This window comes from Hemiscyllium ocellatum, chromosome 19, assembly GCF_020745735.1.
Source record: "Hemiscyllium ocellatum isolate sHemOce1 chromosome 19, sHemOce1.pat.X.cur, whole genome shotgun sequence".
Taxonomy (NCBI): domain Eukaryota; kingdom Metazoa; phylum Chordata; class Chondrichthyes; order Orectolobiformes; family Hemiscylliidae; genus Hemiscyllium; species Hemiscyllium ocellatum.
Genome location: NC_083419.1, coordinates 38512946 through 38636780, shown reverse-complemented (window position 1 = coordinate 38636780; position 123835 = coordinate 38512946). Strand labels below are relative to the sequence as shown.

General features: G+C 40.1%; 1 protein-coding gene across 1 annotated transcript; it reads right to left on the bottom strand.

Moving 5' to 3' along the window:
• Window positions 1–46719: 46719 nt before the first annotated feature.
• LOC132824704 (cyclin-dependent kinase inhibitor 1B-like) lies at window positions 46720–100262 on the bottom strand. The gene is made up of 3 exons (XM_060839371.1): window positions 100199–100262; window positions 75788–76194; window positions 46720–46868 (listed from the first exon to the last, which is right to left on the bottom strand). Exons 2-3 carry the CDS (start codon window positions 76185–76187, stop codon window positions 46810–46812), a joined length of 459 nt encoding a protein of 152 aa, XP_060695354.1. The 5' UTR covers window positions 76188–76194; window positions 100199–100262; the 3' UTR covers window positions 46720–46809.
• Window positions 100263–123835: the final 23573 nt, after the last annotated feature.

Genomic DNA, 123835 nt, shown 5'->3' with positions numbered 1-123835 from the left:
GTTTTTGACGAATGCAAGACAGCAAAATCTCACAATTAGTTTTCTGTGAATACGTTTTTTTTCCTGTAAAATACATAGTTTAACTCATCTGAGTTGCTGTTTCTTGTGGAAGTTCCCTCGAATATAGATTCTATACTATAGGCTAGTCTGAACAGACTGTAAGATCCTGCAGACAAGCACAGGTTTTGAGTATGAAAATTAATTTCGGCATCAGAGCAATTGAATTTCTTTGCTAACAGAAGCCAATTTTACACCAACCTTGAAAGGCTTATTCAGGCCAAAATAAATTGCAATTATTCTACTACCAATGGTCATAATTGGAACTTTCCAATAAACACCCTGGCTCTTTGTCCTGGCAAACATCATGCCCCTAAACATCCACCTGCCAATTGATGAAAAATCACAAGCTAGTCAAAACCATGCTGCTGTCCTTTACTTAGCACCATTACTCCCTCCATCTTGGTTTATATGAAGGGACCCTCGAGTAAAAGTGACCAACAGACATGCCTTGGATCAAAGAACCAGGAACCAGCGCAAGTCAGTAAAAATTTCATCATAATAATTCTCATCTGTTGAATAGTAGCCTTTGTATTACCATGGCAAGACTGGCCCATGCTCAACAGGTTTAGGATAGATCTAGTCTCCTATGGAGCCAGTCCCCGCTATTACAGATTTAATATGAACGTCCATGCACTTGTGGAGAGACACATACAATATTGCATATTACTGAGGGGTGAACTTTCTATGGTCTCAGTAATGAACTAATCACCTTACACTCAACAAATGAGGAAGCTATTGCTTGCCTTGGTGATTTACATTTATTAAATTAATAAATAAATTACCCACAAATACTTCTACTCAGGTAGCCTTTTAAGTGTAAGAAAGTAAAAGCAGCCTCAATTCTTCCCTTATAACATTAAACAAAATGCCATGAGAAATTTTCTAGGTGTCTATATAGTTTCCTGGACAACCTAAGCACTTTTAGAATATGGTTGACAACAGGTTGGACTTAACTGCACCTGCAAATTTGAAGTGACATCAGATTACTTTCTGGACATGGTGTCATTAATGATTTGGGTATCAAGGTGAGACAGTGTACCTGCAATCTTAAAGAATTTAATCATTGCATGACTGAAATGTTTTCTTTTTCAGTCATATTAATTTGGTATATTCTGTTATTATCATAAAATACATCATGTTCTTTAAGATATTCTCTTCCCCTAATTTCAGTACTCAGTAAGCTTAAATATTTTCTGAGTTTATATCTGTAATTACGAAGCATTTGTTTTAAATTAAATTGAAGGATACACCAGCAATTTGTAACATGGCAAAAAAAAACATTAATAGTCATAGATGTGGAATGTTCCACCTTCAAAATTTGTCTTCATTCAACTTCATGCTTTCTTGTCCAGTAAATCAAAATGCAACAATTGAGATTTATCATACCCTGCAAATATATTACCATTTAGCTTATGTTTCACTACTGGACTAAATGATTCTTTAATCCATTTTCAAAGTACTCCACCTGTGCTATCCTTGCTATGGACTTCTGCTGAATTCTTCTGAATTCCCATTGATTTGTACGAGGTTTGGTGTCTTTTCAAATAATTCTGGAAAATGTGTCAAAAATGATGCCCTTCCCACAAAGTTACATTTGCTCCCTCTTTTGGTTTCAGATTTTATCAGGTGATTCAGCATTTATTCTAGTAGTGTCTGACTACTTTTAGAACTAAATCTACAGCAAATTGTCTTTTCTCCAAATCCAAGACGTGTGGGTTCGGTTTGTATGAATCTTTATGTATGCCAATCCTGAATCCAGTTCCCTTTCTGCAATTAGTTCGTTGTCCACTAATATTGACACATGAAGACACAAGTGTAAATTTGCTTAAATTGAAATTCACTGCTCAAAGTTATCACTTCAACACTATGTTAATGGACAAGAACAGATACAGAGAAACGTGGCGTATTAAAATTTGCATAGACTGAGGATCCTGACAGCCCATTATAAAGTTCAAGGGCTCTGGTTGCAGCACGAATATCAGAGGATTAGAATATTACAGAGGGTAGTACAAGTCACAGATAGAACATCAGGGGATAACACACAGTATTACCAGTTCTTTGGAGATTTTAAATGAGTTACTTTATTGTTGTTGGTTATAACGGGGAATCTAAATTGTAGCACCGGTAATATAAGTCATCAGTACAATGTCAGTTACAATTAGTTATTGGTAGAATTAAAGTTCTTCCTACTTCTGATTTTGTCTCTACAATTCCCTACCCAATCTAGGGTTTCTCCTCTTTATTATTGCGTTTCCCTTCTTCACTTGTTGATAGTTGGACCCTTTCTCAAATCTTATCATTCAATAACTTAAAGGTAGAGGATCCAACTATTTTAAAGTACATTTGCATATATAATATATATCATTTGCTTAATTAGGTGTTATGTGGTCATATGCCATCTGGTTGAATTATTTTTTATTGAGGGGATAACGGCATCTTTGGCCAGGTCAATATTTAATGCCCAGTTAAGAGTCAACCACAATGCTATGAGTCTGGAATCACATATAGGCCAGTCAAAGTATGAATGGCAGTTTCCTTCCCTTAGGCTGTTAGTGAACCAGATGGATTTTCCCAACAATTGGTAAAGGGTTTATGGTCATCATTAGATTTTCAATTCCATATTTTTAACTGAATTCAAATTCTACCATCTGACCATGGCAGGATTTGTTCCTAGGGTCCCCAGGACATTAGCTGAGTCTCTGGATTAACAGTCCAGTGATAATACCACTTGGCCATCATGTTCCCCCCTACATGAAGCAAGCTTCCAAGACTAGCTCCAATCAAAGTTGACAAGTCTAGGAGTGAAACATGACAGTAGAGGGAAGAATTGAAGGACTCTAAAATATGTCATTACGGACTGAAGGAATGATGATCAGTCTGGAGCCTTGCAAAATATGGCAATGGAATAGAGGTGGCAAGGTGCTGAGTAAAGGACCTGTTAAATATTTTGGGAGCTGAAAGCTTATAAAGAATTGGTGGAGGTAGGGGACTGAATAGAAATGAGTATTTTCAGTGAATGCTGGCTTGGCTGGATAATTTTCCTCAGTTGATAGCTATTTGGTAGGAAAATTTGTATATGGTTTGTCCAGTTGATGAGGTATAAATTAAAAGATGTGTACTTAAATAGCAATTTTCTGGTCATCAAGCCATCATAATGTGCTTTACAGAAATCAAATACCTTTGACGTGTAGTCACTGTTGGAATGTTGGAACTATTTGAGCATGGCAAAGTCTCCCAGAAAGTCATAATGGCACAGAATGTTTTCCTAATGATGATGGTTGAAATCTAAACATTAACAAACAGGATAATTAAGATGACTTCCCCTGTGATTCTTGTAAATAATGCCAGGGATCCCTTACCCAACTAAGATGACTGAGAGTACCTTGGCTTAATGTCTCATCTCAGAGGTGATGCTATTGAGCATTATTCCCTTAATACTGCGCTGTAGTGCTGGTGTCAATTTTTGTGCTCAAATCCTGGAGTGGGCCTTCAACACACAACCAAATAGTAGGAATCTTCTATTACTGGGGGGACTAAGGTGAAAATGGAAGCTGAAGTAAAATAATAATTGAGATAGCTGAACAATAAAGGGGTGAATAGAATGGTGAAGGAGGCAAGAGGAGTGATGAATCTAGTATAATGGTAATGGTAGGAGGTATAAAGCAATAATTGGGAAGCACAGTGAAAATGGAAATAAAATGATCATAATGGCAATGTAGGATGGTAATTGGGATGTGGAATGATAATGAGAGCATGGAATGGTAATGCAGGTATTGGACAATGACAGAGAGATAACCTAGCAAAGATATAACTACCAAGCTGGATATTACCGGTGGTGGGAGAATCAACACAAAGGGAGAAACCTAATTGACCTTGATCTACCTGCTGCAAATGAATCTGTCCATTACAGTAATGTTAGCATTAAACAATACACAATTATGTTAAAGCTGAAGTCCTGTCATTAAACTGAGGACATCTTCCAATGATGGCCATCAGCAGTGGTAGAACTATATTCAGTCACATTCTGTGACCTCATGGCCTAGCATTTCCCTCTCTTTACCATTATAATCAAGCCGAGGACCAACACTGGTTTCAAAAGAAAGTAGAAGTAAACATACCAGTTATCCTATCAGGCATACCTAAATACAAAGTGGCAAATTATTTGAAGCTCCAGCATTGACCAACTGCATGCTAAAAAGTGCAAACAATTGCTCAAGCAGACACAAGATCTGCAGTCCTGCCACATCAAATGGTAATGGACAATTAGGTTACACACAGGAAGCTGAGTAGCCACCAACATCTTAACTTCAATAATGACAATGTGAGTGCAAAAGACTGAAAAGTTTGGAACCATATTCAGTCAAACATGCTCAGTAGTTTATGTATCTCAACCACATTGAAACAGAGATAATGCACAGCACAGAAGGAGGCCATTTGGCCTATTATGCACTGGCCAAAGAAATGCTTTTGAGCATAATCTCACTTTTCAGCCATTGGTCCATAGCCTTGTAAAGTTAGGGCACTCCATTGCCAAGTACATTGAAAGTGTGCTGAGAGTTTCTGCCTCAACCACGCTCTCAAGCAGAGAGCTTTAGGTGCCCAACACTCAGGGTAAAAATAAATTGCTTTCAACTCCCGTCTAATTGCTTTGAACCTATTAGTCGCTCTGTTAAGGAAATCAGGTTCCTCCTGTCCACATTATCTAAATCCAATATCTGTGACTAACACTGAAACTTTGCTCCATGTGATATTAAGAAAAAGCAAATAGAATTGGATACAGCAAAGACTATGGGCTCTGACAATAATCTAGCTGCAATGTAATAGAGAATAGGCAGACAGGAGGCAGAGAGTTGGAATAAATGGGTCCTTTCAGACTGGCAGGCGATTACTAGTGGGGTACTGTAGGGTTCAGTGCTGGGACCTCAGCTGTTCACAACATGCATCAACAATTTGGACAAAGGAATTGAATGCCATATTTTCAAATCTGCAGATGACCCTAAACTGGGTAGCAGTGTGTGCTGTGAGGAGGATGCTAAGAGGCTGCAGAGTGACTTGGACAGACTGGCTGAGTGGGCAAATACATAGCAAATATGATATAATGTGGATAAATGTGAAGTTATCCACATTGGTTGCAAAAACAGGAAGGCAGATTATTATCTGAATGGTGTCAGTTTAACAAAATGTGAGATGTAACAAGACCTGGTGTCATGGTGGAATCGTCACTGAAGGTTGGCATGCAGGGGGTCCTCAGATGCCACCTGACCAGCCTCCACCACTTCCTCTGGCAGCTTGTTCCAAACTTGCACCAGCCTCTGCATGAAAAGCTTGCCCTTTAGATCCCTTTTAAATCTTTCCCCTCTCACCTTAGACTTATGCCCTCCCTTTTTGAATTCCCCATCCTGGGGAAAAGACCTTGTCTATTTACCTTATCTGTAGCCCTCATGATTTTATAAACCGCAATAAGATCACTCCTCAACCTCCAATGCCCCAGAGAAAATAGCCCCAGCCTGTTCATTGTCTCCCTGCATCTCAAACCTACAAGCATAGTATTTGAAAAATGGCCAAACCAATGTCTTGTACAGCTGTAACATGACTTCCTATGTCCTATACTCAATATACTGACCAATTAAAGCAAGCATACCAAACGTTTCCTTTGCTATCACATCTACCTGAGATTCCACTTTCAAGGAACTATGAACTTGCACTCCAAGGTTTCTTTATTCAGCAACACTCCACAGGACCTTACCATTAAGTGTATAAGTCCTGCTTTGATTTGCCTTTGCAAATTGCAGCACTTCATTTTTATCTAAATTAAACTACATCTGCCATTCCTCGACCCATCAGCCCATCTGATCAAGATCCCGCTGAACTCTGACCTAGTTGTTACCATTTTGTGAATTATGTACAAAACCACGGATCCCTCTGTACTATAACGTTCCATAATCTTTCTTCATTTAAATAATGTTTTACTTTTTCTAATTCTTACAAAGCTGATAACCCAACATTTCCCACAATCTTCTCCCCACTTCGTTAAATTATATATTCTTCTTAGCAGACCTTGGAGTTCAAATATATTAAACATCAGAGATGGCATTAAACATCCAATGGGAAAATGCAAAGCTGTGCAGTTTGGAAGGGAGAACAAAAGAACAAAATACTACTTAAATGGAGAAAACTGCAGAAAGCTGGGACACAAAATGAATTGAGGGTACTTTTACAGGAAGCACAGAAAGCTAGCACACAGGTGCAGCGGGTAATCAGGAAGGGAAATGGAAAGTTGACCCTTATTTCAAGGGGGCAGGAATGTAAGAGGATGAAAGTCTTATTGCAAGGTAATGGTGAGTCCACATCTGGAGTACTGTGTGTAGTTTTGGTCCCTTTATATAAGGAAAGATATTATTTCACAGTTCAGAGAAGGTTCACTCGAATGATCCCTGGTTCAAAGGGGTTGCCTCATGAGCAAAGACAAAACTGGTAGGGATTCAACTCACTAGAGTTTAGCAGAGTAAGAGCTAATCTTTTGAAATATTTGGGACTCTTAAGGGTAAATGCTGAGGGGATCTTCCCCCTCATGCAAGAACCTAGGACCAGAGGGCATAATCTCAGAATAAAGGGGTGCCAAGGTAAGAATGAGATACAGTGGAATTACTTCTCTGAGAGGGTTGTGAGTCGTTGGAACTCCTTGCCACAAAGAGCTGTGGGGCAAGAGCCTTTGTGTATACTTAAAGCTGAGATAGATTCTTGATCAGTGGGGAATCAAGGTGAGAGGAATGTCAGATCAGTTATGGTCTTATTAAATGGTGGAGCTGGCTCAAGGGGCTAAGTGGCCAACCACTGTTTCTGATTCTTATGGTCTGATGGTTAAATTGAGAAAAAAAAACATATGGATCACTTAGATTTATAAATAGAGGCGTAGAATTATAGAAGTAAAGAGAACATTCTAGAACATAAATCACTGATTAGGCCCCAGCTAGAATATTTTAACACACTTTTCAGATGCAAAAGTAAAATAGGTATAGAGGAGGTTAACCAGAAAGTTATCGGTAATGAGGGGCTCAGTTATGAGGAGAGTTTGGAAAAGTTAGGCTTGGCTTCTTTGGAGCAGAGAAAGTGGATTAATGTTGGTTTTCAAGATAATGAGAGGTTTTGCTTGAATATACAGAGAAATAAATACAGTCTCTTTGGACCAGGGCATTAACCAGATCTATATATTCTAAGTCATTGACAAAAGATATAGAGGTGAGGTGAAGCACTTTTATTTCACTCAGAGCCAGGTCAGAATATACAACATTAGTACTGAAAAAAGATAGTGGGAACTGATCCTGTAAATAATATTAAAAAGGAAGTTGCTGTGTGAGTTTATAGAAGAAACAAATAGCGGTGTGAGAGTAGACATGACAGAGAGCTGTTTCAAACAGCCAGCACAATAACAATAGGCCAAATTGCATCAAGCATGAGACAGTTGGGATACACAATTTGACCATAATAGTATTACAGTTTTGCCTCCTGCTCACCAGATAGTCACAAATATGCAATTGCCAGCTGACAGTGACTAGCTGAAAGAGCTCTACCTTATTTTCTCCTCCTAGGCCTCCAGATGCTGAGACTAATTGTAACATTCTAACTTCTTCTGTTAGTATGATCTATTAGCTCATACAGGCCAGAGTCTAAGCAGAGATCTTAGTGTTCAATTCAATGTGATAAGCATGTTGTAAATTAGAAATGAGAGTAAACATGTTGAAATCACAACGCAGGTTACAGGGCTCCAAGAACTGGTCTAGTTACGGGTGAAACAGCTATAATCCCAGATATGTATCTGCTTAACAAAACAAACTGTTCATAGTGGTACAGATAAAGAGATGATGATGTGTTTAAAATGGTCTCAAATTAATTTTAATTATTTAGGCAAATTTCATGACCTAATTGATACTTTTTTAAAATTGTGGATGAGAGTCAATTATCCACTGATTGAAGTTAGTTCACCATGACTTATTTTCCTCCATGCCCAATTGGAGGTGCTCGGAGGTGGAACCTGCCTGGTACCAGTGGCAAAGGTAGGCAGCAGCTATATTCGGAGCTGCGTTTGCTTGGCTGAAGAGAATATGGCAGGTAGCACTCTGGAGGGCTGGCAGCATCGATGACAATGCAAGGGACCAGTGAGGGTAGATAACAGAGCTATACTGGACCCAGTGCTAGGAGATTGTGATAACCTCAACAAGGCCCATGGGGAATCACTAACTAAACTCTTTGTGGAGCTTGTTGACTATGAGTTCCCTTGGTAACAGGTAATGGCCTGCCCATCTGGAACTCATCACCTGAGCCCTTTATAAAATAGACACAGCCCTCTTGTGGTGTAGTGGTAGTGTCCCTACCCATGGACTAAGGGGTCTGAGTTCAAGTCCCACCTGCTCCAGACGTTGCAGTAACATCTCTGGGAGAAAGTGAGGACTGCAGATGTTGGAGATCAGAGTCCAGAATGCTCAGAGTTGAATGCTGGAAAGACACAGCAGGTCAGGCAGCATCAGAGGAGCAGGAGAATTGATGTTTCAGGTACAAGCTCTTCATCAGGAATGAGGTTTGTGGGTCAGTGGGCTGAGAGGTAAATGGGAGGGGGGTGTGGGGTTTGGGGAAGGGTAGCTGAGAATGCAATAGGTAGGTGAAGGTGGGGAAGAAGGTGATAGGATGGAGCGGATAGATGGGAAAGCTGATCGACATGTCAGGAGGGAGGCTTGGGACTGGATAATGTGGGGGGAGGGGAAATGAGGAAAGTGGTGAAACCCACATTAATCCCCCTTGGTTGCAGGATAACAAGGCGGAAGATGAGGTGTTCTTCCTCCTGGCATCGGGTGATAAGGATTTGGCCTAGTACTTGCATGTCCTTGGTGGAGTGGGAGTTGAAGTGTTCAGCCACGGGCTGGTGGGGTTGGTTGGTCCAGGTCCCAGAGATGTTCTCTGAAACAATCTGAAACGTCCTGTCTCCCCAATGTGTCTACATCAGGTGCAACGGGTACAGAGGTGACATTGGTGGAAGTACAGACAAATTTCTGTCGTATATAGAAGGATCCTTCGGGGCCTTGGACGGAGGTGTGGGCGCAGGTTTTGCACTTCCTGTGGTGGCAAAGGAAAGTGCTGGGAGTGGCGTGTGAGCTGGTGGGGTGTGTGGATCTGATGAGGGAGTCACGGAGGGAATGGCTTCTCCAGAACACAGATAGGAGTGTGGAGGAAAATATATCTGTGGTTGTGGGGGTCTGTTTGTAGGTAGCAGAAGTAGTGGAGCATGATGTGATGTATCTGGAGGTTGGTGGGGTGGAAGGTGAGGACCAGGGAGGTTCTGTCCTTGTTGTGTTGGGAGGGATGGGATTCAAGTGTGGAGGTGCGGGAAGGAGGAGATGTGCTGGAGGGTATTGTTGACCACGTGAGAGGGGAAATTGCAATCTTTCGCCGAGTTTTATTGGACTAGTATTATAGAAGGGAAGGTAAAAGATAGATTAGAGAGGTCAGTGCACTAAACTACCACTGCGCCACCTACCCCACCCCCCTTGTTTGCAGGTTTAATCCCCTGCATAAAAGGGGCATGTGGTAGTTTGGCACACTGATCTCTACACCACTGAAGCCAGGTGCCAGACACCTCCTCCTACTGTCCCCTCAACCACAACATCACCACCCCCATCTTTTCCTCTGCTACATTGATAACTATATCAGTGCTACCTCATGCTCCCACGAGAAATTTGAACAGTTCATCAACTTCACCAACGCCTTTCACCCCAACCTCAAATTTACCTGGACCATCATGGACACCTCCTTCCCATTCCTGGATCTCTTCATCTCCATCCCCGGTGACTAACTAACAATGGACATCTAGTACAAACCGCTAACTTCCACAGCTACCTGGAACTACACCTCTTCCCATCCTTCCTCCTGTAAAAACGCTATCTCTTCTTCCCAACTCCTCCACCTCTGCCATATCTGTTCCCAGGATGACCAATTCCACCTTAGAAAATCCAAGATGGCCTCCTTCTTCAAAGATCACAATTTCCCCTCTCACATGGTCAACAATGCCCTCCAGTGCATCTCCTCCATTTCCCGCACCTCCACCCTTGAATTCCACCTTTCCCAATGCAACAAGGACAGAACCCTCCTGGTCCTCACCTTCCACCCCACCAACCTCTAGATACATCGCATCATCCTCTGACACTTCCTCCACCTACAAACAGACCCCGTCACCAGTGACATATTTCCTTCCACATCGCTATCAGCATTCTGGAGAAACGATTCCCTCCATGCCTCCCACGTCAGATCCACACTCCCCCCACCAGCCCACACCCCATTCCCGGCAACTTCCCCTGCCACCAATAGAAATACAAAACCTGTGCCCACACCTCCTCCCTCACCTCTGTCCAAGGCCCCAAAGGATCCTTCCACATTTGACAGAAATGTGTCTGTACCTCCACAATATCATCTACTGCATCCATTGCACCCGACGTGGTCTCCCCAACATCGGAGAGACAGGACGCCAACTTGTGGATCATTTCAGAGAACATCTCTGGGACACCCGTACCAACCAACCCACTGCCCCATGGCTGAACATTCAACTCCCCCTCCCAGTCCTTCAAGGACATGCAGGTCCTGGGGCTCCTCCATCACCAAACCCTAACCATCCGAAGCCTGGAGAAAGAATGCCTCATCTTCCACCTTGGGATCCTGCAACCACACGTGATTACTGCAAATTTCACCAGTTTCCTCATTTCCCCTCCCTCCACTTTATCTCAGTCCGAAGCCTCCAACTCGGCACTGCCCTCTTGACTCGTCCATCGTCTTTCCCATCAATCCGCTCCACCCCTCTCGACCTATCACTTTCTGCCCCACCTTCATTTACCTATCATATTCCCAGCTACCTTCTGGCCAACCACACCCCCCTCCCATTATCTCTCAGCCCGTCAACCCACGAGCCTCATTCTTGTAGAAAGGCTTATATCTGAAGCGTTGATTCTCCTGCTCCTCGGATGCTGTATTACCTGCTGTGTCTTTCCAGTGACATCTTTGAACAGGTTGATTCGAAAAATAGGTTAAAATAAAATTAGACCCAGAACGGTCCTCTTATGGTGTAGTGATAATGAACCGAGAGACTGGAGTTCAAGTCCCACTTGCTCCAGAGATATCTAATAACATCTCTGAATAGGTTGACTAGAAAATAGGTCAATAATAATGTAAATAACATAGACTCAGGCATGAGTCTGCAGAACTGTCTACTGAGCTGGGATTAGCATTTGCACACCATGGGTATTTTGATAGAGTTATTACAGAGACCACTGCTTATACCATTGAGTATAAGAGTTGGAACGTTGTTTTGAGGTTGTACAAGATGTTGATAAGGCCACTTTTGCAGTTCTGGTCACCCTGCTACATGAAGGATATTATTAAATTGAAAAAGATTCAGAAAAGGTTTATCAGAATGCTGCTGAGACTAGAATGTTTGACTTGCAAGGAGAGGCTGGACAGGCTGGGAGGTTTTTCGCTGGATCACAGGAGGTTGAGGGGTGGCTTTATGGGGATTTATAAAATCATGAGGGGTATAGATAAGGTGAATAGTAAAGGTCTTTTTCCTAGGTTGGGGAGTTCAAAACTAGGGAGCATACGTTTAAGGTGGGAAGGGAAAAATTTAAAAGGGGCCTAACAGGTGAGTTTTTCATACAGACGATGGTGCATTTATGGAATGAAGTGCCAGAGGAAGTGGTAAATGCAGGTGGTACAGTTACAACATTTAAAAGATATTTGGACAGGTACAAGGGTCAGACAGGTTTAGAGGGTTGTGGGCCCAATGCAGGCAAATGGAACTAGTTTGGAAAACCTGATTGGCTCGGACAAATTGGACTGAAAGGTCTGGTTCTGTGCTCTATGACACTATTACGCTACCCAGGAAAAGTAAACAGTAAATAATTGGGGAGACAGTTTTTCATAGACTCACAACTATTCAAACAGACATGTATTTACTTGGTTTCCAGCATCTGCAGTCATTGTTTTTACCTATGTATTTACTTGCAACGTTCACCAAATTGAACATTCAAAACTCTGTTTTGAACCATACAGGCCTTGTGACAAGCTTCTTAAGTAGCCTAGTGGTCTGGTAATTGGTGGTGACTACAGTTCCCACTCCTTTCTCCTACCCAGCCATTGAAAATAAGTAACTGACCCTCAGGCATCAGAATTCCAAGGTTACCTCCAGGGTTATGATTTTTAAATTCTGTCTGTAGAAAGAATATTGCCTCATAGCCCCTTTGAAAATCCAGCCTGATATATTCCTATTGTGAAAGTCTTGTGGTGCAGTGGGTAGTATCCCTGCCTCTGAGCCAGAAGCTCTTGATTCAAGTTCTACTCCAGGACTTGATGACCAAACTAGGTGTGTTCATAACATTGCCAGCCAGACTGAATAGAAATCCTTCCAACATATGCCAGTGGTGAGTGGGAAAGATTCCTCTACAACCATGTGACAGTAACAATATTAGAGCCTTTGCTGTTGTATTGTAATGTTTGCTTAATATAAACCTACCAATCTTACACTGTGATTGCTAAACTAAACATAAATTCTGTTTACTCGAAGATATATTACAGATTCACTACAAAGATCCAACAACAACTGTTACAAGAAAACACACGGCAACCTCCCTCACACAACATGCTCCAAACTCGACTATCCAGCTGCTGCTAGTTATGATCTACATCCTGGTTACATGCTAATTGACTTGTTCTCTTTATTATGACTGAGATGGGAGGAATGCACTGTCGTTTTCTAGTTCCATGACTCAATTGATCACAACATGCATTTAAATTGAAATGGAAGAAAATGTTTCACCTGGTTTTCAATATGACTAATTTTATGTTTGCATTTGGAATCTTGTGAGCAGTTTTGAGCTCTGTGCCTAAGGAAGCATGTGCTGGCATTGGAGAGGGCCCAGATGAGATTTACAAGAAAGATCCTGGGGCTGAAAGGCTTGTCATATGAGGAGCAGTTGAGGGCTGAGGGTATGTACTCAGTGGAGTCGTGGAGATGTACAGCACAGAAACAGACCCTTTGGTCCAACTCATCCATGCTGACCAAATATCTTAACCTAATCTAGTCCCATTTGCCAGCACTTGGCATAAATCCCTCTAAAACCTTTTCTATTCATATACCCATCCAGATGCTTTTTCAATGTTGCAATTGTACCAGCCTCCACAGCCTCCTCTGACAGCTCATTCCATACATGCACCACCCTCTGTGTGAAAACGTTGCCCCTTAAATCCATTTCATATCTTTCCCCTCTCACCCTAAACCTATGTCCTCTAGTTCTGGACTCCCCCACCCCAGGGAAAAGCCCTTGTCTATTTATCCTATCCATGCTCGTCATGATTTTATAAACCTCTGTATATCACCCCTCAGCCTCCAACGCTCCAGGGAAAACAGCCCTAGCCTATTCAACCTTTCCCTATAGTTCAAACCTCCAACCCTGGCAATATCCTTGTAATTTTTTTGTGAACCCTTTCAAGTTTCACAACATCTTTCCGATAGGAAGGAGACTAAAATTGCTTGCAATGTTTCAAAAGTGGCCTAGGTAATGTACTGTACAGTCACAACATGACCTCCCAACTCCTGTATTCAATACCTTGACCAATAAAGGAAAGCATACCAAACATCTTCTTTACGATCCTGTCTACCTGTGACTCTACTTTCAAGGAACTATGAATCTGCACACCAAGGTCTCTTTGTTCAGCAACACTCCCCAGGATCTTATCATTAAGTGTATAAGGCATGCCCTGATTTGCTTTTCTAAAATGCAGCACCTCGCATTCATCTAAATAAAACTCTATCTGTCACTCCTCAGCCCATTGGCTCATGTGATCAAGATCCCGATGTAATCTGGGGTAACCTTCTTCACTGTCCACTACACCTCCAATTTTGGTGTCATCTACAAAGTTACTAACTATACCTCTTAGGCTCACATTAAAATCATTTATATAAATGATGAAAAGTAATCGATCCAGTGCTGATCCTTGTGACACACCACTGGTCAAATGCCTCCCATCTGAAAAGCAATCCTCCACGACCATCCTCTTTCTTCTATTTTCGAGGCAGTTCTGCATCCAAATGGTTAGTTTTCCCTGTATTCCATGAGATCTAATCTTGCGACCCAGTCTCCCACAAGGAACCTTGTTGAACACCTTACTGAAGTCCATATAGATCAGGTCCACCGCTCTGATCTCAAAGAGACATGGAGTCATGGAGATGTACAGCATCGGTCTAACTCGTCCCTGCCAACTAGATATCCCAACCCAATATAGACCCACCTGCCAGCACCCGGCCTATATCCTTCCAAACCCTTCCCATTCATATACCTATCCAGATGCAATTGTACTAGCCTCCACCAGCTCCTCTGGCAGCTCACTCCATACATGTACCATCCTCTGAGTGAAAAAAGTTGCCTCTTAGGTCACTTTTATATCTTTCCCCTCTCACCATAAACCAATACCCTCTATTTCTGGACTCCCCCACCCCAGGGAAAAGACTTTATCTATTTATCCTATCCATGCCCCTCAGGATTTTATAAACCTCTATAAGGTCACCCCTCAGCCTCTGACACTCCAGGGAAAACAGCCCTAGCCTTTTCAATCTCTCCCTATAGCTCAATTCCTCCAACCCTGGCCTGGCAACATCCTTGTAAATCTTTTCTGAATCCTTTCAAGTTTCACAACATCTTTCCGATAGGAAGGAGACCCAGAATTGCATGCAATATTCCAACAGTGGCCTAACCAATGTCCTGTACAGCCACAACATGACCTCCCAACTCCTGTACTCAATATTCTGACCAATAAAGGAAAGCATACCAAACGCCTTCTTCACTATCCTATCTACCTGCGACACCACTTTCAAGGAGCTATGAACCTGCACTCCAAGCTCTCTGTTCAGTAACACTCCCAACTTTGTTACTTCTTTAAAAAAACTCAATCAAGTTTGTGAGATATGATTTTCCATGCACAAAGCCATGCTGATTTTCCCTAACCAACCTTTGCCTTTCCAAATACATGTAAAGCATGTCCCTCAAGATTCCCTCCAACAACCTGCCCACCACTGATGTCAGGTATATCGGTCTATAGTTCTCCAGCTTTCTCTTACTGCCTTTCTTAAATAGTCGCACTATGTTAGCCAACCTCCAATCTTCCGGCACCTCACCTGTGACTATTGATGATACAAACATCTCAGTAAGGTGCCCAGCAATCACTTCCCCAGCTTCCCACAGAATACACCTGATCAGGTCCTGGGGATTTATCCACTTTTATGCATTTCAAGACATCCAGCATCGCCTCTTCTGTAACATGGACATTTTTCAAGATGTCACAATTTATTTCCCCACATTCCATATTTTCCATGTCCTTCTCCACAGTAAACACTGATGCAAAATACTCTTTTAGCATCTTCCCCCCATCTCCTGCAGTTCCATAAATAGGCTGCCATGCTGATCTTTGAGGAGCCCTATTCTCTCCCTAGTTACCCTTTTGTTTTTAATGCGTTTGTAAAAAACCCTTTGGATTCTCCTTAACTCTATTTGTCAAAGCTATCTCATGTCCCCTTTTTGCCCGCCTGACTTCCCACCTAAGTATACTCCTACTGCCTTCATACTCTTCCAAGAAGTCACTTGATCTCTCCTATCTGTCCCTGACATATGCTTCCTTCTTCTTCTTAATCAAAACCTCATTTTCTCTAGTCATCCAGCATTTCCTTTCACCCTAACAGGAATATTTCTGGATTCTCGTTAAATACTTTTTGAAAACATCCCATTTTCCAGCTGTCCCTTAACCTGCGAACATCTGCCCCCAATCAGCTTTTGAAAGTTCTTGCCTAATACTGTCAAAAGTAGCCTTACTCCAATTTAAAACTTCAACTTTTAGATAAGGTCTATCCTTTTCCATCACTATTTTAAAACTAATAGAATTATGCTCACTAGCTCCAATGTGCTCCCTCACTGACACCTCAGTCACCTGTCCTGCCTTATTTCCCAATGGAGTTTAGAAGAATGGCGGGTTGGGAGGGGCGGGGTTCTGATTCAATGCTAACAGACCATGTATCCTAAGTCATCGACAAAAGATATAGAGGTGAGTTGAGGCATTTTTGTTTCACTCAGAGATCAGAATATTTAACATTAAAACTAAAAAAAAAAGCATGGTGGGAACTGATTCTATAAATAACATAAAAAGTGAAGCTGCTGTATGAGTTTATAGAAGAAACAAATAGCAATGTGGGTGTAGACATGATAAAGAGCTCTTTCAAACAGCCAGCACAATGACAACAGGCCAAATTGCATCAAGCATGAGACAGTTGGAACAAACAATTTGACCATAAGGGTATTACAGTTTTGCTTCCTGCTCACCAGATAGTCACAAATATGCAATTTGGAGCTGACAGTGACTAGCTGGAAGGGCTCTACCTTATTTTCTCCTCCTAGGTCTCCAAATGCTGAGGTCAATTGTAACATTCCAACTGTTAGTTCAACATAGGTTAGGATAAAGTGGGTGTGGAGAAGATTTTTCCACCAGTAGGACTGGATAAAAGGGAACTGGTGAATGCCATGTATTTAGATTTGTAGAAACTATTCGAAAAGGAGCAACATTGAAGTTTATTGCACAAGATGGTATTTGGGTAATGCATTAGCGTGGACTGAGGATTGGTGAACATAAAACACACATAAAGTTAAGATTAATTGCTGTTTTGAGGTTGGAAAGATATGACTAAGAACCAACTGCAATTATTTATTATCTCTAATAATGACTTCAATGAGGTGGGGGGGGGGGGGGGGTGTAATAGATTCAAACTACTGGTGATGCAAAAATAAGTGAAGGGCCATGTTGTGATGAGGACAAAAGAATCTGCAAGAGGACAGAGATAGGTTGGGTGAGTGGGGACAAGCTTAGCAGTTGGAGTTTAATGTGGGAAAGTCTGCAATCAAGCCAGGTACTAGGAAGAACCAGAAGGCAGACAATTATTTTAATGGCGAGAGACTCCAAAATTTGCATGAAACAGAAAAAGTTATCAGTGAGTAATTAAGAAGGCAAGTGGAATTTTATTGCTGGGTGTTTGAGTTTAAGAATAGGAATTTCTTTCACAATTGTACCTGATGTTGGTGAGGCCAGATCTGCAGTATTATGTACAAATTTGATTCTCGCATTTAAGAAAGGATGATCTGGTATTGGAGGCAGCTCAAAAACAATTCACTGGGCTAAATCTTGGAAGAAGGGTTGACTTATCAAGAGCGGCTACACAGAGTAAGCTTATATTAATTACATTTAGAAGAATGAGGGGTGCCCTTATTGAAATATATAAGACACTGAGGGAACTTGATAGGGCACATGTTGAGAAGATTTTTACCAGTGGTGGAATCTTGAAGTAGATTAGATTAGATTACTTACAGTGTGGAAACAGCCCTTCAGCCCAACAAGTCCTCCGAAGAGCAATCCACCAGAACCATTCCCCTACACTTACCCCTTCACCCAACACTATGGGCAATTTAGCATGGCCAATTCACCTAACCTGCACATCTTTGGATTATGGGAGGAAACCGGAGCACCCGGAGGAAACCCACGCAGACGCAGGGAGAATGTACAAACTCCACACAGTCACTCGCCTGAGGCAGGAATTGAATCCGGGTCTCTGGCGCTATGAGGCAGTAGTGCTAACCACTGTGCCACCGTGCTGCCCCCTAAGTAGGGGGTCATTGTTACATAATCAAGGGACACTTATTTAGAACAAAGATACAAAGTATTTTCTTCTCTCAGAGAGTAGTGAATGCCTGAAGTTCTTTACCCTGTCCCTCCCCAAGAGAGTTGTGGGGGCTAAATTACTGGAAGCATTTAAAATGGATTTAGATAGGTTTTTGCATGTTGGAAAATTGAGGGCAACAAAGAGCTGGCATAAAATAGGAGTTGAGTTCTAGGGCAGATCAGCCATGAAACTGTTGAATGGTGGAGTAGTCTTGTGGGACCAAATATTCTACTTCTGCTTCTGTTTGTTGAATTTTTATATTCGTAAGACCAGGGAGATTATGCTGAACTTTGCAAGAAGTTGGTTAGACCTCAGCTGAAGAATTGTGCATAATTGCGAGCACCACCCTTCAAGAAAGGCATGAATGCATTGAAGAGAGTACAGAAAAGTTTGATGAAAATACGTTCAGGGATGGGAAATTCCAGCTTTGAGGATAAGGTACAAAAGTTGGGACTGTTCTACTTGGGGAGGAGAAGGCTGAGGGGAAGATTTGTTAGAAGTTTCTATAACATGAGGAGTCTGGAGAGAGTAGATAGGAAGAACCCATTCTGATTTGTAACAGGATCAAGAGCAGGAGGGCACAGTTTTAAAGTGTTTTACAAACGAAGCAATTGAGACATGAGAAAAAGGCTTCGTTAAACAGCGAGTGGGCTGGGTTTGAAATGCATTGATTGGAAGTGTGGTGGAAGCAGATTCAGTTGAAATATTCAAGTGAGATTTAGATGATTATTTAGACAGAAGCAATGTACAGGGTTATGGTTTAGCACTTGGTCAATATGCTCGAAGAGCCATTGTGAACATGATGGGATAAATGATCTTCTTCTATGCAGTAATAATTCTGTAATTCTATGAGCCTCATGCAGGCAAGTGATCCAAAAACATAACAAATTAAACTCTGTAGTTAGATATAGGCTAGAGATTAAATAAAAACAAGGGACCACTAGCTTTTTTTAAGGACTGGTAAGTTGCGATTTGTTTGCATTTTATATTAGTGAAAAATTGAAATGATACACTGTAAGCCTAATTATATATATAAAACATGTTTTACAGTTGAAGTTGTGAGCAATGTTGAGGTGTTGAGGTTACAGTGTTATGTCCACAATCTCAAATGTGGTGGTGAATTCAATAATACTATGACTGAAAAAAATTGGGAGGCACATATTTGATTAATATAATTTCTTTCTGTAAGGATGTTATATGAGATAATTAGCCATAAGCCACAATATGTCTTTGACATCTTTTAGAGAGAAACCAGTGTTATATAGTTTTAGGAGAAATCATTCCATGACAAGCATAAGGCAAGGCTTCCAGACACTAACACAACCATTACGTGGATTAGACCCATTCAATTAGCTTGATTCCGCACCATAAACCAGTCATCTTAGCTAACTGACCCTACTAGGAACTTACATGAAATGTGAAATGGGCAGTCTCAATCCTGATCTTTCATGATGAGGGATAATTTACGATACATTGGAATTATACTGATTACTTTAACCAGAGAAATTATATGGATGGCTAACCATGGAAATAGTAAAAACAAAATGTTGGCACACTGAGATTAGTTCATGGTATATAGTTAGGGTAGAAGGCAAAGAGCCTCAGTCTATATCAGGTTGTGTTACTGTTGACGTATGAATATTTGGTACTGATACTGGTTGTCCAAACAAGGGGAAAACCCATTTCATAAAACTGACTCTTTTCACCTTGGTGGGTACATAATAATATCACTATACACAATGTATCCCAGAGCCATTTGAAATACTTCACCAAGATTTCAAAACATACATGATCAGAGGAGTCACTGAATTTATGTGTTGATACTATAGAAGATGTGTTTTTCTTATAAACATCAGAAAAGAATGTTTCAATTTAAATGAATTTTGCCGTCATTAAAATAACATGAGAAATTGGAATAGGAATAGACCATTGAATTCTTTAAGCTGGCTCTGCCATTCAATAATATAATGGCTGATCATCTCCTATCACCTTCTTCACTATCACCTATCCTTAGCATCCAAAAACTAAATTTCTATCTTCACTTTAAATATACTGTTTGACTCAGCATTGATAGCTCTCTGGAGAGTTCCCAAGATTTACACTTCTTTGAGAAAACAAATTTCTCCCCACCTCAGTTCTAATTGGTCAATTTACGTAACTCCTAGTTTCAAAATTCCCATCCATGATAAACATCTTAACAACGTCTGCCTTGTTGCAACAGTAAAGAGTTTATATGTTTCAGTAAGATTGCATTTTTATTTTTTGAATACTCAAAAACATATATTCAATCTACTTAATGCCTCTCTACAGAAAATCATTTGTCCCAGGATTCAGTAAAAAATGAGGTCTGCAGATGCTGGAGATCACAGCTGAAAATGTGTTGCTGGTTAAAGCACAGCAGGTTAGGCAGCATCTCAGGAATAGGGAATTCGACGTTTCGAGCATAAGCCCTTCATCAGGAATCCTTTATGCTCAAAATGTCGAATTCCCTATTCCTGAGATGCTGCCTAACCTGCTGTGCTTTAACCAGCAACACATTTTCAGCTGTCCCAGGATTCAGTCTATTGAACCCTTTCTCCTCTCTCTCAAAGATAAGTGTATCTTCCATAACTCTTTCCCTCTGTGTCACCACTTTTGAGTAAACATATTTTTTCATGTTATATACAACAACTTTCATTATTAGTACTCACAGTCGCATTATCAAACAATATACTTACAAAGATATACTTGTAGAGATCAATTTCTCTACAAGTATTATCTTTTTAAAATAAATCTTGCTGGAATACACATTTATTTAATTAGTACAGCAGAATTAAAACTGATTGGATTCTGTATTTGTAGCATTCTGTACAAATATTTCATTTAGAATATGCATTAATGTAAAAATTGCTGAAATAGTTATGTTGAAGGAAACTAGCGTTCAACCCCTCATAACTCTTAAAAGAAGTTCTTTGGAGCCAACTCAGTTTAAAGAACTAGAATGTGACATTAAAATTTTGTATGACAACTGTGAAGTTGGGACAAAGTGACAGGATTGTGGCACGGTGGCTGGGCAGCACAGTGACTCAGTGGTCAGCACTGTTGCTTCACAACACCAGGACCTGGAGTGGAGTTGAATTCCAGCCTTGGGCAACTGTCTATGTGGAGTTTGCATGTTCTCTCTGTGTCTGTGTGGGTTTCTTCTGGCTGCTCTGGTTTCCTCCCACAATGCAAAGATGTGTAGGTTAGATGAATTGGCCATGCTAACATGTCCATAGTATTCAGGGATGTGTAGGTTATGTGCATTAGTTGGGGTAACTGTAGAATAATAGGATTGAGGAATGGTCTGGGTGGGTTACTCTTCGGAGGGTTAGTGTGGATTTGTTGGGCCAAATGGCCAGTTTCCGCACTGTAGAGATTCTGTGATTCAATGAGAAATCTGAAAGAAAAACAAAACTGTTGAAAATATTCATCAATTCAAATGTACCACAGCGTAGCCTCATTGAAGCTCACTATAACTGCAGTATGACTACTTTACTCTTGTACTCCAATAACATTTTAATAAAGGCTAACAACCATTTGCTTTGCTATTTTATTATTATGAAGGATTTAATAAAACGTGTTTGAATTTTGTTTATAATCAGAATTTTAATAAAGATTAGGGTGGGTAATTGTAGATTGCGAGGTGAGAAGTTACAATTTGGTATTTGTAAAATGCTAGGGGGGGGGGAAGTATTGTGTGGTCCCTTTAAATGATGGTGTTTTTCTGTGCTTAGAGATTTAAAATGCAAGTACATAGAGAGCCGGCACTGAAACATTTGTATCAAAAGGCCATAATCTTATCAAGCCTAGTAGCAGTTTTTAACCAAGAAAAGGGGTTTTTGAATTTAGCCAATAAATTTGAACCAGGTACTTAGATACCAAAAGGCTATATTTAAATCTGATGGTTTTGACAACATAGGACCAATCCCACTGTTAGAAATATTGAAATGTTATCAAGAGTGTAAAAGAAGAGGGCTGTTGGAGAAAGACCCCAGAGCCAACTGCCATCTGCCAGCTAACAGCCCTCAGCCCCCGAGAAAGAAACTGGCTTTCACAGTCATGTATAAATTAGAGAAAGCACCATCTAAACAATAACAGTACCAATGACAAAGAATCAGAGGAAAAAGGCATTGTTGACAGAAGAATCGGAGGAGGTGTTTCTTACAGAAGAATCGACGAGAGAAGACACAGAACATTCTGGAAGACATGTAACCTGGCTGTAATTTTGAAAGACTAAATTTCATTTTTTTTGTGTATGAGTGGGACTTGTATTTATTGGAACCACATACTTTACAATATTGTTTTATTTGGGAATAGTTAGAAGGGATTTATTTGGTTTGCTAATAGTTTAGTTAATTTGTTCACTGTTAGAGTTAGATACATAATTTGTTACTTGTTGATTTTAAAGTATCAGGGATTTATTTTATTTAACCACTAGAAGTTGCTGAAAAACAGGTTACACCACTTTTACAATCTTTTTACAGATTATAGGGTAAAGCGCTCCTCTTTGGGTGTTTGAGTTTTAGTTCATAGTGGGCAGCCTCCACTTTATAACAGTATCAAAATAATAAAATGCAATATACGTGGCTTTTTCATTATATCTTTCAAAATAGACTTACTGTATTCTTCTCAGTTGGAGTAATTATCTCAACAAAGTGAATGCAAAATGGCTTGCGTGGTGAGTTAAAATGATTTTAGGGGAGGATAGCTGGGGGCTAGGATTTCAAAGAAACTTAAGGAAGTAGGATCCAGTTGCTATTCTTGATTATATTTAATTGAAAATTATGTTGTGTCATCACAAAATATGTTGGGACAAAAGATATCCTGACAGGTCATAAATAAAATTTATTCAATAAATAACACAAAGGAAAAACTTCAAAGTCTTGTTAGTGTTTAAAATTTTGGAAGGAGTTTGCACTATGATGTGTCCAATTAATCCTTTTCAATGCATCTGCAGAGTCTGTGGAAGAAAGATTGTGGTTGATGCTATGGCAACAAATAAGGTAATTTTCTGAATCACCTGAATCACATGATAAACATCACATACCATCTAAACACTCAGAGTTAAATCCTTTCCTACAAAGGAAAATAACTTGATTTGGTGATGCTGTATAAATCAGCATATCAGTGCTAAGAGGTTTGACGGACTTATAAGTCAAAGTTCTTGATTTACAGGTTGAAAATGAGCAACACTTTATTATCATTCAGGGAGCATTGTGAATATTCCATATTTATTCCTATCCACTAATGTATGTGGAAGTCTATTGAGAATGATACACTTCCACATTCCAAATATATATTGTAGAAATAAGAAGTTACATCAACATATTTAATTTAAAATTTAATTAAAAATTTACCAACATTCTCAGGTTATTCTTAGAGCCATTTTATTGAAGGCAATTAGCGTGACAAAACTCCAACCCGGGCTTCTGTTCTACAGTTTTCTTTGTAGAACAAATAGGCATCAGTGATACAGCAACATAATAATCACTCATTATCTTCTCTGGATTGTACACTTGTCCCTGGGTTTCCTTTTGATCACAGCCTTGAAGTGGAAATTACATATCTTCTCATTGTCTGTTTTCTTTTGCAAGTCATCAAATTATCTTTGATGCCAAACTATTGCAAGATGCAGGAGCTAAACACTGACCTTTCCAATGTTACAATGACTGAGGCAAATAGAATTATGACCTTTCAATTTTTAATGTGAGAATTGAAGTTTATCATTTTCAGTCTATTATGAAAATTTATCATCTAAACTATAGCCATTTCCTTTTGCACCACTCTCCTAAAATAAATATAACTTCATATTTTTAACGAAATCATCCTCCAATATACTTGTCAATTTCAAGTTAAGCAGTATCTCTGAAGAAAGAAAACAAAATAATGTTTCAGACCAATGATCATAACTGAAAGAAGCTACTAATGGAACAAGTTATAAGCAACTACTGTGATAGGAAAAGTGGGATGGTAGTTCACTAGGCTGATCCCTGGAATGGAGGCATTGTCTTATGAGCAAAGGCTAAACAGGTTGGGACTCTACTCACTGGAGTTTAGCAAAATGAGGTGATCTCATCAAACATATAGGATTCTTAAGGGATTTGACAAGGTAAATGCTGAGAGGATGTTTCCCCTCTAGGACCATAGGGCACAACCTCAGAATAAAGAGGTGCCAATTTAAGACTGACTTGAAGTGGAATTTTCTCTCTCAAGGGTTGTGAGTCTTTGGAAATCCTTGTCACAGAGAGCTATGGGGGCGCAGTCCTTGTGTATATTTAAGGCTGAGATGGATAGATTATTGATCAGTAGGTGAATCAAGGGTTATGGGGTAAGGGGAGGATTTTCAGATCAGCAATGATCCTATTGAATAGTGGTGCAGCCTCCAGGGCCTGAACAGCCTACCCTTGTTCCTATTTCTTATGGTCTTGTGGGAGAACAGAACTATGGGATGATGATTCAAGGAAAAAGGGCTTGGTACAAGAAAAAATAAACAGAAGATGGGTTTTGCGAAGGTGAAAATGGCAATAGTGGATTCTGTCTGAAATAAAATGTGAATGGATGCTCTGATCTGAAATTGGTGAAATCAATGTTGAAGCTGGAAGGCTGTGATGTGTCTTATCAAAGAGAGAAGTACTGCTCCTACAGCTTCCATTTGACCTTTATTATAAGAGGCCAGAAGGGACAGAAGGGTCAGCCTGAGGGGAGAATTAAAATGCCAATCGTTCAGAAGCTTGAGGCTACACTTGCAAACAGAACGAAAATGTTTTGCAAAGCAATCGTTCAATCTATATTTGGTCTTTCTAGTGTACAGGAGGCCATACTTTGCATAGCAAATACAGCACACCTAATTGAAAGAAATACAAGTAAATCACTGTTACATCTGGAAGCCTGGATGGTGAGAAGGGAGGAGAATAAAAGACAGGTGTTGCATAATCTATGCTTATACAGGAAGGTGGCTTGGGAAGAAAATTACGGCTGATTCAAATGTTCATGAGGGTGTCATGGAGATAAAAATACCCTTGGAATACTAACCTGTAGTTAGATGACGATATCACATCGGAGGTAGCAGATGTGGTGAATAAATCCATTGAATTTGAAGTGCGGTGGCACAGAAGATAAGAACAATGGAAATGTTATAATGGACTGCAAGGGAGAGGAGGGGCTGATGGCAGAAATGCAGGAAATTAACGGACATAGTCAAGGGCTTTGTCAACCATAGGGCAGGGCAAGGAATCTTCAGCAGAGAAACAAAGAAGACATATCAGAAACTCTGGTAGTGAAAGGTGGGAACTTCAGAACAAATATTAAGAACAGAGAGACTGAAATAGAATTCATGCAAGAGGAAGGAAATGTGGTCAAATTAGTCATCAATTAGTCAAGTTGGAACACTATAAGTTATGCTAGATATTGGTTGACAGTCTATCCCCAGAAATTAAGTTCGAGAAGTTTAGCGAAGAAGAGAAGAATTGGAAATGTTCATGTGAAGGGAAAATGGTAAACTGGAACTTGGAAATTAGAAATTAAGGCTGGAGACCGAAGTAGGATTGGAACCAGAAATACTGCATTAAAGTTAAGCAGGAACCTATAATGTATTCTCATAGCAATACCTTCTATTTCACAGAAATGAATTGAGTCATTGAAGTAATTCAATGTAAGCACAAATTCTGCCAAGGGGTGAAGGGCAGTTGAGGAAGGGAAATGATTGGACTGTCTTTTGCTATTCACCTTATCTGTGCCTTTCATGATTTTATAAATCTCTAGTCTGAGCCTATACAGTGGCTCCTTACAGCTCAAACCCTCCAGTCTCAGTAACATCCTTGAACATCCTTTTCTGTACCCTTTCCAAATTAATAATATCCTTCCTCTGGCAGGCAACTACAACTGTACACAATACTCCAAACGTGACCTCACCAATCTCCTGCACAGCCGCAATTTGACGTCCCAACTCCTACACTCAGTGCTCTGACCAATGGAGGCAAGCGTGCCAAAGACCTTCTTCACCACCTTATGACACCATTGTCAAGGAACTATGTCTCTCTGCTCAACAACACTCCCCAGTGCCCTACCATTAACTGTGTAAGTCCTGCTCTGGTTTGTCTTTGCAAAATGCAATGCCTTGCATTTATCTAAATTGAACTCCATCTGCCACTCCTCAGCCCATTTGCCCATCTGATCAAGAAAGAGAGCATAGGTTTAAGGTGAGAGGGGAAACTTTTTCACACAAAGGGTGGTGCACATATGGACTGAATTGTCAGAGGAAGGGTAGATACGTACAGTTACAACATTTAAAAGACATTTGGACAAGTACATGAATATAAAAGGTTTAGAGGGATATGTGCCAAATGCAGATAAATAGGAGTAGTTTAATTCGGGAAACCTTGTCGGCATGCACAAGTTGGATTGAAGGGTCTCTTTCTGTGCTGTATGACTCTATAACAAAGAAGTTGACAGTTCTCAGACTGTCCTGGTGAAGGCAGCAGCTTAGAGGGATTGAATGTTTATAGTGAAAAAGAGATGGCTAAGACATAAAAAAACCCTGCCCAATTGTAGTTGGAAACATATTATGTTTCAAGATTGGAAGAAATCATTTCAATAGTGCAAGAACAGACTGAAACAATCTTGCCAATAAATTTTCATATCTAGCTAAGGTGAGCTGATGATAGCTTATGATATATATTGGGCATTCCATTTTGCGAATCGTGGTAGGGCATTAAAAGCAGTTTGTGTAGAGTTGGGGTCTCCAGTTTTAGAATCCATTGAATGAGGTTTTCCAGAAGAGATGAACGCAATGAAAGTTTGCCAATTGATGGTTTGATGTTGGATGGTGTGAAACATGCTAAAGATGGTGCCAAAGAGTTGTGATTCAGCTCTGCAAGTTAGAGATCTATCTGTTAAACAACAGAGGTGCTACCCTGATTAGTAATTTTAATGGCAATTTTAGAATTGAACCTGAGAAGATGGAAATCTAAAAGATCAGAGGTAAGTAGTTTCTTAATTGCTACTAATATGATGCAGTTCAAGCATAGGAAATATCTATGGATGTGATAGATTAAGTCTCTCCCAATAATACAATCTGTTTCAATAAAACAAAACTTGACTATTGCCGAAAAAAGTTATTGAAGCTTTAATCTTGCACTCATCAGGACAATTTGCCAGAAAACTACTTAGGTTGATTGAATATGGTCAGAATACAGCTTATGCTTGCAAAACTCAAAACACAGTGTTAAACATTAGTTGCAATTCCAAATGAGACATTTGCTAAACAATCCTAAATGTGCAAAGGAGTGCACTGCTAATCAGTTTAGGATTACCGGTCAATCTCACAACGTGGCATATATGCACGCACTGGAAGCTACATATATTAATACACAAGGCCCTATTCTTTGTGGACAGAAAGAACAAATGCTCATGCTCTGTCTGTTTTAACTCAACAAATTGAGCAACACCAATTACCTGGTTCATTTCTCAAGAAAATGCCTTGATCAGAGTCAATTGCCTGGTATAAAATGTAAACAAAGTTTGGCAGCTACCTGTCTGTCATCATCTAAATGATGTATTCTCCATGGCAAAACCTTGCCAACCAATCAACACTCGTTTCTCACATAGTAAAAATGTCATTTTTGAATAAAGATTCGTGCATCTTGTGTCTCTCACTGAGTCTCACATCTGCACACATACACCATGAGTGCTGGGGAAAAGTAAGCACTACAGCAGTTAGGCAGTAGTGTGGGGGTTAATTAAAAAAAAATTTAAAAATTTTTAAAAATGTCATTTTCTGTTTACATTCGTATTTTTTCCAAAGTGAATGCAAGATGAAAAGCTGTGACAAAATCATCTTTTTTCTGCAATCTCCATTGCCTGTGGATTATATTCCCAATAAGAATAAAAGGAGCCTCTTCTTTAAAAATAATTTAGTGATAATATATTTAATAATTTTTGGTTAAGATGCCAATACACATTTGCTTTGCAAGTTTTATTCAAGTATATTTTTGAGAGATAGAATTTCATTTGCAGTGTTCAATAGTTTACAGAACAGCATTATGAAAGACCATACTTTGGAACAAAAAAATAGCCACAACAATTAAAAGTATTCACTTTAGACTGAATACTGTGCAGAAGACATTTAAAATAAAACATATTTTTGTGTAGGCAAAATTACTTTCCATCTGGAATGTGAGCAATTAATATTGTTCTAATTTTAGAGAATGAGAGATATAGGAAGCTTTCTTTGATTAATTGGAGTAATACCAAAATAATTCACATGCTTCCTGCAAAGTATTCATCCAAATTTTCTAAACTAACTAATTTAATATGTGAAACAGCTTCAGTCTTGGTTAATTGTCATAGATGAGCAAAGAGCATGGAGGGATTCTTGGAGTAGTTTGTAAAGGCAACATAGTTATACATGGCCACCCAATGTGAAAGCAAAGGATAGATCTATCTTGCTTATCTTATATATAAGATTTAAAAAATCAAGTAACGATTTTTTCTGACTTTGAGTTGAAAATAAACATAACTACATCTAAACAAATTAATGTAGAAGCAATCTAGTTTTTTTAAAAAAATATGTGAATGCATTGATAATGACAAAGTCATTTTTTACAAATCCATAATGTCGTGTGGGTCTTGCTGGCTAATCCAGCATGTATTGTCCATCCATAATTGTCTTTGAGAAGGTAGTGCCTTCTTGAACTGCTGCAAATCTTGGGGTGTGGGTCACCTCCAGTATTAATAGGAAGGGAGTTTCAGATTTTGACTCAACCGCAGTGAAGGATGGTGAGACCAAAACCAGACTGGGATGCACTTTGCCGAAATCATCTGCTCTAGCTGTTGGAATGATGTCAACCTTCCAATTGCTTTCCAGTTCAATAAAACCACCCTGTTCCCATGCTAACATTTCCAACTTTGACCTGCTAATAACGTTCGAATGAGTTTAAACACAAGCCGGAGGAACAATACCACTTAGGCACTTTACAGTCTCTAGGACTCAGTATTGAGTTTCATAACTTCAGGGTTTTAGCTCGATACCCCATTTTTTTCTTAAATCTGCCATCCTCCCCTATCTTGTATCTTGTTGTTCTGAAAAGAAGGGTTACTGGACTTGAAGCATTCATTCTGTTTTCAATTAACAGATGCTGTCGGACCTGCTGAGTTTTTCCAGCCATTTCTGTTTTTGTTTGATTCAGATCTTCAGTGACTGCAGTTCATTCTTTTCTTTTATTGGTTTGTTTCTTGGTAGCTTTTCTCTCAGCAGAGTGGATGCATTTTCTCCTTTTCATGCTAGCATTTACATGTATTTTACATATCAATATCTTCTTTAGCACCATTACCACTGTTGTGTTTTCCTCTGGATACTCTCATTTTCTGTTCCACCAGCTCTTCCTCTCCCATTGTATACAGCATGAAAAACAGCATCTTGTAAGCTCCTTTCAGCCCTGAAGAGGCCATACTTGACTCAAAATGTTCTCTCTCTTCACAGGTACTGCCAGACCTGTTGAGTTTCTCCCGCTCTTTCTGTTTTTATGGTGGAGTGAATCGGTTTTGTGCACCAATGGACTTTTGTTTATTTGAGATGCTTTGCAACCCAGCATGGTAAATAGTGGGTCTACAACAGTTCATTAGGTAGTCCTGGAAGTTATCTTTCCCTAAATGTAAGGGAAACACCCATAACTGAAAGGCTTATAGTTTCAGTTATAACTTTTAGTAGTGTTCATCCTGTGAAGACCGTGGAACGAGTGTCCCCAATAAAGCAATGATAGACTTTGTGAATGAAAAGGTAGTTCCAGAAGTGTGGGGGTAAAACCCAGAAAAAAAATTCTTAAAGTGGAGTACATTGGAGAATAAGAATCTATTTGCAGTTTGTCACAAAGCTGTTCCTTTTCACAAGGGTAGTGTGCCCCTGATATTTTTCAGAGGGGTTGTAAAACAGTCTGGAATCTGAAATGGCTCTGTGGGAAGCTAGGGAAGTGATTGCTGTGCCTCTTGCTGAGATATTTGTATCATTGATAGTCACAGGTGAGGTGCCGGAAGACTGGAGGTTGGCAAACGTGGTGCCACTGTTTAAGAAGGTTGGTAAGGACAAGCCAGAGAACTATAGACCAGTAAACCTGACCTCAGTGGTGGGCAAGTGGTTGGAGGGAATCCTGAGGGAAAGAATGTACATATATTTGGGAAGGCAAGGATTGATTAGGGATAGTCAACATGGCTTTGTGCATGGGAAATCATGTCTCACAAACTTGATTGAGTTTTTTGAAGGTGTAACAAAGAAGATTGATGAGGGTAGATGTGATCTATATGGACTTCAGTAAAGCGCTCGACAAGGTCCCCCATGGGACACTGATTAGCAAGGTTGGATCTCATGGAATACAGGGAGAACTAGCCATTTGGATACAGAACTGGCTGAAAGGTAGAAGACAGAGGGTGGTGGTGGAGTGCTGTTTTTCAGACTGGAGGCCTGTGACCAGTGGAGTGCCACAAGGATCGGTGCTGGGTCCTCTACTTTTTGTTATTTATATAAATGATTGGATGCGAGCATAAGAGGTAAGTTTGCAGATGACACCAAAATTGGAGGTGTAGTGGACAACGAAGAGGGTAACCTCAGATTACAACAGGAGCTTGACCAGATGGGCCAATGGGCTGAGAAATGGCAGATGGAGTTTAATTCAGATAAATGCAAGGTGCTATATTTTGCGAAAGCAAATCTTAGCAGGACTTATATACTTAATGGTAAGGTCCTAGGGAGTGTTGTTGAACAAAGAGACCTTGGAGTGCAGGTTCATAGCTCCTTGAAAATGGAGTCGCAAGTAGATAGATTAGTGAAGAAGGCGCTTGGTATGCTTTCCTTTATTGGTCAGAGTATTGAGTACAGGAGTTAGGAGGTCATGTTGCGGCTTACAGGACATTTGTTAGGCCACTGTTGGAATATTGCGTGCAATTCTGGTCTCCTTCCTATCAGAAAGATGTTGTGAAATTTGAAAGGGCTCAGAAAAGATTTATAAGGATGTTGCCAGGCCAGCATTGGAGGATTTGAGCTATAGGGAGAGGCTGAGCAGACTAGGACTGTTTTCCCTGGAGCATCGGAGGCTGAGAGGTGACCTTATAAAGATTTACAAAATTATGAGGGGCATGGATAGGGTAAGTAGGCAAAGTCTTTTCCCTGGGGTAGGGGAGTCCAGAACTAGAGGGCATAGGTTTAGAGTGAGAGGGGAAAGATATAAAAGAGACCTATGGGGCAATTTTTTCACACAGAGGGTGGTACGGGTATGGAATGAGCTGCCAGAGGAAGTGGTGGAGGCTGGTACAATTGCAACATTAAGAGGCATCTGGATGGGTATATGAATAGGAAGGGTTTGGAGGGATATGAGCCGGGTGCTGGCAGGTGGAACTAAATTGGGTTGGGATATCTGGTCCACATGGACGGGTCGGACCAAAGGGTCTGTTTCCATGCTATACATCTCTATGACTCTATGACTATGACTCTGAAGAATTCCTAGATGCTTGCTTTGACTATCTCCCACTAGTGAATCAGATGATCTCCCACCTTTGAAATTCCCATTCTCAAGGTTTACAGGGATCAACATTTTAGTTCGACTTCCATATTGATCCCTATTGGCCAGTTGAAGGTAGTGATTAGAAAAGAATTGGTAGATCTGATCACTTGGATTTGGGGCTTGAACTGAAAATTTTCCCTAACATGGACCAAAGTTTAAGGTCTTTGACTGCCTCTATGAGTCTGTATTTGGGGCCTAGCTTATTGTCAGCTATGCTGAATTATCTAGCTACATCATTCTTACAAATGTCATACAGTTTTATGGTGTTCTACAAAGGCATCCTACATTACAACAATGATGACACTCTCAAAAGTACTTCACTTGGGGATTTCCTGAGGTTGAGAAAGGCACTATTTAAAAGTGTGTCTTTCATATTATTGGAACATTTGTAGGCCTCTCTTTAGAACTGAGAGCATACTTTGATCTGTCAAAGGGGAGGATCATCAGGACATCTGCTCCTAAGAAATTATGTCTGACCACTTCCTCCTGTGAGTGAAATTACCACCCTGCAGCAAGACACCCAGACTATAGGATCAGTAATAATTTCCCCAACACACTGATGAGAATTGATGAAGGTAACCAATACCAGCCGGGAGTGATAAAACTGAAATGTGTCCCCTCACCCCCAAGCTTGGTCTGGAACATCATAACCTAGACCTACTGGTCTTTGAATATTTGAAGACCAGATCTACTCCAAAAGCTGTGTTTTGGCATCTCTAAGCAATCCACCGATTCATTAAGTTCACTGATTATATACTAATTGCCTGGAGGTTTACATTCCTGATGCACATCAGCACATTTACCGTCTGCAAATCTGACTTAGATTCATCCAGCTACACCCACCATAACTTAATAGTCAGCCAGAAAAATCAATGCTATTGAACCCCCAATCACCCATTAACCAACCCCAACACCTGCATCACCATCCACAGACCAATATTCAATTGCTTCATCTGACATCTAAACACACTCCTCCCCCCACGAAACCCACACCCCACCAAACACTTAGCATTCCCCGATCTAACCCCCACTCAATACCTGACCTATTCTATCTCCCATCCACTTAACTGCCACCTGTACCCTCTCACTCACATTATTCTAACTACTCACTGCACTAATCTGCCACCTTACCTCTTACCCACATACCTATCTCTTTACCCTGTCACCAAACTCCTATCCTACTCCACTTCGCTATACCCAAAGCTATCACCTGACCTGCTATTCTAACCCTGACCCCCCTAGCTGCCTCCCTAACCCTTCACCCAGAAAAAAAGAGTTCCATAATTTTTTCAGGTGTGTGTTGAGAAGGGCAAAAATAGCTGATATTCCAGTCATATTTCAATACTATTCATTCTGTTCTGGAAAAAGGATTCCTAAGATGCACACCTGGTTTTAATTTTCTTAAATATTTTGAATGTTTCATCTTTTCAGTATTATCAAGAATTATTTGTAAAACAAGAAGGCAACCAATGTTAATGATACTTTAACTTGGTGGCATGTCAAAATCAAGCAATAACTGTGTGTGCAATGTCCCCATTCTGCCCTCTAAATTACAATGTGTTGATGAAATAGGCTGCCAGTGTCATACATAGCTTCTGATGGTTTTGTGCTGTTTAAGATAATGGATTCAGAAGGGTGTATAACATCCAAGGTACATGTTTTCTTTAACAGTATCTGTTTTAACTGCACATGTTGGAAGAAGTTGCAGATTATGAAGGATCAACTGGAACCTGTCTCCTCAGGTGACTTAAATCACCTTAAATAACTGGTAACTGAAATACGGGTGATGTATCATTACCATTGGCTGCAGCCAGCCTTCCTGTTTTTTTTCATTACTTGCCAGTAATTACTTACCATTACCTTTTTCATTACTCTGTTTGAGACACGCGTGAGAATTCCTAGAAGCATGGCATTCCAACCGGAACTCTATCAACAAACACATTGAATTGGACCCTATTTACCACCCCCGAGAAAAAGAACTGGAAATGACGTCACTACAGGAAATGACATCACCAACCCAAAGAAACCCAAACATATAAATAGAAAGCAGGAAACATCACCTGTGCTTCACCCGGAGGCTCACTGAAGATGTTACCTAGTATGGTGATGAAACATCTGAAAATGAACCTTCCAGTTCAGCGAGCAAACCTACACCCAGAGGTTATTTTGATCCCAGCTGATGTTATTACAGGAACTGGCACAGGAACATAGCATGATAAACCATATAATGGATTGTTTTGTTTCTCACTGAGTGGTCTCTCACTGAAACATACGCACCAATGCTGTGGATTTTGTTTGAACAATAAAACATAAACTTATCAAAAGAAATGAAGGTAAAATAAACCAAACTATCTACTTATAAAACAACTCAAAGATTTTTAAACAAATAGTAGAACTATAATCCCACTAATTCCAAAACAGTTCTTTATACATTAAAAAGCAACAAACCAGCTTTGCGTTATACCAAAACACACCCCTGGGGGAGTACTCAGAACACCACTCATACAATACTATACCATAATCTCTGCAGCGAAGATCTTGGTAGGTTTTTTTTAATAGACACTTATAACTGAAAGAAAAGTTTTTTTATAAAATTACAAAAATTACAACAATACACCAACAAATAACATTGCTCCATATATAAAAAAAACACACAAACTAAAAACACAACTATACTCATGAAAAATAAGCAAATCAATGAAAGTAATTAATAAATAAGTGAAAATAGCTCAGCACAACAAAACATTAGCTCCCAACCTCCGAGAGCATTGAGTAATACACACAGGTTTATTCAAAATTCTTCCTTCAAGAACATCAAATTCACTAAACTAGATTGTCATGGCTCCATAGAAGGAGAAAGTGAGGACTGCAGATGCTGGAGATCAGAGCTGAAAATGTGTTGCCTGAAAAGCGCAGCAGGTCAGGCAGCATCCAAGGAACAGGAGATTCGAAGTTTTGGGCATAAGCCCTTCTTCAGGAATCTTCAGGACGTTTCCTGAAGAAGGGTTTATGCCTGAAACGTCGAATCTCCATTCATGGCTACATAAAAGCCCTATTTAAGATGGCAGATAAATCTTCATCCAGACAGTTCAAAAAGGGCTGCCATATCCTATAAAAGCCTTCAGTTTTCTGATGTACCATATTCGTAAAAACATTTAAAGGAATCTGTTCTACAATAAGCCTATGCCAAACTGACAGACCTGGAGAACTTGCAGAGACCCAACACATTCAAATACTTTTCCTGACAGAAAGTGCGAACATGAAAAAAGATCTTTCCCATTAGCGCCGAGAGAAGATATATTGAGTAGACCCAGGAGAAGAAAGATAGAGTCCATCTTAACTTCGGTCCCTAAGACCCTTTCTATGACTCCTGCCACAGCACTCCGATATTATGGAGCCTGCAGCAAGACCACAGACAGTGAGTGGGAGTACTGATACTGATTTTGCACTTAGGACATAATGAAAATACTCTCATATTAAATTAAAGAGGCGGTCTGGGGCCAAATGGACCCTATGCAGATTCTTTAGCTGCAAGGCATGTGTCCTATTACAGATCAAAATCTACCTCTCAAAGTCGTTCAACGTCTTCAGAAAGATCACCCCTAACATATAATAAAAAGTACTAATAGAGAGAGTACTTTGAGCATGAAGCACACTCTTCTCCATAACAGATCTGTTGGGCTCGCTCAAAAGTATGATCCCTTTTTGAATAAAATCCCTGACCTGAAAAAAGCGAAAGAGGTCTCTGCTAGCTAAACCATATTTACGGATTATTTGGTCAAAGGACATCATTATGTTACCTTCAAATAAATCTCTGAGCTGCCCAAAGCTTAAATCCGGGTATGCTGAAAACCCAGCATACCAGCTATAGAGGTAAGAAAGGACATTTTGCATGTGTTACTCACACACTGCTGCATTGTCCTCTACGCCTTAACAGTATTAATATTTATTGGATTATGGCAATATTCTGTAACTGTCTTCATTTTATCTAAGAACAAGAGGCTAATGAGGGGACATTTTGCTTGGGAGGCCACAATATCTAGCCATATTGACGCTGGGTCCACACAAGCCCAGTCACTAACAAAGGGTAGAAGAGAAATTAATTGACATCTTTTAATATCTGAGAGGTCCACTCCCTCCAACCCAAGAGGCAACTGCAATGTAGCCAGCTGGATAAGAGATCACCTAAAGTGCCAAATAAAGGAGCTAAACCATCCTTTAAGTCTCCAAAATGTTTGCCTAGGAAAATTTAAGGGGAGCATTTGTATAGGGTACAGCAAACAGGGAAGGATATTCATTTTAATAAGAGCTACTCGGCCTAGCCAGGATACTAGAAGTGCCTCCCATCGCTGAAGATCCTGTCGAGCAAATGGGCAAAATTGGCCTTAAACAACTGATCAAAGACAGGAGTAATACAGATGCCTAAATAAAGAAACCTCCCTGCCATGACCAATTAAAGGGAACCGTGATTCACCCTCCACATCAAATATTCTCCTAAGACCCCCACTGGCATGGCATCTGATTTTGAGAAATCAATCTTATAAGCCGAAAAGGAGCCAAATGAATCAATACATTGTATCAAACGGGGTACCAAGACCACTGGATTCAACAGAAAAACAAGAACATCATCCGTGTATAATGTGATCTTATGCGATTTTAATCCTACTTCTGGGGCAGCTATATTACCATTCCTATGATAGCCTCTGCCAGGGCTCAATCACAAACGTAAAAAGTAATGGTGAGAGGGGAAAGCCTTGTCGACTGCTCCTACAAATACTAAAATTACTAAATCTCACACCGTTGGTGAGAACAGCTGCCAGAAGATCACTATACAAGATCTTCACCCACATAATAAAAATGTCCCCAATCCAAACTGTTCAAGGGTATAAAAAAGATATGGCCATTCGACCAATCAAATACCTTTTTTGCATTCAAGGAGACCACTAATCCCTGAACCAAATCATATTCAGTAACCTCCTGACAATATTAGAGGATCTACAGCCTTTTATAAAAGCATTCTGGTCGTCTTTATCAATGGAAGGCAGCACGGATTCAAATCTTGACGCAAGAACCTTAGACTAAATTTTACAATCAGAATTTAAAGGTGAGGTGGGCCCATAGGAAACACTCCGTGGTCTTCCCTTTCTTAAGGATAAGAGAAATATTAGCCTCTCTTAAGGATGGCCGGAGGCGATCGCGGCTGTATGAGTAATAATATGTCTAACATTGGCCCTGACAATATACTTATAGATGCTTTGTAAAACTTGCTAGAAAGACCGTCAGGGCCAGGCAGCTTTTCACTCTGCATCTGTTTCACAGCCTCCTGTACCTCTTGCACTGTTAAAGCAGCATTAAGGAAAGACAACCTTTTTGGGGGTAATACCTGAAAGATCTAGGTTCTTAAAGAAAGACTCCATCTTAATCCATCCATCCACACAACATTCAGACTGTATAGTTCAAAATAAAACTTCCAAAATGTAGCATTCATCTTTTTAGAATTGCAAGTGACCATCTCAGTCCCATCCCTAATTAAGGTAATAGATTGGGGGGCATTCTTTCTCCTGGCAAAATATGCCAGATGTCTGCCCGGCTTGTCACCATGCTCAAACAATCCTTGTTTTGCAAAGGAAAGTTCCTTCCTTGCTGTCTGCATGAGCATGGAATTCAAGGTGGACTGAAGAGCTGTAACCCGCTGTAGCTTAGACACTGACAATTTATCAAAATACACCTCCTTGGCTGTCTTTAGCCGTGCCTCAAGCAGGCTTTGCTGCTTCCCCTTCTGTCGTTTCTGACTGGCAGATTAAGAAATATTTATCCCCCTGGCATAAGCCTTAGTCATCTCCCAAAGAATAGACGGGTTACTGGCCATATCCAAATTGATGTCTAAAAATACCTTAAATTCATTGAAGAAATATTCAATGAATGTACTGTCCTTAAGAATAAAGGGATCCATTCATCAATGCTGAGAACCCGCAACACTGCCCTTAACCACAGTGTCTAAATGTACTGCAACATGATCCGAAATAGTGATACTTCCAATTATTGAGGATGTTATCAAATCCAAGGATAGTGAAGGGGTTAGGAAAAGATCAATCCTGCTGTGATACTTGTGAGGATTAGAAAATAATATAAATCGTAGGATGGAGACCTCCAGACATCCACCAATGCCAGTTCAGCACATAAGTTCATTTGTTGCTTTGATTGGAAAAAAAATGTTGAGGGGCCTCTAGATATTCTATCCACCGCAGGATCAATGAGGCAATTAAAATCTCCCCCTATAATTATCTGCCATGGCACAACAGCCATAAGTTTGCATCTATCAAAAATTTAAGGGAGTGCACGGGGTGGGGGGGGGGAAATAAACATTCAAAAGGCCAAACTCTTCTCCAAGTATTGAGACAAACCACCCATACTCATCTTTAATCTGATCTACCAACTTAAATGAAAGATTCTTCCTAATTAGTATGGCCATTCCCCTGTTCCTAGTATTAAAGAAGGAGGAGTACACCCGATCAAACCCATTTGCTGCAATTTCAAATGCTCATCATCGAGATGCATCTCCTGCAAAAGGGCAAGGTGTGCCCTCTCCTTTCTAAGGCTAGCAAGCACCTTTTTCCTCTTAACTGGCAAATGGCTCCCTCTAGGAGGGAGGGAGGGAGGATCGGCTTTGAGGTCACTGCTGTTTGTCATTTTTATAAGTGACCTGGATGAGGACATAGAAGGATGGGTTAGTAAATTTGCAGATGACACCTAGGTCGGTAGAGTTGTGGATAGTGCCGAAGGATGTTGTGGGTTTCAGAGGGTCATAGATAAGCTGCAGAGCAAGGCTGAAAGGTGGCAAATGGAGTTTAATGCAGAAAAGAGTGAGGTGATTCACTTTGGAAGGAGCAGCAGGAATAAAGAGTACTGGGCTAATGGTAAGATTCTTGGTAGTGTAGATGAACAGAGACATCTTGGTGTCCACGTACATAGATCGTTGAAAGTTGACACCCAAGTTGACAGGGCTGAAAAATGTGTTGCTGGAAAAGCGCAGCAGGTCAGGCAGCATCCAAGGAGCAGGAGAATCGATGTTTCGGGCATAAGCCCTTCTTCAGGAATGTCAACCCAAGTTGACAGGGTGTTAAGAAGATATACGATGTGTTAGCTTTCATTGGTAGAGGGATAGAGTTTCGGAGCCATGAGGTCATGCTGCAGCTGTACAAAACTCTGGTGTGGCCGCACTTGGAGTGTTGCATATAGTTATGGTCACCACATTAAAGGAAGGATGTGGAAGCTTTGGAAAGGGTTCAGTGGAGATTTACTAGGATGTTGCCTGGTATGGAGGAAAGGTCTTACAAGGAAAGGCCGAGGGACTTGAGGCTGTTTTCCTTACAGAAAAGAAGTTTGAGACATAAAATATTCAGAGGGTCAGATAGGATGGATAGTGAGAGCCTTTTTCCTCACATCGTGATGGCTAGCACAAGGGGACACAGCTTTAAATTGAGGGGTGATAGATTTAGGACAGATGGCAGAGGTAGTTTCTTTACTCAGAGTAGTACGGACGTGGAACACACTGCCTGCAACAGTAGTAGACTCACCAACTTTACAGGCATTTAAATGGTATTTGGATAGTTACATGGATGAAAATAGAATAGCATAGGTTAGATGGGCTTCAGATTGGTTTCACAGATCGGCGCAACATCGAGGCTGAAGGGCCTGTACTGTGCTGTAATGTTCTACGTTCTAATATTCTAGGTACACCATTTATGGACACAATTAGCCATGACTTTCTATAACATCATTTGAAATCCAAAAAGGAATAATTCAGCTTAGCAATTGCTGAGCGTAAACAAAAAAAGACTCATGAATGTACTTAAACTAAAACTAATACAACTAACATTTTATTAACTACATACACAAAAAAATCAACAAACTAAATTAAATACAAGGCACTTAATAAGGGGCTGTACCCCCTGTTCACAGGGGGCACTTACATCTCTCAAAAACACCTTCATACCTCCTTTCAGCTTGAGGCACATCCCAGGCCCAGGTCAAAAAAGAGAAAAAAACATTAACAAGGAAATTAAAAGTAGACACTCTACCCATTCCCAAATTTACATTATCACCCATTAATAACAGAAAATACTCAGGCACCAGGTCCGGGCTATGGAGTTTGCGAAACTGCACGACATGATCAAGTCATCAATTGAGGAGAAGTTCCACGCCAGACTGGACCCGATTGCAGCCATGCTCCACAAGCATGAGGAGCAGCAGGATGCAATTTCGATGGATTAGTGGAGGGAGCTGCAGCTGCAGCTATGGAAGTGTCTGACATCTCCGGGGAGTGTCCCGTGTGTTGAGACTTGTTGGAACCTTTACCTTTTGTTTTCTTTAATAGAACAGACTTTAAGAAATTTGTATAAGTTCTATGACTCTTTAAATGGTGAATTTTCACAGAAATAACTTAAGTGGGGAGGTGAGAGTGCTACTGTGCCTGAACTGAGCAAAGCAGACCTCTCAGATTGCTGCCATCTTGGATCCCCACCTTGGTAGATTTAAGTTGTTTGTGACTTCAACATTTAGTCTGGAACTATCACATACCTGATTAAATATATTCAGCTTTAAGTAACCTCTTCATGGTTTTATCTCAACACTTCCGATCTGGGACTAACACTCTTCAAGCTAATGTAACCAAGTTCACTATATATCATTCCCATCTCATGAGCACTACCTTATAATAAATACCTCATAAGATTGTCCCAGTCAATTTGAGAGCTGAAACCCAGACATCTCCTTCTCTAAACTGTGAGTTTTCCCCAAGTTTATAAAAAAGTTGCAGACATCTCCAATTAATTTTTCTTTGTCTGTATATAAGGGCTTTAAGAAAGGGAGTCAAAATTCCAACCAGCATAGTTACAATTTGCTAGTGGCTAAATCTTATTTATTTTGAATAAAGAATAGTAATGTTAATTACAGAACCTCATCAGTATGTTCTGTCAACCTGGTATCATTAGACCGATAAATTGAAGGCTCAGTACTTGGATTAAACCATTAACTTTGGTGGTAAGCCAGGGTACAGTGAGGCCCAAGAGTCAGCACACTTTCCAAGTGGATTATAACAATGCTCAGAGGTAAAAGAGATTGGTGCTCTGTGAAACGTCTGGCATTGCAAGCATGATATACCATGCTGCAAAGGAAATAATTATTTATTTAAATCTCTTATGTTGGGGTCATTCCAGCTAATCCAGTTGATAATTTCCATCATCACCTTCTCAAGGCAACTTGGGATGAATACCGAAAGCCCAACTTTCCAGTTATGCCAGGATCCTATTAGAAATGTGCTTCCTTTATGAAAATGCATACTGCAAATTATCAATGTTCACATGGTATTTTAAAATAAGCAATGAATTATGTTAGGGGAATCTATAAATAGAGATTTGACTTAGCATCAAATGTAAGACATCTATCAAAATGACAATCAACTAATCTTTTTGCTGAATGCTCATCTCTTGGAGTAATAGGAGAATTCATCTTTTCACTCACTGCTCCATGAAGCCAGGCCTTCAGCTCCATGCAGAACACAATACAGATGACTGGCTTATAATGAAGGCATTCAGACAATTCCTGAGTAGCTGTTACTTGCATAATTCAATGCTTATTATTACACAGACATAAATACTGATGCAATATCCCTTTCTGCTTAAATGGGGAGCACTTTTTAAATTTCCATCATCCAGGTCCTCTAAAAGTAAAGCTTTAGGTTGTAGCCTTTCCTAATGTCTCTTCAACCTGGCCCTACTGGGTGACTGAAAATGGTGAAGGTATCAGAGATTGGAAAGGAGTGTTGTGGGATATCCAATGTGAGAGACAAAAACCTCATTATTCTGTAATTCTGCCGATTAACTACAAAATGAAGGCACCTCTATGTTTCATTTGTGTTCATGCCTTGGGAGCTTCAAATTCCACTCTGCACATTTGATAGCCTGGCTTAAGTTCCTCCAAAAAAACGTCTGTACAAATTTCTCAGATAATTTTGCCGTGCTTTGACTTTGTTTATCAGTGGCAGACACATTTCACTTACTTCAGCTATCACCTGTGAGAACTACCATTTCATGAACATGAAAGAAACAATGATAAAATAACATTGTACATTTTCTGCATTCCTCTGTAACAATTGTGGGAAATGTAGGATAATTGAATTTTGTTCTGCAAGGTCACCAGTGAGACACAAATTACCATCATGAAAACAAGCTTTGAATGCTCCCTTGACAATGCTGCACTGTGTTTATCAAAGGTGAGAATTGCCAAAGGCTGAAAGGTCTAAAAACTTTTAGTGTACAGAATCATGTGGCTATAGCATTGTCAATGATTTGCAGTAAATTTAAATATCTTAGTTTTCCCTTAGTTTACCTTCTATTACTGTCAAGACTGTGGATTATTTGTACAAAATCACCGATATGATCTCAGCATTTCAACACTCAGTGCAGTTACTGCATGCAATAAAGGATAAAATCCATAGGAACAAGTGAACATGATCTCACTGGATTATGAATATGATAAAGTAAAGCATTTTGGTAGCACTTTGCAAACTATTTTTCAATGTGACCCCAGTTTAATTCAACAGTAGCTTCTCAAGGGCGATTATGGATGGGAGATAGATGTTGGAAGAGTTGCCCACATCTGATGAATGAATATATAGTATAAAAAAGAAACAGTGAAATTAACATGACACCACCAAAAACAAGACCATAATAGATTAAACCTGTATATTTCAGATGAAACTTTAAACCTCAGAGTTGTGTTTCTTCATAAATATATTATTTTATGCACTCATTCAGTTCTCAGCCAGAATTTCCATATTCCATGGTGAGAAAAGTGGGAGGGAGGCTAATAGGGCCATCAACATTGTTGTAATTAGCACCTTTCCTATTTCTTGTGATGCATTCTATCTATGCCTCAGAGGCATGATTCCCAGACCTCCCCAGAACCTCAGTCTGCCCTCTCTTCAGATCCCTTCAACCCAGCTCCCTCCTCAGTCCTTATCCTCCTCTATCATCCTTCTTCAGGGGCAGTACTTGCTCGTCTTTCCAGCCAGAACTGGGCCTCTTCCGCAGGGGATGTGGGGAATTGGAACTCAGGCCTGGAGTCTCGGGATGTGTCGCTCCTTCTCCTCCCCTCGCACTGATCCTGGGCGGAGGCTGAGACCTTGGCTGGCAGGACCTTCCTTCCTTGGGCTGCAGCCATTCCCTGCTGCAGCAACACAGCCTCAGGACTCACACTGGGGCCAGGGCGGCAGGAGGGACTTCACATGAAAGCAGTAGGAGAAGCCCCGGGAGTGTAACCTAAAACTCCCCCAAAACAAAACCCAAAGAACTGCGGCTGATGGAAATTGAGAAAACAGAAATAGCTGCAGAAACTCAGCAGATCTGGCAACAAAGAGAAAACAGAATTAATGGTTCAGGTCTAGTGAACCTTCTTCAGAATGTCAGCCTTCTTCAGATCTGATGGGTCACTGGACCCAAAACATGAATTCAGTTTTCTCTCTTCACAGATATTGCCAGACATGCAGGCCAGGCTGAGGGCAGAGAAAACATGGAAAGGTGGAATTCTACCAAATAGTACATTTCCCATCCCTAGTTTATTGAATACTCACTTGGGATTTTCCTGTATAGTTGCTGCACAATCCCTACTCACCCTCAGTAGCAAAATAATGAATTACTTTGAAACTGCATGAAAACATGCAAGTGTCTTTTTATTTGTACTGTGAGATTTTACGTACTGAAGATTTTTCTATGCAAGTTAAAATATCATGATGGTTTAGTGGCTTATCCATAGAACTATCCATAGAACTAATCAATCCTGCCGCCCAGTGACAATAAGCCAGTTAATTACAACTGGAGATGATAAAACCACTGAGGGTGCTCAATCCCACTCAGTATTCAGAGTAGGGTTAGGCTCAGATGTAATGAGATTATCTAAAAGTTATAAAATCTTCAATGGATCACCGATATTCATTGTAACTCATCCTTAAAGGAATTACTATTTAATCAAAGTATCAAAGAGCTACAGCTCGCAATGGAACAATAACCAGGTATAAATAAATATTTTTAGGTCGTGATGAAAATTTGAGGAGGTTTTATTTTAAAACTATGGTTTCTCTGACAGTTGAATAACGAATAAATACCAGTAGTACAAACCATCGATCAAACAAAAGTTTCCTTTGTTTTGTGCTTATGTTCCATATTAAGAAGTGATTTGATTGCAAAATGCATTAGGGTCAGTCCACTGTTTCACCAACTCCAGTAACACTGACAATATAAATGACCATGATGAACCGAGCCTAGTCCTGCTGACTTAGGGGAAAACACCTACATCATATTAATACTCAGCTACTTGACCAGACGGTGGGTTGAAAATTCCTTCATTAGCATACTCTGGGAAAAGACACATGGAAGCTCCAATTTTTTAGATATTAGAATAACCAAATGAACATAATATGAAGTCTGCATTAATTAATTAAAACAAAAACAATGAAAGGCATGTTTAACAAATCAGGTCATCAATCAGGATGACAAGCAGCAAGGGCTGGCTGAGAAACTGAAAAGAAGGCTGCCATTCCTCTCACTGTAGATGTCTATATAAGTTACATACCCAAACAATGGACAGCAAATATTAGTCCAACCAAAAATGACATAAGTTAAACATCCACAAGCTGCACATCTTTTCAAATAAATGGGTTTCTGCAATTTTTGAGAAGATTTGTAGCTCAGGTTGAGGTTCAGGTTGTAAGTTTGCTCGCTGAGCTGGAAGGTTTGTTTTCAGACATTTCATCACCATGCTAGGTAACATCTTCAGTGAGCCTCCAGTGAAGCACTGGTGTTCTGTCCTGCTTTCTATTTATGTGGCTTCATCTGTTACAGTGGGTGAAATTATTTCCGGTTCTTTTTCTCAGAGGTTGGCAAATGGGGTCCAAATCGATGTGTTTATTGATGGAGTTCCTCTAGAGACCTCTAGAGACTCCCGTGCGTGTCTCTGTTTAGTCTGTCCTTGGATGGATGTGTTGTCCCAGTCGAAGTGGTGTCCTTCTTCATCTGTGTATAATGTTACTCGTGATAGCTGGTCTTTTCTTTAGTTGGCTAGTTGATGCTTATGTATCCTGGTGACTAGTTTCCTGCCTGTCTGTCTGATGTAGTGTCTGTTTCAGTCCTTGTAGGATATTTTGTATATGACATTCGTTTTGCTGGCTGTTGGTACAAGGTCCTTTACGTTCATCAGTAGCTGTGTTGGTAGGCTTGTGGGCTACCATGATGTCAAGGGTCGCAGTAATCTGGCAGTCATCTCTGAGATATCTTTGATGTATGGTAGTGTGGCTAGAGTCTCTGGGCATGTTGTATCTTGTTTGGGTTTGTTGTTTAAGAATTGGTGGACTGTGTTTACCAGATATCTATTGTTCTTGAATACGTGTGTAAGTATTTTTCTTCTGCTGCTCGTAGTTCCTGTTAAACAACAAACCCAAACAAGATGTCACAAAATGCCCAGAGACTCGAGTCACACTAAGATATCTTGGAGGTGACTACCAGACTACTCCGTAACCTTGGCATCATATAGCCCACAAACCTCTCAGTACACAAACAGCTACTGATGAACCTAAAGGATCCTGTACCAACAGCCAGCAAAACAAATGTCATATACAAAATATCCTACAAAGACTGCAGCAAATACTACAATGGACAGGCATGAAACTAGCCACCCGGATACATGAGTACCAACTAGCCACTAAAAAAACAAGACCAGCTATCACTAGTATCCTTACACACAGGCGAAGGAGGACAACACTTCAACCAGGACAACACACCCATCCTAGGTCAGGCTAAGCAAAGACATGCATGGGGATTCCTAGAAGCCTGGCATTCAAACTGGAACTCCATCAATAAACACTTTGATTTGGACCCCATTTACCAACCTCTAGAAAAAGAACTGGAAATAATGTCACTCACTGTAATCGACCAAGGCACACAAAAAGAAAGTGGGACAGAACACCAGCGCTTCACCAGAGGCTCAATGACGATGTTACCTAGTGTGGTGATGAAACCTCTGAGAACAAACCTACCAGCTCAGCCAGCAAATTTATAACCTAAATCAGTCTCCACTCATGACACAAAATGGGAGTTGGGTTTCCACAGGCTAAGACTGTAAAGTTGATATGAAATAAGAAAGTAATTGCAAATTCTGATATTGAACATTTTCTAAGAGACTCCATAATTCTTTGCTTAATTTAGTCATCTTAATTCCTGCAAAAACACTAATTTTCATTAGCTGAGCAAAGCAAAAACATTTCAACAAAAAAGGAAATGGATAATGCCTCTGCTGATAGCAAAATGGAGCAAATCAGATCTCATGATTTTCTGTTTGTACCTTTGTCTGGCTTATAATTAACACAGTAAAATCTTCTTGGCATCTATCTCAAAAAAGTCTGCACATTTGAACAATATAGATGAACTGGACAAGAGAAATTTAAACATGGGATAAATCAATAACCTTCAAGCGAAATTCAAAAAAATTGCACTTACAACAAAAAATCTGAGAGATTGGACTCCTAATAATTCTGGGCAAGCTATCCACCCAACCACATTTCATGCTCTAGTGAAGCATGACACTTATTCCAATTTCTCGAGTTCATAGGGTACATGCAATCTAGTGAACAGTCTACAAATTTTCATTTCTGAACCAACAGGCTTCATGATTATCTGAGGGGGGTTTCCTAATTTCATTTTCAATATAAAAGGAGTTATTGATCCTTAGCTAACGTTATGATATTTGTGATTTGATCACAGTGTTGACAATGTCAACTTTTCAATCCCTTAACTCACTGTAGCTGGGCAATAAATACTCTGTTTATTTGCAGGTAGAGACTAACTCAAAGACCACAAAAGAAGACTTTTCAAAATAATAGAAGAAAATTCAGAATATATACCAATAATCACTGAGGAAACAGCTCCTAAAATTCATTTTTGCACACAAAGTCATCATAGAGTAGAAAATGTGGAAATCATTCCGTGACACAAACAGAGTGATGCAAGAGCTCAGTTGATTGTTTTTCTTCTGCAAGTTTTAGACTTTGTTTTTAGCAACCAAAAGAAGTCCAGAAAAATACGATCCAATGTCCAAATAAAATGAGCTGTTCAATGATAGAAGTCTCAGTCTATTGTTCAAGTATTGTTTTGTTTAGAATGATTTGTAACCAAATTGTAATTAATTTTCACATTCAATTTGTAAATAATTTGTAACTGAATGAAAAGATTTGAATATAAAATACTCTCATAATATATTTTCTTCATGAACCTAAGGCAGTTTTACTTCAAATGACGTGCAGTCCCTTGAAACCATCTCTAGATCTTCTATTCAGGAACACTACTTTCTTCTGCTGTGGTGGATTGGGCGTGTACACCTCTTCTTTGTTGAATAGTAATCTATGGGAGAAAGAGACAGACTGAGCAGAAAAAAAGACAACTACACAATCACATATGACATATAATAACTGTTCAGAAGGTCCTTTACTGTTGAGAAGCAATTATTATGCCAACTTTAACAACCTTATTGAAAAAAAGATAAATGCACCATCCTGTATGAATGACAAGTCCCACAGCAACTGGGCAGCCTGGTGATGTTGTCAGTGAGGAACTGTTGCTGTCAATCTGGACTTGTCGATAAGCTTAATCCTGCACAAATAATCTATCCAACAGTGAGAGTTTGATATCAAGGGGGTCACAGCCAGTAAATGACGAGGTGGCTCTGCATGTGATTAGGGGATGGTGAAAGGTTCATGGCTTTCTCGTCAGTCCCCAAAGCAGCTCCTCTTGTTACTTTTGTTCTTCTGTGGACCAAGTGCACATCAGGACAGGACAGGAAAGTAGTAAGATCAGATTGTTGTAGTCATGCAACAAATATACAGATCAGGAGGAGTAGCCATTCAGCCCCTTAAGCCTGCTCTGATATGCACCAAAATCATGGTTAATCTGATTGTAACCTCTTTCAGCTTAACAAAAATCCAATGACCTCTGCCTTAAGAGGTTCTGTTTCCATCATCTTTCCAAGAGGAGTTCTAAAGGTTCTCAGCCATTTGGGAGAATTGTTTTGTCTAATATGTTTCAAATGGGCAACCCCGATTTTTAAACAGCAATCCCTCATCCTCGTCCCCCTTTGGAAAACCCCTTCCATAGCTCTCTTGTGAAAACTCATACAATACAAAACTTACATGCAGAGGCTTGGACTAACAATCCAATCATGCAATGTTATTAAAACCCATCTGATTCATTGACTTTTTTTTTGCTTACCCAGAATGGCCTCCACACAACTCCAGAACCCAGAACTCAGACTCTTTATTGCCTTTGGAAACGATCTAGCAAGCACTGAGAAAGGAGTGAAACAGTTCTCTCATTAGCACCTTCAAGTGCAATTAGAGATAAAACCATAGAATCCCTACAGTACTGAAGAGGCCATTTGGTCCACTGAGTCTGTGCTGACCCTCCAAAGAGCATGCCATTGAAAGCCATTTCCCCCCCCCCACCCCCCGACCCTAGCTCTGTATCTCCACAGTTACCATAGCTAACCTACCTAGCCTGCATGTCATCGGACACTGGGCTGTGAGCGGAATCCGCAGCACCTGGCAGAAACCCACGCAGACACAAGGAGAATGTGTAAACTCCATACAGACAGGCAGTAACCCAAAGCTCGAAATGACCCTGGTTCTCCAGTGCTGGGAGGCAGCAATCCTTACCACTGTGCCACTGTGGTCTGGTCAGCGAAACTCACGTTTTGGGAATGCTTTTGAAAAAAAGTTTGACCCTCATAACCAACAACCTCTACCACCTCCTAGTTTCCCCAAGCTGGGAGTGAAGGTAGCTAAAATTAGGACCATTGATTCAATTCTTCTCTAATCCAGTCCAAAGTTGGTAATTTTATTTTAAAACAGTTTCACTCATTAAAATACCAATATGCTGTATAAGTTGGCGAGCAATTAGAAAATAAAATCTTCATATAATTTTAACAGTTGAATGTAAATGCTTTTGCTACTTAGAATACATTATATGCTCCCTGCCGCTAGAGGTAGCTGATAAGCTACTTAAGTAGACAGCCTCAGGCAGATCACATTTTTTGGTTGGGCAATAAAATACAATGCTCATTGATGGCAACATGCTGTTATGCTGTGACACAGTGGAAAGTCATGACTGTGAGCTATTTCCTGACATACTGAGCTTCTTATTACAGTTGTGTCTACAGAGCAGCTGGCTGCTCAGTATAGCAGACGCCAGATAATTTCCCAGGATATGGATAAATACATGAGGGAACATCATCCATGGGCTAGTTGGCACATCATCCAATGACTCAATAGGTGATATACATGCTGCAATGCAGCTTCCTTCCTGAACTTTGATATTTGAGGTTCCTGAATAAGATACGATTGTAATAAATTGGAATCTACTTAGTTTTTTACATTTATTAATTTGCAAGATGTGTGCATGTTAACATTCAGAGTCCAACACTAATTCCCCTTGAGGATGCCATCTTTTTGAACTACTACCATCTATGGGGGAATAGTTACACCCCAAGTGCATGTTGTTTGTTTTTAAATGAACCTTGTCAGGGATATTCTGACAGACCCTTGAACCCAGGTTTCCTGGATCAGATGTACAAATATTACTCTACTAAGTGTGTTAGCTTGGAGGGAAACTTGCATGAGCTGGTGTTCCCATATAGCTATTGCCCTGTCATTCTACGTGTTGGAAGACACATGTATGGAAAGTTTTTTTGGTGAGCTGTTGCAGAGCATCTTGTAGATGGTACACACTGCTATTACAAGGAGTAAATATTCAAGGAGGTGACTGAGATTCCAATCAAGCCACGCTGCTTTCTCCTGGATGCTATCATTGTTTTGCGAATGTTGTTGGGTTACCATCCAGGTATGTGGACAGAATACCACCACACTCTTGACCTGTGCCTTGTAGATGGTGGCTTCAGTCACAAGGCAAGTTACCTGCTGTAGAATTCACAGCCTCTGGCCTCAGTATGTGACTGGTCCAGTTCCATTTCTGGTCATTAGTAATCACAGGATATTAATAGTGTTATAGCAATTGTAGTGTTATCGATCGTCAAGGGAAGATTAGGTTCCCTTTTGTTGCGGATGGTTAGTATCTGGCACTATGTGTCACGAATGCTATTTCCACCTATAAGTTAAGGCTAGAAGTTGTTTAGGTCTGGCTGCACATGGACACAGACTGGTTATGTACCTGAGGATTCGTAAATGGTGCTGAACATTGCGTAGTTAGTGAACATTCCCAAATCTGACCTTATCATTGGTAGTGGTGGGGGGGGGAAGAGAGGAGATGACATCTGTTGATGATTGCCCTAGGACACTAGGAGCTCCAGCAAAGTTGTCCCAGGACAGAGCTGATTGATGTCAAATAACCACAACCATCTTTCTTTATGCTAGTTGTACACCAACCAGAGGAGTGTTTTCTCCGTGATTCACAATAACTCCAGGTTTGATGGGGCTTCTTAGTGAAATGCTGCTTTGATGTCAAGGACATATAATCTCACTTCAAAAAAATCATTCACGGGACAGGGCGTCACTGGCTAGACATTTATTGGCCAGATGAGGGTTAAGAGTCACTCACATTGTCTGGGGTCACAGGTAGACCTGATCAGGTATGTTTCCTTCCCTAAAAGGACAATAGTGAACCAGATGGGCTTTTCTGACAATTGACAATAGCTTCATGACCATCATTAGACTCTTAATTCGAGATTTTTATTGAATTCGAACTCCATTGCCTGCCATGGTGGGATTTGAACACAGGTCCCAAGAACATTGGCTCACATCTGAAGAAGAGTCACCAGACTTGAAACGTTAATACAGCTTTCTCCCCACAGATGCTGAGGGGAGACCTGAGTTTTGCCAGCAACTTCTGCTTTTGTTTCATTACCTGGGTTTCTAGATTAACAATATGGCAAAAATAGCAATAGGTCATCATCTCCCCATAAGTCTTATCTCACCTTGGGAGTTCAGCTCTTTTGTACATGTTTACAGGCTATCATGAAGTCAGGGTTGAGGAACACCAGCAAACTCAAAACTGAATTTAATTTAACAGGCAATTGCTGATTCCTTTTTAGCAGTTTAGCATAATCATTTGCTAGGTGATAACAGAGGGCTTTCAAGAGTCAACTATACTGCTGTGGTCTGGAGGCCAGGTCAGACAAAGGTTTCACTTCGTAAAAGGCATCAGTAATTCAGGTGCATGCTTTATAATAATTGACAACCATTTCTGAGACGAGCTTTCAATTCCAGACTGGTTGCTTGTGTCCACTAGACCTCTGGATTAGTAGTTCAGTGACATTATCATTAAACCCCCACCATCGACCAAAGTATTTATAACTTGAGAAGCGATTTTCTATTTGCTTAGTAATACTACGCAATGTTTACAACTGTTCACTTTTCTACATACCTTTAATATTGAAGATTTCAAATTAAAATTGTGGACTATGTGATATTGTAAGCAAGCTCCATAACGTGGATGAGAGTTGGCCTCAGTAAATTTATTTTTATTATTCACTCATGGTGTGTGGGTGTCACTATCTGGCCAGCGTTTAGTGAGAAGGGGATGGTGAACTGCCTTCTTCAATTGCTGCAGCCCATGTGCTGTTGGTAGACTCACCATGTCCTTAGGGAGGGAATTCCAGGATTTTGACCCAGAACAAATGGCAATATAGTGTACTTAGAAGTCAGGATGCTGAGTGGCTTGGAGGGGAACTTGGCAGGTAGTGGTGTTCCCATGTACCTGCTGCAGTTGTGCTCCTAGATGGAAGTAGTCATGGGTTTGGAAGGTACTGTCTCAGGATCTTTGGCGATTTTCTGCTGTGCATCTTGTAGATTTAAACACTATTGCTACATCCTTGTCTCTGGCACCAGGAAGGTAGGCAAAATACACAGCCTGGAGTCATATTTCATGCTATAGAAACACACATCTGATCCCCCAGTTATGGAATCCCCTCTCATTACTGTGCTTCCATTCTTCTTTCTCCCCCACTGCTGCCAAAATTAGGCAAGACACCCTTGGTGGCATTGACTTGTCTCTGGCTGCACTGCTGAGGAACTATTAAACTTCACTAATTTCCAAAATGAAATTCCAATTGACAAGAACTGTAACGGATTCAGGAGTCTCCTGCACTGCATGCCTTTTTCTCCTAGATTTCCTCGCTACCTAGATGTTTCTAATGTTTGGTGGAACACCATTTCCCTATACATGCTATCTACATGGTCCTCTGTGTTGCAGATGCACAGCAGCGACTCCAGTTGCTGTTCAAATTCCAAAACCCAGAGCTCAAACTTGTGTAGCTGGTTAAACTGAGGCACACCACATATCAGTGACTTCACATTTACTTCAAGATGTACATTTCACCTGTCCCCACAGACTTGCTATCCCATAATTCTGAAAACTACTCTTATCCTTAATACAAAATCTCATCAGTAACAACTATGTGCGGCACAGTGGCACAGTGGTTAGCACTGTTTTCTCACAGTGCCAGAGACCCAGGTTCAATTCCTGCCTCAGGCGACTAACTGTGTGGAGTTTGCACATTCTCCCCTTGTCTGCGTGGGTTTCCTCCGGGTGCTCCAGTTTCCTCCCACAGTCCAAAAATGTGCAGGTTAGGTGAATTGGCCATGCTAAATGGCCCGTAGTGTTAGGTGAAGGGGTAAATGTAGGGGAATGGTTCTGGGTGGGTTGCTCTTCGGAGGGTCATTGTGGACCTGTTGGGCCGAAGGGCCTGTTTCCACACTGTAAGTAATCTAAAAAACTATATTTTCCTTGGGTATTACTATTTTATTTCGATTTTATATAAGTTTAACCTTTTTGTAACACTCTGTTCTGCAATCCAACTATCTCCTTTTTGACAAATGATAACTCTTTAGTGTTAAGCTATTTAGACTGACTCCTTAACAGCAGCTTCTCACCAACTAATAACCTTACAGATCCCACTTGGCCTTTTCACCCCTCCATATAACCTCTCTCAGCAGTGTTTTGAATGAAGCCGTACCCCTAAAACTGTGCTTGTTTGTTTTTGCTGTCCCCTCTCATGGTGCTGTGTTCAGAATGAAGCTAAACATCTAACATCTCAAGGCTTCTTCAGATTTTTAATTGTAGAGCTTTTGTTGCTCCTGATTTTACTGGATATTTTCTCATCTATTAAAACTTATCGCCTGCAGTTCACTGTATCTTTGACATCGCATTGTTATTTTATTGTGGAAATTAGTAGGCAGGAAAATTCCTCTATCCTTCATTACAAGAATTTCTTTAATTAGATCCTCCACATTGGCTTGAACTAAGTTTTGACTGAAGTGCAGTATTGTTGCTTGCTAAGAAATAAAAATATTTGTTGTGACTGACTACCAGAAATCTCTCAAATGTCTGTAAATCTTCTGCTCTAAACAACCTTCACTTCAATTGAATGTTAAGTCAACTCAATTCATCTTGGAAACTTCATCTGTGAGCTGCATGAATGCAGTTTAAGAGTGAGATATCATCTTTTCAAATCTTTAGGGGACATCTAGGATAACTACCTTTATTTTAATGTGCCCACAAAAAAGCTTGCCCAGATAGGATGGTTCACTAGCGACTGCTTGTGGGCCAGCTATTAATTTTCTTTCCTGTTTATAATCAAAAAATTGAATTGTTACATTTGACATATTTCTCCCTGTACAATAGGACAATGTAACATGTCATCTGAACATGTAATACTGCTACCTGTGAAAGTGAAGTAAAAGTCACTACAGTCCTAAAGTCTCTGAGAGAGCATTGTTGGTGAACTTGGGAGTCACCACGTCTCAGGTGAAGGGTGAGGTTGCGATGGATTGATCTTCACAATTATCTCAGTTGGTAAGGAAATTGAAACCATGATATTGGTACCACACTGCACCTCAAACTCTATGCCCAAACAAGTAAGTTGATACTACCTGTACATCAAACACTGCTATGTACAGGTACACATAATAGAGCAACCTGTAGATACACTTCTACCATTTGGTTAATTTCTTCACAAATATAATTCAACTTTGTGCTAAAGATTTACATTAAGATTACCAGACAAGCTGTTCATTATTTCCAATTATTTAATGTTCAATTGAAAAGCACTTTTGAAACAACTGGTCCACTTGGGATAATATACCAATAATCTTCCAGTATTAACATCATGAGTTAATGTTGCAGTAAAGTTATTATGCTTCATCTGAAGGGAATCCTAAATACTTCAACTATAATATTTGCACCATAAAACAGAATGTTTCAATGCAGTTGAAATCAAAAGCAACAGCGAGGCTTGAAAAGGCACTGATGTGCCTAAATTTATAAAGTATTTAAAGAAGATGATGATTATGCGGGAGTTCAGATAAATGAAGGCACTGGAGCTTTGATCCAACAGTTCTCACCTGCCTGACTGGGCTACTTTCTATCACCATCTTTCTACATCTACTATGTGAAGGCATTTAGTTAGTCTTCATGTTTAAAAAATCCTCTTGTAGCATGTTGAGCTTGGAATGTTCTTCTGGCTATGGAATAATAGTAATTTTGGATGTAGACATACAAGTATAAAACAAACTGATGAATTTAATGTCAGTTATTTTGAAGAATCCCAGTCTAGAAATGAAATCTGGAGACATTTCATTGCTCATATTGTCAAATAAAAGAAGGTACAAAACAATCATTGCTTCATATTCATAAACCGGGATTCATAATTCTTGCACATTGGAGTAGCTACATTATAGCAATCATTCTCTTGGTGCCCAATTACTGGTGAATGTTGCAGGCTAGATTTGGCAACTGTGGGATAATGTGAAGGTTTCAACATTCAGCATCATGATTTAATGTGGCTCAGATCTTCCCTTGTGGTGGAGAAGATCCATACTGGTACAACCTGTTCGTAAATAATAGGACTTGGTTGGAACCATTTAGCTTTCCTACATTTCAGAACTTCAGAACTATGAAGAATTTCACTGCTTTCAATGTGAAAGAATGTAATTAACAATGCTGCAAAATCCGTCAGTAAATGCAATGCTAATATCAATGCAAGTTACTTGAGGTCCACATTATTATGCACATCATACATCCTCTGTACATAGTGCAAAAACTATTTTACAATTGCTAGTAGTCTGGGGGTGGCTAAGAGCAGATATAGACCCGATACACAGTTTGCAAAGTCATGATTCAGAGATGATCACATGATTCAGTCAATCAGTACATTATCAGGACAGACTGGATGTGAACCTATGTTCTAATCAGCTAATCAAGGATAATGAGTGAAATCAAAACTAAATCTTTTAAAAGCACCATGAACATTTATACCTAGTATTTAACCAGAATCAATTCCATTACTGAAAAGCATTTTTAAAACTTTGGGTTCTTTTATTTTACCATTTTAATAATTTAGCTGAACATTTGCCAGGTGTTTAAGGCCAACCTAATTTCCAACGACCTTTTCAAATATATGTTTTGTAAATATAAAGGAAGCTTTCCCAGTGAACTTGACCGCTAGGACACTAGGAGGTGAGCGCAGTCACAGCTGTTAATGGCCTTAGCTCACCAGTGAAGGAGCAGTTACAGTACTGCAGAAAGAATGTCTTTGTTCACAACGACCGAGCAGAAACCTGGCAGCATTACTTCTGATACTGTAGTGTTGGAAGTGCTGCTTTAAATTTACAAAGAAATGCTATCCTATTTGGACCTGAAAGCCGCTGTTTAGTTATAAATGGACAGGAGGCAGCTGCACACTGTCTGCTGACACTTAATGAATTAAAGAATTAATGCCCACTTGGGAGAATGGCAAAGAGAAAGAAGAGTCACAGAAGAAGCAGGTGTATAGTCAGGTAGGTGGGTGTTGCACCATTTGATAGATAATTAATTCCAGACATGGACACATCCTACCATTATACATCATTTTGTTATGAAAACTCACATGTTACCCCACCCAACACTCCCCAGATAAGAATTATACCAAGATGAATCTCTGGCCAAGTTAAACTGTCATATTCACATTTCTTTCCTGCTTTCGAAGCTTTTCTACAACAAACCCAACAAATGTGGTCTGTGTCAAAAGAGAAATAAAAGGATTAATAGCTCTTCCTGGTCACACATGGCGGGAAAAATTTCCTTTTAATGACCTATCCCTTCCTGAACTGATGAAGACACATATGCAGGACAAGAGTGAAGAGCTAAAATTACATTTGTCACACGTGGCCACGGTCAACAGGACTTGGCCCTTGTCTTGATGCTGAAAATGTGTTGCTGGTCAAAGCACAGCAGGCCAGGAAGCATCTCAGGAATAGAGAATTCGACGTTTCAAGCATAAGCCCTTCATGCCCCTAGTCCAATTCCCATCAGAGTTAAAATTGGATGTAAGGACTCTATTTTAAAGCTTTTCTGCATCCATTCATTACATAACCCATGGTGTCTTGGTATTTTAATCCAGAGCATTCACTTTTTACTTTGCAAGCTGTAAATTAAACTTTTATTTCTAGAACAATCTTCCATAAATTATTAATAAATTGTAACTGTTTACATTCAGCTTTACTAATTGCATTTCAATGATCAGATTAGAACCAGAGATGAAAGATATCATTACATCTATATACACACACCAGTCTAGTCCTCAAAGCACCAGAAAAGTACTATCAGTGGTGCCTGTGCATGATCCCCAAATGTGATGGTAGGAAACACAGTCCAACAACAATGGCCTCTCGCACATAAATATATCCAGCATTGAGGCACTAACTACTCAGACCAAGCTCCACTGGGCAGAGCAGTATACTACCTCGTCAAATGGATATGCTACCTCCCCCAAAACACAGGTACGTTTAGATTTTATTTTAAACTTATAAAGACTGTAAGTCATGTTTTGAATATTATATGAATGAAAATTAGATCTGAAAATCTGAAGGTGTAAAACCTGCTCTGACACCTCCCCCCTCACCTCCATCCAAGGCCCCAAAGGATCCTTCCACATCTGGCTGACATCTTCCTGCACCTCCACACCCATCACCTACTGTGTCCATTGCTCTCGATGTGGTCTCCTCTACATTGGGAAGACAGGATGCCAATGTGTGGAACATTTCAGAGAACATCTCTGGGACACATGCACTAAACAACTACCACACCCATGGCCCGGTGGCCAAACACTTCAATTCCCCTCCCACTCTGCCAAAGGGATGCATGTTCTGTGTCTCCTCCACCACCAAATCTTTGCGACCTGACAACTGAAGGAAGCACATCTCATTTTCCGTCTTGGGATCATCCAACCACACAGAATCAATGTTGATCTCACCAGTTTCTTCATCTCCCCTCTCGACACCTTATCCCAGATCCAACACTTCAATTCGACACCACCATCTTGAACTATCCTACCTGTCCATCTTCTTTCCCACCTATCCGCTCCACCCTCCACTCTGACCTATTACCATCACCGCCACCCCCCCCACCTTCATCCATCTATCGCATTCCGAGTTACCCTCCTCCCAGCCCCACCCCACATTCATTTATCTCTTTGCCCACTTGGATCTCTCCTCCCACCCCATTCCTGATGAAAAGCTTATGTTCAAAATGTTGACTCTCCTGCTCCTTGGATGCTGCCTGACCAGCTGTGCTTTTCCAGCACCACACGTTTTGACTCTGATCTCCTGAGAAAGTCCTCACTTTCTCCTGTCCAATTTTCTCCTTCAATCATTTTTATAATCTGAGGTAAACAGCAAGTTGATAAGTTACAAGTACCAGCTTAGATTCTGGTAACTGACATTTACCAAAAAGGAAGTTTCTATGATTTTTGCCACATTTTTGAGTGTTGAGGTCAGGACCTAACTGCAATGTGACTTTCCAGCTATGGATAAGGTTTACAGGTCTACAAGTCTCAGGACTCAAGTGACACTGGAAAGCAAATTAGCAACATGAATGAATGAAGGTTTAACTCCTGCCCAGCAAATAGTTTCCCCATCTTCTTTCTCTTCCCATACAGTTTCCTTTTCACCAATATTCACTCTATGCCCTTTTCCTCCTGATTCTTTCATCATCCCATTTGTTACACTAATCCTTTCCATTTCCATTATCCACTTCCCCCCACCTACTTCCTCCAATCCTCACTTGTGACCCAACCATAAATACTTAATTGGTCTAAAAATAGTCTATTTCTTTTAAATGACATACAAACTGGAAACAATTTGTATATACCAGGATGAAGTCAATATCAGTCTAAAAGTCATGGAGATGCAGCAGTCTGTGGGAACCAACCAGAGCCAATAACTTAAATGCACAGAAGCAAGAGCTGAGTTCAGAGGGAGAAAGGAGCACAGCAGACAGTTAAGGGAAATAAGGTAAGAACCAAATGGAGTAGAGTAGAGTAGCTTTTATTTGCCATTTCTACCATACACAACTGATACAGTAAAAACGAGACAGCATTCCTCCAGTACCGAGGGTGCTACATTGGCAGTAGAAACTATACAATTGTACACAGCACAAAGTGCATAAGAAGCGCAAAACATGCAAGTTTCAGTGTAACAGAAGAATGATGAATGAGAGACATTTTTCTAGCAGCAATACAAAATAATTTCAGATGGGAAAGAGTCTGATCATACTATGTTAAGAAGCCTGATGATCTGGGAGAAGAAACTGTTGCATAGTCTGACCGTGAGAGACCGTATGCTCTGGTACCTTCTGCCAGATGGCAGGAGGGAGAAGAGTTTGAGTGAGGGGTGTATGGGGTCTTCCACAATGCTCTTAGCCTTATGGACGCAGCATGTGGAATGCATGTCTGAAATGGAGGGAAGAGAAACCCTGATGATCCTCTCAGCTGTCCTCACTATTTGTTGTAGAGTTTTATGATCTGAGACGGTACAATTCCTGAGCCAAACAGTGATGCAGCAGTTCAGGATACTCTAAATGAACCCTCTGTAGAATGTGGTGAGGATGGGGAGGTGGGAGGTGAATTTTCCTCAGCCTGCACGGAAAGTAGAGATGCTGCTAGGCTTTCTTGGCTATGGAACTGGTGCAGAGGGACCAGGTGAGATTCTCTGCCAGGTGTACACCAAGGAATTTGGTGCTCTTCACAATCTCCATGGGGGAGCTGTCGATGTCCAGCAGACTGACAAAGAATAAATGAGACAAAGTCAACAATAGAAGAAGCAGGCCCACTGTGGGCCATTGACAGCGAGGGGCCTCAGCAAAAGCAATCAAAAAGTTTTGAGTGTTCGTTAACTTACCTTTCAAGATATGAAATTGGGCCCAAAAGTGTCATCTAAGTTGGGGAAGTAGCAGACAACACTGACATCTACCTCAGAAATGAAGTAATGCAGAAAACTCGAAATAATAAAATCAGAAAATGTGACAGAAATAGGATAAAAACACAGTTTATGTTGGGTGTGTGTGCTGAGAGCAGGAGGTAGTCTGTGTGGTACTGCAAAGGCAGTAAGTAAAACAAAACACTCAGATTGTTTTTCAATACGTTTGCACCTCTTGCAGGTTTTCCAAGGGGCTGAGAGAAGTGATCTTTCCAGAAGGAAATGAACTTAAGGGTTAATTAAGCATGTTACAGCAACATTCTGCTGATATTTCAATTTTCTCAGTATTCCATGAGCTCTATGCTGTGTGACCATCTTGGTGACTCAGCAGGAGGCTGCATGGGAGAACTGAGCAGTGAGAGTTCAAGATCTTTTTGCCTTTCAAGGTTAGAACAAGGCAACTCTGATATCTTCTGCTGGTAGAAGTATGCAATTGCATGATGAGCTACAGAGACTGAAGTTCCCAATAGAGCTGGGGATAATACAGTCAGAGCCATTCCCATCTGAATGATCAGGCCTCTCAACGTTTCTACATTTTCCTATATTCCTTCAGCAGCGCAACTGCTGCACAGGAAGACTGAAGGCTGCGTGCAGTAGGAAGGGTCTCTGAGTCAATATCCCACCTCCTTCTAATTGGACAACAATTCTTTGAGATGGACTATTATATGGCCACTTTACAGAAGATTGAAACTGTAGTTGTTCCTGTTGTGCAAAGTCCAAATTAAGAAAATTTTGCCAATGTTTTAAGTCACTAACCTGAAATATTAACTTGGTCCACAGATGCAGTATTTCCAGTTTCTTTTTTCAAATTTCCAACATCTTCGTTATTTTGTTTAACTGTTGATGTTTGGAACAATTATTTTTAAAAACTCTTGAAAATAGTCGAATTGAATGTAGTCATTGAGAAGTAGTTTAAAAACTCAGCACCTGTAAAGTCAAAAATTCAGAACTTATTGTTCTATGGTGTGATATAACTTAATATAACTTTTGGAGTTGAGGTTTCAAAATTGTAAATGAATGTTGGTTACTTTGCCTTTAAAAAAAAACAAGCTCAGAAAGGCCTTCCGCAGCAGTGACCCAAAACAACATTGCTCAGAAAGCAAGATGTTGCAGGTCTTGTGGAGTTAATAGAAAGTTGTTTATGTTATGTGGTAGGTAGAGTAAAAACGGTAGGCCATTAGCTTGTATTCAGTCAAGATTAATCAATTATTGTTTTCTAAATTGTTATCAGAGATTGAATGTTTTTATGGTAGTTCAGAGGAGACCTGACTGGGCTAAAAGACAAAGTTAGTTATCTCTCCTTAAAAAGGAGTACAGGACAGTTCAGGAAAAACAGTCAGCTCAGTTGAAAGGTTTAGTTTGTGCAACTTATAAACCAGGATTGATTGGTAAGAAAACTGAAGGTTATTAAGATTAAGAAAACTCCGGCTCAGGAAGAAACTCAGGAAGAGCTCATGTTGGAAAATTTGGAAAATTTTCAAATTGTCTCCACAGATTTTTTCTTTGCTAGAGACCTTTTGGGATTCGGTTAATTAGAATCCTAAGATGGAGTGTAATTACAATGGATTTGAATCTCTATAAACAGATAGTTTTGACCGGTTTCTGGCACTGTGTTTTAAGACTTCTTTAATTGCATTTTATATTTGGATAGCTTGGTTTTTAATTAGCTCTTTGTGCTATAAATTTCTTTGCTGTTGTTAAGGAAACTTTGCAGCCTCATGTGATGTTTGAGTGACTAAGCACCATGTTAACTAAAGTTATAAAAAAAAGTGATCTATCAAGTCAGGCCTCTTTCTGGGATTTGAATTGTAAAGTAGTGCCATCAGCTGGACAAAACATGGATCAAACTCATGGAAGAGTTCCTAAAGTTTTTTTTAAATAACAAGAACAAATGCCTAGAAATTGAGAACCCTTTTTGACATCAAGAACAGATGTATTAATACCTGTGAACATTTGAAGGGTGGTAGATTTGTTCATGGAAGACTTGCTGTCTCTTTCTAGTTCCTAATTAACAGCAATCATATTGCTGAAAAGGAAGACATGTACAAGATTGTCTTCCACTCATCAAGATAAATGCCAACCAATCAACAAGGTTATTCTGCTGTATAAATTGTTGTAATCATTTGAATTTCTTGTATTTTTCCTAACAAGTACAAGGTGAAAAGCATTAGGTGACAAGTCTCTTCCTCACAGTAATATTCAAAGTTCAATACTACCAAGTGATTAGTGGACACATGAATTTAGTCATAACTGGTAAAAAGTGCATTCAAAAGTTCTTTTGTACTCAAACTCAAGTAACAGAATCTGGAATGAGGGGAAGCACCATCCAAATCTCATTCATGAATCATTTGGCTAAATAATCTTTAGCAAAATTATCCTCTCTCAGTGGTTGTAAATTTGAATTACATTTGACAATAACTGGCTGGCAAAACCTATGGCTGTTTAGGATCCAAAAGCAGTTCTTCAGGGAGGTAAATGTTCATAAGTGTAAACATTTACAGTCACTATTATACCAAAGCTTTACTGACAACATATGTCAGATTCTCAATATGATCAGAATCCAACGAAGAATGTAATTAAATTAGGTAACAGACAACCAAAGATTAACCAATCATGCGAAAAGCTTTACAGATGTCAATTTTAAGAAATACTCAAGCTAGGCCTTGCAAGTTACGTTTTTAAAATGATTTCACCTTCATTACAACAAGTTTACAACAATATAACATGCAACCAGAGTGTAGACTGGTGAAAATAAATCTTTGAAAAACAATTTTCCCCAGATTTTAATACATTAATTGGTTGAAGCTGTCAACTTGATTGTCTTGGACTCAACCTGGAAATGGAGGAACTATAATCTAAAAATCTTGTATTCTGTAGAAGCTAGTTTCATTGACAGCAGATTCGTATTCACTGGCAAATTTGGACAGGTTGAAGTGAGTATCTTAATGTCAGTCTTTACTTATTTGAATGGGATGAATATGCCACATATTTAATATTTTGTAAAACTGCAGCTAAGACTTTAACATTTATTTACAATAGCTACAAACTGCATTATTCTAGAATTAAGTGAGCTTTTAGTTTTGGTATCTAGTTCAAGATCACCTTACAAGCATTTCCAGTCTCTGAGTTCAGAAACCTTTACCCAGTTGGATGCAAATCTGGAGCATAGAGTCCATTATACAACATAGAAACAGGCCCTTCAGCCCACCATGTCTATGCCGACTAACAAACATCAAGCTATACGAATCCTATTTCCCAGTATACTAAATTAAATATTCAAAAAAAAATTAACATGGTTTAAATATCTCCATGGAATGAACACGGACTGATTTCAATTTTCAAGTGAGATGAGAATTAATGTCCTTGACAACAAGGCCACATTTGACAGAATGCGGCATTGAAAAGCCCTATTAAAAAAGGAGTCAACAGAAAACTCTCCACTGGTTGGAGACATTCCTAGTCTAAAGGAAGTTGGTTATGGATGAAATATGGATGTAGACAAGCAGGAGGCTGGAAGAACACAGCAAGCCAGGCAGCATCAGCAGGTGGAGAAGTTTCGGGTGTAACCCTTCTTCAGGACTGGGGGTGTGGGTGTACGGTCATTGCTGGAGGTCAGTCTTCTCAGCTCCAGGAGTTCGTCAATGTGGTGTCCTAGGCCCAACCATCTTCCCTCTGAACTCAGGGACCCATCCAGGTATCTTGTACATGTGGCATTTGTACCAGCCTCCACCACTTCCTCTCGCAGATCATTCCATGCATGCACCACCCTCTGCAGGAAAAGTTTCCCCTTAGGTCCATGTTAAATCTTTCCTCTCTCACTTTAGACCTATATCCTCTCATTTTTGACTCCACTAACCTAGGGAAAAGACCTTGACGATTTACCCTATCCATGCCCAGTATGATTTTACAAACCTCTATAAGGTTACCCCTCAACGTCTGATGCTGCAGGGAAAATAGCCCCAGCCTATTCAGCCTCTCCCTATAGCTCAAACTCTCCAACCCTGACAGCATCCTTGTAAATTTTTTCTGAACCATTTCCAGTTTCACAACATCCTTCCTAAGCAGGGAGACCAGAATTGAATGCAGTATTCCAAAAGTGGCCTGAACATGTCCTGTATAGCCATAACATGACCTCCAAACTCATATACCCAATGCGCTGGTCAATAAAGGCAAGCATACCAAATGCCTTCGTCACTATCCTGTGTGCTTGCAATTCTACTTTCAAGGAACTATGAACCTGCACTCCAAGGTCTGTTTGTTCAGCAACACTCCCCAGGATCTTACCATTAATTCTACAGATCCTGTCCTGATTTGCCTGTCCAAAATCCAGAACTTCACATTGATCTAAACGAAACCCTATCTGCCACTCCTCGGCCCATCTGATCAAGATTCCACTATACTCAGAGGTAACTTCCTTGGTTGTCCACTACACCACCAATTTTGGTATCATCTGCAAACTTATTAACCATGCTTCCTATGTTCACATCCAAATCACTTATACAAATGACAAAAAGCAATGGACCCAGCACCAATCATTACGGCACGCCACTTGTCAAAGGTCTCCAGTCTGAAAAACAACCCTCCACTACCAACCTCTGTCTCCTACCTTCAAACCAGTTTTGTATCCAAATAGCTAGTTCTTCCTACATGCCATGTGATCTAACCTTACTAACCAGTCAACCATGTGGAACCTTGTCGAACACCTCACTGAAGTCCAGATGGATAATGTCCACCACTCTACCCTCATCAATCCTCTTGATTACTTCTTCAAAAAACTCAATTAATTTAATGAGACATGATTTCCCACACGCGAAGCCATGTTAACTATCCCTAATTAGTTCTTACCTTTCCAAATACATGTAAATCCTGTCCCTTAGGAGTCCCTCCAACTTGCCCACCAGTGATGTCAGACTCATCGATTTACAGTTCTGTGGGTTTTCCTTACCACTTTTCTTAAATAGTGGCCCCATTCTAGCAACCTCCAGTCTTCCGACACCTCATCTGTGGCTACCAATGATACAAACATTTCAGCAAGTGGTCCACGAATCACTTCCAACAAAGTTCTAGGGTAGACCTAATCAGAGGCTAGGAATCATGCAGAGGGCAACATATATAACTTCCCACTTGTCTAAATGAGTGCTGCTTGAATAACACTCAAAAACAAACTTGACAACATCCAGAATAAAGCAGCCTACTTGATTGGCATCACATCCACAAATATTCATTACTGTCACCACTGAGGAAGGTTAGAGGGATTTGGCCAAATGCTGGTAAATGGGATTACATTAATTTGGGATATCTGGTCAGCATGTATGAGTTGGACTGAAGGGTCTGTTTTCGTGTTGTACATCTCTATAACTCTATAAATTGTAGTAACAGTAGTGTGTACTATCTACACGACATACCACAGAACTTCTTCAAGGCTCCACAGATCTTCCAAATCCACAACCACTATCATCTAGAAGGACAAAGGCAGTAGATACATCACTACCTGCAAGTTCCCTTACAAGTTGCAACTATCGTAACTTGTTTCTTTACTTTCACTGAGTCAATATCCTAGAACCCCCTCCCTAATGGCATTACAGGTCCACCTACAGCAAATGGTTTGCAGTGGTTCAAAAAGGCAACTAGGGATAGGCAATACACACTGGCCCAGCCACGACCAATGAATACATTTTCAAAAAAATAATTTAAGGATAGGTGTGTGACAAATTAAACAGTGAGCAGAGGGAGTTCTGAAGTTCAGAATAAAAGACCTAAGTGACAATAGTGCCTGGAATATTTTTCAAAAATTGCTCTTGGGATTTGAGTGCTATTATTGTCCATCTCTAACTGTCCTTTAGGATTGTGGAGAGCCACTTACAAAGTGGCATGGAAGGCCATATCAGAGAGCAGTAACCACATTAATTTTGATCTGAAAACTCAGGCCAGAACAGGTAAGGACTACAGAAGTGAACCAGCTAGGTTTTTACAACAGTCCAAGACCTTCATGAACAATATTAAAGTGAAACAAGCATCTTAAGTCCATATTTCATAACTAAATAATAATTCTCTCCAGCAGAAAGGATTTGAACTCTCCTCTTTGAAGGATTTATCTAGGCCTCTGGATTATTAGCCCAGTAGTCTTACCACTTGCCATCATCCTAACTGTAGAAACTAAGCATGGTGCTTTTGGGATCTGGAGATGGAAAAACCGGAATAAACAGTGAAACAAATACTGAACTCTGTAGGAATGACCATAATCACAACCACTTCTACAATTTACCATTGACTGTGATCATGGCAAAATATCACTATTTGTGGTTCTCTGCAATCAATCTAATTCAGATCTTATGGGCTCATCAAGCAGCTTAGAAAGGCTAGAATGACATGTAGTATTGATTCAAGTTTCAAGTTGCTTCTAGATGCTCTGTAGCAGTTAAATAGCCACCACGATAAATGAATATCAATTAGACACAAAAAGACGACCCACTAGTATCCTTACATACAGATGATGAAGGACACCACTTCGACTTGGACAATACATCCATCCTAGGGCAAGCCAAACAGAGACACACACGAGAATTCCTAGAAGCATGGCATTCCAACAGGAACTCTATCAATAAACACATTGACTTGGATCATATTTACCACCCCCTGAGAAAAAGAACAGGAAATGACATGGCCACCTGAAATGACATCACCAACCCAATGAAACCTAAACACAAACAGAAAGTGGGCCATACCAGCAGTGCTTCATTTGGAGACTCATTGATGAGGTTATCTAGTATGGTTACAAAACATCTGAAAACATACCTTTCAGCTCAGTGAGCAAACCTACATCCAGTTAAATAATACTTATGTTTTCGAGTAAGGTGATTAAAAGCAAAATATAGAGACCTGAAACCATGCAGTGTGATCTTCAATTCCAGAGTAGAGTCAGTGGATTCAAAACGTTAGCTATATTTGTCTCCACAGATGCTGTCAGATCTGAATATCCCCAGTACTTTGTTTTTAATTAAAAGCTAATTATAATCATTTATTTGTAAAGCACAATGTATAACACCATAAACGTGTGAAAATGACTTTCAAGCCTCAATTTATTAAAATAACACTTGTAACACCCTGTCTAACATAATCCTTAGATGCATTTAACTTGGGCCACACACCTCTTCCTCCTTCTGCAAAATGCCAGCTTTCAGCCTCAGTTCTTTAAATCTACCAGTTTTTAACCCTCTCGTGGCCATAAATTTTAAACAAATTTGTTCAACCTTTAAATTTCATGTCTGGATAATTAGTAAAGACCTAGCCTTTAGCCTTAAAGTTTTGAAAGCTTTAGCAACAACAGGCAGATGTAGGAGAATTGGAAATGGCTTTTTTCTTTAAACTTGTGTAAATACAGCTTTGTTAAAATTCTATATTTACAAAGGTAATGAATTTTGCTAAATCCTTTCTGTTGAAACATTATTCAAAAAATCCTGTTCTGAATTTTGTTTTTTTTTTAATATCCAGAGAGGCGTTTAGGCACCACTGAATATTCCTTCCTCACTTACTCAGCAATGCTATTTCTCTCCTTTATCCTTTACAACTAAGTTACCTGTGTTTTGATCTTTTTGGCTCAGAGATAGGGACACCATCACTGTGCCACAAGAGCTCTCAGCTTCCACCTATAGGAGGTCATTTATCAACCTGTCCAGACATGTTATGACACACCTCTGGATTGAACAAATTGTTTCTGGTCAAGAGGTAGGGATACTACCAATGCATTACAAGAGCCCCTTCTTGGAACACAAGCAGAGTCCTCCACTACAACAAAGTTTGCAATTGAATATCCTGCATTTGGAGACATCACAGGCATCAGTACAGCTTAAGAGCAATGGGCTAGCCTCAACCTGGGAAAGCCATTTTTTGTTATCATGCTCCTTCCTTTTTGCTCTTGTTCTCCTCTCTTTTACACCGAGTTGATAGAGATAAGGTCTGGGGAGAAATGCTTCTCTGTCATACATACTATTAAAGCTACTAAACAGTATCTGCTAAACAGCTGGCTTCAAGTTTGTTACTGATCCCTTCCAGTGCCTCCACTTGGAAGTAAAACTTCATGTATTTGTAATAAATGTATTATTTGTTGTTTAACGGACTTTATTCAAACTGTTAGATTTAATAAAAGTGGTTTCACAAATCCTAAGAGTAAGGTTGTAATCTACAGAAATAGTAAAAGAGCAACTTAAGGAAAATGTTGGTACAAATGAAAACTAACCTCAGATAATCCAAATTGGTTTAACCAGATACTCTATGCTCAAAAATAATCATAATCATAGAGATGTACAGCATGGAAACAGCCCCTTCAGTCCAACTCATCCATGCCGCCAAGATATCCCAAATTAATGTAGTCCCATTTGCCAGGGCTTCGCCCATACCCCTCCAACCCTTCCTATTCATGTACCCATCCAGATGCCTTTTAAATGCTGCAATTGTACTAGCCCCCACCACTTCTTTGGCAGCTCTTTCCATACATAAACTAACCTCTGCATGAAAATATTGCCCCTTAGGTCCCTTTTAAATCTTTCCCCTCTCACCACAAACTTATGCCCTCTAGTTCTGGACTCCCCCAGCCCGGGGAAAAGACTTTGTCTATTTTGTTAAGAGAGGCTATGGATCACATTGTTTAAGAAGGTTTGTGACCATAGTTTTCAGTTTTCTTTTTAAAAAGCACTCGAAGTACAAGTTTATTACTGCCATTTATAATATTTATTATACAAGTGTGGGATACAGTGTCATTACCGAATGCCATGTTCCAAAATATTTAAAAATCCCCAAACAAAACTGATTTATTTTGTAAAACAAATTATTCTATTACATATTGCAAGCTTTTGCAGGTGAAGGAATTTTAATAATGCTATGAATGCTGCGGCACATCTCTTAAGTTAATTTATTTTTTCTCTATAAGTAGTTTTTACTTCTGCTATTTTTGAAATAGCAACAAGAAATGAAAATAGTGTTTTTGAATGATACATTATCCTTGAAAATTGGATTGGAGGTGCTTCGTGCATTGAGGGAAGTTACACAGGCTAGACTCTACTGGTAGCATAGCAGCTAAGAGAACACCATTGCAATGTTGAGACAGAGGCTTTGAAACATTACACCAAAGAGGCTACATTTGGGCTGTGATTTCAAATTTGTCAACGGTGATTTGAGAATGAAAATAAAAACCACTTTACATTTCAAATTTAGAGTCATAGAGATGTACAGTATGGAATTGAAGTACAAACTGTAACTTAACTGAATTTTTGGTTTGAATGGGGAAGTTTTGAAGCCAACATGGAAATAATAGTTCCCTAATGTTCGTGGAGAAATATTGGCTGCCTAGTTCCTGCTATAGCCATGGCCACCACAAGTCTTCTGCCTAGGCCAAATCAATAGGGTGGTTCACTCCCATGTTTGCTGCTGATATACTGAATCAAGAGAAACAGCTAGTGATTATACATGCAGAAAGCAGATAGGTGAATAAAATTCAATTTATTGTCACTAGTACCAAGGCACAGTGAAAAGCTTTGTCTTGCAAGCAGTACAGGGAGATCACAGAGTTAAGTAGCATTGATAAGTAAATAATAGGTAAACAGCAGCAAAAACAAAAACACAGATACAGGTGAATGTTAAGAGTTTGTGAGTCCATTGAGTATTCTAATAACAGTTGGGTAGAAACTGTTACAAAACCGGCTGGTGTGTGTGTTCAGGCTTCTGTACCTTCTCCCCAATGGTAGATCTTGTAGAAAAACATGGCCAGGGTGGGAGGGATCTTTGAGAATGCTGGCGGTCTTTCCTTTACAATGGGCCTGGTAGATGGATTCTATTGATGGGAGATTGTCTGGGCCGAGTTCACCACTCTCTGTAACCATCTCCTATCTTGAACGGTACAGTTGCCATACCAGATAGTGATACATCCAGACTGAATGCTGTTGATGGCACACCTGTAAAAGTTGGCAAAGGTATTCGCCGTCATGCCAAACTTTCTCAGCTGCCTGAGCAAAAAGAGATGTTGTGGGGGCCTTTGTAACCAGTGCATCCACATGAAGAGTCCAAGAAAGCTTGTTGTGGATGACCACTCCCAGGAGCTTGACCCTCTCCATTTGTTCCACCTCTGTGCTGTTAATGTGTAAGGGGGCAAGACTAACATCCCGCCGAAAGTCAATAATGAGTTCCTTGGTTTTGCCAGCATTGAGAGCTAGGTTGTTTTCAGTGCACCATTTTTTCAAAGTCTTCCACCTCCCATCTGTAGTCTGTTTCATTGCCATCTGAGATTCGACTGATTATGGTGGTGTCATCAGCGAACTTGTAAGTGACATTAGCCTGGCATTTGGCAACGCAGTCATGGGTATACAGGTAAGCTGGAAATGAGACAGTCAGGGGAATAGAAAGGCCAAAGGTCCAGCAAGTCAGGAGAAGGAGCTATTTAGCCAAGGTCAGGGAGTGGAGAATCAGGACTGAAGTCCAGGAACAACGATGTAGCCATCAAAACTAAAAAATAGGCTGTGATACATACTACTGAGTTTGTTATTATGTGTATTGGGCACTGTGCACCTCTTGAGATCGAATCCTCACGCCCATGTTTCAAACTTCACGACCAATGAGTTAAACATGCCTTGTGTTTTCTGTCCATTACCTGCCTCCTGAATGCTAAAAAAAGCCTGGTCTTCAAAATTACATAGGCAACTATTGGACTATCAAGTGGTTAATGGAAACAAATTGACAGTTGGATGTCCAGCAGTTGTGCTGCAGGAAAATATACAAACAGGAAATTAGCAATACAAGCAAGAAAGGTACAGATGCAATTAGGGGCAACTTTAATCTGCACATACATTGAGCAAATCAAATATGTCGAGGAGTGTATACAAAGATGGTTTCTTGTCACAATGATTCAGAAAACTGGACATCCCAGACTGGGTATTGTACAATGAGAATGGGATTTATTCCCAAGCTGGTTATGCAAGGCCTCTGGGGCAGGGCAGGGCCGAGAAAAGAGCAAAAATGATATGATAGAATTCTTCGTTAAAAAAAAGGTGAAGAGTAATGTACTTGATTCTGAGACGAGGGTCCTGAATCTAAATAAAGGTAACTATGCTGATAAGACGTAAGTTAGCTATGATAAATTGGTGCATGTTTACTAAAGGGATGACAGTGGACAGTCAATGGCAAACATTGAAAGAGTGCACAGAGAAAATGCAACTATTGTTCATTCATGTCGGACACAAAAACAAAATAGGAAAAAAGTGACTAAAACGAGAAATTAAGGAAATTAGAGTCAAGGAAGAGACATACAAATTGACCAAAAAAGACCGTAAACCAGAGGATTAGAAGCAGTTTAGATTTCTGCAAAGGAGGACAAAGTAAGTGGGGAAAATACAGTACATGAGTAAACTTGTGGGAACAAACTTTTGAAGCTTTTACAATTAGTTTGAATGGGAAGAGAAAAAGATTAGCGGAGACAAATGTAGGTCACTACGTTTAGAAATAGGGTAAGTTAGACTCTGGAATAGTGCCTATGGATTTACTATTTTTGCTAAAACGGGTTCAGAGAAAACAGAATTATAGTCTGGCTAGCCTGACATTAACAGTAGGGAAAATACTGAATTCAATTACAAAATATTTTAATAGCAGATCACTTGGAAATCAATGATAGGATTGGACAGTCAACATAGATTTCTAAAATGAAAATCATGTTTGCCAGATCTACTGAAAGTTTTGGAGGATGTAACTAGTAGAGTTAATAAATGTGAAGTAAGTGGACGCCATTTACTCAGACTTTCAGAAGGCATTCAGTAAGGTCCCACATAACAGATTAGAATATAAAATTAAAATGCATGGAATTGGATAGATAGAGAATGGGTTGGCAGACAGGAAACAAAGCAGGAATAAATGAGTCATTCCCCCCACCCCCCAATGTGGCAGCCGTTGACCACTGGGGACCTATGGGATAAGAATTCAAACACCAGCTTTTCACAATATCCATTCATGATTTAGAAGAGGGAACTAAATGTGATAAGTCTAAATTTGCAGGCAACATAAAGCTTGATGGGAAGCTGAACTATGAGGAGCAGGCAGGGATGCTTCGTTGTTATTTCAACAAGTGGAGTGAATGACCAAATGCATGCAGATGAAGTGTATTGTGGATAAAATGTGAGGCTATTCAGTTTGTTGCCCAAAACAGAATGGCAGATCTTTTAGCTGAATGGTGCCAGTTTGGGAAACGGGGAGGTGCAGCAAGACCAAAAAGTTCTTCTATACCATTTGCTGAAAGTAAGTATGCACATGCAGCAAGGAGTGAAGAAGACAAATGGTACATTGTAATTTATAGCAAGAGAATGCGAGTACAGATGCAGGTATGTCTTGCTGCAGCTGTATGGTGCCTTGATGAGACTGCACCTGGAGTACTGTATGCAGCTATGGTCTCCTTATGTGAGGAAGGAATATTCTGGCTGTGGTAGGAGTGCAATGAAAGTGTGCCAGACTGATTTACAGGATGGTAAGACTGACTCAAGGTGACTGGATTGGTTACGACTATATTCACCTGAGTGTAAGAATAAAGAGGGGTCTCTTCTAAACCTATATAATTCGAACATGACTAGTTAGAGTAAAACACAGGAAAGATGCATGCTCCCGATGACTGGGGAGTCCAGAACAAGAGATTGCACTTGAAGAATGCAAGCGAGATCATTTTAGGACTGAGATGAGGAGAAATTTCTTCACCCAAACGATGAAGAGCCTGTGGAATATGTTACCACAGAAACAGTTGAGGCCAAAACACTGGATATTTAAAGAAAGAATTAGATGTAATTCTTATGCTTAAAGGGATCAAAGGGCATGGAAGAAGGCAGGAACAGGTACTTTGTTGAATGATGAGCCATGATCATACTGAATGTCAGAGCAATTAAATAAGATATCTCTGCTCCTATTTTCTTTTTGATTGGTAGGGAAATTATGAAATTAGAAAAAATGCAAATCAAATTTTGCATCAAAGCATGATGTACAAGTTGTTCAAATTTTCCTAATGAAAATGTCAAAGTAGCTATTCAAAAATACAAAAAAGAGGCCCCTGTCCTTAATAAGAAGGAAAATATAAGTATTAATCATGTCAAAGGCCAAGTCAGTTACTAGAATAACAAAATACAGTGTACTTAATGACAGGATGTGTCACAGAAAATGTTATGATCCCAGTGTTTTTATTTGATAGGATCATAAAATGAATAAAAAGGTATATATCAACAATCCATCAATTCCAATGACATCTGTCAATTATCACTTAGATAAAATGTAAGTTGTTATTTATAAAATTTCTTGATTAGTATGCGTTATAAGGAGATGTCAAAGAATGGGGCTAAGAAACAATCACCCATGATTGAATGGCAGACCAGACTCGATACACCATATGGTCTTCTTCTACTTCGAGATTTTATTGACTGTGGAATTTTAATCTGGAACTAAACTGTACTAGGATCCATCACAGAGAAGCAAGGATTGTATTTAAAAAAAAACATGTTGTTGGCAGTTTGACCAAAAGCTTGCTTACCAATTCATACTTTAAGATGTCATAGAAGAGGAGATTCAAGATGGCGGCGACCCAGCAAGTCTGAGTCTACAGTGCTCCTCCCAAGACTTGGGCAAAGTGGGTCACCCACCCCCACCACATTCACCAAATCATTTAAAATAGCTTTTATTTAATGTAATTAGTTGTTTAGTATTAAATTTAAATAATCTAATCTTTAGGAAAAATGACTAAAGGGAAGAGAGCCCACAGCTCTCAGCAAGTAGGAACCTCTCCCCCACCCTCTCCAGCTGCAGCTGAGGCGTCCGCAGCCGCCCCAGGGGACTTACCGACAGTAACAAGCCTTGTAGAAATGATCTCCAAACTGGATGTGAAGATCGATGCCTTTATCGAAGAATCCCGAAATCGATGGGACTCACTCTCAGCCACGCTGCAAAAGCACGACCGAAACATCCAGGAAATCGAGCGCCAAGTCAGAGGGGCGAAGTTAAAGGCCGCGATCTCCGAAACTACAGTGCAATCGGCCGTGGATCAGGTCCGGACTCTTGAACAGTGAGTCCGGACCTTAGAGAATTACATTGACGACCTCGATAATCGAGGTCGTCAAAAAAAATTCGTTTGCTGGGCCTTCCCGAACAGGAAGAGAAAGGCCAGCTTACAGCATTCCTCGAACAGTGGCTGCCACAGCTTTTAAATCTGGAGGCTGGATCAGGCCAGGTATGGGTAGAATGGGCCTACCGGGTCACAATACGCAGGCCCGGCTCGAACCAGCGCAGCCGCCTGGTCCTGTTCCGGCTGCAGAGCTATAGGGAGAGGCAGATACTCCTAGATGCCTCTAGAAATCTTGGAAAAGATCCCCAAGCCATGATCTATAAAGGATCCAAGATCATGTTATTCCAGGACTTCTCCCCGGCTCTGGTTCGAAAGAGGAAGGCGTTCGATGAGGTGAAGAAGTGTTTAAGGGACTTAAATATTCAGTACTCCTTACGCTATCCAGCTACGTTATGTTTTAACCATGAAGCATCTGGGTATAATTTCGGATCTCCAGAAAAGGCTAAGGAATTTTTGGACTCTCTTAGATAAATCATAAGAGACAATGGATGTTGGTTTGCCTTTTCCCCCATTCCGGTTTATATCCCCCCTCTTTTTTTTTCTTTTTTCTATCTTACTGTTTAATATTATCTTTGGGGGGGGGGGAGAGGGAGTTAATTATTTGCTCTCTATTTAACGATTTTCTCCCCCTCTTAGGGTTGTTTTATTTTATTATTTATATGTATGTATGTGTGTATGTGTATATAAAAATATGTGTGTGTGTGTACGCATGTATGTGTGTGTGTATATATATATATATAAATAAGCCGGGGGGGTTAGTTAATGTTGGTGGGGAGAGGTGGTTACCTTATTCTATTTTACTTTTGTCTCTAGGAGCGGGGTTATTTTCCCTTGCTATTTTATATTATTATATTTAATTATAATTTGTTGAAGTTATAATTTTATAGTTATATATGTTTATACATGGTATTAATATTACCAAATATACCCAGGTGTGGGGGGGGGGGGGGTGTAGGGTTCTCACTGTTAACTCTAGCTCTGTATTATATCTGAATTCTCCTCATCCTATTAAGGAGCGTCTGGGTCAAGGGTGGGGCACTGGTTGGGAGAGGATACGATGGACCATTGGAAAAGAAGTGATACCCCCTGGGAACAAGGGGGATAATCTCCATTTAAATATGTTTTTTTTATTATTTAGAAATAGTTTTTTTTATTATACTGTTGTGAGTGTATTAGAGAACCTTTATTTTTGTGAATTTTATATGTTCTATGCTCGGGATGTTTTAGATAGGGTTTCCCCTCCCGGGGGGTCTCGGATTTACCCGGATGATTATGGTTGATCAGTTGGTTAAGTGGTGCACCTGGAATGTCAAATAGGAAGAGACAATTTTCTGTTCTCTCCTTCCATACAAGGAAAAATATCTTGGTAAACTGGGTGGCTGAGGGGCCCCCCTGGATTTTCAAATTGGCACAGATTAATTATGGAAAGTATTCCCCTTGACTTCCTTATAAATATGGTGCACCGAAAGACTGAATTATTTTATAAAATATGGCAGCCCTTTTATACAGATATTTTGGCTATCCTAACAAGGGCTTTTATTTAATTGAGATTACAAACATGGCTGGTCCGGGGCCCCTTGGGAGAGGAATCCCGCACAAATATGGGTTTTGTTATATATGATGTTAACACATTCAGAGCATGTATTTCACTATCCAACTTCTATGTTAACCGTTGGGGGGGTTATTTTTTCTCTCCACCACCTTTTTTTTCCTCTCACTTTCTCTTATTTGAAAAATGTAAGTGACTCAATTATACACTCTGGCTAAGTGTAGGTTCGATTAGCAGTTAATTGCGTTTTGTTTTTTCTCTCTCGGTATTTTTCTTTTGTTAAATTTTGGTTATTGTATATTTAAGATTTATTTATATATCAATGTTTGTACTTGAGAGTTTTGTTTATTTTTGTAAATTTGTTAAAATGTTAAATTTCTAATAAAAATATCTATAAAAAAATGTCATAAAAGAAAGATATGTAGAAGAATTTGGGAAATAATTCCAGAATAAGTCTAGGAGGTTGGAGGCATAGCTCTCAACACAGTACAGCAATGTTTGCAGTAATAGCTGTCGCAGATATATGGTAAGGTTCATGCAGCGAAAAGGTTAAAAAGGGAACAGAAGGGAACCCTGAAGACATGGGCAAAAATTTGAATCTTGAAACACTGGGAATTAGGGGTCAGCAAGTGTGGTGCAAACAGCAACAGAGTTTTCACTGAGCTAAAGCTTACACAGAGTGGAGGATTGAAAGCCAGCAAGATCAGCTCAAGTTCTATGCCTACGACAGGTCCAAACCACAAATGCCTTAACCTCCACCATGGACAGGGCAAGGATGCAGTTCCTTAATTTACACCATCTGAAACATGGATTCAACACTGTGTGGCTTGCACCAATGTAATCCCCAATCCAACCAACTGTGCTAATCAAGGTATCACCAACTGAGCTATTGCTGGCATTTAGGGAACATACACGTTAGATGCAAGTGGGCCATTTGGTCCCTCTAGTTTTTTCTGCCATTCAATAAAATTGGATTGTAATCTCAAATCCACATTTCTACTTAAAGGCCAATAATATTTCAACTCCTTACTTCCCAAGAATCTATCGGTCTCTGCTTGAAACATATTCAGATTCTGATACACTGCCTTTTGAGGAAGGAGGTGCAAAGACTCAACCTCAGTGGTGGAGGCTGACTACATTCTTTGCTCTTTTCAGCGTTGGCTGGATGACGTTCAATGTAGCCAGACTACACAAAAGCAGCAGCATCAGAGAGAGAACTTGCTTAGCCTTGGAACATATTCTGTCAAACAACAGCTCTGTCGATGAGAATTGCATTTACATTATAATTTAAAATGAGCAAAAAGTGGGTAGAACAGGCAATGAAAGAGAAATCGTCCTGTACCTGTTATGTATGTCTGCTTCCCTCTCTTGGGTTCAGGGGTCACCTGGATTTTGAGCTGCTTGCTCTGAGACTCTGGCAGCTCACAGCTCCTCCTGTCCACCGCAGGCTCCTGTATCCCACGCCAGTGTTTCTCTCTGATGATAACACGGCTCCTGTAGAAAGCTGGAACATCATGGCATTTCAGTTCTTCCCATTCAAGGGTGCCTTCCGATGGAACTTCCCGACCGAAGTCATAGTTCCATTTTTGTCCGGCAGCTTCAATGTTATCCCGCAGTAAATGCTGAAAATCTTGCTGTAGCTGCTCGTGATCAACGGGGCCGAATAAGTTTCTCCGAACATGGTCCACTTTGATCTTTCGATCGATTTCTAGTTTCCCTTCTTCAGAATGTCCACCCATCATGGTGACCCTGCATCAAAAAAAGGCAATCTTTAACTCTGGTTTGTGTGTGTGTCACAAGCATAACACCCCAAATGTTACCCGTTCTTATTGCATTCCATTTCAGAAATCCATGTGAACGTGCAGTTATTGCATTGAACATTAATCCAACACATATTCACACCAAACTGAAAAAAAGCTGAAAGTTTGCACAGAACTTTTAACCACAATGTGTTAGAGTTTACAGTGAGAGGGAGATTCCTGCGAATTTATCTCTTTTTTATTGATAACGAATAAACCTGCACCTACAGCGAACAAGGATCTTCTCGCTTTTGAGAAATCTCAAACCTCCCCCTCGAGCGGCGGCTGTGCCGGTTGGTGCGTTGGGAGCTGTGCTGTGTCCGAGCTCAGGCACCTCCTCATGCTGCTGCCTCTGCCTGTTGCCTCCTCCGAGCAGCATTTCCCCGCCAGCGGGTCAGTGGCGGGCGCTAAGTGCCATTAACTGAAGGTTGTGCAACAATCACATTCCACACACACACACACACACTGCAGCCAGCATTTCCCGTTCCAAACACCAGCCCACAGTGACGCACGAAGCATTCTTCTCTAGGTTGACTTTACAAAGAATCCTGGATGTGCCCGATTCTGGTGACAAGGGTCAGACAGGAGCTCTCTGGCTGAGGGGCTAAACACAGACAGCCCCTGCGCCCCCTACATGTTCTCTCCATTTGCTCATTCCTGGACACGGCATTAATCTTCACGGCCGTCCGAGAGGGGCATCAGACCCTTGCTGAAACAAACTTATAGCATTCAGAAATCGCAGAGGCGACTCTGACACAAAAGACACCAACTGTTCACGGCCTTTAAAGTTAGCCCAACGTTTCACGAGGTTTCCCTCTGAGCATGGGTAATTTAGAATGGCCCATTTAAACTACACATCGTTAAACGATGCACCCGGAGGAAACCCGCACACACGGGGAGAATGTGGAAACACCGCACCGACAATCGCCCAAGTCTAGACTCGAACTCAGGTCCCCAGCGCTGTGAGACAGCAGTGCTAATCACTGAGCCACCATTATTTTGCTGAACAGTTCTGTTTGTCAGTAACTTAATGTGTATCCAGATATTTCGAATTGGACTAGTGGCTCTCTTTCCGTGTTGTATATCTCCAAGACTGTGAAATGGCAAGAATTTTTATACTAATGTCCACAGGCTCGATGTTTGGGCTCGCAGAACAGGAACTGAACCCCACCTTCCTCCGGCCAGCTCCACATTTCCCATCTGAGCACATCACCGACGCACCAGACTGGCGCTTCAACCCATTCTGCTGGCGGTAACAAACCCTCAAGATAGCGCCTATGCAAAATGTGCAGGACCAAGCTGAGCGCATAAGCACTACAGTACTTCGATTTCTGGTCTACGGAAAGATTTATCAGATGGTGGAGAAAAAGCGATGAGGGAATGCACGATAACGGAAAGATCAGGGTGAAATGAACCTGGAAGAACTTGCATCTATAAACTGTGTCCCTTAATAAATGCTCCACAGCCAATTATTTTGGAAGTATGCATATTATTGATACGCTCTCGTGTTTAAAGAGCTCAACATTATTCCCAGGTTAAAGAAACCCACTTGATTGGAACCCTATCCACCATTTTAAACTCGCGCCACACCACTGGATGGGCACTTGATATGCCATAACACTCAAGGTTATGTGCAAAAAGTAGGATTAGTGTAGATAGGTCGCTACAGACTCGATGGCCGAAGGGCCTCTTCTGCGCTGAATTACTTTATGGTTCTGCCCACTATGGCAGTAACGGTGTATCACCTACTATTGTGGTAGCAGTATGCACCATTATGTACCATCTACAAAATGGATTGCAAAAATAATTAAAGTTTTTCCAACATCAGCTGCTAAAGTAGCGTCCTCTACCACTCAGAAGGACAAGAGGAGGAGGTGCATAGAAATATCATCACGTTCAAGTTCCCCTCCAAGTCACACACACTGCCATTCTTCCACTGTACCTGAGTCTAAAATCTTAGCACAGACAGGAACGACATACCCGGCCTAGCTAACACCCGATAAACGCCTTTCTACACTAACTATTCTGTGGACGAATGAAACAACATGGCACAATTTATGTGCAGAAGGATCTTACAGAGTGCAATGATTTTGTGTCGTTAGTTGAAAAATGTATTTTGATCAGAGCATTAGCAAAACTTGATTGCCTTTCTTTGACTAATGCTAGGGCATCTTTAGTATTAAAAAGAATCTGCTTGGACATGTTATAACACACTTTGATGGCAGGTGAGACTTGATTCTGCACCAGAGGTAGGGACCCTACTGCACCACAAGACTCTCCCCTCCCCCCCATCAACACAAGACAACGTCCCATCTAAAAGACTTTGCAGTAGGTGACGTGCACCTGACAATATTGATTTTTAATCAATCTGTGCCAATGTGTTGCAACATTTCTGGAGCAGATGGAATTTAAACCTGGGCCTCGTGGCTCACAGATAAGGACACTACCACTACATCACAAGGGTTCCTACAGACCTGAGATAGCATTACATCTGAAAAACTTTGCTGTATATCCCCATGATCTTCACCTGACAGCATAAAATATATGTTTAAATCAATTTACCACAGAGATTTGATGAAATCTAGGCCAGAATGATGGTGGAACTGCAAAAGATAAAGCAGGCTGTTTCAATTCTGCCATATTACCTTATTGAAAATTTCAGTTCAAACAGATCATATTATTGACCAGACAACTGGAAGTGCAACAGCACTGGTGGAGACTAAGAGGCAGACGAACTAGGAGCTTTCAACATGAGCAGATTCAATGCTCCTGGATGATGTATGCATAAGTAATTAGTGCAGACAGGGAATGACACTTTAGGTTGCACAAAACGTGGCAATCGGAGAAGATTCATAGCTGAATTTATTTGTCCCCACTGAGGTCAGGAAAGAGACAAGGGGGATGGAAAAATTAGGATGAGCTAGCATGCTGATTTCCCAGGCCTGTTCCTGGCTTTGACCATTTAGTCAAGGCAAGTTTGCGACAGGAAGGACTCCTTGTCACCACGAAGTGAGCAACCAGTTTGGTACATTAGGAGGTGGACTGCAATTAGGGCACAAGGGCAGTTTGCCTGCAGGCAGGCACCCAATATAAGGCCAAGCATTCTATAAAGGCCTTCCTGAAGAAGGGCTTATGCCCGAAATGTCAATTCTCCTGCTCCATGGATGCTGCCTGACCTGCTGCGCTTTTCCAGCAACACATTTTTCAGCTCTGATCTCCAGCATCGGCAGTCCTCACTTTCTCCTAGTTGATTTTAACCTATTGCGAATCTTCTTGCAAGGATGCCTTCCTTGAAGAAGCTCTCTTCCTCTCTCTACAAGGATCTCAGTGAGTCCCTCTCTCACTGCACCCCGCAGGTCATCTCCTCTGCCCAGAAGCTCTTCAGCTACATCCTCAAACAGACTCGCTACTACAGCCACATCTCCTTCCTCAGCACCTGTCTACGGAACCGATTGACTCCGCAGATTCCTGAAGAAGGGCTTATGCCCGAAATGTCGATTCTCCTGCTCCTTGGATGCTGCCTGACCTGCTGCGCTTTTCCGGCAACACATTTTTCAGCTATAAAGGCCTTCAGGCCCACTCCTGCTTGTGTAAGCGGGTATGCAGCAAAGTGGCTGCTCACAAGAGGGAATTTCCCCCTTAGTAAAAGAAAGCAGCCAGGCCTCCATTGTGTTGAAAGTTTGTGGCCTAGAGGCATCTCACTATTGGAGCACTCCCTTTTTACTTATTATTTCAATAGGAGTACTCCTCTGCAACAAACTACACAAAATAAAAGGGATTATCACAAAGTCTTTGCCAAATGTATCTGGAAAGGCAAGGATTGATTAGGGAAATGTCAACATGGTTTTGTGCATGGGAAATCATGTCTCACTAACTTGACTGGGTTTTTTTGAAGAAGTGACGAGGAAGATTGGTGAAGGCAGAGTGATGGATGTTGATATTGTTCTGCATGGTAGACTGGTAAGCAAAGTTAGATCACAATGGAATCCAGGGAAGAGCGAATTATTTGGATACAAAATTGTCTTGAAGATAGGAGACAGGCCATTGGTAGAGGGTTGTTTCTCAGACTGGAGGCCTGTGAACAGTGGTGTGTGCAAGGATCAGTGCTGGGTCCACTACTTTTTGTCATTTATACAAATGACCTGATGTGAATATAACAGGAGTTATTCATAAGTTTGCAGATGACACCAAAAGTGGTGGTGTAATGGACAGTGAAGAAGGTTAACTCCGAGTACAGTGGGACCGTGATCAAATGGGCCGATGAGCCAAGACAAATGAAGTTTAATTTAGGATATGTGTTATACTGCATTATCACACGGCAAACCATATGGGTAGGACTTATACACTTAATGGTAGGGTCTCAGGGAGTGTTGCTGAACAAAGAGATCTTGGCATGCAAGTTCATAATTCTTTGAAGATGGAGTCACAGGTATACAAAGCAGTGAAACTGGTTTTTGATAGGCTTGCCTTTATTGGTTATTGCATTGAGTATAAGAGTTGCTGGTACAGGACATTGGTTAGGCCACTTTAGGAATACTGCATGCAATCCCAGTCTCCCTGCTGCAGAAACAATATTGTTAATGATATAGAAAGGATTTACAAGGATGATGCCAGGTTTGGAGGGTTTGAATGAGGGAGAGGCTGAACAGGCTGGGGCTATTTTCCCCTGGAGCATCGGAGGCTCTGGTGTGACCTTATAGAGATTTTTAAAATCAAGAGCGACATAGCTATGGTGAATAGCCAAGGTCTTATTCCCTGGATAGGGAAGTCCAAAACTACAGGTGACAGATTTAAGGTGAGAAGGGAAAGATTTAAAAGGGACCTAAGGGGCAACATTTTCTCACAAAGGGTTGGATATGTATGGACTGAGCTGCTAGATGAAATAGTGGAGGTTGGCACAATTACAACATGAATAGGAAGGGTTTGGATGGAAATGGGCCAAGTGTTGGCAAATGGGACTAGATTTGGCACAAATGAATTGAACCGAAAGGTCTGTTTTCATGCTGTACACCTCTATGACTCCATAGATGAATGTATACTATCACAACTCAGGCGTTATGAACAAAATGTGCAGTAAATTACACAAGTATGACTAAAGATAGGTCGTCATGGTAAGTGCATTGTAAACTAAACAAAATGTCTAATGATAATAAAATTAAGATCCTGCAACCTCACAAAGTAATTTCAAGAACACAGAAGTGTTAACATTGGCAGACCATACTGTAATAACAGGTGACAACTATATAGAATAACTAACGTTGGAACAATGTATACCAATAGTAGAGAGCTACATATATAATGCATGTAGCACTGTCTTCCATGGCCCCATACTAGAAGCAGACCTGTATGTACAGCTTAGAGGAAAACTGTAGATTCTGTAACATATTGGTACTATTGGGCAGGAAAATTGTGGGGCTATGTTTCTGAGATTTTTTAAAGTGAGGCATTTGTCTTATTGGGCCCATAATTACTTTCTTTCTCCAGCAATGAAACTCCTGATGGGTCTTCTAATATTATTCACAAAGAAATTAAGTATTTGGCAGAAAATAGCTCATTTCTCTGAGGATTACAGAAAGGTATGGTGGGAGGTCCGGCTGCAGAATTTCTGCAAACATTTACAACCCTAGTTGGCTCCAAAGATCATTTGTAATAGCTTAAATTCCTGTTCATGCCTTTGGAATGATTGCTTATTATTTTAATTATCTACTAATACGAAATGGGAGTCACGCACTTGGGTTTAATACTGAGTTGCAGCATAACCTTTCTGCCAAAAGGGCATCAATCTGAAACATTAACTTTTTTCTCTCTTCGCAGATGCTGCTAGATCAGCTGAATATGCCAGAAATGTTTTGTCGTGCAGTGTACTTCACATCAACTTTGAAGGCTCCCAAGTAAATGTTCGCCAGGTTTTTTTTGGAGTGGGGAAGACTTTTTAATGTGATCAGAGTTGATAATCGCGTCACATCTTATAAAAATGTAACAAGTATAAAAGCAAAATACTGCGGGTGCTGAAAATTTCAAGTTACAAAAAAAAAGACGCTGGAGAACCTCAACAAATCTGGCAGCATTCGTGGTGAAAGACAGAAATGGAGTCAGCGTTTGAGCCTAACATGATTCCTCTTTGCGGCCCATAGAAAACCTAACTAATGTTTGTCTGTCCGTAAACGGAGTACTGTGTGCACGCCTGCAGACATGCGTGTACTGTGTACGGCTCTGTTTCCCGGGCTAGTTCATATATGTGCACTGACAAGCGGCTGCCAGTTTCTTACCTCCATGTGCCTTGAAACAATAATGTTTGTTATTTTTTTTCAAAATCCTCGATATCTAGTTAGGATCTCGCGAACAAAACCCACAAACTCGGTCACTGTCATACTTAATTAAGGAATATGCTGCAAACTGCTTGTACAACTGTCTTGGCTGCTGGCTCTCCCGCCACAGGCAGTTTACAGCAGCGGTCACGCTGTGTTTATTTGTGCCGAATCCCCTTACACACGTAAATAGACACGTGAGACAGCGCTAGCTCCTGGTACCTGGCCCGAATCCAGTGTCAACACAGAAGGACTGTGCAGTTCTACAATTACCATCTCTTCTGTGTTCATGCGCACGTTTTCATACAGGATGCGAGTTTTACTCTTAAACGCACTTCCAGTGCTGTTCCAATGAAATGTTGCAATTGTTGGCTTGCAGTAGTCGGTGTCTGTGTAATGTTCAGTCAGGGCGTGGAACAGCCAGCTAGTGTTGGACCAGCAATGCTGGCGTGAGCGCTGATTGTTACAACCGCAGCGATTGCTCTAAAGTATAGCTGCGGATTCCTACCGCTGTAAGATTGTGTACCATTACTTGTTTCGATTATTTGAATGATTTAAAGTTGGTGTTATAAAATTTCCCTTTCCCCAACAAAGAAGTTTTTTTCTGAATGTTTAATTTGAATAAAATTATGATTTTACAAAATAATTTCTAGTGGGAGATTACACTTCTTTAAATCAAAATATATTTTAATTATAAGACTTGTAAACATATTATAAACAATATCCACTTAAATTACAAAATTTGCAAAAAAGTTAAACTTGTTCCGGAAAGCAAGTTCCACTCCGTGACAATATGATTGTAATAGTCTTAACGTCCACAACATACATTCCATGTCAAGCATGTTGTAATGGTACCATTCTCCCCCACTTCCTCTGGTAGCTTATTCCATACACCCTTTGCATGAAAAAGTTGCCCGTTAGGTTCCTTTTACATCTTTCCCCTCTCACCTTAAACATTTGCCCTCTAGTTTTGGACACCTCACCCCAGGGAAATGATCTTGCCTGATTACTCTGTCCATGCCCCCTATGATTTTATAAGCCTCTACAAGGTTACCCCTCAGCCTCTGATGCTCTAAGGAAAATAGCCCCAGCCTATTCAGCTTCTCCCTATAGCTCAAACCCATCAACCCTGGCAACATCCTGGTAAATCTTTTCTGAAGCCTTTAACTTTCCTGTAGCAGGGAGACCAGAATTGCACTCAATACTCCCAAAGTGGCAATTATTCTCAAGTCAAAACTTTTCAAACTGGAAGTTTTAGAAAGGCTTATTTCTACTGAACTTTCTCTATACATCATGATCCACTTTGAGGCACTTCAATACAATTTTGATATTTTCAACATCCATTCTTTGTAAGAGTCACAGTTCAGCATTCTATAGTTTCCTCAACCTCACTGTACATTTTCCGAATCAACCCATTCAGGGATGTTATGATACTCAATTAGAGAAGGTGAGACTTAATTCTGGCTCAGAAATAGGAACACTACCACTCTGCCAAAAGGGTCCCTAAGACCTCAGCATGCAATGGCTGAAAGGGCTTCCCAAACTGTAGTGATGACCCCAGGGAGTTAAAGGCCAAAAGCTGCCTGAAAGTGCTAACAGCTGGGAGGTCCCTTTAAATCTTGTAGTTTTAAAATAATAGTGTGCCTAACTGCTCAAACTTAAAGGACTGAATCCTCTGGAAAAAAACACCATTGGGAAAGTAGGTACTTTTATTAAAATAAGGGTCAGAACCCTGAAACATTATGTCTCCTTTAAGCTATAATAGCAAAATGTGATTTTTAAAATAAGACTGCTGTATAGAAACAAACTAGCTGCAGCAGTAAATCCACGTGGCTGGCTATCAAAAGTCATGTGTGGGACTGATATAATGTGACATCTAAAAGATATCAAAAACATCAGAGAGAACAACTTGTGATGACAAGGGCTGACAATGCCCTGGTCAACAGCAAACCACCTCCTGCAGATTACATCTCAAATTGCAGATGTATCTTGTGTTTTTCCCTTTGAAGAATACACAAAGGTAGGAGTTACAAAGCTAAATTTAATTCTATTTGTGTGTTCTAACAGAGCTGAACATTCTCATGTTTGAGCATGAGAGTACAGTGAGGTTCACATCGATGAACTATCGCCCAATAACCCTGTGCTGTAGATAAATCCTCTCACTCTGATGGCTAGAAGTCAGCCAACAGCAGCTAGATAAAAGGGAGAAAGAATAACAAAAAGACTGTCGCTCACCCTCAGTGCTGGAATTGTCATGTTAAAAGGAATCAGTACTGCATAGCTCAACCAATCTGCAAAGCTAAAGGTAAAAATCACACAATGCCAGTTTATAGTCCAACAGGTTTATTTGGAAGCAGTTGCTTTTGGAGCGCTGCCCCTTCATCAGGTGGTTGTGCAGTATCACAACCGCCTGATGAAGGAGCAGCACTCTGAAAGCTAGTGCTTCCAAATAAACCTATTAGACTATAACCTGGTGTTGTGTGATTTTTAACTTTGTGCATCCTAGTCCAACACCAATATCTCCAAATCATGTAAAACTAAAGATTATGAAACTTGTTCAAGTACAAAGTCAACGCTATTGGTTCAACTCAGTAATGGCTAAAAAACATCATCTTACTTTCTCTTCATGAACAATTCAGAGATTGAATCATGTAACCTTGTAAAAAAACTTTTTTCTTTTTGGACTCAACTTTTATTTTGAATCTATGTGTATGTGTGTTACATTCGCATTTATCCTTGCATGTACTAATTAATAAACTCTTTTTGTTAATTCAAGAAAATTGGTTAAATTGTATCATTTTAAAAGTATTGGTTCATTTGGTCAGGAAGTCATAAGGGAAAAGGTTGACTAAATGAGGGTGTGGGTGAATGAAGAGGGGGAATACTGTTAAAAATTCCATGGTCTCAAGAAGCAGCCTAAGCAGATATACCTGAAATTTGAAATGTTTAACCAGCTTGCTTCTGACCACAGGGCATTGGCATTTAGGACAGAAAAGAGAAAGTGAGGACTGCAGATGCTGGAGATCAGAGCTGAAAGAAGGGCTTCCTGAAGAAGGGCTTATGCCCGAAACGTCGATTCTCCTGTTCCTTGGATGCTGCCTGACCTGCTGTGCATTTCCAGCAACACATTTTCAGCATTTAGGACAGAAAGCCAATAATGAAAAACCCTGTGAAATAACTTTCCTTGAAGAGTTTAAAAACTCCTAAATCCTCTCAATAAGAATAAACCTCAAGGAACATAGCTGCCTGCTTGCCCCAGTCATTCTATGCTGGCTAAAGTACATGAGCCAATCTGATCCATGTGCCAGAAAAATCCTTCCCTACTTGCCTGCAGCCAACTAGAAAGGATAGAGATGGATAGAGTGATAGGAAACCACACACCGATGGGAGAGAGGGAAATACTGGGAGCCTTCGTCAGGACAGAAAGGGTGGTGCAGAAATGAAAGGTTAGGCCAAGAAGTCTGTTTGTTTCAACTCAAAACGTAGGGCATATCCGGATCAACTGCTGGAGGCTATAAGAAAAATGATTGGGGATTGCCAGGGCACTTATACCCTGTGCAGAGGATGGAGTCAGTCAGAGAGCATAGCAGTCAGGCTCTAGCTCCTCCTACATCCGTGAAGCCCTGTTAAGGCACTCCTGAGAGTGTGGAAGAGGTTAAACAAGTTCCCAAGAGTTATTGTGATTTTGCATCCAAAGGAAGGTTGTCATATTTCCCCAGGGTGAGGCAAACAAGCCTAGAGAAACACTGGGAGATGCTGGAGCCAACTGAGATATTCCTGCCGGGAAAAGGCATAATCTTCTCAATAGAGAATGAAGTGAGTGCCAAGATACTGATAAAAAGGTGCTGAAGGAAGATACATGCCCACCCCCTTTACTGGATGCACATGGAGTGTGACTTTGTCCCAGGACCAGTGAGAGTGGGAGTTGTATCTAATTTGTCTATGGGCTGATCGACCAGCTTCTCTGCAATGATATGGAGTGATCAAAGGTAATAACATCCCCAGGGATCTCTAAAGAGGCCATTGAGGTTAGGGAGACTGAACAGCTCCAGAGGGAACTTCTTGGCATTTTCCCTGTCTGCATATCCACATCATCTATGGCCAGACAAGCTCAACCAGTGGAGGCTGACTGCAATCAGAGGACCCTTTGGATTGGTTATCTGACGCCTTGTCTAGGAGTCTAGAAGAACCCAAGAACATAATACATAGAACTTCCTCAGTAGAAGCCCAACAAGCTGACCCACTGTTAAAAAAAAAGTAGCTTCTACTGCTGACACTGAAGCTCAGGCAGAAACAGTCCCTGACTCCTTTATCTTAAAAATAGGTGCTGATGAGGAAAAGGAGACACCTTCACATAGGTGCAAAGAAGGAGTGGACAGAGATCCATCGGATAATGATGCTTCAGAGTTACTGGAGGGAAATATTGCAGATGGCTCATAAAATTCCAGTGGCTGGGCATGTGGATATATGTAAAACCCAGACATGCATTAGACAGTATCTTTATTGTCCACAGCTCCACAAGGATGTAGAAGCCACCACACTTCTGTTTGTGGAAAAGCCCCATCTATTGGTAAGGCCTGCACCTGTGAATTCCACACTGGCTTTTGGGGAACCATTTAGCAAAGTAATGGTAGATACCTGGGACCTCTGACCAAACATTGACCAATATACACTTATCATAATGGATGTGGCTATCCATTTTTCAATGGCTGGTCCCTTGAGGCTATATGTGCGAAAAAGTGGTGAGAGAATTGAGCCAATTCCTTACAAACTATGCGGAGGTGAGTACTGCAGATGCTAGAGATTAGAGTCAAGATTAGAGTGGTGCTTGAAATGCACAGCAGGTCAGGCAGCATCTGAGGAGCAGGAAAATTGACATTTCGGGCAAAAGCCCTTCATCAGGAATGATGTTGGGAATCTTGGGGATGGAGAGATAACTGGGAGGGGGGATTAGGGCTGGGGTGAAGGTAGCTGAGAGTGCAATAGGTGGATGGAGATGGGATAAATGTGATAGGTCAGAGAGGAGGGTGGAGTGGATAGATGGGAATGAAGATTGACAGGTGGGACAAGTCATAAAGATGGTGCTGAGCTGGAAGGTTGGAACTGGGGTAAGGTGGGGGAGGGGAAATGAGGAAACTGGTGAAGTCCACATTGATGCCATGAAGTTGAGGGGTCACGAGGGAGAAGATGAGGCATTCTTCCTCCAGGCGTTGGGTGGTAAGGGAGTGGCGATGGAGGAGGCCGAGGATCTGCATGTCCTTGCCAGAGTGGGAGGAGGTGTTGAAACATTTGGCCACGTTCCCTCCGTGATTACCTGGTCAGATCCACACCCCCCAACAACCCACCCTCCCCTCGTGGCAACTTCCCCTGCCACCACAGGGATTGCAAAACTGCACCCACACCTCCCCCCCTTATCTCCGTCCAAGGCCCCAAAGAAGTCTTCCACATTCAACAAAATTTCACCAGCATTTTTACACGTCATTTATTGTATCCGTTGCTCCCGATGTGGACTCCTCTACATTGGGGAGAATGGACGCCTTCTCACAGACAGCTTCAGAGAACATCTCCAGGACACTCGCACCAATCAACCCCACCACCTCAAGGCCAAACATTTCAACTCCCTCTCCCACTCTGCCAAGGACATGCAGGTCCTGGGCCTTCTCCATCACCACTCCCTCACCACCCGATGCCTGGAGGAAGAATGCTTCATCTTCTGCCTTGGGATCCTTCAACCCCATGGCAAAATATGGACTTCACCAGTTTCCTCATTTCCCCTCCCCCACCTTACCACAGTTTCAACCTTCCAGCTCAGCACTGTCCTCATGACCTGTCCCACCTGTTAATCGTCCTTCCCACCTATCCGCTCCACCCTCCTCTCTGACCTATCCCTTTACCCCCACCTCCATCCACCTATTGCACTCTCTGCTACTTTCCATCCAGCCCCACCCCCTCACCACCCATTCGGCTTCCAGCCTCATTCCTGATGAAGGACTTTTGCCCAAAACATTGATTTTCCTGCTTCTCGGATGCTGCCTGATCTGCTGTGCATTTCCAGCACCACTCTAATCTTCACAAACTATGGCCTGGCCATTGAAATCCATTTGTACCTGGGATCAAACTTGATGTTCAAAGTATTCCAGGAAGTAGTGATTATTCTGGCATGACCCAAAAGAAATCTTCATTATATTACTTGCAGAACACAGGGTGCTAGAATGGTACCATTAGACATTAAAAACAATGATCAAGGCATACTGCCATGAGTCCCTGCATGACTGAGGTAAAGGATTGGAAATTATTCTGTTCACCACCAGCTACTTACTCAGTGATTCCACTGGTCTTACTTCATTTGAATTAGTTTAAGAGCACCAAGAGTGAAGGCCTTTAACAGAAAAAGGAAGCTTGACTACACAGAAGAGTTCCAAGAGCAACCTCTCAAGCGATTGACTGTAAAGGGGCCTGAGAACACTTGAAACACTCCCAAAAAGTGATAAAACAAACACCAGGTAAACATGCTAGGGCTTGAATCCTTTATCCCAGACACAATGTGTTGGTACTCCTGTTAACATCAAGTGAACCCTTAAATGCTTAATTAGTGGCCCATTTAGATTAGTGAGGAAGCTTGTGAAAATGAATTATTAGATTGAGACCCCAGATTGAAGAGAAAAAAAAACAAAATCTGGGTATGTCAAAATGAGAAGGCAGTACCATTGTTGAGAAGGAGAGAAGCAGTTAACAATCTGTCCCATTGCTACTAACCTGGAGGATGAGGGTAGTAACAAGGATTAATTGAAGGGATGTACGAGTGAGGCACACATTGAAGTCCCTGTTACCTGGCCAGATAATACAGAAAATGATGTGGTGGTGCCAGTGTTGGACTGGGGTGAACAAAGTTAAAAATCACACCACACCAGATTATAGTTCAACAGATGGCTGATGAAGGAGCAGTGCTCTGAAAGCTAGTACTTCCAAATAAATCTGTTGGACTTTAACCTGGTGTTGTGTGATCTTTAACTTAATACAGAAAAACTAGCAAACTAGCAAAATTAGACATCTTATTCACCCACTCAGGTGCAGAACAGGGAGTAGAGGCAAGCCAGGCTGCACCATTTTGATTCTTAGGTGATGTGGAGAGCCCTCTCCCATAAGGCCTTATCCCTTCAACCAAGTCCAGAAAATCTGATCTAGGTTCAGGAGGACATTTACTACTCGCTAGAGCACAGACTAATGGAGTCTAATAGAGTATCTAGAGCCCCTCAATTTTGCTCAAGCCGGATACACAGAGCTCTGCATTGATTGCCAAAAGGTCTATACAGTGACCAGAATGGACTTTTAAATTATACCTCAGCTGAAAGATTGCATAGATCGTGTGGGCAAAGCCATCACATTATCAAATGAGAACACGCAAGGGATGCTAGTAAGTTTTCTTGACTGCCTGCAGAAAGGAAAGCTTCACCTTCATAACTCTAGAGTGAGTTATACCACCGTTGAGTCACACGATGAAGATTCTAGAATGCCTCAGCCATCTTTCAGAGGCTGACGAATCAGACAGTGCCAGATTTATCTAGATGTATGGCCTCCTAATATACAATAACACATGAGAAAATGTATGTAGAGCAACTGGAAGTTGTTTTCTAGAAGATACAGTCTGCTAATCCGGTGGTCAATCTTGCAAAGAGTGAGGGCCCAATTAACCTATCTAGGACATGTTATAGGTCACAAATGGGTATTGCCTAGGCCTGCAAAGGTAAAACTAGTAACACAATTCCCCATTTCCACAGAAAATGGTAAATCATGAGGCTCGTGGTAATGTCAATGTTCTAACAAATGATCATCCCAATATTCAGTGCACCACTGAGGGACCTACAAGAGAAAAAAATTAAGGATTGTTCAGACTGAGTAATTCAAAACTATTTTTGAAAGTCTGAAGGCCATTTTAACCAGAGAGTCAATGCTTGTACCTCCAAACTTTAATTGACGCAGTCATCAATGAGTGACATTGGATAGGAACTGTTCTCCTTCAGGTAAACAAATCTGGAAGAGAGTCCAATTAAGTACTTCTTCAAAAAATGAAATAAACATCAGAAATGTACTCCACAGTCAAGGAGGAAACTGTTGGTTTGTCATTGATTCTCAATTGTTTTGAGATAGATATCTGAAATATGTAATTAAAGATCACAGTCTACAATGACTACAATTTATTGACTTTTTTGGAAAAAGTCAATAATTAAAACAGAATGACAGGTTATTTCACTGGAGCTTGTTCCTTAACCATATTACATTGCTGTCAAATCAAATGCAATTGCAGATGCCCTACCCAGAACATCATGAGACTCATTGATTGAGGCTAAAAGAATGAGTGTGTGTGTGCCTGCATGCATGTGTACATGTGTGCGTGTGTGTGTGCATGTGTGCCTGCTGTTTTAGATATTCAAAGAAGGAGGAAGGGAGTAGTTTCGAGCTCGAAACATCTATAAAGTTCGATTAGTGATTTCTCAAGCCGGGAATAGTTTTTCCAGCAATTTATTTGTCATTTTCTTTACGAGACCTGGACATCCCTCAGTTTCTGACACAGTCAGCCCACTAAAGGAGTTGTGCCATCACTCCCACCCCTCTGACCCTGTCTCACACCTATCAATAGAGAAAGCTTTACAGGGCATGACATTCCATGTATATGCTTTTCTGTGAATGAGACGAAAGGGAAGCAGAGCTGAACAGAGCAATGTTGGGTCAGGTACTATGTAGGAGGATGTAGCCCAACAGATATTACAATACATAGAATATATGCACAGCAAAGGCCACAAGAATGTGTTTCTGAGCACTGTATATAAAAGTGAACTTTGTCAAAAAGAGGCAATAATACCAACTGGTGGCTTTTGAGTAGGAATGTTTACTCTCTGTCCCCTTGACTAATGACCATTTTCCTCTCTTCCCCGCCCAACAACCGCCACCATGTAGTTTGAACCAGAGCAGAACTACTAGGTTCATGTCTCAAGTGGATTGGCAATAGAGGTACTGTTGGCCTGTATTTGTCACCGGACAGGTTGGTTAACTGTCGTGTGTATCACTGTGTGTCACAATTGCATAACTTGCTGCACTGTTCACAATTTTGCTATTCAAATTGGGTTGTATGAAAATATCATTGAATTGAAATATCATTGAACTGAAATGTTATTGCTCTAATGAAAACCATTAGACTTAGGAGCAGAAGTAGGCCATTTAGCCTATCAGGTCTGTTCCACTATTCAACAAGATCGTGGCTGAAATGATAATCCTCAACATTACTTTCCTCCCTTTTTGATTAAAAATCTATCTCTATCTTGAAAATACTTAACAACCAACTTCTACAGCTCTCTGTGTTAAAGAATTCCACAGAATCACTACCCTCAGAGAAGGAGTTCCTGCTCTATCTTAAACCCTTTTCTTTGAGATTATGCCCTCTGGCTCTTGATTCTCCCACAAGGGAAAGCCTCTCCACATCTACCCTGTCAAATACCCTAAGAATTTGCTACGTTTCAATAAAGTTATCGCTCAGCCTTCTAAACTCCAGTGTTTACAGCCCCTACACAACCTTTCCTTTTAAGACAGTCCCTTTTTTTTGATTAGATTAGATTACTTGCAGTGTGGAAACAGGCCCTTTGGCTCAACAAGTCCACACTGATCCTTCGAAGAGCAACCCACCCAGACCCATTCCCCTACATTTACCCCTTCACCTAACACTACAGGCAATTTAGCATGGCCAATTCACCTAACCTGTACATTTTTGGACTGTGGGAGGAAACCAGAGCACCCAGAGGAAACCCACGCAGACACGGGGAGAATGTGCAAACTCCACACAGACAGTTGCTTGAGGCAGGAACTGGGACTTACATCTGGGACTAACCTAGTGAACCTTCTCTGGACCACCTCCAAGTCTTTCCTTAGATGAAGGGACCAAAACTTTCCACAATATCCCTGTTATGATCTGCTTTGTGTAGGTTTTAGAAGACCTCTTTACTTTTAAAGACCATCATTTTATTGCTTTCCCTATAACCTAATGAACCTGTATGCTGTTTTTTGTGTTTCATGCATGAAGACTCCCACATCCCTCTGTGCCATAGCTTTCTGCAGTCTTTCTCCATTTAAATAATACTCATTCCTTTATTTTCCTGCCAAAGTGCATAACCTCACATTTCCACATTATATTCCATCTGCCAAGTTTTTGCCCATTGGCTTAACCTGTCTATATCCTTCCACAGATTCAGTGTCATCTTTAGCACCTTCTAAAACCCATTTTCAAAGTAATATTTCAAATTTGCTGAAAGGTCATCATCCTGGAACATTAACTATTTCTCTCTCCACAGATGCTGATGGTTTCAGAATTTTTTGCTTTTATTTCATTTTTCCAGTACTCACATGATTTAGCATTTAGAGTTTTACATGGCTAATAATTTAGGCCTGCTTCATTGGACCCAGAACTCTTTGCCCAAGCCCATCAAGATGATCAGCACTCTGAAAACACTACAGTGACTGCAGCGAAGGATAACAAAGAACATAACACCACATTTTTGCCACCACATCAGCACTTTGTTCTTACCAATTTCACGACCAATCCAATATATCTTGCAATGTGATGACATATCTGACTCTTTGTGCCTTATATGAGTACTCCCATAATCATCACATTGTTAGTCCACATTCTGGTCTATGACTATGAATTTTAAAATGATGGAAGCCACCCCGACAAAGTTGTTCCCCTGGTAGTGAGTTCTTCCTATCACCTAATTTAACTCTTCTGAATACAACTTGAGGTTAAGAGTAAATTGGTCACTTACGTTCTCCAGGAGAGAATTTGGACTGAGGTAACCCTGAAGTTGGGTGCATTGCTGCAGTTTGTTCCTAAGAATCTTGGGTTTGTTGACAATATTCCACAGGCATGCTTTACGAGAGGGAAAGCTGGAGATGTAGGACATGCTGTTGGCTTGAGACACAACAGGGAGAAAGTGAGGACTGCAGATGCTGGAGATTTGAGCTTGCGCCCACACCTCCATCACTTCCCTCCAAGGCCCCAAGGGATCCTTCCATATCCAACACAAATTCACCTGCACCTCCACACACATCGTTTACTGCATCCGCTGCAACCGATATGGCCTCCTATACATTGGGGAAACAGGCCACCTATTTGCGGAATGTTTCAGAGAACACCTTTGGGACACCTGCACTAACCAACCCAACCGCCTTTGGCTGAACACTAACTCCCCCTCCCACTCCGCCAAGGACATGCAGGTCCTTGGCCTCCTCCATCGCCAGACCATGGCAACACGACACCTGGAGGAAGAGCGCCTCATCTTCCGCTTAGGAACCCTCCAACCACAAAGGATGAATGCAGATTTCTCCAGCTTCCTCATTTTCCCTCCCCTCACCTTTTCTCAGTCCCAACCCTCGGACTCAGCACTGCCTTCTTGACCTGCAATCTTCTTCCCGACCTCTCCGTCACCACCCCTCTCCGGCCTATCACCCTCACCTTAACCTCCTTCTACCTATCGCGTTCCCAATGACCCTCCTCCAAGTCCCTCCTCCCTACCTTTTATCTTAGCCTGCTTGGCACACCCTCCTCATTCCTGAAGAAGGGCTTATGCCCGAATCGTCGATTCTCCTGCTCCTTTGATGCTGCCTGACCTGCTGCGTTTTTCCAGCAACACATTTTTCAGTTGAGACACAACAGTAACAGTCTGGCAAACTGAACCATTGCCATTCTTTGGAAGGTTGAATCTGTGGTCTCGCTGATCTAATGATCTAGTATCAGACCTAGAAGACAACAGCAGGCATTGTTATTGTCATGGTCTGGAGGCCACTGTGGAGAGCATTGTTTGTATACAGTCATAAAGTCAGTCATGTACAGCATGGAAACAGACCCTTCAGTCTAAACTGTCCATGTCAACCACATATCCCAACCCAATCTAGTCCCACCTGCCAGCACCCAGTCCATATCCCTCCAACCCCTTCCTATTCATATAACCATCCAAATGCCTTTTAAATGTTGCAATTGTACTAGCCTCCACCACTTTCTCCGGCAGCCCATTCCATACACGCACCACCCTCTGTGTGAAAACATTGCCCCTTATCCTTATATATCTGTCCCCTCTCACCCTAAACCTCTGCCCTCCAATTCTGGACTCCCCCACACTAGGGAAAACACCTTGTCTATTTACCCTATCCATGCTCCTCATGATTTTATAAACCTCTAACAGGTCATCCCTCAGTCTCCGACACTCCAGGGAAAAGAACCCCAGTTCATTCAGTCTCTCCTTATAACTCTGGCAACATCCTTGTAAATCTTTTCTGAAGCCTTTCAAGTTTCACAACATCCTTCCGATAGGAAGGAGACCAGAATTGAATACAATGTTCCAAAAGCGGCTTAACCAATGTCTTGTGCAGCAGCAACATGACCTCCCAACTCAATACTCTGACCAATAATGGAAAGCATACTAAATGGCTTCTTTACTAGCCTATCTAGTGGTGACTCTACTTGCAAGGAGCTATGAACCTGCACTCCAAGGTTTCTTTATTCAGCAACACTCCCTAGGACCTTACCATTAAGTGTGTAAGTCTTGCTCTGATTTGCTTTCCCAAAATGTAGCACCTTGCATTTATCTAAATTAAATCTGCCACTCTTTAGCCCAATGGCCCATCTGATCAAGATCCCGTTATAATCTGAGGTAACCTTCTTTGCTGTCCACTACACCTCCAATTTTGGTGTAATCTGCAAACTTACTAACTATACCTCCTATGTTCACATCCAAATCATTTATATAAATGACAAAAAGTTGTGGACCCAGTACCAATCCTTGTGGCACTGCACTGGTCACAGGCCTCCAGTCTAAAAAGCAACCCTTCATCACCACCCTCTGTCTTTAACTTTGAGCCAATTCTGAATACAAATGTTAGTTCTCCCTATATTCCTTGAGATCTAACCTTGTTAACCAATCTTATATGGTGAATCTGGTTGAATGCCTTACAGCAATCCATATAGATCACCTCAACTGCTCTGCCCTCATCAATCCTCTTTGTTACTTCTTCAAAAGAACTCAATCAAGTTTGTAAGACATGATTTCCCACTGTCAAAGCCATATTGACTATCCCTAATCAGTCCTTGCCTATCCAAATACATGTACATCCTGTCCCTCAGGATTCCCTCAAACAACTTGCCCATCACCGATGTCAGGCTCTCCAGTCTACAGTTCCCTGGCTTGTCCTTACCACCTTTCTTAAATAGTGGCACCATATTAGCTAACCTCCAATCTTCTGGCACTTCACCTGTGCCTATCAATGACACAAATATCCCAGCAAGGGGTCAGCAATCACTTTCCTTGCTTCCCACAGAGTTCTAGGGTACACCCAATCAGGTACTGGGGATTTATCCACTTTTATGAGTTTCAAGACATCCAACACTTCCTCCTCTGTAATATGGACATTTTCAAGATGTCACCATCTATTTCCCAGAATTCTATATCTTCCATGTCCTTTTCCACAGTAAATATTGATGCAAAATACTTGTTTAGTATCTTTCTCATCTCCTGCGGCTCCGCACAAAGGATGCCGGGCTGATCTTTGAAGGGCCCCATTCTCTCCCAAGTTACCCTTTTGTCCTTAATGGATATGCAAAACCCTTTGAAATCTCCTAAACTCTATTTGCCAAAGCTATCTCATGTCCCCTTTTGCCCTCCTGATTTCCCTCTTTAGCATACTCTTACTGCCTTTATACCGTTCTAAGGAGTCATTCGATCTATTCTGTCTATTAGCAAAACTAATGTCACTTATAAAATACTGTGCAAGAACTGTAACAAACACTACATTGGACAAACAGACAGAAAACTAGCCACCAGGATACATGAACATCAACTAGCCACAAAACAACATGGCCCTCTCTCACTAGTATCCTTACATGCAGATAAGGATGGACACCACTTCGACTGGGACAACACATCCATCCTAAGACAAGCCAAACAGAGACACACACACAAGAATTCCTAGAAGCATGGTATTCCAACCGAAACTCTATCAACAAACACATCAAGTTAGACTCCATCTACCATCCCAGAGTGAAAAAAAACAGGAAATGACATCACCACAGGAAATGACACCACCAACCCAAAGAAACTCAAACATATAAATAGAAAGGAGGAATCATCAGCGGTGCTTTGTCTGGAAGCCCATTGAAGATGTTACCGAGTATGAGCCTTCCAGCTCAGTGAGCAAACCTACATCCAGAACCTCAACCTGAGCTACAAATCTTCTCAAAGCTTGCTATCCTGTCTATACCTGACACATGCTTCATTCTTTTTCTTAACCAAATCCTCAATTTCTTTAGTCATCCAACATTCCCTTTCCCTACCAGCATTTCCTTTCACCCTTTCTTTCACCTTTTGGATGGCATGGTGTCTCAGTGATTAGCACTGCTGCCTCAATGCACCAGGGGCTCGGGTTTGATTCCCGCCACAGGCGGTGTGGAGTTTGCATATTCTCCCCGTGTCTGCATAGGTTTCCTCTGGGTGCTCTGGCTTCCTCCCACAATGTATAGATGTGTAGGTCAGGTGAATTGGCCAAGCTAAATTGCCCTGATATTAGGTGCATTAGTCAGGGGTTAATATAGGGTAGGGGAATGGGTCTGGGTGGGCTACTCTTCGGAGAGTCAGTGTAGACCTGTTGTGCCGAAGAGCATGTTTCCATACAGTAAGGAATATCATCTAATCACCCTAACAGGAATATACTGTCTCTAGACTCTCGTTTCTGAAGGCTTCCCATTTTCCAGCCATCTATATCTCCCCTATTGCCAATAGAAAGATGGTTTCTTACACTGGTTCTAGATATTATGGAACAAATTGTATGAGAGTTTAAATTTCATCTGAGTCATGAGATGAGCCTACTGCTATAAAATAAAGAATCTATTCTGATTTTCAAAAATATGTTTTTTGAGATGATCAATTTAATTTGGTTTTCACTTTTTGAATCAATAAACAATTTGCTCTGAAATATGTATACTCTGTCTCACATATCTCTGTAATTATGATAATGTTTCAGAAGGCCTTTTCTTCCCCAAACCAAAAATTTCAATGAAAGATGGTTTACTTTTGCAAGCAGGCTTTTATGAAGACAGTGCCTCTTTATCATCCCATTGATTGTTTTGGCACAAAGTGAAACTGAGAGCAAAAATAATCATTAGTATGTTGAATACTGAGCTTATTATTGCTATTTAATCTCATAACTGTTAGATAATCCATAAGTAAAAACCAAAAATGGCTTCAGAATAATATTTCTTCACAATGTCTACACGTTTCCCACAAATTAAAAGTTGGTTTAGATTTTGTTTAAAGTTAGAATGCAAGTGGAAGCAGCAGTGGGTAAAGTCTTCACACAGGAGAGTGTGGGCACAGCTAGCAGTCTAAAACTCAATGTCCTGGGTAGCAGCCAATCACATTTTTAATGCTGATTCCACAGAGATCTAATTGATTGGTGGATACAACTTGTCTTATTCGTTGCTGCTGACATTTATTTACTCTGGTCATTAGCTAATTGTCATGTGCATAGACTTTGAGACAAAATCTTAACATTAGCTAGCAGTGGAATTACATATAAAATTATCTTTGTCACTCCAAAATCTGAAGTTCACACCATGTACAAAACATATATACATGCATGACATGAATTCATAATTTGTTACACTAAGAGTCACTGCCTTGTTGCTTGATTTGCATCCAGTGCAGTTTCAGCAGCCAAGTAATTAGCTAAAACAAGTGAATGAGGGAAAGTACACTGAAATCTCTGCATCTTAACCTTCAGAAATTCACTACTTCTTAGCAAATGTCACTTCAAAGTTAATATTCTTCTCAAGCAAGTTGCCGGCAAGATTTTGCATTTGCATTTAGGCTTATTTATTCAAGAATACGAAATTCTGTGGGGTTCAAAACGTAGTCAGTTATTACTTTTGGTTGCATACTGACAGAAGGAAATAACAATAATGGTCTAGACTTGGATAGAAAACATTAGGGTTCATAAGCCAGTTTGAAAGCCACCAGCTCTTTTGGATTCACAGATGTTGAACAATTATCTCTCTGCCTTTTTGTCTCCATGTCTTTTAGGAAACACATGGACCTTAGTTTATTAAAACAAATCAGCTTTACAGATTGGTGATGCATGTTTCAGTTTGCTTATAAATATTTCAGTGGGGTTTTCAAAATGAGCTTGTTTATCTCACTGGTTTCAGATCAAAATGGAATTTTACAGAACGTAGGATTCCAACATTCCTTAAGATAAGTGATTATGCGCTTTATGCTTGTTCACATTAAATGTCATGGAGATAGCATGTGAGGAGATTGGTGATTCACCAGACCACCTGACAGTTTGGATCTTCTTCGTATATTTCCTTCAAAATCTCTGTTGCCTGTTTATAGGAAGTTGAATGCAGTTCAATCCTGCAGGTTTTCTGCAGCATGGTTATGGTGGCTACAATTGTTCATTTCCTTGAGGAAGCACTGGAATTATATATCTGTATCGATTTTTTTTTGAGTAAAAATTGGATCCGATACTTTAAAATCAATCACTTGCTCTGTTCTACAGTGACACACCATTTACTGTCCTAAAAGTAATTATTCTTAGCCTCAAAGAACCAGCAAATGCACTGTGTGTATGTGAATAGACATCTATGTAGACAGTCACTAAAGGAAACATAAAGGAACCTGATAGCAAGTTTTAGATTTTGAGATGCAAGAAGAAGATTGGAGGGAAATATAAAAGGTATCTGCAGGTTTACCTTAATACCCATCTTTGAAGATAAACTATTCTTAGAATTATCTTCTGACATAAAATCCAGTTCTCTGGTAGTTGAACTAATAATCCTGGAATCCAAATCCATTGCCAGCATTCACTGTTATGAAATATATTTTGTCAACAAAATAAATGAAACAAAAGAGTGCCATGATGATTGGATTTCTGTACATTTCCAGAATGAGCCATTTCAAAACTGCAATTTAAGTAATAATCTAATTTTTCAACTAAATAATGTATAGTTCAGCAAATGGTAAGGAACTGCAGTGAGGGGATAGGTTTCCATGTAACAACACAGTGTGGGATTCTTGCAGATTATTAAAATGAAGCTGCAGGTCTTGTGTGTTTGCCATTGGTGGCTTCTGCTTCAGTGCTACAAAATATTTCAGTGCTGCTTCAGTCAGGACCTTGTGACTGACAGCCAAATTTAACTTAATGCTTTAATGTCTGTTATTCTTGTGTAGAACACTAGATTTGAAATGTAGAAACCAGCTTGTCAAGAATTTCCATATTTACATAAATATACGACATTGATGAACAGGGAATGAGTAGCTGATTGAGCAAATATATCCCAGACCATTATAGCTAAACATTTTTTCCCTGTCCCAACCTGCATTATCCCCAGCTGCCTTCTTCTACAAACTATCCCCAACCCTTGCACGCCTCCCCTTGGACCCCACTCCAGCCCTGCAGTCGTGTATTCTGCTGTGAGAGAAAAAACAGAAATAAACTAGGACTAATAAAGGAAAATACTATGTAAAGTAAGTCACTTGACTTCCTCAGTGAAATAAAATAGGAGATCAGATGAACAAAATTTACCAGCAAAGACTTTGAAAACATCCTCACCCAATTGAACTGGTCCACCAACTTCTTGAAGGGCTTTTGCCCGAAACATCGAATCTCCTGTTCCTTGGATGCTGCCTGACCTGCTGCACGTTTCCAGCAACACATTTTCAGCACTAACTTCTTGAGACATGCAGAGAATTAGCATCTCCAACATTAGCTGATAATGCTTTCCAGAGGCACACAATTCTCTGAAAATAGAGCCAATAATGTTCAGTATATTCCTACCATTACATATTAATATTACATTTAAACAGGTTTCCTGATTTTCTCCAGCAGGCTAAACCAAAAATAACCTATCAATAGTATTTATTCAGCATTGTTACCTGCAAATGATACATGTATTTTGTGTTGGTTACATCAGCATGCATACAATTTCATTTTTCTAAAATAAATACCATTTGCCATTGTGTGGCTACACCCTTAGCAAATCTAAGTATTTTGAATCTGATTGAATTCCTACACTGCTTTAATCTTTGCACAGATTTTGATGTCAGCTGCAAACTTATTTACCTCTTCCAACACAGCTGTGTAGGTCATCATAATGACAGTGAAGAGTGACAGGTTGTGAACAAAACTGGGAGTATTTCTAAAAGCCAAACTATATTTACTAACAGTAACTTGTTAGATGTGGTATTGGACATAGCTCTTAATTCAAATTTATACTGATACAATAAGATACCAGCTTATAAGTTAAACTAGGCCCTGATATTCTTTCCTGGAGAAAAGGGTTGATTTTTGATAAGATTTGATTTAATACTGTCAGGTATACTGAGGTACAGTGAAAAGTGTTGTTTTATGTGCTTTACAGGCAGATTGTGCTATACGTGTGTATCAGGATAACAGAACAGAGCAGGATAGTGTTACAGCTGTTGAGAAGGTGCAGAGAGAGATCAACATTAACATTTAAGAGATCCATTCAAAAATCTGACAACAGTGGGGAAGAAGCTATTCTTGAGTCTGTTTGAATGTATACAAACCTTTATATCTTCTAACTAATGAAAGAGGTGGAAGGGAGTAAAACTGTTTCTTCAGCGTCACTGGGTTAGAATCCTGAAACTATTTTCCTAACAGCACTGTGGGTGAACCCATATCACATGGACTGCAGTAGTTCAAGAATGAAACTCAACACAACCTTCTCAAGGGCAGTCAGAGATAGGAGAAAGTGAGGACTGCAAATGCTGGAGATCAGAGCTGAAAATGTGTTGCTGGAAAAGCGCAGCAGGTCAGGCAGCATCCAAAGAGCAGGAGAATCGACGTTTTGGGCATGAGCCCTTCTTCAGGAATGATTCCTGAAGAAGGGCTCATGCCCGAAACATCGATTCTCCTGCTCTTTGGATGCTGCCTGACCTGCTGCGCTTTTCCAGCAACACATTTTCAGTCAGAGATAGACAGTAAATGCTGGTCTGGCAAATCACTCCCACTTTCTGTGAAAGAATTCTTAAAAATTGTTTCTAGCACCATTCTGATGACTGACTTTGGCCTAAGTTGCCTTTAGTTGGGTGTTTACTCTCTCCCACTTTTGAATAACAATATTGCATTTTATAACTTCCTCTCCATCAGGACCATTCTAGAATCAGGGAAATTTTGCACAATCATAACCAAATGATGAACTATCTCTGCAAATATCTTTTTCAGAAGGTTAGAATTCAGGCTATCTGGTTATGACAATTTGTTGGCTTTTACTTTATGTTTTTGTTATACATTTATTTCCGGGAGTATTAATTAACTTACATTATTTCTGGAGTGTTCCATGTGTCCTGTACCATGAAGACAGATGGTTATATTGCATTGTAGTCTCTGCCATTTCCTCAATCTTCATTATAAATTCTTCTGTCTCTGCATCCAAGGGACCAATGTCCATCTCCACTCTCTTCCTTTTAATGTACTTGTAAAAGCTCATACAAGCTTTTTATTTTACTCATGAAATCTACTTTTTTCTCCTTTCTGGTCACTCTTTGCTGATTCTAAAATTCTCCCAAAATCCATGCTTACTACTATTCTTCACAACATTATTAACCTCTTCTAATAATCTATGATTCTCATACAATCCTTAAATTCTTGAGTAAACCATGGATGCATCTCTTTCACTGTTTTTGCTTTTTACTGGAATATACATTTGTTGAACATTTTGAATTGTTTTCATGTTTACCTACCACCATACCTTTGAGTGTAATTAACCAATTGACTGGAGTCAACTCGTTCCTCGTATCTATGCAATTAATCCTGTTTACATGTAGGATTTTGTTTTGGACTCAAATATGTTGCCCTCAAATTCAAATTCAGAATTCATTTGTATTATTATCCCTTTCCCAGATGATAACACTGCTGTTATACTCTGATCATCCTCTTCTACACTCCCAAAATTACTACACAGTTACATTATTTTGACTTTTTACTGAGAGTTCTAAATATTCATTCACCTGAACCTCACTCCTCACCCCACACCCTGCCACCAAGGGCTCTTTTTGGTTTAAGAGCCTACCTGGAAGTCAGCCACAGTCAGCCCTATGTATCAAGTGCAACCAATCAGAGGAGTTGTGGAAAGTCAACTGGGCATAAAGATCAGTCAAGTGTTTGATAAAATCATCATTTGGGGCTAACTGTCTAAGTGGGTCCAGGTGGTTTCCTGAGGATTTATACATTAAAAGACAGGGGGTTATATCCACAATGACATGCTCACCAGGAGGTGCTCCCGACTCTTACATACAAACCAAGATCTCTGAATCTGAGCTGACGGAGGATGCAGGACAGAGTGTTATTTGTGTTTCTTCTTTCTTCCTCAGAGGTGGAAGAATAGGTGTCTAGTGCAGCCAGCCACCAATACCACGCTGATTCCACTGGTAACTGCAGCAAAGAGAGAATGTATTGCAAACAATGTGTAGACAGTCTAGCATGCTAACAATAGATACACAGCATTGATAGTGGGAGAGTAATGGAGAGAGAGTAATTACCAACGCCTCCTGCTTGATTACTGGAACATGGAAGTTTCAGCATCTTCACAGCAGCAGTCCTAGTTTTTGCTTTCCAGGTTTAGGATATTTTCTTTGTAGGGAAGAGGAATCAGATGTTGAGCACACACTATCCTTTTTGGTTGTCTTGCTTTTTTGGGGGGCTGTTTTCTCCTGGAATGAGACAAGTTGGAGGAGGTGTTGAGTGAGACAAAAGTGGTTGTTACAACTGTTAGTACTGGTGAAGGTGCAGGGAAAGGTGGTGAGGTGCCCTGACTGTGTGACTATGCAGAGTTAATAGTCTGGGGTATTGGAGTGAGTGGGAGCAAGTGAGGGAAAAAGATGTTGGATGTAGTAGTGAGAGTGATAGACCATGAGCCTTAGTGGGAGGTGGGTGCAGTCGTAGAAATAGACTGACTGTGAAGTAGCAGAGAGAAGATGGTGGCACTTACTTTAGCAGAGTGTAAAGATTTACTGAACTTCTTTCGACACTGCTGGGCATCTCTTTGGCCCATGGAGACTGCGCTGATTACTTCTGGTGACATTGGACCAGGCTGACAAAGTCTGGTGCTCTGGCCACCTCTGCTGTCCTTTCATGTGGAAGATGGCTTTCCTTTGCACCACCTCATCCATGAGGACCTCCAAGTCCTCATTTGCAAAGTGCAGCTCTAATTCAGGTCATACACAGCTTATTATTCCTCATGACTACAGGGTTGACCACTCTTTCCTCTCATTGTTACAAACATTGTAAAAAGTGGACTGTCACTATCAAACTTCTATTGTCTGATTGTTAGGCCTGAGACTACCTAAGAAACTCAGATCTGTACCTGTTCTGAATTCACACTGCACAATAACACCACATACTGAGAGAAACAATGCCCACAATTATACAGCTTGGAATGAAGCAATGATAGATGTCAGAATCTGCAAAGGAACTGTATATCAACAGCAGCCTTTGAGCAGCCAAGGAGAGGGAATGCAAAATGGGTTGATAACGGCAAGGATATGGCAAGCTGTTTTGCCTTTCTCTCTCTCAACCTAGAAAACAAGTGACCACTGAAAAAGCAACTTGGAAAAACAATCATTCATTGATAACTCAATGAAAACTTCAAATTTCTCCACTGCTGACTAAACAAACCTTCCAAAATGAGATAATGAGAGTCCAGAGACAGTATATTCCTGTTAGGGTGAAAGGTAAGGCTGGTAGGTGTAGGGAATGCTGGATGACTAGAGAAATTGAGGTTTTGGTTAAGAAAAAGAAGGAAGTAAGTGTCAGCTATAGACAGCAGAGATCGAGTGAATCCTTAAAAGTGTATAAAGTAGTAGGAATGTACTTAAGAGGAAAATAAGGAGGGGACAAAGGAGACATGAGATAGCTTTGGAAAATAGGGTTAAGGAAAATACAAACGGATTTTATAAACATATTAAGGACAAAAGAGTAACTAGGGATAGAATAGGACCTCTCAAAGGTCAGCAGGCAGCCTATTTGTGTAGCCGCAGGAGATGGGGGGAGATACTAAATGAGTATTTTGCATCAGTTTTTACTATAGAGAAGGAAATGAAAGATATAGATTGTGAGAAAATAAATGGTAACATCTTGAAAAATGTCCATATTACAGAGGAGTTTTGGAGTCATGAGGTCTTGTTGCAGCTTTACAAAACTCTGATGTGGCTGCCCTTGGAGTATTGTGTGCAGTTCTGGTTGACACGTTATAGGAAGTAGTGGAAAGAGTGCAGAGGAGGTTTACCAAGATGTTGCCTGGTATGGAGGGCAGGTCTTATGAGGAAAGGCTGTTTTCATTAAAGAGAAGGTTGAGAAGTGACTTAATTAATACAAGATGATCAGAGGATTAGGTAAGGTGGACAGTGAGAACCTTTCTCCTTGGATAGTGATGGCTAGCACAAGTGGACATAACTTTAAATTGAGGGCTGATAGACATAGGACAGATGTCAGAGATAGATTCTTTACGCAGAAAGTAGTAAGGGTGTGGAACAAGCTGCCTGCAACAGTATTAGACTCACTAACTTTAAGGGCATTTAAATGGTCATTGAATGAACATATAGATGATAATGGAATAGTGTAGATTAGATGGGCTTCGGATTGGTTTCATAGGTCGGTGCAACATCGAGGGCTGAAGGGCCTATACTACACTGTAATGTTCAATGTTCAATGTTCAGATGGTGCTGGCATTCTTGAAATGCTTAAAAATGGACAAATCCCCAGGACCTGATCAGGTGTACTCTGGAACTCTACAGGAAGCTAAGTGATTGCTAGGCCCTTTGTTGAGATATTTGTATCATCGATAATCACAGGTGGAGTGCCGGAAGACCGGAGGTTGGCTAATGTGGTGCCACTATTTAAGAAAGGTGGTAAGGTAAAGCCAGGGTTTCATAGACTGGTGAGCCTGACATTGGTGTTGGGCAGGTTGTTGAAGAAAATCATGAGGAACAGGATGTACATGTATTTGGAAAGGTAAGGACTGATTAGTAATAGTCAGCTTGAGTTTCTGTGTAGGAAATCATATCTCATGAACTTGATTGACTTTTTTGAAGAAATAACAAATAGCATTGATGAGGGCAGAACAATGAATGTGATTTATTTGGACTTCAATTACGCATAGAATAAGGTTCCTCATGGGGGGTTGGTCAGCAAGTTTAGATCTCATGGAATACAGGGAGAACTAACCATTTGGATACCGAACTCACTCAAAGGTAGAAGAGAGACAGTGTTGATGGAGGATTTTTTCAGACTGGAGGCCTGTGACTAGTGGTTGCCACAAGGATCAGTGCTGGGTCCACTGCTTTTTGTCATTTATATAAATTATTTGGATATGAACATAGGGGGTACAGTTTGTCAGTTGGAAGATGACACCAAAATTGGAAGTGTAGTGGACAGCGAAGAAGGTTACCTCAGAGTTTAATGGGATCTTGATCAGATGGGCAAATGGGCTGAGAAATGGCAGATTGAGTTTAATTTAGAAAATTGTGAGGTCCTGTATTTTGGAAAAGCAAATCAGAGCAGGCCTTACACACTTAAAGGTAAGGTCCTGAGGAGCGTTGCTGAACAAAGAAGCCTTGGAGTGCAGGTTCATAATTCCTTAAAAATGGAGTCACAGGTAGATAGGATAGTGAAGGTGGTGTTTGGTATGCTTTCCTTTATTGGTCAGAGCATTTAGTATAGGAGTTAGGAGGCCATATTGCAGCTGTACAGGACATTGATTAGACCATTTTTGGAATATTGCAAACAATTCTGGTCTCCTTCCTATCGGAAGGATGTTGTGAAACTTGAAAGGAAAGAGTTACAAGGATGTTGCCAGGGCTGGAGGGTTTGAGCTATAGGGAGAGGCTGAATAGGCTGGGTGGTTTTGCCTGATGCATCAGAGGCTGAAGGGTAACCGTATAGAGGTTTATAAAATCTGAGGGGCAAAGCTAAGATAAATAGACAAGGTCTTTTCCCTGGGGTGGGGGAGTCCAGAACTAGACGGCATAGGTTTAGGGTGAGGGGGAAAGATTTAAAAGGGGCCTAAGGGGCAATGTTTTCATGCAGAGGGTAGTGCATGTATGGAATGAGTTGCCAGAAGAAGTGGTGGAGGCTGGTACAATTACAACATTTAAAAGGCAGCTGGATGGGTATATGAATAGGAAGGGTTGAGAGGGATATGGGCCAAGTACTGGAAAATGGGATTACGATAGGTTGGAAATCTGATTGGCATGGACGAATTGGACTGAAGGGTCTGTTTCCGTGCTTTATATTTCTATGTCTCTACGACACTAAATATGATAACAGGTAGTCCCATGTCTGCATGGATTTCCTCTGGGTGTTCTGATATCCTCCCACAGTCCAAAGATTAGATGCATTAGGTGGGTTGGCCTTGGGAAAATATAGGTTGAAGATAGGGGAGTGGATCTGGGTGAGATGCTCTTCAGAGGGTCGGTGTGAACTTGATAGGCTGAATGGTCTGCTTTCACACTGTAGGAACTTTATGATGCTATACATGGGTCATTCTCTCAGAACTTTTAACTGTAAGTGACTCTATCTCCCTGTCTGTATCAGTAATCTCATCTCTCATTTTAAACAGCCAATCAAAAACTGGCAATAAGCATAACGTTTTATTCTTTGGTGGGGTGGGGAGGTTATAAATAATAAAATTACACGCTATCACAGGAAAGCCTTGTAAATTAGCTCTTCCATTTTAATTGAAATGTAATACAGTATACTAAAAATTGATGCAAACAGCTGAGAGGGCATTATAAATAGGTGAGCTGATTTTCATTCCTTACTGAATCCTAATACTATACAAAATATTTCCTGATAAAGCATACTCTGAAAGCATGTAGCTTCTATATTGATTCAATGGACTATTAGTCTTGCAAATAATTTTCTCACACACCAATCATCTTACTTCTTCTTCACTCCATGTAAAATACTACTATTCACAGGAATGTAATATACAACCTTTCCTCATAAGTTCTTATTGGACATACAACATAGTCTCATTCGTCATTTGTCTTATTTCAGTTTGTCTGCCATGAATAATACTGCACACCTCTGACACATTATCCACCACTTCTTAAATGATTCCAGAGTTTTTGTCTCAATTAGCATATCTACAAGTCCATTCCAAGTATTGGTACCTCTTCACCACATTAGCTTGTTCAACCTTGTCTCAGAGGTCTGCAATCTTCTCACGATTTAGATAATATGCTTCTTTTTTACTCTTCCTGCCAAAATGGGCATATTCATATTTTCCCACAATATACTCCAGATCTTTGCCCACTCATTTAACTTACCTATATTCTTCTGTAGCCTCCTTATGTCCTCTTCACAACTCACTTTCCTCCTTATCTTTGAGTTATTGCCTGACACCTGCTGTTGGCAACAAAACAAAAAAGACGGAAGACAGACATAAGTGTTACACTACAAGATTTTGTATAAATTTCAAAAAATGTTATTTTAAAAGATGGATATATTGTACTGAATTCAAAGCTCTGTGTTCAGTTACAAAGATCCATTATTGGTTCATTTCCTGAATATAATGGTACATCATTACTATAGCAATGAAGACTGCCTCAGCAATTCAGTCAAAGTACCTTCAAGTAATAACCTGCCTGAACTGCAAGGAGAACGTTATAGTTACTGCTATACTGTAGTCAAAACGTTATTATGAGAACTGACCTGAATGACTAAAAGTTGCTGCAGCTTGCACTCTTAACCTTTGGAAAGGCTACCATTATTGTCCATTAGTAATTGCCCTAGAGGTGGTGGCAGTGAGTCATCTTCTTGAACAGCCACAGATCATTAGATATGGGTAAGTCCACAGTGCTGCCAAAGGAGCAAAATCCATGACACTGAAATAATAGCGATATAGTTCCAAGACAAAATTTTCTGCGGCTTGGAGGGGAGCCAGCAGGCCATGGCATTCCCATGCATTTATCACCCTTGGGTTTGAAGTAACGAGTTTTGAAGATGCTGTTGAAGGTGCCTTGGCAGGTTGTTGCGGTGCACCTTATAGATGGCACACACTGTAATTATTGTGCATTGGCGGTGCAGGGATCAAATGTTTAAGGTGTGAATAGAGTGCCATTTAAGTAATCTAGTTTGTTCTGGATGCTGTTAAGCTTCTTCAGTATTGCTGGAATGGCATTGGTTGAGGCGACAGAGCAAACTTCATACTGAAGTTTCATTAGAACCGTGACTTTACCAGTTTAAACCGATCCATAGCCATTAAGTGAAGATAATAGTCATCTGTTTATGTTTGAGTGCATCTTATAATTTTTGTTACTTACCATACATTTACAGGAATCCAAATAAATAATTATCTCATCTTTCAATCTAAACCTAAACCAAATTTAAATTTAGAAAAGTTGAAAGATATATAAATATATAAATGCAACTTCAGCAGGTGTTGTTGTCTTTTGCAAAAATGAGTCAATGGACTCATGCCATTTCAAGTGCCGAGCATGAATAAGTTAGGAAAATGTTATTCTTGAATCAAGATTAGTCAATTAAGTGTTATTTCTGGACTGACAATTCTTACAATGAGTGTGAGTTGGAAGTGAATTGGTTTGCTGGAATTCTAAGCTGAGATCAACATTATAGATGGACGGGCATTTATTTCAAGTTGATTGGATAGCATGGAATAAAATTTGCTTTAAAAATTCTACAATTTTCTTTCTAAGACACAATATACATATATTTACCCAGACTCTTTAATAGTTTGAAATAAATATTTTTGTAACTGCGTCAAAATCCTAGATCTCCTCCCCCACAAGCATGGGAGCAGTTCAAGGCAATACGTTCTCAAAGGCAATTAGGGATGGGCAATGAACACTGGATTTTACAGCAATATTCAGATCAAATGATTGAAAAAATAAGGTTGTCAAGAATCTCATCAGAAATTATTTGCAGTTCACATCAGGCATGGTTTCTTTAAATAATTGTGCCAAGAACATTCCATGCCCAATAAAAAAAACCTTAAATGTGATATGCCATTCAAGTGTGTTTGCTTCGGGGAAAGTGTGGGTCCCTAACTAAGCAATAAGCTGTCATTTGATTGGTGAAAACTTTCATGAGCTTCATCACACCACATTTTATATAGTCACAGGCAGCTGTATTCAGTAGCAGGTTAAAGCACCACCTATTTATTGTCATGAAGCAGGGCTGCTCATAAATTAGTTGCTAGTAAATTGTACAACTATCTCTGAAATAATGGGGAAATGGTATTGAAAATATTTTATTAGTAAGCTACAGATGGATTTTAATTCATTAATATTCAGCATATACTTGTTTTAAACTGTGGTTAATTTCTGGCAGGAGCTGACTGAACACTGCTCTTGATGTTTTGAAGTGTTTGTTAGTCTGAATTTTAATTCACAAGTACAGATATTTAAGGCTTAAAGTTAACAATTCAAAGTTAATATTTACTGAGACAGTTATACTGCAGATTTTATCTCAATTCAACTTAATTTTCATGTTGCATTAATAGACTATTTTGTATAAAATGCTATGCAATCTTGAGATTGAAATAATTTAGTTGAAGTGATGTAGAATCAATTGGCTTGGATCCACACAGGTTAAATGTAAAACGCCATTTAAAAGGGCTGAGATGATCTGCTGGACTTCCTTTAGGTGTCCAGCTATGACAAAGTTAACATCTTAATTGTTTTGATCCTACACTAACAAAAGTTCAATGAGAGTCTGACAATAATTTCATCGAGATCCAATTGCACCACTTTAAAAGCATGTCAAGCAAATATTTTCGGTGTAATTATTTACTAACATTGGGTAAGTTTTGCAATTATTAGTAGTGAAGTTTGTTACACTTGTTCATAGATTTTTTAAAAATTAAAATAGCTTTTACACATAATATTTTTTACAGCCAGTTATGGGGTGACATGGTAGCTCAGTGATTAGCACTGCTGACTCACAGTGCCAAAGAATCAGGTTCGATTCCAGCCTCGAGGGTGACTGTCTGTGTGGAGTTTGCACAATCTCCCTGTGTCTGTAGGTTCCCTCTGGGTGCCCTGGTTTCCTCCCACAGTCCAATGATGTGCAAGTTAGGTAGATTGGCCAGGCTAAATTGCCCATAGTGTTCAGGGATGTGTAGGTTAGGTGGATTAGCCTGGGGAAATACAGGGTTAAGGGATCTGGGTGGGATGCTTGGGATGCTCTTTAGCGGTTCGATGCAGAGTCAATGGGCAGAATGGTTTGCTTCTGCACTGTAGGAATTCTATGATACTATAGAAAAATAGTGTGTGAATAGGATAAGAAGCAGTGTGCTATCTTAGCTCATCAGATTGACAAATTGCTAAACCGTAGTCTGCCAGAAAGTGTCAGAAAATTTAATTCAATATCAAATAATGTGCATCATACAGAAAGTAAAGAATGAATTAAAAGAGACAGAAAAAAATGTAACGTAAATTTAAAAAGAAGCAACAAGCATGTTTGATGATGCTTGCACATTTGCAACTCAACAGTCAGTGCAGCAATTAATTACATTGACATGTAAGAAGACCTGACAACATTCAGGCATGAGCTGATGAACCAAGTAACATTCATGCCATGTGAGGGTCAGACAATCAGAGAGAGTGCAACCATTGCTCCCTTGACATTCAATAACATTATCGACCTTGAATCCCCCACTACCAATATTCTGGGGGATATCATTGACCAGAATTGAATTGATCTAGCCATATAAATAATATGCCTACCAGAGCAGATCAAAGACTGAGATCTTTTGGCAAATAACTCAACCCCTGAATTCCCAGAACTCATCCAACATCTACAAAGCACAAGCCAGGAGTTCACTCCACTTGTTTGGTTGCTCTTACAATACTCAAAAAACTCAAAACCAACCAGATCAAAGCCATCTGCTTGCTTGGTTCCTCATTCTGATTATCATCCTCAAGTCCTTAATCAACCCAATATCCTCAGACCAGAACACCCAGCTCCAGACTCCAGAGAAAACAGCTTTTCAACTGTTATTAGCTCTCTAAGAATTTTGTAGGTTTCAATGAGATCACCTTTTATTGTTTAAAATTCTGGAGGATATCAACCGATTGTTCTCAGCCTCTTGGGAAAAAAAATTAAAGTTAGTTTTTGGCCAAATTCAAAATTATCAATTATTTTAATGCCTCAATTTAATGAGCTGAAAATATATGACAATAAAGAGTTGAATTACTGGATTTAGGGGAGATAGTCCTTCAAGTTCAAAACAATAATTACCTTCTCTCAAACAGTGTGAATCAGTTAGCCCAAAGAATGTACTTTGCAATGAAAACCAAACCACAAATATTAGACAAACAAAAAAAAAGGTTGGATTGGGACCAAAGCACGAGTATAACAAATGCTTTCTTTTTATTTTCATAATTTCCCTTGCCAATTTTCTTTTTTCCTCTCTTGAAGCGCTTTCTGCTGTGGGTGTTGTTCCACATTCACTAGCAGCTTTATCTAATTGACCATCCTACATATAAGCCTTAAGTACGTGATTTACGATACTATTTGACTAGGCAAGTCATCACGAGAAAATTTGTTTAAAATAGAACCATCATATATATGTTCATTCCTGTCAGAATTACTGTCAATGGCAGATTCTTGTTCTCTATTCTAGATGCAGAAAACAATTCCAGTCTTCAATTCCTTCCTTATTAAATGAAATAATGTATATTTTATTGCACGTTACAAAATTTGTATGTTCACCAAAATTTAGTTGCACATAAATCTTACATTGTTAATAGATACTGTTTTACACAATAAGTTAGAACCTCCTAGGCTCACTGTTATGAATCAACACTGGTTTCAAAATCCAGCTGTATAGCACTACAAAAGCATGGAGCTTGTAAAATGACAAATGTATAGTTTCCAGTAAATTATTGGGATTGTAAGGGCATTGTCATTGGTGTGCTGTGATGTGTGCAAAATTGGCAGATTGCAATGCCAAACATCTTCTAATGTTGATTTGGTGCAGTGCCATTTTACTTGCAGGTCCTATGAATATCCTCTCTTAAACACCCTAAGCTAAACATAACTTCAGTTCAATTAAGGATCACTCTCCCTTCCCACTAGTGCTATCATCATTGGGACTTCTGGGCAAGGTGTGTTAGACATTCTTCTACTCTTGCATAATGAATAAATATACTATGTTCAGTGTCATTGGATGAACTTGAAAAGCTTGAAAAGATTTTGGTGTCAGAAGGCTTCAAAAAGAAGCTAAGCTTCAAAAGAAAATTGGTCCACCTCCTCTAACTACACATATAGCCAGATAGCACAGTGAGGACAGCAAGGTCACCATTATTGCATAATCGTGTAAATGTCTGAAAGGGTTAATGTTAGAGAGTGCATTGAACATTGCCCAATATGTAAACGTAATCGGGACTCAGTCAGAAGAACAACTTTACATATCAGAGGAGTAAAATCTGACATCAAGGTCTCCCTCACAATCTGGTTGTGAGATTGCTTAGCTCTATCTATCATTTGCAGCTTATGTTCTTTGACATGCAAGTGGTTCTGTCTGGTAGCTTCACCAGGTTGACACTTCATGTTCAGGTGTACTTGGTGCTGCTCCCGGCACGCCCTCCTATACTCTACATTGAGCCCAGGTTGATCACCTAGCTTAATGGTAATGGTTGAGTGGGGATATGCCAGGCCATGAGTTTGCAGATTGTGTTTGAGTACACAATTGTACTCAAACTACTGTTGATGACCCGCATAAATGCCCAGTCTTGAGTTGCTAGATCTGTTGGAAATCTGTCCCATTTAGCACAATATAATGAAAGTTATTCGATGTAAAGGTGTGACTTCTTCTCTACAAGGACTGTGGGATGGTCACTCTTACCGATATTGATATGTACGGATGAATCTCCAGCTGGCATGAGATAAAGTATGTTTTTGGCTGGTTCCCTCACCATCTGCTGAAGACCCAATCTAGCAGTTATGTCCTTCAGCACCCAACCAGTTCGATCAGTAGTGCTGCTGCTGAGCCACTCTTTGTGCTGGACTTTGAAATCCCCCATCCAGAGTACATGATAATAAGCAGGAGGTTTCTTTGCCCATTACCACGTATCATCCTCCCTCGGATAATGAATTGGTACTTCTCCATGTTGAACAAACTTAGAGGAAGCCCTGAGGTAGGCAAGGGCATCAAATATACTCTGGTTGGGGGATTTCATCATACAAAAGGATCCATCATACAAAAACCATAGCCCTCAATATTTATGCTTTTAGATCTTACGGGTATGCTGACTGTTAGTGCCATCGTATCTAATTGCTGCATTAGAAAGGTGACCAAAGCCCCATGTGTCATTGTGTCCCTGCTTCCCAGGGCTTTGTTAAGGTGGTCAGATTCTTAATGGCACAGGAAGCCATGAATATCATTCACATGGGTCTGTGGGCCCCTGATATTGATGGAGAAAAGAATTGTCTTCACAAGGGCTACCACTTTCAGAATGTAGCACTTGATGTGCAACCATGCACAGAACATCCTGTCATTGAATGCTTCACTATTTTGGCAATTGTCACTAAGCATTCATACACAGACAGCTGTACCAACAATACTTCATCCTCTGTGATGAACCGAGTTTGGTTGCCTGCTGACAATAGGTACTCACAATTTCCCTCTGCTACTTTTGAGCAGAGCATCTACGAAGAGCCATACTGTTCAGTATGCTTGAAGGAAACCATCACAATTCTGAAACTAAGGTTCTGCTGCCTGAACAGCTTTGGCTGAGGTCTCCAATACTTGTTGTAAAATACCAGTATGTCTAGATATGTGGGGGTCTCCTGCGTAATCTCACATTTTGTGGGCTTAGCTATGCTAATGGGGCTTTGGGAAGCACCTCAGGAGGAACAAAGAGGAGGGTGGAAAAGCTATCTTAGACGCTTCACTTTGGATGCCTGTCCATGTTTGACTACTCAAACTGCAGTTCCCCTAAAATCTCATTACCTCTGCTCCATGCCTCCCCATATTTCCATATTGTTGCTACATAGCATCAGAATATTCTCTTGACCAAATTAAAGACACTACAAAAACTTACCTTCTTATCACAACTACATTCAACAACACTTCAAATAATATACACAAAACTGAACTACTGAATTTTATGCATTTTACAATGCCTATCTTATGGTCCTCCTCTGCCTTGCTTAGAATTACTATGCAGTGCAACCTCAGTGGAACTACTTCAGTGTCTCTGTTTTTTAGGAAAGTTTTAAAAAAAGACTCCTTATTGCAACACCTTAAGTTTTACTCTCTTTAAATATCAGCTTCGATGGCAAAACCCTGGTCCACTGGTTACTCTGTAAATAAAGTAATACTAATCCAGTCAGAAGCACCAGAGGCAAGAGATTTTACTAACTTCTTCCAATAACTATATTTTATTATTTTTGTCCATGTGGATCTGACTGTTGTGGCTTTGCTTGAAATTTGTGCATGCATAGTCCCCTATAAAGAAACAAGACAAATTCTAATTGCAGTGATACAAATGAAGTAATAGGATATCTGACACTTAGCCAGATATACAATTCAAATAACTTTATCCCGACATTATCAGAACTCTTGTGTACATTACTCCTTACAATGTGAGGTCAAATCATTGAGTCATACAGCATGTAAATAGATCCTTCAGTCCAACCAGTTCATGCGGACTATAATCTCAAAATAAACTAGTCCCACTTGCTCATGTGCTTGGCCCATATACCTCAAAACATTTCTTATTCATGTACTTATCCAAATGTCTTTTAAATGTTGTAGCAGTACCCACATCCACCACTTCCTCTGGAGATTCATTCCACAGATGAACTATTCTCTGTAAAAAAAAATGCCTCTCACGCCTTTCTAAAATCCTTTACCCCTCACTTTAAAATTACGCCCCCAAGTGTTGAATTGCCCCACCCTAAGGAAAAGAAACCTGCCATTCATCTTATCTATACCCCTTATTATTGTACAAATCTCTATAAGGTCACCCCACTACCTCCTACACTCCAGTGAAAGATGTCCTAGCCTATCCAGCCTCTGCTTCTAACTCAAACCCTCCATTCCCAGTCACATTCTGGTAAGCATTTTCTGAAACCCCTCCAGCTTAATAATATCCTTCCTTTAACAGGGTGACCAGAACTGGACACTGTACTCCAGAAGAGGCCTCACCAACACCCTGTACAACCACAACATGACATCTTACAAAGTTTTTCATGTGGTCAACAATTGTCGGAGAGAGTTGATTGAACCTCAGTCCTGCTCAGTCTGATTCAAATCCTTTATTTATCGCGCAAATGTTTTAATCCAGTGCCATGGCTATCAATCTAACAGTTTGTAATCTGTGTTAGCACAACAGTCCTTTGTATAATATTCTCTCTGTTGACTCATTATGCATTTTCGTTTTGAAAATGTAATCTTCACTACAAGATCACAAAAAAAAGTTTCAATATTGCATGGTTCGACTTAAATAATAAAATCAATGTCTGTTGGTAAGAGAACTTCTCTTACCTGATGATACAATGCTAGTTGCACAAAATTAAAAGGACATTTCTCAATTTGCAGTAGCTTTGCATTAGTTTGTGATGAATTTGCATTACCACCTGTTTAAAGAAAACATTGATTATTGCACAGGGTATGTCGATAGATCAAAAGTTTCAATGTCTGACATCAGACAGGTATAACATGTTCTGCTATTTTAGAACCAACTGTATCATTTAACTTATCTCTTATATAATTTGCATAAACCTCCTATCAGAAATACAGCAAGCATATTTGGCAATTGCTTGAAGCATGTGTGAGATAACGGAATTTAAATGGAACAACAAGACATATGTTTACAAAATGGACATCATTATCGCAGTGAGATCTGGGTCACCAACAGCGGACATTAAAAACCCATTGTCTCACTCTAAAAATTAAGTGGATTTATGAGACCACATTGTTGAATCCAATAAGGTAACTCGTGATTTTACCTGACAATATTTTAAATAACTGTGCATTTTTTAAAAATCCATTATTTTGTGCATAACAATCTAGGACTATCAGTCATTCTTTTCTAAAATGTCAATTACACATTCTTTTAAAATTTAGTTGGCCTAAAATGAGATGTAGGCTGCCAACAGGGAACAAGAATTAATATAGTCGTAGAGCATATTTCAATAGATGTCATGTACTTACACAAGGGGGAGCAACTGCTCCAAATACAAACTTCTCAGTGAAAGCACTCCAAGTGACTATATTGAATTGTTTGGATAAATATTGGAAAAAATCTTTAAAAGTAAAGAGCACAGCTTACAAAATTAATCTATTCCTTTCAAGTGAAATGGTGGAAGACACATAGAATGGGTTAGGGTTTTTTGAATAAATCGATTAACTTTAAGCTTAAAAGGGAAAGTTAACATTAATAAATACCCATGCGGAATATTGGTAATATTGTAGAGATGTAAAAGAGACATTTGATGGACTAGAGGGGAAAATAGACAATGGCTGATTAACAATATGAAAAGAAGTAGGATTTGTAATAAACATATTAAAAACAAAAGATTATCCAATGAGAGGGTAGGAACACACAAGGATAAAGGAGAGAATCTACTGATGGAGTGTGATGAAATGATAAAGAAATGAAATATTTTACTTTTGGTTTTCATTTAAGTTGGAAGTGGGAATTAAAGGATACTAGAGAACAATATGAAGTAATTAACCTACAGAAAATGAGAAAATTGGCAGAATTCATGATGGATATGTCAGTGAAGTTTGACAACATGTCCAGTAGACTGAGAAGGAAATCAGAAAGGACAGCTGAGGCTGTCTTTTAATTCATCTCTTTTAATTCATCTTAAATATGTGTATTATTATTGTGAACAGGCAGGTGGCCAATTCAGCATCATTGCTCAAGAATGGAAAGAAGGTTAAGTAGGTACTTACAGAAATGCTATGATATTATGGAAAGCTTTTAGAATCCATAACATGTGATCAAATTAATAGGAATTTAGAAATGTTCAGGCTAATTGACGACATCCAGTGTAAAGTTTAAGTGAAATTTTTGAAGAAATGTCTTATTGGGTAGTTAAATAGAATTTCATGGATCTTGTTTGAAATGGAGATTGGATAAAGATTGGAAGCAGGGTTTCTCAGGATCAATGTTGAGCACACTATAATTCTTCATATAAAAATGTTTTGGACATGGTTATAGAAAGAATAATGTTGAAATTTTCTGATGATACAAAACAGCGAGTTTGGAAAACTGAGAAAGACTGCAAAGTACTTCAGAAATAATAATCATGTTATGGAGGTGAGAGGGGAAGATTTAACAATGGCCTAAGGGGCAACTTTTTCATGCAGAAAGTGGTGTGTGTTTGGAATGAACTGTCAGAGGAAGTGGTGGAGGCTCGTGCAATTACAACATTTAAAGGGCATCTAGATGGGTATATAAATAAGAAGGGTATAGAGGGATATGGGCCAAGTGCTGGCAAATGGGTTGAGATTAATTTAGGATATCTGGTTGGCATGGATGAGTTGGACCGAAGGGTCTGTTTCCGTGCTGTACATCTCTATGACTCTAAATGGGACAAGTGAGAGATACAATTTAAGAAAGAAGGCAAGGATTGAAAATATGTAGTGAATGAAATATCCTGAAAGGTGTGTAATGGAAAGAATAGCAAAAATTTATATTCATAAAATGCCTTAGAAATGTTCTAAGGTGCTTCACAGAAATGTCATCAGAAATTGAACCACATTGTATCTTGATAACTGGCCGAAAGAACAAACAGATAGGTTATAAAGACCATATTAAAGCTGGAGAGTGTGATAGTGCGCTAGTAAGATGTAGATAAACAGCTCTGGAGTTTGAATGGTACAGAATTTTCCACAGAACGTATGGACCTGCTTGCCCCTCACTATCATAAAGTAAAGTAGATTTCCTCAGTTGAAGCCGAACTAGGTAAGGTATTGTGAAGATTAAAACTGTGAAGAGGCCAATGAGAAACCACTTCAGGTACTTATCATAATAAGTGTCAAAGATTTAGAAATTTAAGAAAATATTTATGTAAACAAATCATCTAATGGTATTATTTTTGTTGTGAAAATGATACCTGAATTTCACAGAAGTCACTGCATGATTAAACATTATGTTCTTAACTCTTGTCATGATTTCATGTGTAATGTTCAAATGTTTCAAGACAATGCATCATATTTCTTCCTGGAGACAAATCTCTACTGAGTTGAATTAAAAATCCAGTAAATGTGATCAAAGTTTTTTGTCAAACATGCTGGGAGGGATTCCATAAAATCCAGCCTAATATTATAACAGTAACATTTTCATCCACTCCTATTGAGGAAAGTTTGATCAATTTGTTGCTTTGAGTTTTACCCATTGTACATACTGAAACATGCCTACTTGTGGAACAATTTAAATATACTTGAACAAATTTTCTTAAGTAAGAAAACAATAATTTTTGTGTGCGTGCTGGGGATGCGCAGTAAAGTTCTGCCACTAGGCCAAAGCAGTTTCAGCTGGTTAAGATTAGTTTTCATCCAGTGATATTTAGGTTTTCTGAATAATAAATTGAAAACCAGAATTTTTTTGTCTTAATGTTTTATGGTAGCAATTATCTATTAATATGATGGGAGACTAAACAATTAGCATCTCATTTATGTTAAAACGATTTTTTTCAGTTGTGAATTATAGAGCATTTACGTGGAATGGTTATTCGCAGTAAACAGAGTAATGAAAAACTAATCATTGCCTGTGCACAGCCTTTACAAAACTTCATATTTTGGAATTTTTCTTACAGTGAAATAACAATGAATAGTTTTACATAACATTAAATACAGGAAAGTTTGGTTTGTATCATGCAACTTTAGAATAGTTTTGCAACTATTTAATCACCAACAATAATGGAAAATAATGTGCCTGATGGTAGGCAATTAACAGATTCTGTTATCCTTTATTAAACAAAAATTATTTCATGGAACTTGAGCATTGCTGGCAAGATCAGCATTTGATGCTCTCCTCTACTTATCCTTGAAAAGGTTACGATGTTGATTGGACTCTAACAAATGTATTGAAAAAGTTCAACCGAAAATAGAAAAGAATTTAAATCTGTCCCTAGTGATAGACAATGCTTTACAGTCGATATTTAATCATTCAAATAATTCTGCAGTAGGTTATCATAACATAATATTTAAATACACTGGCACAAATTTTCTTAAGAAGGAAAACAATAGTTTGTGTCCATGCAGGGGATGCCACTAGGCCAAAGAAGTTTCAACTGGTTAAGATTAGTTTTCATCCACCAGTGTATAGGTTTGCTGAATAATAATTTGAAAATCAGAAATAAGTTTTGTCTTAATGTTTTTGGTAGCATTTTTTATTTTTATGATTAATGGGGAATTAGTTCACATCCTGTTTATGTTAACTGGATTATTTTTTCATTTGCGAATTATGGGGCATTTACATGGAATGGTAATTTGCACTTAACAAGAGTATTGAAAACTAATCACTAGCTGTGCACAGTAGGAAAGAAGTTCAACAGCCTTTACAAAACTTCGTATTTTGGGATTTTTCATACAGTGAAATGACAATGAATACTTTTACATAGTGTTCAATATAACAATGTTTGGTTTTGTATCATGCAACTTTATAACAGTTTAGCAACTATTTAATAAGCAACAATAATGGAAAGTAATGATAAAATTGACATCCTATAAAGGTGATCCAAAGTAAAAATGAATAGACAGAAGTCACACTAGAAGGAAAAGAGAGGAAAATAAGATAGAGTAAGGAAGGAGACTTTGAAATCAAAATGCAACAAACCTTTTATTAGAAACTAAAAGCAAAAAATACTTTTATGCAATATTTGTCCTCAAAACATTTGAAAATGTGTTTCCTGCTAGCTCCCAGTTTGCATCACCTTCTCTTTCAAGAAAGAGTAAAATATGTCAGTAAATGCCCTGCCATTTTTTGGGTGATGATGTGATGATGAAGATTTAATTGTACATACAGCAGCTGAGAGTACTTGGCAGTAGGCTTGCAACTGTACTAAGTTTGTGAGGGTGAAATAAAGTATTTTAGGATTGAGTTTGATTGATAAGGATTGTTTGTAAGTAGCTAATGGGTGACGGGTTAGTTAACTGGGCTCTAGATGAGGCTAAGTTTGCAGTAGGAAGGATATGTAAGTTGAAGATGAATTATTCAACATGACAATTCTTGCAATATCATTTATTTTCCTCCCTGCATTGCATCCATGTTCATATAACAAAATTCCTGGCATTTACCCCTGCCCCTGTTCCCGCTGTCTCCTGAACATTGATTTGGAAGTCTTCCTGCCCCCTACTGGATACTGAACATCTCTACACTTCGATAATGAGGATTCCAGTGCAGTATCTGAAAGTGTGCACACTCTCAATCATCCTTCATAGCAGCTTTTCAGAGGAGCCAACCATCACTCCAATCCCCATGTCTTGCAGCCAAAACGCGTCTCACCTTTAAGAAATACGGGCTGCGTTTTAGTAGCACAAATTGCTCGGAACATTCGGATGGTGATAGCTGCAGCCAATTAAACATGGTCGGCGTTGCTGGTTGCACGTATCTATGACAAAGAAGCAGGCAGCAACATATACGGGTGTGGGTTATTTATACCGCGATCCTGGTGTCTGGTTTGGGGGATTAGACAATTTTTACCCCATAAACTTCTACTTTAAATAACAAATCTGCTGAAAAGTAATATAAACAAAACATTTTCATTTTGAAAGGACCACTTGGCAAGGCACAAACTCATTAAGAACTTTACGCAAAAGTATTCAGAATGTTATTTGCGTTTCACATGTTTACATCATTAGTTAATTTAAAGTTAACTACGTTTCAAGTAAGTATTTTATAGTTTTTTTGTTTCCGGAATGTGTAGTTTTACACTATATTCTCACTGAAATTAATTAGTTACTTTTCTGTTTAAGATGTAAGACCACAATTCAATTAAATATATAGGTTGATAAATTTATTGTTATTAGTGCAAGGTACATCATGAGGAACGAAAGGGAAACTGTCCTCACTGGATTCAAAAGGGCAGAATTATCAACATTGGATGGACATTTCCTTTGTTTTTGAACAATATGGATTTGTATTACCAGCATACATAAGCATGACGTGAAGCAAGCTGGATAATTGGACCTGGATAATAGTAACACAACCACACAAACGAGTCAGAGAAAAAGGTACTGGTGTTGCACGAACTGACTTTAACTACTACACATGCTTGGCTGCAGTTCTAAACTTCCCACATGCTACAGAGCCATAAGCAGTCATTGATGTAATCAGCAGTAACATCTTCAAAATTAAAACCCTTACAAGCAAATACAATGCTTACACCTTATAGTTTTCATTTAACAAAACATGTGAAGGTAATTTAGGGGAAGGAGTAGAGATTAGTGGAGGGCCTTTTTTTATATTGCAGTGGTACAGTCCCCGACTCTGGGCCAGAAGACTTGGGTTCAAGTCCTACCTGCTCCTGAGGGGTGTAATAACATTTCTGGACAGGTAGATATAGAAAATTAGTGGTAGTAGAAAGAATGGGAGGATGAAGGAAAATAGTCAAAAATGTTTAAGAAGGTTTTATTTTGAACAGGTAGACAGAAATTTAGATGATGAAGAGACTTAGAAAGAAAACTTAAATTGCAGACACGCACACAATTGTTACAGGGCAGAAAGAGGCAGTTTAGCCCATCATGTTTGCACTGGCACTCTGAATGAACACTATTACTTAGTGCTGTTTGCTTGCCTTCTTCCCTCAATCATGCACATTGAATGCCTCAACTGAACCTGCATCCACCACATGGACGTGCCATACATTCCATATCCCAACTACTTGCTATTATTATAAATGCTTTATGTTTCTTTGAGGACTTGCATTTTGAAGGATTGTAGAAAAAGGAATTGTTTTCAAGTTTTCTGAACATACCTGGAGTAGTTTCTTTAAAAGAGGTAATTAAACTTGCATGGTGAAATTGCATTTTTAAAAAGGCCTTCCAGAACTCATATGACCAATGATAAATGTTTTGCTGTAGACCCTGCCTGGACTGTTTTTGCACAGTGGCTGGCTTGGAGAGATTCTTGTTAATTTGGAGGGGAGTGCACTTTGAACAAAATGCAGAGCTGATCACTTTCATTTCTGAAAAGAAAATCACTTCAGGGTGAAACCTATTTGTTCTTTTGAAACCGTGGTTAAAAGAACATTGCAAAATTGTATTCTGTCAACAAACTGCAGCTGTAAGACTTTAGATCTGACCGTGATTAGTGATTTGACTATGTATGTCAGAACATCAGAGCAACAGACTCCTATGCATTATCCTTTTGCCTTCAAGAATAACCCACTGCCCAAAGTGTTTATTTTTCAGAAAACCACTCTCTGTGGAGAAAATTTTTTTTTGCCCTGCTTTTCATAATGAGCTTGATGTCCAAAAGGTATCTGGGTGAGTTGGCAAGATGATTACAGAACTGACTTAGTCATAGGAGACAGAGGGTAGCAGTGGAAGGATGTTTTTGGAATGGAGGTTTGTGACTGGCAGTGTTCCACATGGATCAGTGCTGGGACTTCAGCTATTTGTGATCTACATAATTGATTTGGAGGACAATATAGCTGGTCTAATTAGTAAGTTTGTGGATGATACAAAGATTGGTGGAATTTTGGATAGTAAGGAGGATTGTGAGGATACAGCAGAATACAGATCAGTTGGAGGTGTGGGCAAAAAATTACTGGCAGATGGAGTTTAATACAGAAAAAGTAAGGGGATGCATTTTGGAAAGTTAAGTACAGGTGGAAATTACACAGTGAATGGCAGAACCCTTAGGAGTATTGATATGCAGAGGGATCTAGGTGTGCAGATCCACAGATTACTGAAGATGACAGCACATGTAGATCAGGTTGTTTAAAAAGGCCAATGCCATGCTTGCCTTCATTGGAAGGGGCATTGAGTATAAGGATAGTCAAGTTATGCTACATCCTTATGTAACTTTAGTTAGGCCACACTTGGTGCAGGGAGGGAAGTTTAAAAGAGATGTGTGAGGCAAGTTTTTCATGCAAAGGGTGGTGAGTGCCTGGAATATGGTGCCAAAGGAGATGGTGGAAGCAGACACAATAGCAGCATTCAAGGAGTACCTGGATGAATACATGAATAGGAAGGGAATAGAGAGATATGGATGCTGTAAGTGAAGACCGTTTTAG

Bases quoted from the DNA above. Each gene is read 5' to 3' on its own strand.
- LOC132824704 (XM_060839371.1), bottom strand. From the start codon at position 76,187: ATGATGGGTGGACATTCTGAAGAAGGGAAACTAGAAATCGATCGAAAG. The intron at 46,869-75,787 runs GTACAGGACGAT...TTTCTCCCATAG, and splicing joins GAAGCAGACATACATAACAG to ATTACTATTCAACAAAGAAG.